Source organism: Harpia harpyja, chromosome 1, assembly GCF_026419915.1.
Source record: "Harpia harpyja isolate bHarHar1 chromosome 1, bHarHar1 primary haplotype, whole genome shotgun sequence".
Classification (NCBI taxonomy): domain Eukaryota; kingdom Metazoa; phylum Chordata; class Aves; order Accipitriformes; family Accipitridae; genus Harpia; species Harpia harpyja.
The window spans coordinates 42,362,102-42,494,814 of NC_068940.1; the positions used below are offsets into that span (position 1 = coordinate 42,362,102).

Sequence of the window (132,713 nt, forward strand, 5' to 3'; positions counted from 1 at the left end):
TTCTGGACTGTGCTTTATGGAGAATTCTGTCTGTATAGCTGGACAGTGCTTTATGTCACCAGGTCTCCAGTTTCAACCAAGACATTGATATTACTGACATAAATTAAGTCAAAAAGTACCTGATATCCCACTGCTTATTGGGCAGTGGTTTAGCAGAAAGTGTGCAACAGGCAGGAAATCAAACAAGACATGAGTGCAGGAGGCCTCAGGAAGAAAGGCACAGATCAGCCTCTCTGGCCTCCAGCAGCAGGATGCGTCCTGACCAACATGTCCTGACAAACGCTCGCTGCAGTGAGCGAGGGTGACGCCTGCTGGATTGACTCGCTTGAAACAAGCCCAGCTTCTGGTTCATGCAATAAAAGCAGTAGAAAACCAGTACATTTTAATTAAATTTAAAAAAGCTGTAAAACATATACTCTCAAAAAACCCTGAGTTTTACTATGACAGTTTATAAGATAGTATTTTTCTCTGGAATGCACTTCTGTTGTGCTCCTCCTTGCTGATGCATATTCCTGTGCTATGCATGAGCAGCACTAAGCGCTGCTGGTGCTATGACCATGCCAGCTGTTGCCCCAGCATGGCTTGCCCTCCTCCTTCAAGCGACTGGATGAGATGCTCAGTGCTCTCTGAGCAACCAGCAAGGCTAGGCTGAGGCCTGCACTCCATGCACAGCTCATACTGCACACCAGTAACTCTGCTTTTCTCTGCACTGTTATCTCCATCCGAGGGTCTGTGACAAAGGCACGGTGCTATGCCTGCTCACAAGGATTGCCTGTGCTGGATGTCAGCGTTCTGCTAGGTGCTAATGCCTCTGCTGCCCGTGGGGCCTGCTTTGGAAGGCGAATGGGAACATAGACATTTGAAGCACAGTGTTCCTTGAGGTATTCTCCCCCTTTTTCTTCATAGTCTTTTCTGGTTATCCAGCCTTCCTCACGGGTCATGTATTCCACTGCCCAATCCCTAGCCCCATACCAGGCATCTAAAACAGGACTGGAAGCAAGGTGAACCTGGATGGAAGGAAAACAGAACAACCATGTCAATTCAACACAGGAGAGAAAAGCCCTTGTTTCCCTGATTACAGTGGTATATGACACAAACCACTGAATTTCAGAAGTTTGAGCTGATTATTCAGTGCCTCTGGGGAAGAGTAATGTAAGGAATACGTTTGAAGTGTGTTTTCACCTTGAGATCAATTCTCCATGAGCCTGCTTTGTTTCTACAGGTTGAGAAAGCACATGGTTGTATCGCATTCACTACCAACGGCCCTCACAGCTGGAAGCCAATGCTGGAAGAGTTGGTGGTACTGCAAAAGAAGTATCAAGTGCTCCAGCAAAACTTCCTCCCTGCTTGAAGTAGCAGGGAGGAATACTGCAGGCTAAGAAACAGCAGTATGTGGGCAAGAACCACACGTGCTCTTTCCACTGGTGTAGATTCATACTTCCATTTAAACTACTCCTACTACTGTAGCATGAACTGCTTTCCTGGTTCAGCTATGGGCTCACTAGTCTACACACCATGTAAATCCCATGTGCGATATCTGTGAAGTGAGAGAGTTCTGATAGAACCACACTATGGACCATATTTTAATGGAAAGAAGGAAGCTCTTAGTCAGTTACAAGCAGTGACATTAAAACCAGACGAAAATGCATTCATTTTCTTCCCATAGACACAAGTTACATACTCAAATCTTAGCAAGCAATATCCTTCCTAAAAATACCAAGTATATGGCTGTAACTAAGTTTCTGTCACTCACACCTGGCTCAGAGCTATGTACAGTAACTGTACAAAACATGGCTTGTGGAATCACAAGATTACATTTGCCCTGATTTTTTTTCTCTCCCCAGTTTATAACCTGATTTTCTCTTCAGGAAGATAGTAGATTTGAGGAGACAAGGTGGTTCCAGAACAGCAAGTCTCCTTACAAAATGCATGGCAAACTCTGGGACTTGCACAACTTGTACCGTGCTTGCTACTAAAAAAGTTGCAAAGGATCACAGGTTTGCAAGATACCCACTGAATCTCTTGCTGCTGTCCCAGACAGTCATTACATGTAACAAACAGAACATGTAACTTAGTTTTGAAGTGAGCAGTTTTTCCCAGCAACTACTCCTAACAAAGGTGACTTGTTCCAGATAGTAACTGTCCCAATCCTAAGAAATCAATCTGTGAATTCCAGCCAAACATGGTTGTGTGTGCATGGTCCTTTAGCTGAAGCAGGTTTTCCTTTTCCAAGGCATCGACCCTACTCTAATGTCCATAAAGAGCAACTGTATCTTTGCTTAACCTTCATCTTCTCAGGTCAAAAAAGCTGTTCCAGCGTCTTGTCATAAAACACTATCCATTCCCATGCGTGAAGTACACCTGCTCCGTACCTCTCCCAACCCAAACTACTTTTAAACATAGATGAACAGGCTGTCCACACAAACATCATGTCAACACATGTACCTGAAAAGATGACTGGAACGGCCTCATTTCGAGGAGCTCCTTCTGGACTCTGGCTTTTAGTCCAGGGTACATCGTATTTCCACCAGTGAGAAAAACGTTCTGGACAAGAATAGCTTGTTGCTCCTTTGGATACCTACAAGGAACAAAAAACAACTTCAGTCTTTCTCAAGGACATCCCTCCTATGAGCCGAACCGCTATGGGGAATACTGATACCTTGTCTTCAGGATTCACTTTGAGAAACTTCCTTCACTTCCCTAACATGAAAACTGTGTTTGCTTTCTGGAAATTCAGGGGGTGGCAAAAAAAATATTCCTTAACCCCATAAATCAACAACTCTGTAGACCTGGAATTCTTACATTTCAGAAAACGCAGTCTCGTATGTTCATATAGTTCAGGGGCGACATTCTGCTAATGCTAAGTTGTCTGGAAATAGTTGTCCAGCAAGCATGCCTATATCATAACTTAAAATGTCACCCCTGACTTTGGTCTCGCACAAACAGAGAATGCCAGCTCATTGTTTCGTGGGATGGATGTTTACAAGGGTTTGTTGTTTCCCTCTATAACAAGTTGGACCCAGGGTCTCCAAAGTGGGGTGTGTGCCAGACAATCCATCGGGGTGCAGGAAGAAGATATTTTTTGTACCATTAATAAATAAATTAAAACAGTACTTATTTCACCTTTATCGCATCATTTTTTAATTTTTATTTTTGTGTACATTTTAAAATGTACATAATTGTAGTGGGTTGACCCTGGCTGGATGCCAGGTGCCCACCAAAGCCGCTCTATCACTCCCCCTTCTCAGCTGGACAGGGGGGAGAAAATATAACAAAAGGCTCGTGGGTCAAGATAAGGACAGTTTAATAAACTGAAAGCCAAGGTCGCGCACGAAAGCAAAGAAAAACAAATGATGTTATTCTCTACTTCCCATCAGCAGGCGATGTCTAGCCACTTCCTGGGAAGCAGGGCTTCAGAATGCGTAGTGGTTGCTCCGGAAGACAAAAATGCCCCCCCTCCGTCTCCCTTTACTTAGCTTTTATATCTGAGCTGACGTCATATGGTATGGAATATCTGTTTGGTTAGTTTAGGTCAGCTGTCCTGGTTATGTCCCCTCCCGAGATCTTGCCCTGCCCCAGCCTGCCATTGGGGGGGGGACAAAAATGTTGGAGAGACAGCCTTGATGCTGTGGGAGCACTGCTCAGCAGTAGCCAAAACACTGGTGTGTTATCAACACCTTTCTAGCTACTGATGCAGAGCACAGTGCTATGAGAGCTGCTATGGGGAGTATTAACTCCATCTCAGCCAGACCCAATACAATAATATATTAGTTGAGTAGTACCTGTATGTAATTTATAAATATAAATATATTGGAGGTCTGTGCCCCAAAATTTTTTACTGATGGAGTAATCGATCAAAAAAGTTTGCAGCCCACTGATTTAAGACAAGCAGAGTTACACGTGGTTTTCAGAACAGGAAGACATGTCTAACCTGCAATGCTCAACCCCACCAAAAAGAACTATTCAAACATATTTTCTCAAATTATTGTTAAGTAACCAGTATTGCAAAAGCTGCATCAAAACAAGACTAGCTTGTTTGAAGTAAGTGCCAAGCAGCTTTGTAAACTCACCTCTCAAGGACATATTGCATGGTTTCTGCTATACCAGCCTGGTCTTCTCCTATCAGGGAGGGCTGGAAGACAATCTCTGGGGCCCTGATTCTTTCAGTGCCAAGGAAAAGCTGGTGATATTCTGCCAGGTTAAACACGGGCTTTAAAAAGATGAGATTGAAAAGTGGTGGGAAATTACATTAAAGAACAGTAATATTCTAGAATAAACAAAGTTTATAAACAATTCTGTACAAGAAAGAGATCGTAATGCTCTCACAGAGAAAGAGCCATGCTGTAAAAGGTTCCAAAAGGCCAAGGAAGCTGGACTTCTCCTATACTTTATTCAATTTGGAGCCACTCAATCCTAAGGCTCAACCTCACAAGTTGAAAGCTGTGTCCACTGGGATGTGATATTAGGCTGTGGATCATACACAAAAAATACCTGAGCAGGACTTTTTTTTCCCTAATAACACGGCACTGCTACAACAGGCACTGCCTGCAGAGTGACCCAAGTGGGTATATTCGTGTTCTAAACCATCAGCTAAGATTGCAAGGACTTCTCCTCTCAATGTCCTGTTCAGATAGTTTAAGCATTTCTTCCAAGAGCAGGCAAACAATATTTGCATTTGGAGAAATGTTAGCAGACTCGCTGGACAACCGGGAGGCAGCAACCTCTGGCACGAGATATAGAAATCAAACCTGCACTGCAGCAACAGGCTTCTCAACTTCAGGCTGTTCCTCAGCAAACAGAGGTTCAAACTCATTAATACTTTCCACATCCTCCAGTGACTGTTCACTGCCTAATGGATCCAAATCAGGAGTCTGGAAACAGAGAAGGTATATTATGGTAGGTTAGCTCAGGTGTGCTAGGCACATATATGACTTCCATTCTGGTAACACATTTGGAAAATTCAGCGCCGATTTCCTCAAATCTCAACTTTTAACATGCCTGAAACCAAATACGCCATTCTCCATACTGAATACAACAATCAAAATGGTGAACAATCCAGAAAACAGACGTTAAGACAGACATTCACTCAAAGCATAAAAATCAAACACTTTCAATAAATTTATCGTGATGCCAGCTCAGAAATTAAAAGGCCTCAGTCAACAGGCTGACTGCCAGGATCCTAGCCAGCCACGTCTTAAACATAACAACACACTAAAACTTAATAAAATAGCTTTTTAAATTGGTTAAAACTTGGTGCACTCCCAGCACCTCTAACTGCTCTGTAATTACCATTAAATTCCCAGCCTTGCTTGTGTGGGACTGGAAAACAAATATTTGCTAGCTACAAAGCCACCATACAATTCTTGACAGTTTCAACCACCTAGCATTTGCACACGGGATATACCAAAAGCCCTTATATTTTAGAGATGTGAAGGTACTCCCAAAGCTCCTTCTTAATGAAACACATCACTCAAAATCCTAGAGTACTTCACTGTTGTGAAGTAGGAGCAGCTTTTTAATTAGATAATTTAATTAATTTTGTGTTACAATGTTACCTTTGTGATTTCATTGCTACATATTTGGTTTTGTTATTTTAAACTTGAAACATTTGTTGCAATGTCTAGCAAGCAACACCAGGATGAGATAAAGCTAGATTATTTAAATTCTTAAGTATCTAGCTTACAACCACTTAAAACACAAGCAATTACTCAAACCGAAGTTTAAGCAGTGTTCATTGTTACAGCAAACAAACGGTAGTCACCTGAAGTTATCTCCAACACTTAGGCTTTGCTAAACCCATTTCTTTTTATGTCTTAAAGAAAAAAACCAAACAGCAACAGAAAGAAACAGAACTCAGCTGAAGACTTGGCACAGACCCGAGGACAACATAATTAGCTTTGAGACTCCTTTACACAGCCACAGAGGGATGGCCTATCTTCACAAATGGATTCGGCGATAATTGTAGGTGCTCTCACAAAGCATAGACCAAATAAAAAGGATTGTGGATTCATTCCAAGGTCTGAGACTACACCTAGTAAAGAAGCGGAGTGTGGGATCCAAGACAGACATGTTAGAACTTAGGCACAACCACCGAGCAAAATTACAAGCAGCTGATAGTCTTTCAATTATCTTTTTCTAGAACAACTTTTTTTGACAGAAGGCAGAAAGATTCTTTACCACAATGGTAAGACCATCATCTACCTCAATTTTGCTCAAACACAGTCACTCTGATTCTTACACAAGCTTTACTGATAAGGATAAGCAAAATATAACACCCAGAAGATATCAGCTCACCTGCTAGTTTTGGCTACGTCTCAAGTTCCATATAAGACATAAGAACTTCTATATCTGGCACCACTCTCCTCCATGCTTCAATTTTCTGGGTTTTTTTCTCTACCTTTTCCTGAGCAAAGACTGGTAAAACTAAAAATGCTCTACCTCATGTGACTTGAAAAACAATTACAAGTAAATGAATGAACAGCCTTAGACCATCTCTTAGAAGCAGCTGCTAGGTGCTGGGCCTGTATTAATCTGGCAAAGCAAACAAATAAGCTTCTCATCTTCAAGACAATTCCAACAACCAAGTGTAGCAATTAATCTTTCATTGTTAAGTAAATAAAATAGAACATGCTCCTTAACTGCACCAAAAAAAGATAGCCAGAGTGAAGGCAAAGGGTTAGTTATTTACCATAAAGTTCTCTGCACCTGAAAGGGAAGAACAGAAAGAAAAAAAAATACTGTTTTTAACAAAAAGCTTGATAGGTTCTTCTACATCTTTAATAGAAGGCTACTGACATTTAAGGATGGTTGTCTTAGGATTATAACCACTTGAGGTTTAAGTACTTAAAAATCCATGTCATTTAATTGTCAGATACCAGGGCGGGGAGGGACACACGGAATCTTTAACATACCAGGCCCACATATTTCACCAAAATTAATGCAAAAGCAGAGTTAGAAGTTTGTTTAAAGTAGGAACAAAATCATTATGGTAGCTGCTGCATTTATAACCTCTAAGCAAGTCAACCTTAAGTAAGGACAGTGGCTGGCACATGCTGCCATGAGTTAGTACAAAGGGAAGCAGTGGTACCTTCAGTGGTACCTTCTCCAACCCACTAAGGCTATTTTCTTTTTTCTTCAACTTCTTAAAGATGTGCAAGAAATTTTTAAGGAAACTTACTGATTTCACATAACTATACTTCAACTACTGTCAGGAAGCCTAAAGATTATGCTTACAACTATATGGAATCAAACTATAAGATATGTCCCAGAGCACAGTGCAGAACAGCACAAGAAGGGTTACTGATTTCAGGCATACTCTACAAAATCAAAACTGTCACTTTCTGTAGCTGCATAGGAAAGCTAGAAAAAAGAAAGATAGTTGCCAAATTGACAATGAGTTGCAGTGTGTTACAGGAAAAGCTTAGGTCATCAATAAAAGCCTGAAGGGGTACATTTTCAAGCATAGAAACTTAATTCGCCCAGAGATAAGAAGAGGATTGACTTGGTGAAAACATTATACCTCTGGCTTGCTGTCCACAACATCTACTTCAATATTGACTTCTGCCTGTAGGATTTTCTGCTTCGTTTGTTCAACAGACAGACTCAATTTGTTGATGTAAGACTGAAGTTCTTCTGCAGAGTCCATGTTCAGCTCCACCAAAGCTTTGTGGAATTGATCCATTTGACCATCTTCTAAAAGTTCCTACAGACAGATACAGAGTTAGCTGTGATGAACAACACAGGGTAATTGATTATCTGTCAACTGTGCGTGTACAGACACTTTGCCTTCATTACTAGGTATTATGATGTGCACACTTTGGCAGCATTCAAAATACTTCAAAAAAGCAGTATTGTTCAGAACCTGGAAGCATCCTCTGCATCAGTAATCTCTCCCTCTTATTTTGCAAGTAACCTTAAAAAGCTCCTATCAGGAAACACACAGGATAGTCGTAGCTTCTTTACAGTGATGCATGACCTTCTGATAAAGCTCTGAGGGCAGCCTGCCCTCCTTACAAAAGATCACACAGAAAACTTTGCCTTCATTACCTGTACGTATAGTAACCTATCCAGCCTCTCTTGGTCAAGTTGCAGCTTCTCTTCTCGACGACGCGCATTCAGTTCTTGAAGTCGACGTAATTGCTGCTGCCGCCTTTCCTGCTTTTCCTCTGATGTCAAAGTGCTTCCCAGCAGCTTGTTAGAGAAAGGCAGCTGCATCTTGTGCATGTTGTTCTCGTAGTACTCTGGGGACCGCCACTTCTGTAGCTCTGAATGTTTTGAAAGCAAAATAACTGTTTTGCCAGGCTGAAAATGATGATTCGCATGTTGTATGCACTCCACGCTAAGTTCAGACTTAGAAGAAAGAAGGCAACAACAGTGCAGCCTAGGATTCTGTCACCTCTTGGCAGCCACCCCCGTATTTAGCTACCCCCTCAGAGCACTACCTTCCAGTCACATACTCAGTGCACATGGTTCTTAGTGCTCTGATCTCCAGCATGCAGGAAACACAAAGTACTAAGAAGTCAGAAGTGCATACTACCGTCTCTTCTCTCTTCCCAAGGTAAGGGAGAGTTCTCACATGTTTCTAAGGACTTCTGCAAGCTCTTTCATAAGTGACAAATTTAAGAAAACTCTTTTCTTCGGCCACTACTTAAGATGACATTTACCATGGAAATTTTAAAACTTCTTTAATTCACAAAAAGTCACGAGAAGTGTCCTCTGAAATTTTGGAAACCTTAAAGCAGGTAAGAAACATGGCCAGATGCAGAAATAATCCTAATCAATTTAATGTTTTGTTGGAAGTATAAAGTAACTAATAAACTAAACTAATTTTAAATTCTTTTCCTCTGAAATAATCCAAATTTTTATCCACAGAGAAATTTGAACTAATACAGATTTTTTTTTTGTAATTTAATTTTGTTTCTCTCTTAATGTTAAATTCAGAACTATTGTCAGGCATTTCCCATGAGGCAGATTACCAGAAAGACAGCTATAAAGAAAGCAAAATAAAGCAAGCAAAATAGTAGTAGAGTATTTCTGCCAGAATTCCAGCCAACTTGAGAACAAGGGATAGAAAGGACAAAACTAAGTTTGAATGAACACTACCTAGTAGTAAATTACAGCTGGTTTTGTTGAAAATATTCTGATAAAGAAATTAAAATCCAATTATATATATAAGAGTTTGGTTTGATTAAGAAGTAGAAAATTGTGAAGCATAGGTATGGGAGTGTTAAGTTTGAAATGTAGTCATAGGAACTTAGGAACTTTAGGAAATGTACTATATGTGACTATAAGAATACAAGTATTGTCTAAAATCAGTTAACCACAGAAACTTTGACAAAGATTTATTGGTTTATAGTGTTTTGTTCTAGGAAGCTAAGGAAACCGTCATGGACACCAGTTTGCTGCTTGGAAACCCCCTTACCCCTCCCATCTTGATCTGAGTATCGAGGATTCTAATCAGTAGAGTTAAGAGAGATTAACCAATGATTGTTTTAACATAAGAATATTAATAAAATGGTGTGACTGAAGGACCAATCAATATAAAGGTTAAATTTAAGAATAGACATAGTATGCATTTTTATGTAAACTAATATAGATGATAGTGAGAATCGTACTGCGCAGAATCACCTGAGAGGTCAAGAAGCGGACAAGTGAGGAAGACTATGGAAGACCACCAGAGGGCTTCTGAAGACCACCAGAGACCTTTACTGCGCTTGCGTAAAGGACATTTACATATGTTAATAGTTTCCCGGAAAACTAATGATTATGTATAATGTTTCTCGGAAATCTAGTGAATATGTATAACAGGTGTGTATTTAACTGTATCGTTAGACAAGACAGGTGCACACGATAGGTGGAGCGATCCCCTGTGTGCCCAGTGCTGCAATAAAGGAGTGCCTGCTTCTTAACTTCTCATTGCTGTTAAGGAGTTTTATTCCGGATTTCGGCAACAGTTTTACCTTCTATATAGTCCTCTGCAATGTAGCTGTGCTCATGCAGTATTTCCTCCATGCGACTGAGAGTGATGGCAGCAAAATGTCCTGGGTATTTCAGCTGAAGGAGGCGTTGAAGATATACAGCTGCTTGACACCCTCCAAGATTAATACGTTTACAGTTTTTAGCATCCAACCTGAAAACACAAAGAGACACAACTGAGATTGGAGATCCACAAGTTCAGTGTAAAACAGACCTCCTACTTTGCCCAGTATTATTTAATTTCTGATATGGTCAAGTAGACAGATGAATATTCACAGATAAATATTTCAAGATTCAGTTACCAGACAACAAGTGTAATCACTACTTTGTTTATTGCAGATGCTTTCTGAAAGGCTGTTCTGCTTTAAAAAATCCAAACATTAAATAATTTTGGCTACAGCAAGGAAATGTTCTATTTTAAAAAGGGAAGTGATGGTTAGTGGAGCTAAAAGTAGTTCCTTTAACCTTTTGGCCAGGTCTAACCCTTGAAAATTTGAAGCATCTACCAGCCACCTCCTGCAGTGAGGATTTAAAAAAAAAAAAAAAAAGAGTAGAGCAACATAGCAGCATAATCAGAATGATAAAAGCCTCAAGAACCGCAGAAATCTCACAGAGCACTTTCATTTGTTCCAAAGCTGCTTTAAAACTTAACACATGTTTTTTAATGCCTGATCTTACTTGGGGCAGACATCCCCTTCTACTTTTGAAAGTACAGATCTATGCATGAATAGTAACTAAAAATGCAACACATACAAGGACAGCACTGCTTCTTCAATTCAAAAATAACTATAGCAAAATCTGCAGACCTAGTTTTAACTCGTCAGTATAAATTAAGACCTGATAACAGCTTATACTGCAGGAGCTGGAATACTGAATGCTAGAGGAATGGGTATTTGCATCGCTGAAAGGTCAATGGCTGACAAAGAGAGGCTGCACTGTACTTAACACGCCAAGAACTCACCTGCCTTCTAAGACAGGCAAAATGTGCGTACACTGGTAACCTGAAGATATTACCAAACCACTGCAGGGCCAGTTCTGCCTTTTATTGTGGTAAAAACTGTACAAGCTATCTACTCCATAGGACACTTTTGGCACTTGATAACATTCGAAGAGGAGCTCTGACATCATTTGTCTCGAATACAGAGGATTGCACACCGCTTCTGTCAAAACAATTGGATGATCAACGCAACCCTGTAAGAGACAAGCGAAAAGAAAAATAATAAAGGTATGAAGGGAAAATCCAGGGATACTTATCCTTGCTGCTTCTTTTGAAGATCAGCAAGAACTCCTCCAAAATAGCAATGAAAAAGCACTTTACGTGCAGGCTTTAATCATGTAAGGTAAATTATATCTAGTGTCTAAGAGGGTAAAAAAAGAAGTCTTGTCTATAGCGAGGCTTCCAATGTTAACTCAACCAAAGAAAAAAAACTCCTAAGGGCAGAGGAGACTAGATTTTTAAAAGCTTAAACGAATTATTAAGAATCTAAGTAACCAAAATCTACGAAATGAAGAGGCGAAGCACGAGTGAAAACTGGTGGAAGTTCAGTTCAGCCCCAGGTAAAGCTTCCAAACTGGTGTTGTCATGCAGGCAAAGGCTTCACGGTCTGAGGAGCAACTCTCAGCTGGGTGTAAGAAACAAGTAGTCAATGAGCACTTCAGATAAGAGCACCATACAAAACTAGTAATGCTTAACGTCCTTCTCAACAACCGATCCTGAACGCTGGCTCTCGGCCACAGCCTGACAAGACGCTGCAGTCCAAACCTCTCGCCCTGCAGCTGCATCCTCGCGTTTCTGTTTTACCACAAAACTATGAAGAAATCATGAGAATAGCGGGGTTCAAAAGACGCCCCTTGGGGAGCACCTGGCCCAGGCAGGGTCGCCACAGCAGGTTCCTCAGGGCCCGTCCACCCAGGCCGTGAGTATCTGCGAAGAGGAGGACCAGACACTGCCCCAGGACAACCCGGAGCGATGCTGGACCCCCCCCCGCCCCCAGTTCCCACTACGCACCCAGGCACAACCTCCCCCACAGAGCAGGGCCGGCCCGGGTTTCAGCGGCGGCTTCAGGGCCTCCCCGCGGCCCGCCGGCCCCCTGCTCCCCGCCCGGCGGTACCTGCGAGGCGACGCCGAGGCGCTGGAAGACGTGGTCGAGGAGCAGCTCCTGCAGCTCCAGCTGGACGGGCACGTTGCGGTCGAAGGGCGAGCGGAGCAGCCAGCGCAGCGGCTCGGGGCTCCCCAGGTCGTTGCCCACCTGCGTCTCGGCGCCGGCCCCGCCGCGGGCCCCGCGGCTGCGGGCCGCCAGCGAGCGGAACCGCAGCAGGGGCTCGGCGGGGACGGCGGAGTCGGCGGAGGCCCAGCCCGCCCGCGTCTGGAAGGAGCCGTTATCGATCACCAGCGGCACCGGCTGCGGCGTCCGCACGGCCGCGCTCGGCTCCAGCACCGGGTCGGGGGCCCAGCGCGCGTCGCGGAAGGCGAACACCCGCGACGCCGCCGCCATTTTGCGCCCTGCCCGGCTCCCTCCGGCCGGGAACACGGGCAGCCGACGCACGTTCCGGAGCGCGGCGGGGCCAGGGGCAGCGCCGGCTGGCGGCTGCGGCTCCTCCGAGGGCCGCGGGGCCTGCACCCCCCCCCAACTGCCCTTTCACGCAGGGACACCCGCGCCCTCCGCGTTGAACCTGGACCTTGAAACCTCCCCAGTGTCTGCCACCTGCCTGGAGGCGAAAACCCGCCGCCCCGGCCTGTGCCAGACCACCCCGCGAGATCGCGCACACGGCGTGTGCTTCCCCCAGGCCGCGTCAGCGTTCAGCCTGCACGTCTCCCTGCCGAAGACAGCCCTCCAGCCGCGGCTGAGGCCTCCTGGCCTTTTCCAGGAGCCTCTGCTGGATCAGCGCCCGGCACCGGGGAGACGGGCAGGCAGGGCGTGGGCAAGGGAGGCCGCCGGCCGAAGCCAGCCCTGAAGAGCCGGAGCGGAGCCCGAGAGGCCCCGCTGACGGGACTGAGAGAAACGCTTCAGCTTTATACCGGAGGAGATCACAGCTCCCGGATTCCGCTCCTTTCCGTCAGTCTCCTCGCTGCACGGGCAGCCAAACCGCCAACAGCCTGATTTTCAGCAATGCCACCGACCCGCAACCCCCGCTGTGCGAAATGGGTCTGCAAATACTTAGCATCCTTGACGCTCAGGTCATTAATGGCTTTTCTCCCTTGTTTACTCAATGCACAAAGTAGGGATAATAGCTTTCTTTTCTCACACAGGGGTGTTATGAACCTGAATTAATTTGCAAAGTTCATTTAGATCTTGGGATTAAAAGGCTCATTTCAAGGGGCTGTTACTACGTAAAACCAAACACGTGCACACAAGCAAGAACGTTAAATGCATGCAATCATTCGTAATGTGCACTTACTTAGCTGCTGTCTTCTCAGGTTTACTGAGAGCTACACAAACAATTAATCTAGCCAAACAACCCCCTGTGAGGTAAGCGATAGATAATGGCTTTATTTTATTGAAGGAGAAACACGCAGTGTGATGAATATCAAGTTACCAAAGTCACATATCTGTTCCTTCTTTGATCACTACTGAACTCCTTTTCTATTAAGCAATGCATTTATAGACATATATCCTATGAACCATGCTAGCTTGCCTTTCTTGGAGGGAAGGGAGATAGAAAGGCAATTAAAATACAAAGGTTTATTTTCCTAATGGATTAATTAATAGATAGAAGCATAGAGAGTAGGCTAAAAATAGAGTCCATGTTAATACGGGACGTATTTGTGCTCCATGTCAAATAATAGAGCCTGGGAGAAGTAATTTTTAGCTAGTCATTCTCTACTCATCTCTGGAGTGTTGATTCTGTTTTACTGATTTCTCAAAAGCAACCTTGGCTACCCAGTTTCAAAGTGGCTGAAGACATAAACATACCTTTAACTATTGTTTTAACATAAGCCTTGAAAGCTTCCTAACTTGTATTTATCCTTTAAACAGCAGCTGAGGGAAGGACAATCAAACCAGATGTTTTCTCAGTTGTTCTTATCCTGTATTTAAGCCTTATTACTCCCTACATCGCACAGGGCTGTCCCTTTTGCTAACCATGCTGAGTATATCAGCGGTCTTCCTGTGATTAACACAGTGATGCAATGAGAGTTATTAAAAGCTAGTTAGTAAAGCAGAGCAGGCAAGCTGTTCTAAACTTAGTGTAACCTGAAGCAAGCAATGAAGTATCCTCTGGTTCCTTTGGTGAATGAGCTGACCTTTCCTCTTCTTTTCTTCTGGTTTTGTTTGCCATTTGTAATGCTGTTGATCATAATGATTATCTGGCTACAGCTTCTACTTAATGAAGGTAAGTTCTGCAGTTGGTCAGATAAAATGCTGCTGCATAAAGGCTTTATCTATTAGCTTCATCTTTAAAGCGCTCTGCTAGCTATTTTTAGGCTAATGGCACTTGTCACAGAAGGGAACTAAAGGGTTTTTTAGTACTGTTGGTAGCATATGGAAAACCAAACTCGAACTGTTATGCTTTTCTGTTAAAAATGGCTATAAGACAAGCTGCTGCCCACTGTTCTTCCTTACTCTCTCCCTTTTTCTCAGAGGTAATTTAATTTAAGAAAGGCAAAGGACAAGTAATTTGTGTAAATTTCTATTTTAAAATCCCCTAGAAAGCAAACCTAACCCTCTAATTTTGTACACTTTCAAACTCTGGCATTATAGTTCTCTTACACTTCCCTTTTTTTGGGCGGTGGGGAGTGTTACCAGGGTCCTGTTAAGGGATTCTTTTATCAATGCTGAGGCTGATAGAAAGTTTTTGAAGGGAGCAGGACGTGCACTTCCATTTATTTGTGTATTTTGCTCCTCTTTCCAATCCATCACTGATTGTTATTGCTAACATGTCAGTAACTGATGACAGGCTTTGGTTTAGGCTAATAGTAGCCTTGTTGATGTACTCATGAGGATAAAGCCTTGCTAGTTTGCTCTAATGCTGGAGCATAAGCAATCCCAGCTGAGGAATCAATCTTAAGTTCAAAAGCAGTGATTTTGCCTTTGCAGAACAGCTGTAGGAAGGAAAATAAGAACAAAATTTTATTTCAGCAAGCTTTTACTTCTGTTTGGTGCCCTCTGTTCTTAATAATGTGGTAGCCAGTCCTATAATAGATCCCACAGGAATAGCAACAATGAGACAATACCCACAGACAACAGAGGAACAGGAGAAACTCACCACAGCAAAGACTTGTACTCCTCCCTCCTTTCCTGTCCTGCTACGTGTGTGCATGCTGAATTTTTTACTTTCAGCTCCCATTTTGCAGGCTTAGCACACAGCTGATGCTCAAACAGCCTCTGCTTGCTTCAGTAGTAAAGTATCTTCCCTCCACACACTCCAGTGCTCTCTTGTGGGTAACTGAGCACAATAATTAAAAAGTGCAGGTTATAAGAGGTTGTGACAATTGTACAAGCTACCCTGAGCAGCATAGGCATGGCTTGCTGCTGCTGTCTGATAAGCAGGATAAAATACCTATTTTACATAAGTAAAGGGTAGCTGTGCCATGTACTTAACTTGAGCATCAGCTTTTTGCCTGGACAGAGTAACTCTGGAATGTCTTGATGCTTTCAGTGAGATTTTCAGGTTATGCTTACTACATTTACCTTCACAATTTCCAGCCCTGTAGTGTATATTATTAGCACCAGGCCTCCAATGATTTCCACAAATGCTCTAAATTGCATTTTAATCAATAAGACTAGACACATTACATTTTTATATACTAGTGTGCTTAGAGGATTAGAACATTGAATTGTTTCTCAATCACTCTTAAGACAGAAAAAAATGCCAGTGCTCTTTTTAATAACTTCCTGGCTAATTCAGTCATATTCACTTATTTTATGCTAGTTTACAGCAGGCACAAGTAAAAAGTGGTATATATTTCAGCTCCTCCTTTAATATAGTTGTTGATTAAGAGCTAATTGGTTAAAATCAACCACTTGTATAGGCGTCTTATTGCCTAGTTGGGTTTGGAAATCCTTTATTTCAACTGAAGAAGATTCAGAAGAACCTTGCCTAGCTCCTAGATGGAACATGCAAGGCTTGCAGCTAGGGAGAAGAAGCCGCATACAGGTATTTTACATGTTCTTTTTAAACCTATTTCTAGCACAGATGCCCAGTGTAGAAGAAATAAAGAAACCATCTTCTGATGAGCCTGATTCTGACTCTAAATTTGAGGATGAACCAACAGAGGAAGAAACCCAGAATGACACATCCAGTACAGAAATGCAAGAGGAGATGCAATCCAGTGGACCTGTGGAAAAACTGAGGCCTAAGCCTGCTTATCTGAGTTCAAATGCAAAAAGCCAAAAGCAAAGTCTTTTTGCTGTAATCTCAGACAGCTGGTCTCAGAGCCAGAAGATAAGATATTCTCAGGTTGAGAAGAACGATTTCTGTAGCATCATGATGGTGAGTAGCGTGACCAGGCTACCTCTTTGCATATCTACTGCTTTTGTGCCTTAGCTCTGATTTTTTTTCACCTCTGCCTGACTCCCTGGCATTGTGGGTAAGAGAAAGCTGCAAGATTGGTTTCTGCTTGGTTAAAGACTAACAAAAGACTTTTTCCATCTTCCCTATTTGGAATGACTCCTGTTGTAGACAAAGTAAAGGTAACACAAAATTGTACAGAATAACTATCATATGTGTGTACTGTATGAATTTGTGTGTGTATATATATATTTAAAGGTATGTATACATATTTTAAAAGTCCTTGAGAATTGCATATGAAACAGTGAAAATTGCTACCTATTCCTGTAAGATTAGAAGTTTAACTCAACTGTATATAGAAACTCTCCTGGCATGTATGGCTGATATTATGTATTTTTAAAAGCTGCTTCAGATTTCTTACAGTGGAGTATGTGACTAAAAATTAGACTTATTTCACTTGCTCAATAAGAGCCGAAGCCAGAAGTCTCTTTGCAAACATGGCAGTCCTAATCCTCTTAAGCTTTACACAAATCCCAAAGATATATTTGAAGCAGTGGAAGAGCTTAGTGTCTTGTGTGTCTTCTCTTTCCCTGTGCCTTGACTGTATGTTCCTTTGCAGAAGGGGCTCAGAAGGGAAAGCTGGTCTGTGCCTCCACTGTCACTATTCACAGTCCTGTCTACTCATTTACATTGCTGGGATTTTTGAATTGCAGCAGCTGAGGTACTCACATTTACTTCCACCAGGTTTGCTGGAGCAGTAACCTTTGTTAGGCTAGAATAGCTAAGGACTGGTATCATTTTAAATTGCTGCAGTTGTTTGACTAGCACACCCTGAAGCTGGAATAGCTCAAGTCAAAGTATTTTTGACATCGTTAACACCACCAAGGCAGTACCAAGTCAGTGTAGTAATATTTTTTTTTCTTCATTGTTGTTGTTCAAAGGCTAGAGAAACAATGCTAAGAATGAGCTTGGACTTGCCTAGGCTACCATTTGGTTCTCCTAGAGCTCTTCACATGTACAAGTATTGATTTGAACACAGCAGTTTGAAGAACTGGGGTTTAAACTTGTCTCTTGTGGGACATAATGCTCATACTGAAAGGCTTGCTAGTTGTGTTGGGTGGATGAGGGAAGGGAACAACCATTCATGGTCTCAAATCATTTATATCCTACTGAAAATTGAACTTCTGAAAGCAACATTGCCATGACAGTTCTGTTCCTCCTTTTCTTCACCAGCTGTTATGCACCATGCTTTCTTCTCTCACCTGGAACTTTGGCTGCCAGTTGCTCCAGATCTCTAATGTCCTGAGGATTCAACTGCTGCCCTCCTCTCTGATTATCTACATGGCTCAGCTGTTTGTTTTGCTGGGTGAAAAAGTTGTGAAAATCCTGGGCTCCCTGAGGCTAGAGTTGGCTTCAGTCTTGGGGAGGAAACTGGAACAGAGTGACGAAGCTCAGAGAACCACCTCGGGGTGGAAATAAAGCCGGTAGTCCCACGACTGTTAGCAGCAATCTTGCTCAGCATCAGTGAGAGCTACTGCAGCATGGCAGAGGGAGGTTAATTCTCTGAAAAGGAAACTTACTGGAGACTAAGTGGACAGGCACTTGGGTCACAACAGCTGCTTTCAGAGTGAACAGTATATTAAATGGGTGACAGCAGCCAGCCTCTTGTCCAGTGCTTGGGTGTGTACTCTGCCCCCCTCTGACTTTACAGAGGGATGAGTTCCTTTCTTCATAAGGACCACAGTGATACTCTCTGTTGACCATTTTGAAATCTTTGATTTCGAACAAATAAGATCAAGGCAATAGCTCTTGGTAGTGGTTCTTGCTGGAGCAAGATACTGTGCATGCATTTCCTTCATTTCTGTTCAGGATATGCTTTTCAGCACAGCTGACAGGCTGATAAAAGGTTAGATTACAGCCCAAAGAGGCACTCACACCAACAACTTGATTTAACCAGTTAGTGGGACCACAAGGATGTTGGTAGGGCTGGGATGAGCCACGATTTTGTGGCTTAAGGGTTTATCCAGTTGTTGGGCTAGAAGAGCTGTTTGCTCCTGGTGTTGATGCACACATTCAACAAACTCTTTAAAAAAAGAGGACCTGAATTAGGAAGTTACAACCCAAAGAGCGCATTGCTACTTGTGAAAAATGTTTGTCTCTGCTCCTGGTGTGAAGTAACTGTGTCTCTCTGGAGCCTTGCATGGGTAGACCGAGTAACAGTTACGCTAGCCTGCACTAATTATGAAGTCTGCCTTGTTTATGTTTACTTATCCTTCCCTCCCCATCCCCTGACCTCCACATGTTCAAATATTTGTCCAGAGCAGTATGCTCTTAAATAAAACTTGTTTGTCCACACCTTTATTTTTGCAGGTCCTTTATTTAGAAAAAAAAAAAATATTTGCCGTTCCTCAGCTGTTTGCCGAGGAAATCTCCGTCTCTCCGCGGAGGGTGACCCGGGCCCGAGGTACTTCTCCTTTGGCGACGCCCTGTGTCTTCCCGCTCTGCCAGCGGGGAGCGGGGCCGCGGTGGATGCTGAGGGACCGGTTACAGCTGCGCTTCTTAGCGGGGGCGGCGCGGGGCGAGCCCGGGCAGCAGTCCCGCGTGGGGTCCGCCCCGGCCCTCTCCCGCCTCCCCCGGAGCCCGCGCAGGGGCCGGACCGGGCCCGGGGGCTCCCCGCGCAGGCAGGCGGCGGCCCGGCCCGGCCCTCTCCGCCGGCCTGGGCGGTGCGGAGGGAGGGGAAGGCTTCGCCTCGCCGCTGAGCTCCGCGCCTGTCCCGGGGGTGAGTTCTGGCCAGCGAGCCCGAGGAAGGATTGGGGCTCTCGGAAGAGCGGCGGGTGGGTGCGGGCGGTACCGCGGGGCGGCTTCGGCTGTCGTGCCGCGGTCGGGTGTCGAGTGAGCTCCCGTCTCTTCTTTTTCTCTTCTCCGGCTTGGCAGCTATTGTCTGCGGCGCTGAGCTGACCAGGTAGGCTGATGCTCGGTGGTGGTAGGGAGACTGGCTGCGCCCCAGAGGCGTGGGGTTTCTGTTGCTTGAGATGCCGTAACGTGATTCGGTGCTAAATTGCTGCTTTTCCTGCAGAATTTGGCTGCTCGTGCCCCGTCGGGGAGTGGGGTTATTGTTTCAGCTACAGCCCCCCTACTGACATCTCAAAGCTGTCTTCCCTGAGCCAGCGAGAAGAACGTTTTCGGGTAGTCCCAAGGCTTTTCTCTTTTCCTTTTCCACCTAGTCTATGTGCGCTTAAAAACATGTTGGCAAGAAGGACTTAATCTTGCAGCTGAATCGCTGGGAATGCCTCCTGTCTCTGTGGGATTTCACTTGTTTAGGCTACTTGAATATGTTGGACTCTCCATTAATCTCAGTTCAATAAGAAACCTTATTATCTTGAGGCAGTTGCCAAAATGCCACAATTCAAGTTAAAACCGTTTTACTGGGATCATCACCGCAAAGAAGTAGATGAACTGAGGTGAGTAGGTAAACTATCTAAAGGTCAAGTAGAGTATTGCTGCTTCTTGTATTGCATGGTGATGTTTTAAAGCCTGGTTATACCAAAGTATATGCTTTGGGTAGGTTTAGTCTGTGTAAATACACTCGGAATAGCTTTAGCTTGGCTGAGCTGGCTGTTGCTTGCAATGTCACTGTAGTAGCAGGGAGGTGGGTGCCACCATGCAAAACCTGATTGAGAAACCTACTTTGAGGATTACTGGTTCCTGTGGAGTTCCCCAGTACCGCAGCTATGCTGATGGCAGTAGTGGTTTATACCTGGTTTTCCTGTTTCTGAGCAATAATGCACGACTAAATATTTGGCTGGTAAGAATAAAACTTTTGTGTGTGAGTTCAGCTAAAAGTAGTATGGAAAGGCCATTTTGGCTCTGCTGTGGGTCCGTGCTGCTTGCAAGAGGTTGGTGATGTATCAACCTGACCTGGAGAATGGGCACAGACCTACAGACATGGGGACTCAGTTTGAACCCTGTAGACTTAGTGCTGTAGTCCACCTTTGTTAAAATATTTCTTTCCCTAAATCTAGCTGTAATGCCTGCCCCCATGCCTATTTTTGCTGAGGATTTGGAGTTCACAGTGTGAATGTAGCATGACCTCTCAGCTGCCTTGTAGTCTGCAAGCACTTGAATAGCATCAGTGAATTTGTGCTTTAATTTCCCTTCACTGTTTTGTGCAAAAGCTGTTTTCTGGGCATCAGCAGGAGCATTAGAGCTTGCAGACTTGGATATTGTAGCAGAACTCCTGCCAGTGTGATTGTCTGCAGTGACTGCAAATAGATTTTTTTTTTTTTTTTTGAATGAAGGCTTTTCTGTAGTTTTGGATTTAATTCACCTGTAAGGTCTCTTGTTCACCTGGTGCAAAGCATCATTTCTCATATGCACCCAGCAGCCTCCATCCCTGGGCGCTTCTATATCAAGTAGCAAGTGTGTAGTTTTTTTAGCTGAAAAAGTTTGATACCAAAACCTGGATTGAACATTTCCAAGCACAGCATTAGTGGGAGCTGTAGTTTGGTAGTTTCTTTTGGCTGAAGTTAAGCCTCGTGGAAGGTGGAAGCCTGCATTTCTATATACCAAACTGTACCATAGAGGTTTTATGACCTTTTGCACATCACTTAATCTCTCTTTTTTTTTTTTTCTCCCCTTCTTATTTGTAAAGCATTTACTTTGCAGGCATGTTACAGACGTGGGGGCTTTATTAAACATAAGACTGCATTGGAAAGCATTTTACATTGAAAAACGTAGATACCCATTTCTTTCTCCTCTGAGCCCAAAACTCTGGAAGAAGTTGGTAAAAGATCCAAACTCTAATCTACTGTAAGCTCAAGTGACCTAATGTGTTTTGATGGGTTTAAGCGATAAACATGTCTGGAAGTAGTATGTCAAAGCATTTGGGGGTAAGGTCTTGCACCATGTTGGGATCCCTAACTTGTCAGCTGGGCCTCTCTTAATAACAGCTGGGTGAGCTGTGGCTGTTTACATCCTTCTCCTGGAGGAGTCATGGGATGATTTAACTTGGCTGACATCTGTTTTTAGTAAAGAGGAATTGGGGTTCTTGGGTCCAGCTGCATGTAGAAAAATAACGCTGAAGATTTGGCTCATGGTCCCTGGTGCCCCAAGAGGGCGCAACAGCAGCAGCAGAGCTCTTGGTTTAATCAAGACAACGTTTTTTGAGATGGTGGTTTTGATGCTGAAAGGAAAAATTCCTAAGTGTTGTTTTCCAGTTCATAGCATCTTTGATTAGTTGGATGGAGAATCGTGTCACTTGTCAAAGCTTCGGCGTCCTGGTCTAGCTTCTGTTTTGACCTTGCTTTAAGCAGGAGGCTGGATGAGGTGGTGACCTGAGGAGCCCTTCACATGTGCTTGCGTGTGTAAACTGCTCCGGGGAACAGTGCCCTTCCCTGTCTGCACAGAGCAAAGGGCCCCCCATCCCTTTAGTGCCTCGTTAAAAATCACGGTGCGACTTGCGCTGGGGTCCTCTGCTTTGGCTGGGTGAGGAGGGCACTGAAGGTTAGAAGTGTACATGCTGTACACTCTTAGCTTTTTTTTATCCTTTAAAAGTTAGAGGCTACAACGTATGACCAAGAATACAGTATATTCTAGCTTTGTATGTCTTTTAGGCTCTCAGTTCAGCAAAATGTTTGCTTAATTGGGGATGTTATGGCCCATATGCTTCTATTCCAAGCAGTTTAAGCGCTTTCAGTTGGAGACATAAAAATGTCTTAGTTGTGACATGGTGTTTGAGCCTTCCTGCTGCAGATGTAAAATCCATATGGCAATGAGTCTTAATTGAAACCTGCTGGAGTTATTTTTCTCCTGCAACATATTATATGAAATATTTTTTATGCAGCTGGCTTGAAAGGACTACCCTTAATTAAATATTTCTAATCAATTAGTGCTATTCCTTTCTGTAATTCTGTTCCTTTCTAAGAAACATGGTTTTGAGTTATATAAGGCACTTTGATTTGATATTCTACATATCAAATATGGCCTGTATGATTTATTCATTATTTTATGCCATGGACTTTAGGTAGAAGTTGTTCACCGCAGCATCGTTAATCAGTAAGTCCTTCCAGGTGCGTTGTGTAGTGAAAAGCTTGTCTGAAATCAGAACTTGTTGCTTGAAAAGTTAGGTCTCTAAATAGATTTTAGATTCAGATGTTTATAATACTTTGTGGTATTTGTTGCTGTTTGGTAAGACCGTTAGGTCAGTTTGCAGCGGAGTATGTTTGGTGATTGCAAAGAAATTTGGAGAAAGAAATACAAAAGCTGATGTAGCTTAAAGCATATTCCCCAAAGTAGATGACTCTAAGAGTCTGGAATGTGTCGGTGGGAGGCTTCAGTTTTAGTGAGATGTTGCTCCATGCATGCAGGAGTCCTTCCCCTCCTAAATAATTGTTTCCATCTGCATAGCTTATTCCATCAGCCCCAGGGCTGCTAGTGCTGGGACTGTTGAGCTGTCTGCAAAATTTGGGTCTCTTGTGAAAATGAGGATCTTTCTCACTAAATCCTGTGTGCTAGCTATGTATGAAGGGAACTTTGTTGTTGCCATACAGAAAAATAATAGGGCAACCCTCACTGGGGGACCTTTTAAAATAAACAATACTCTGGTCTTTTTTTCATGTCTTTTTAAATTTTTAGAGGGAGAAGTTTCAGGACCCTTGAATCTTCTTGCATAATGTCTAGCAAGCCTATTATTAATTCACTAGTTGTCCGAGAGTTGTTTAGTTTTTACATTATATGTAATTTTGTCCACCTATGACAACTTGCAATGTCCCTGGCTACTTGGATTGAATACTGTGGCTTATGGTCTGTGAGATGGCCATGTGAACATACATGCTGCCATCGTATGGTGGAGCCTGAGCGTAGGAGATGACACTGAATGCAACATACAGTTGAGACCTCAGTGTTTCAGTAAACAGCTTGGCTGAGACCCAAGCACACTTCTAGTGCGTTTGTTGATTTTGCGGCACTAATGTACTTATCCCTTTGTCCTGTTTTGCCCTTTTATAGAAGGCTCCTCCTAGGATGATGGACTGTTAGCAGCGGATGTTGGTACCGACACATGTTACTGTCGTGTATATTGGGAAGGGACTGCCAAGGAGGTGAGGGCAGTGGCAAGAGCCTGCTCGACCATTATACACTGATGGTTCAGTGGTAGTGTAGCAGGCAGGCTGTGCACTGATGAAGCAGTGACAGGAAGCTCCTGACGAAGAGTTACCATTTTATACTTCTCAGTTATCCCTCCCTGGGTCACCTAATGAAGCATGGGAGCGGCATCATTGTAACTAAGGAACAGGGGAAAGGCACAAATGCAAGTACTCTTCACTCCCTTGCCTCTGCACTCTTCTCTCTGGAGGGTGTTATTTCTGAATTAGTTGAGGTCAGTTAAGTGCCTGTTTCCCAGAGGAGGTGGCTTAACAGATGTATTTTTCCTTAATCTTCAGTTCTTGGTGAACCTTCGCTGGGCTTAGCCTGCGGTGGATGTGAAGAGCATACACACAAGGAAAGGAAGTCTGCATGTTGGGGTAGTGGGGCATTTGAAGGGCTGTTCTGTAGCACTGCTGGTTTGGGAAGATGACTTCTGTGTTTTGGCTCTGAAGCTTGTGCATGAGGCTCTCTTGCTGATGGTGGTTGCCATTCAACTGCTCTCAAAACTTTTTCACCACTGCTGCCAAATAAACAGTTATGCTGGAGTCCTGGGGGCTCGGATTTCTCGGTGTCTCTGTGTGTACACAATTGAGCATGCTGCCAGTGCTTGAACCCCTATTTCTCCTGCTTGATCATACTCCTGACAACCCTAACCAAGTGACCGACACTGGAAATGAAAGCGGTATTTCTTGCCTTGAGGGTGTGTCTAGACTCTTGAGTGAACAGGAGCCTGTAACTCTTGCAAGGTCCATAGCAGGTGGCCAATATATAATGGAACTGGAAGGATATCCTCTTTAGGCAACGAATAAATACAGCTTTGCTGATGAAAGTTGTTTTTCTCGGTCAAGGTAAAGCTCAGACAATGTTAATGTTTGAAAACAGCAGGGCTAACACAGTGGAAGGAAATCCTTGCATGCCTCATAGCGGAAGGTAGACGTGAGGCTGCAATATATACATCCCTGCAGCTGATCTGAGATACCCTTGTTTTGGTCAAATATTCCAGAATCCTGGACTCACTCCAGCTTGTGCATAAGAAAGGTAAAAGTAGATAAAGGTAACAGCTGTATTTAGATGCAGTATTTCCTTTGATTAACAGGAGAGGAAGGATACCTCCTGGGAGCAGTCCTAACGATATCCCTAATCCAAGAGTTTCAGAGTTCATTCACTTCGTGCTTCCTACGCTCTCTTGGCCAGCGTAAAGCAGGCACGAAGCTGCCGGATGTTTGCAGGCCAGGAAGAGTTTGGAGCAAGCACAGAGCTGCCAGGTCAGTTGGGAGAATTCAAGGCTTTATTAAATACCAGCACGCATTGTGGAAAAAGCTTTTTGGAGAATGGCTTTTTGCAAAGCTTATTCTAGCTGCAGTGCTGTGTTAGCTGGAAGAAAATGGGCAAATCTATAAGTAGGACCAAGGAATTGCTTCTTTAAGGCTTTCCTGTGAACTCTGCTAGTGAGGTTTGTGCAATTTTGTAATGGATTAGCATTACCTCATTGTAAGTGTCAACAAAGCAGATGGCAAAGAAAAACTAGTCTTTGTAAAGGTCGAGAAGCTGCTGCTTGGTTGCTAGCTGGGGATCTATGAATATCATTTAACCCTCTATGAGTACTTTTTCTGACAATAGTACTGAGTCAAGTTTCATGGTTCATTTGGACCTCTCAAAGTTAGAGGAGGATGTACCCTGTGAATCCAACTTTACTACATGTGCTCATTACGTAAAAATCAAACAAGGGCTCAGTCCCCTTTCAATGGGCTGGTGTAACTTGTTAATTCTCTAATTCATTACTTCACTAATTCACAAATTCACTAACTCTCATGTTTAGGAGGAAGCCAGTTTCCCAGCTGATGGTGAGAATGCTCATCCTCCCTCCTCAGTCAAGCTGCAGGTGTCCCAGTATTGCAGTGGAAAGCCTGGGAGCCTCAGCAGTACAGATGCTGATGGATCAGCTTGAAAGCTTTTTGGGTAAGGTGATGTACTTACACCTTCCATCATGAAAGTTTGGTTTCTACCATTCCTGTGGGTTGTTCCAGTTAATTCTGAAGAGTTTCAGTCTTATCAGAAACTGCCCAACAGTTGTTTTTGCACAGCTGCAAGGACAGCAGGTCTTATTTCCTCCTCTCCTTTGTATCTGGTGTATGTGTAGCTCTTGCTTTAGCCCAGTGGTGCTGCTCCCAGCATAGATCAGGCTGAGCTGTGTCAGCATGAGCTATGTGTTGGGCCAAAAAACTGAGCAGGAGTTGAGTTGGCAGCCACAGTCAAGTGATGCCTGTGTCAGAAAATGTCCAATGTATGGAAGTTTGGTTGTTTAGACCAGCCTGGTTAAAACATACAGTCCTGAATGTCAGTTTGGTTAAAAGAGTTCATCAGACTTACTAGAGCTATGAGGTAAAGCATAGTTGCTATAGTTCATCTGCTTGTGTATATGTCTTTAGATTTACTTTTATGAAATCTCTGTAGTTTTCAACTCACCTGTGAGTCTGAATTGAATTTTTGCTTGTTTAGCTTGTTGAATTCGCTGTGCTTATTCAGCGCATGATCTATGTGCTGTCTTCTTTTTGCCTTTGCAATAGCACTGTGTTACTCTGAACTTGCACACTGGGTGTAAACTAAAGAATAAAAATCTGTCTTGCAACATCACTTGACATTGATACCTGAGACTTCATATGTCTGATCTCCTCTTTGGCCCTGCAGTTAGAGCAGTGGGGTTTTATACAACAGTAAACAGCATGTGGGGATTTACAGACACTACTCTAGTCTCTGACCGACCTTTGAGATGATCTTGCACAACTAACCTCACCTGCCCTGTGTTCTTCCTTTAAATCCTTCACTAAAGCTGTTTGGAAATGTCTGTAGCAAGCTCTTCCATCCCCTCATTTGCCCCTAAGTCCTAGATCATGCCTGTAATCTTCTGATGCCGTTTTTCATGAAGATTTGTGTAATTAAATTCTGTCATGAATATTTTGGAAAAAGAAGCACTCTCCTAATGAGTTAACAAACTCTTGACTGCTAATAGCTCTGTAAGAGCCCTGAGCTGTATTGTGCAATCCGGTTCAGCATCTCAACCAGTTTTGTTCCAGCTGTTGCATCATTTATAGATGAAACTAGTACAAACAAGCTCTGTGTGGTGACTTCAGAGCAGGGTGCCAGCATAGCAGAAATAGTGATAGCTGACTTTTTTTTTAACTTCTAAGCCTTTAAAGCAGCAGCCCAGTTCTGTTTCTGTCCCAGCTCTCTTCTAGAGGACAAATGAAGAGAATGCCCATAAATATAAATCATGTGCCATTTGTAATCTCTCCACACACAGAAAAGTTTGGATTTCTCCTGATAGACCTGTTAGAGAGATGACAAAGTAGAACAGAAGCCTGTTAGGATAAATGATGGCACTTTTGAGTACAAGCACAACTGTTGTTTATGAGTGGAATAATTGGCACTTACTATTGCCTGACTGCTAAATAAGAACTTCTGCTACTGGCTATATTAAATTTTCTTTTTACTTTGGAAATAACTGAGTAATCAGGATCTGTAAAAATGCTACTGTCTTTGAGAGGGGGGTATCGTTCTGTTCCCCTGCTCAGAGGCTGATGGTTGTCCTACCCACAAATGAGCACAGTGGCATTTCATTCCCAAGTAAATGCTCTATATCCACATGTGTAGGGACATGTGTGGGGACTTACCTGGTCAGTATTTTTCTCTGGATCATGAATTTGGAGTATTTAGGTAAGTGGATTTATTTTTTATTGTAATCATTCAACAAGACAAGCTTCAGTAACACAGAGGGGGTTCCAGCCTAATCTCTGAAGTAGTTTCAGCTAGTGTGACCCAATATAAAAACTTCTGGGGAGATCTTTAAAACTATAAGATACTAAAATCTACCACCACCCCCCCCAAACAAGACATTGCTTTGAAAACTGTATTTGTACTTAGTCCACACTCTGGTCTTTAGGTGTTTCACTTTTAATCTTAATAAATAGCGTAGTTCTGTAGCTATGATCAGGTCACTCCTACTTTTCTCCTCCCCTTGTCTTACCATCCTTGCTAAAACTCTAGCTTATCTGAGTCAAACTATCAGTAGCTATTGTTTAGCTACCTCATAACCTTGGTAGTTCTGAACCATTTGCTCTGCACTGCTTGTGGGGCCATGCTATGTACATGACTTCTCTTTCAGGAGTGGATGTTTGGCATTCTTTGGGCAGTAACTCCTATGGGATGCCCGAAAACGCTCTGACTCATGGTGAGTTCAGCCCATGGAGCCCATCCTGCTGCTTGTGATTATGGTGCAGGAAATAAACAAGATGACAACCTAATATATCACATCTTTGGGCTGAGAACTGGGGCAGCAGAGTAAGACAGTCCATTTCTGACACTCTTCCTATTTGTAGCTCTGTTGCCCCATCCATTTCCCAGAAGGGAACAGAAAATCCAACTTGCAAAAATCAAAATGAGGTTTGTGAAATAGGCTGGGAGGTGAGCTTTGGGAATTTGAGCTCTTGCATATTTTTTTCTATGAAAATTAAGGAGGTGCAAGCCCTCCGTGAAGGTGGTGCTGGGGGCAAGCTCTGCTACGTGGACCCCAGTCCTGCATGAGCTCGACTGACACGGCTGGGCTGGCATGAGATGGGGGTTACTCATTGCAGCTGGGGAGGGACCTGAGGGCTGATCCTTTGTCCCATCTGCCTCTCTTCTATCACGCCTTAGAAATGATGTGTAGCACTTTGTCAGCTGGTTGCAGTGATAATAAGTCCCTGTGTTTGAAGGAGGTGAACAAGCAGCTTGGTGGTTATTAATCTGGTGCCTGTCACTTCTTTCTGCCTTGAGTGTCTGTCAAGAAAGATATGTTTTTTGCAAGGCACAGCACCTGGTAGATGTCAGGCACGTGTTTGAATAGGGAGCTAAACAAGGTCATCCTCAGAAACCCGCTAAGACTTCTAATTTTATACAGTCTGAAAATGCCCAGGAGGCAGAAACATACTCAATTTAAATTAGTAAGTCTTGGTTATTCATCAGAATAAGTGTTTTTGTGCATTAAGAATAGCTGCTGTGTCTTAGCGCTTCCTCCCATTGTTACAGCTCTTCCTTGAGCAGTGGAAATGTTTTGGGTGGTTTAAATTACATTTACAGTAGTAATTAGGTTTAAGCAACTTTGCAGTTCGCTTATCTAAATATACATCTGTGTCTAAAGAGCGTATGATTTTTTTCCTTCTCCTTCACTCTCCCAAGCCACGACGTTGTCAAACAGGGTGGGCAGCTGGAGGCAGTCATGTATCCAGCCACTGCCCCCCGCCTGGTGGAGATCTCTGCTCAGAGTTGCTACTTCTGACAGTAACGTGATGAAGTGGCTCTGGCTTTGGCTGCCAGCTGGCTAGTCCCGCTCTGCTACAGCATTGCATCTCACCGGATGCCAGGGGTTCCTCCTTTGCCCCATGTTTCTTTCTTTTTTCCTAAATGTGAGACTAATAGCCATCTGCATGCAAACCATCTCAGCTTAGGAAGCATCTGTTCTCACTGCTTGTCCACCGCCTGAAGTACTAATCCTCCATTTGTCACAACTCTTGGGTGCAGCAAAGCAGATTGCGTGCTCTGACATACAGCTTGTGGCTGCAGGCAGGTTGGGTTTTACAGTAAGGAGGGTCTGACTGTTCATCGTCACGCCTGAGCCACCCTAAGTGTGGGTAGAGCAGGGAGGGTCGAGGGGGTGATGCTGGGCAGTCAGCATCTTTACCTCTCCACTTGCGCTGGGTTGATACCCCAGGTCCCATGGGCATGCCTGTATCTGTCCCAGGAGGATGACAAATCAGGTCTCGTCTCGTGCAGTAAAGTCACGAGCGGAAGCACTTCGTAGGGTCTGCGTGTTGCTGTGGTTGTTTCTTGGCAGCTGTGGAGCTGAGAGATGCTCATTTGATCTCCCAGCTCAGGGCAGAGCAGAGCCAGCCGGGGTTGCGGGGCCGGCTGCCGGGAGCCGATGCCTGTTACCCAGACATGATCGCCACGTAGCGCTTCGCCCCAGGCCACAGCCTGGGTGCTGCCTCCCTGGCAGACTGGGAACAGGCTGGGACTTGGATAATCTCACCGCCTCGGTGACTCCAGAAACTGTAATAATCTCTTAATCTTAATGTGTCCACGTGATGGCTAGGTAACACTACTTGAGGGTTTTCTTGATATGTGACTGAGTGGAGGGGAGATAAATTATTTTCAGGCTTTTCTAATATTATGCACTCTCTAAAAATACACCTGCTGGAGAAAAAAAGACTTGTGTGTTAGGGATTTCAGCTACATTCAGGTTTTTCCGCTCTCCTTCACATTGCAGTGTCTTTCACTTGCATTTGATTTTCATGGTAATGAATTACTTTGGGGATGCTTGAAAAATGTAATGCTGCCATAAGATCTCGTGATGCAGCTGGTGAAGATTGTGTGCAAGCTGACCTGAAGGCACTGATGCTGAGCTCTGTCAGGCAGTGTTCAGAGGCAGGTCTCCCAGGCTGGTGGGGTCCCTGTGGTCTGGCGGAGGATTCCTGTAGTCTTCAGGTCTCCAGTCTGCATGTGCTTTGCCCAGCTGAAATTCGCAATTATCCAAAAGCATGTCGGATGTTTTCCCCCTCCTTTTTGGTCCTGAAAAAATTGGGTTTACTGAGCGAGCCAAGTCATGTCAGTTTGGCAGGACATGTAGATACCTTCAGAAATAACTCATGCACTAAAGCTGCGACCATAACAGTGTTGGGTCTGGACCAGTGATTCATTTGAACAAATTGGCTGCTGAGAGCATTGGTATGTCCATTTGTCTCCATATTTGAGTAAGATTCAGCTCCTGTGAGCCAGATGATCTTGTCCTAGTGAGCTTGGCTCATCTCTGATGATGCCAGAAAGACTGTCATGGAGCATGAAACATGCTGGAGAGCTCGAAATGAGAGTTGGAATATTTATCCTGATTCACTCCGTCTGAAAATGCAGACTCAGTTGGCTTTGTGTCCTATTCCTCCACATCTTTTCTCACAAGCTAGGAAATAAACTTGCTGATTATTCCTCTCAAATGCCATGAATAACCGAAGTCCAGACAGGAGTGAATATGTGAAAGGCTGTAGATGGTAGTGCAGCTGTTATTATCCACAGAGATCTTAAATTTTCAGTAACACTTGCGTACTGCTTTATATGAGCATTCAAAGCTGCATGTACTATTAAAGAATTCTGTTTTCATTCTGGATGCTTTAAATTCTCCTCAGTTGTGCAACAAGCCTGCCTACGTTATTACTGCTGTGTTAGAAATCTGTGACAATGAAGCTTGCCTGTACAAGTGACTAGCAGCCTGTCTGTCTGAAAATCGGCCAGTCAAAAAGGACAAGCAGCTGGCTGAAGTTATTAAAAGAAATGTAGTGAGGAGGAACGTAGCTGAGAGAGAAAAGAAATGTAGTTGTGGGCTGTTGTGCCCAGCTACTTGCAGTACTAGCAGCTTAGATGTGCTTTTCCATACAGGAGAAGGAATGGCCTGAAACCCAACCACTTGTGTCAGGGCAAGGTGTGCTTTTGGAAAGGCTGGGTGCTTCCTGGGGAGAAATAACGCTTTCCTGAGTTTGTAAAAACAGCGAAGCTTAAAGCAGCTACACATCCTGTCATAGATTTTGTTGTTGTTGTTGTCGTCCCTCCTTGCTCTCCCCTCCCATGTCTCAAACCCTGGGCAGTTTGTGTGGTCACATATGATGGTGTATGTTTCTATCCGATGTAGCTTTGCAGCAATCATTGTCTGTGTACCTGAATAAAAGCATCAGAACTGTTTTGATTTGCTTTTTACATGTTGCTGAGGTCTTTATTATTGAATGAATTTTTGTAATTAGATATTAGGAAGAAGTTCTTCACTGTGAGTGTGGTGAGGCACTGGAGCAGGTTGCCCAGAGAGGCTGTGGATGCCCCATCCCTGGAAGTGTTCAAGGCCAGGTTGGATGGGGCTTTGAGCAACCTGGTCTAATGGAAGGTGTCCCTGCCCATGGCAGGGGGGTTGGAACTGGATGATCTTTAAGGTCCCTTCCAACCCAAACCATTCTATGATAATATGCCCCCTATGTATAATCCGGTGTTGTTGTAAAAGCTGTGGCTCATGGATGGGCTTTGGTTATAACTGAATTTCACAAGCAGGTACATTCTGCAATTTATCTTGGTTTGGAGCTGATGGAGGAGGAGCTATTTGGGTAACCTGAGTTTTGAATTTGATCCCTTATGATTCTCATTAGAACCACTTGTAGTGAATAGGCTAAATAAGAAATATAACACACAATGTATGTGCAAGGCCTGTGGTTTTACTGGGAACAGGAGCAAGCCAGGGAAGGCCAGCTCTAACTCCAGCTGTACACAGGAGCTTTCCCAGAGGCATGTTCAGTTACCTGGAGAAGGACCCACATTCAGCAGGGTGCCTCCTTCTCGGTGGAGGGCTGTCCTCTTGGTTTGCTTCACAGTGTCTAAAGTTTTGGGGGGAGGAATAACATTTTGCAGGAGTTGGGAGTAAGGAGAAAAAAAGAGGGGGGAAAAAGATTCCCATTAATGTTTTTGCATACTTGGCGTGGGGAGTTGTAAGCATCCCAGACCAAATATCCTCCCTCCGCCTGCCCCGGGGGGCTGGGCAGCGTTCCTTCTGCAGCAGATTGGCTGCATGTTCACAAGGTGGGGTTAAAGCAGCTTGACTAAAGCTGTGGCTGGAAAAATAGCTGTGTTAATGTGTAAGGAACAAAACTGAGATGGCCTCTTTGCATGCTTTTATGAGGGGTTCTCTCTAAAATAGCTGCTGCTGGCCTTTAAGCTGTTGGAGGCAAAGCACGCTAAGCCATAGACCCAGCCTTACTGGGAATATTGGAAACACGGAGCGGGGTTATTACTTGTGCTGGACAAGCTTTGTGTGCCTTCATTAAGGAAACTTTAAATAAGTTGTTGTCCCTTTAAATAAGTTGTTTAAATAAACTTGTTGTCCCTTTAACTTCGGGATTATGAATAGTAAATGTTAGAAGAAAGGGAAATTACAGAAACACTGTGGAAGGAGGTTTGGTGGAGAGAATAAGAAGGAAAGGACAAAACCTGTTCGGGATGGCTCTGGGGATTCTGATTGCTTTAACCATTTGCTTGCTTGTGTGTTTCTTGTTGATGAGATTTTAAAGAAGGATCTGGATCTTGCAAAATATTCTCTGTGGGTGTTTTGGGTTTATGCTGCTCTTTCAACACCAGTGTTTCACATCCAGCTGGGATTTACTCACTGCTCAGCTAGGCCAGGAAACGCTGAATTTGCTTTTTTAATAAGCGCTTGGGTGTTTTGCTGCTCCTCCTGAGTCCCCAGGGAGATATTCTGTGCTTTTCTTGTACTTCTCTGAAGTAAGAGAACATCAATTTTGAAGAGCGAATACGCTGTTTGACTCCTCCTTCCTAACGCTGCTTTTGGGAGTTACTTTTTCACACGGCTGAGGCTTGAGTTAATGTTTAGCAAGCCTCAGCTTCAGCCCAGGCTTGGAAATAACTCCTTGCTCTTTTCTGCTTACTCTGAGCGCTGGATGCTGACTGTGGGCTGTGTCCTTCAGCCCGCGTCCCAGGCGTGGGTGGCTCAGCCTTGGGCACTGCTGCCTTGAAGACGCAAGTGGATTTACCGTCGCTTCTGCTCAGTCCGCCCAGGTGGGTGGATGTGGGGAGGGAGGAGAGGATGCTCACGGCCACCCGATCGGCACCTCGTGGGTGACAAGGAGCAGCGATTTGTTATCAGTCACGAGGTTCGGCAGCCGCTCCTCAACTCGACAGTGGAGGGGCACGGATGGACTGACCACCTCTCTCCTCCCCATCTGGCCATGGACAAGCGTGGCACGTGTGGCTCCAGAGTGGCCAGAAGTGGGATCCCCAGGCCCTGGGTGGTGTTGGTGCCGGCCCAGCCAGCCAGCTGTGCCTGGCTCGGCAGCCTCAGCAGGTACAGAGCGTGGTCGTGGGGTGCAGCGGTACAGGGTGATCACTGCTCTCCTTCCTCCCGAAGGCAGGGCGTAAAGGCAAGGCAGTACTTGGGGGAGGATAGGTGGAAACAAGGTAAATTTCTAGAGGTGAGCAGGCTGTAATATGCTCTTTAAAACTGTGTTTTGACTGCCTTGATCCTGAAATGAAACCTATTAAAAAAACTTTTTTTTTTTTTTTGTGTGTGTGTATTAACTCTATAATTGGGATGCGTGCAGCAAGCTGTGGAAAGGGGACCTGGGGGTGCGTGCATGCCTGGCGGGGCTAAAATGCAGACTGTGTGCTTCCTTGTGATTCAGTGGTAATGCTGCCCTGGCAGCTTGTGGGATTTGAGGGCTGTTCAGTGATTTGTAGAACTGTATGAAGGTAAGAACTGCTTATTTATAAATATCATGCAAAGCACACGTACTAAAGGACAGAACTGAAAATTTAACTACTTTGCTTGGCAAAGACCGTACTGTTTGTGTGCTTACTGGACATTAAATGACTTAAGACTTCATCTAATGTTTATTTGCATCAGCTTAGAAGTTGCATCAAGTTTCAGAATATTTCCCTGCTGCACTAATTAAAACCTGTTGGTTTTGTGTGAATGTACTCGCAGTGATTTTATTTCTAACGATAGCTCGCATTTTCATGTTTCTGTCTGACTTCTCATTTTTCCTAGTCGGCTTTGACCTTGTGTGTAGGAGCAAGAAAGGAAAACTTTAAAAGGTCCCAGGCAAAATTTGAGATGTAAAACAAAACAAAACAAAAATTAATAGTAATCTTAGGGGGACTGACACAGGAATGATGTGGTAAATTACTTTAAAATTACCCATGTGTAAGAGAACTAGACTAACACCTTGAGTACTGCAGGCTTTCTTTGGTAAAAATCAAAATATTCAGTAACAACTTATGGGTTTTGCCAAACAAGTTAGTTGAGTTTCAGTGTCTGTACTGGTGCCAGAACACCTCTGTGGTCAGGTCTGAAGAGATGCTCCAGCAGGAACACCAAATTTGCTCACTAACTTTGACCAAAACATTTAACTCTTAGCAAGTGGTAATTCGCATCTGTTCATTCAGGCCTCACCAGCAGGTGAAACGCATCCTATAAGTATATGTACAACTAAGCCTCTCTGCTAGGATTGACCTAAAACATGCCTATATAATAAGGCAATGATATGCCAGCCATCCTGGTCTTCTAATTAATTGACTTTAATGACTGTTTATTTTTGCAGCAGTAACTGTGGCATGCTCCTTGGGTTCCCATTAAGACACCTACCGCCTTACCCGGCAGTCGTGGTGTCGTGCCTCCAAAGCACCGCTGAGAAAGAGCCATTGCTGAGCCAGCTTTCCCTCCCTCGTGCTTCTCCTCTCGGTGTTGTACAGCTTGCGGTACCCGAGGTGGCTCATGGCTGGGGTCGGTGGCCCTGGGCTCGCGGGCAGCACTTCAGTTATTAGTTTTAGAATTAGTTATAAATCTCAACTGAGGGGAGGCTTTTCAGGGCAATGTAATAGCCAAGCACTTTGTCTCACGTGTAGTAACTCCTACCTGAGAAATCCAAGCAAGCTTATGACTGTCCTTCCTGTCTTCCTGCATCCCTAAACCTCTCATGCGTGAAGCATAGATGAATTCCAGCACATCTCTCAACCTCTCCTTACTTTGTGCTGGTCAGCAGGTTACTCCTGTGACCTCTTCAAAGTCTCTTGCCTGTTCCCATACATCTGAGCAACAACTTATAATTACTCATTCTCTGCTGCGGTGTAGGTACAGCTGGTAGAATGGGCTACAAGAAGAAATGAGAATGAGTTCTATCATCCCGATTTACTCTAAGTTCAACATAAAAGAACTTTTAGGACAAATATTTAGTGTGTGTGAATCTATGCTTTTGTAAAAAGCCTTTGCATTAATGAGCGATCACACAAAAAATAAATTCACAGCCCTTTTGTAAAGGATTCAAACACTAGCAATCTTTCCTCTGAAAGCCCTGTGGTCCCTCACCCCCTTTGTCCCTAAGCTGGGCAGCTGAGGTGTACAGAGCTTTAACGTCTCACCTGAAGTCACAGCAGTGATGGAAATAAAGTAAGGGCGTCTCGTCTGACGTAGCGGTAGCGTGTTTTGAGGATGTGTTTAGTAACTGGGAGGTATTGACTCATTCTGGCCTCGGCAAAATCCCTGGCACTGTGTGCTACAGGGCTGTGACAGCCAAGTCGCTACAGGCAGTCAGTCCGTGCCAGCCGCTTCGTGGGAATCCCGTGCACAGGCTCAGCCTCGTGGCAGTGAGAGGGAGCCTGGTGCAGCTTCTATACTGGCGAGGGGGTAGTGGGTAAGAACAAGTATGGGGAAGCTCCTGTCTGCAGCCCCATGCTAACTGGTCTGTGGGTTTTGCAGCCCCATGCTAACTGGTCTGTGGGTTTTGGCATCCTGCTGTCGTGCTGATAGGTGGAACTTGAATGGCAGACTGGATCTTTGTGGCTGCTGGACAAAGCTGCTTGTGTGTTTAGATGAACGTGGATTCAGTGGAGCGTGTGAAGATGGAAATAGGGATGAGAATGCCACCTTTTAATTAATGATTCTCATAGAATCATCAGGTAGATCAGGCTTATGAATTCACAATTCCATTAAAGCGCAGTACTCCTAAAGCTTTGTTTTGGCCAGGTACCCCTTTCTCGCAGCCGGATTTCCGTGTCAATGAAAGCCCTTTCCTGTTTGGCTTACCGTGCTAAGGCAGGGAAAGTGAACAACGGGCTCGTCTGCAGTGACCTTACAGTGAAACAATAAAACACATACAGAGAGCATGGCTTTTGTCTTCCGAGGCCAAAACAAACTCTAGCATGATGGGACAGACACCCAGCTAATAGACTAAACTAAACATGGCTTTGAATATTTTTAATTTGGCTGTATCTGCATGGGCTTATCAATCCAGTGTTTGTTCTGCTCTGAGTTTCGGTCTGAGACACCTCCAGGCGGATCCGTAATTACAGGCAACTTTTGCTATTCCTTAGCTTGCTTATTTAGACTCTTAATAGAGAGAGTGGAGACAAATCTATTCCAGCTGAAGGCCTGAGACACAGATGTTGAGGTGGAGTGTCTTTGCCCTTAAATACTTTGATAGAAACGCTTATTGTCAGGCAAGTTATAACCTATGCTTTTTTTAAAACTCCCAGTGCTGTGGTGGAGGTAACCTCTGGAGTTTGGGTCCAGCACAGAAAGCGATGGAGGTGCTAAGCTAAAGCAGCGTGTTACACACAAGCATCAGGATTCAAGTCTTTCACTCCACATAGCACTGGGCAAAGGATCGCTGGTTTGTCTTTCTGGTGTCACTAGGAATGCCAGGACAGGAGCTGGGGAGTGCCTTGTTGTTGTTGGAGTGGGGGAAAGCTGGAGCTTGTATGAATTACTCCGCGCATGCAGAGCTATCTGGCATGTCCTCTTTATCACTTGCAGAACAGGCTTCTTCAAAACAACCTTAAATGATGCTGCTCCCCGAGCTGCTTGCATAATGGAAGATCTTGATGAACTGATTGCTATGTTACTGAAAACAAGCTGTAATTTTATTAGCAAATTGTAGTAGTGACATCTTAGCTATTCTTGCTGGTGCTATAGAGACAGACCTTCAAGTGTGCCGTCCCATGGGTGCAAAGTCCTTGATAAAATGCCTTAATGTGAACATAAGTGGTGGTTGGCAGCAGTGCTACATAAAATAGCCTGGGCTAAAGGCACTGTAACTTCTCATAGGGCATGCTCTCAGTGAAACTACTAGGTATATAAGCAAATCCCTTATGGTTAGAGATATACAGAGATGAATGTCAGCAGCGGCAGCCTGCTTCTAAGATTGCTTTAATTCTGGCTCTTCAGCTGCTTTGGTTTAGTTAAGCTAGAGAAAGTAAAGCATGGTAAGAGTATATCGGGTAAGTTGCTGTTCATTGCTGCCACAGTAATTTGATAATTAGTCAGTCTATGCTTTTTTTATGGTCTGATCCAAGGAATATGAACCAGCCGTGTGCTTTTCATTTTCTACTAAGAGTAAACTTCAGTTGTGCTTTTTTGTTGCTTGTTATGGGGAGAAAGGAGGAATTGGTAGTCTGTGGTGGTTGTACTTCGTGTACAAAATTTGGGAGATTGTAAGGGTAGCAAAGCCATGCTTTAAAGATTTGCAGTAGAGCTTTCTTTTGATTTAGACCTTTGGTAGAGAAGTTGTGGAGCTTTTGTCCACAAGGCATCTCCTGGATAAATTTGTTATCTGTGTTGGGAATAGTGTTTTGTGTAATTCTGTGTGTCAGAATGAAATAGCTGATTATGCACATTTCATCTACGATTTTGATAAGAAGTAGATTGCCTTCTTCCATACAGGGACCTGTTCTTATATTAGCATTGTTATCTTTGAAACATTGAGGTTTAAACTTCCAATACTTTCAGTAAGCAAAATATATACATATTTTACATAGGTATAGCTATAGGTATGTGACTTACTGCTTCAGGATTTTCTCCAGTTTTTCAAATACTCCTATCTGTTGTTTCTGGATGCCTTTTTCCTACTACATGATTTTAAACAAGAAAACCTATTATGTTATTTACTGTGGTGGGCTGATCTTAAGGTGGTTCTTTCTCTTCAGAATTAACTACGCAGTTCTTCATTTGGGTCTAAACTGCTTGCTTAGGGTAGGAACTTAGAAGCAACATGAAGAGGGACTTTTTCCTGCATGGACTTTTTTTTTTTTGTCTGTTTGTTTCTTTTAATCTTGTGCTTTTGTACCCATCAGTTGGTTTTGACCTTGAAGTAAATTGAACGCCGGTGAGATGTATGTGTGCTGTGATGCTAACGTATTTTTGTTCTCTAACTTAGTGTCTTTATCTGTCAAAATACTGCAACCAGTTGATAGAATAATTTCTCACTTTTTTTTTTTCTTTCAAGAGAACTTGTGTTTCATGCTAGTGGTCTGAATTGCTATGATGCTGTGACTTGGTGTGTTGTTCCTAACTTGCCCTTGAGGTTAATTCAGACTCCTTCCATCTGTTTCTTTGTTTCATATGTGCCTTTGTGCTTGCTCCAGAAATGTCTTTAAAAGCTAGGTGCTTGTTGTGTGGAAGGACTGCCTCGTGTAACTTCATTCTTCTGTTCTTGTTGCCTTTTTCTCATCTTATTTTTTCTGGAAACAGTATTAAAGGAATTCCATTTTCTTGGCTTACACTTGTCACCTCCTGTTCTGTTTGAAATGTTTGAGGAGGAACTTCTTTATTCATCTGCTAGAGAGGTATTTCAGTGAGGGAAGGACGTTGAGCAAGCAGTGAAGTAGTCTAAGCAGCTACATATCCTTTGAGACGCTCTCTGATGGGAATGATTCAAGCCTGGAATGAACAAATGCATAGCAACAGTGTTTATTTTATTTTGATATTCAAGAGGGCCAAGAGTTGCATGAGTGTTTGCAATATATTTGCCGTGTGTTGACAGTATCTAGGAACAGATCAAAAACTACTCTGAGACTGCATATTCTAGCCCAGGATCGGTAAGCCACCGTCACTCAGGGTCAGCACTAGGCAAGCACACAGATCTTGCTGAGGGCTACCAGTGCTCTACACGGAAGGGTTTTGTAGAAGAAATAATAAGAAAATGAACTGTATAAGGTCCATGCTAGTCTAATTTCTGTGTTATTAATACTGTTAAGTCAGGGTTAGACTGAAGGTGTTAGGCAAGTCAGCTGAATGAATCTCAAGCCCCATTAAAACTGGCTCTGCTCTTAACAAGAGGAGAAGGTTGCATGAGGATGGTCAGTCTTTCCACAGAGCCAGGTTGTCCTTAACTAGATCTTTCTGCCAGTTTGCTTTTTGTTGGGTTAATTTTTAAAACTTTATAATCTTAAGCTTTTTGATAGGTTGATAGTGCAACCGAGTGAACTTGATTATTCCGCCTACTCTTTGCCCAGTTGCAACTGAGCAATTAACATTTCAAGGCAAGAATCTACACTTTCAATCTAAACTGTTGCTATGTTTATATGTACGTCACAGATTGCCCTCCATTGACTTGGGAATGCAATGAGGAATAACAATCTTTTAGGTGCACTGAATCTAAAATTAACCTTCCACCTGGGTAGTTGGATTTGTAGAGCACTGTGCACTGTGTTCAAGAAAAGAAATATTTAGACCAGAAAATAAAACATTTTCTAAATTTACAGGCCTGACTTTGCTTTGGTGTTATCCTGTGAGACAGGAACAGCAGCGCTAGCTTAGGACTTCTAGAGCTGGGCCTTGGATCCTGCTACTGCTGTGTAGAGCTGCTATGTGACATTAGCATCCTGAACCTTGGTGAAACAGAGTTTAGTGCATCAGTCCATAGGGTTGTTGAGATAAAAAGTTAGGATGCTTTCGGGCTGTTTGACGCACACGTTGTTCAAATACGGCTCTCCTAGAGTAGGCATATAGTGTGACTGGTGGTGGTGCTTTTTGGTGCAAGCACTACTAGGTCATCTGTATTTCCAGCTGTGGAAGGAAGCAAAATAACTGTGGGTGATATAGAAGCATGAGTCAGAGTGGGTTAGGGGTACAGCAGTTCGCTGTTGTCTGGCAAAACTATATCCTTGCACCAGAATTCTGTTGTTTTGATATGGACTGAAGGTGCTGGTAGACCAAAACCAGCTGCTGGCAAAGCTATAGCCTGAAACCTGGACTGTAAGGATGTTGTGACCCTTCTCAGATGCGCACCAGGAATATGTCCTAATGCCTTAGATGAGTATTACTCCACTTGGTTGTAGTATCTCCCAGACTAAAACTTGCATTCAGGATCTGGCATCTGGGTACGCCATGCAGAACATCCAAGTCAAGAGTCACCCTTTTGAAAGAGCTGAAGACTGTATTTACATTGGCTTAAAATTTTGTGGTTTTTCCTGTGGCAGGTGTGGAGAAGGGACTGTTAGTTATATGTGACACAGGCTTGCCCCAGAGCATGTGTACTGGGTGCAAGCTGCTGCTTGGGTCTAGGGTAGGTTCTGCTGGATCTGCAAACCTAAATTCTGTTTCGTTGTGAATCCGTGGAGATTTCTGGAATGTTCGATGAGCTGGCTCTAACTGCTTTGAGCTGCTTTGATCTGTATAACCTAGATCCCATGGTAGTATGGGGCAGTAACTTAGGGCAAGAAGAGTAGTTGTGTGCCTGCTGAGTGCCTTCAGCAGAGCAATTAGGGGAGCTTGTGAGATGGTTCCTCAGCCTGTGTAGTGTTGTGCATTGGGAGAACTGCTCTTTAGTGCAAGTTCGGCTGCCAGTATTTCTGGCACTCATACCACCAAACCCAAGTCACTCAAGATAATCTAAAATCCTCCTTCTAGTTACCTTCATGTTGCAAGTGATGATTTCTATTAACTGGCTTGTAATAGAATTCTAGTGAGATATCATGGTAAGGTATTAAACAGTCTTTTTGATGTTAGCAAGGTGGCTTTGTTTAAATCTAATCCTCTTACAAGATGGCTGTCAGCAAATGTGAGAAAATGGAGAGGAGTACTAAAGATGAAGAGTTAATGTGAGGGATGTGATCTAAATTTTTAACTCCTAATGGGTAAAGATACAAATAAAAAGTTGAAAGGGGAAATAATGATTTGGGATGGTAGCTGTAGTAGAACTGAGAGAGATGGGTGTGAACTATGAAGGTAAAAAAAATAATTTTTTTTTAATCTTAGATTGACTATTTAAGTACTCTACGAGACTATAAAGTGGCATCTCAACTGGAGGCCTGCTATTTGGGTATCCAGGAGTAGGAAAGGGGAGTGGGAGAGGCAGGGATGGGTACTAAACAAGCCGATCACCTCTGCCTTTGTCAGAGGTGGGCTGGGTGGTGTAATAGCTCTTTTCAATCTTTCACTTCTGTGTTCCTGTAAAACAAACAAACAAAAGCCTTCTTATTCTTGTTCTCAATGCTGTCGCTGGCTCCAGATGTTCCCAGAATGATGGTTATTGCTTGAGTTCTGACCTTTGGAAAAGAAGGGCTGCCTATGTGCATGTTAGAAAAAGGTATGAGCATAATATGCATGCACATGTGTAAATAGAAGTGCAGAATATCCTACAACATAGGCCTCTTGGTTGGTAGATCTTCGAATTTATGACTTGAAATGTTTCTTATAACAGAAGCAAGTTAATGCCAGAACTGCTAATAACGGCTTTATGGAATGAAAGGAACTAAAGCTTTCCAGATATTTTGCCATCTGTAACTTTCTAAGTCCTTCCAGAGCTGGGAGGCTAAATCGCATTTGGTGGTTGTTTTGTTGTCATGGTTTTCAAGGCACAAGACTTGATCTGCGTTTTTCTTGTTGTGAGACTAGAAAGCAATTGCGATCTGGTTTTGGTGGTGGTGGCTGTTCACAGGTGTGTTTCAAACCGCCCAGAGTTAGCGTAGTGTGCAGTCTCTTTAATTTTGTATTCCTAAGTTGAACCATTGAGGTGTTTTCACAAGTAGGTTCCACTTATCCCTTTTTTTTAAGTCTTTGAAAAAGATATACAGCAGGGTTTAAACAGCTTGTAACTCTTTGAAGTGAATTAAAATTCATTTTAGGTGAGGTATTATTTTATGAACTGATGAGAACCTCACCACTTTCTGCAGAGAGGTTGAAAGCTGAACGAGGCCAGTCTGGGACTTTGGCCACCCATGAATTAATCAACAGGGTGGTAAGAAAATTCTGTATGTTTGGGTTTCCCAGGACACTTGTGCTGTTTCACAGAGGAAAAGCCTGGTCTGGGCAGGAAAAGAGGGCCTGAGGCATCCGAGTTGTTTATTGCATGAGCTGAAGTGCAGGAGACAGAGCTGTGCCAGTTTTTGCATATGGAGGACAAGCCTCCTGGGTTCAGTCTGCTGTGGCTGGGAGTCATCGGACTTGCTGTGCATGCCGGATAATCAGAGCACATGTGCACCACGCTTGAAACATCTTGGTCGTCTGTGAATGTCGAGGGTATCTGTGCAAGTTTGCAGGGGAGTCTTGGAAGCAAGTGCGGGAGTGTAGGTGGTGTCTCAGAGGTCACTGGAAGGACAGCATCAGAAAACCTGTGTTGACACTGTGGCCTCTCACATGTTTGGACAGCAGGTTTTCCCCTAATCCAGGGGATTTGATCCCAACCTTGTCTGTTATTGCTAAACACGAGCCAAAGGAAGTCTAGCACTTAACCTCTGTTTGGCTTTTATTGCAGTCATTAATCAATGAAGACTGATGTATTGTGCATGCCATATTTGAATGTGTAGTTTAATCTCTCTCTCCTTATCTCTTCCTCTCCCAGTACCAGAAATTGCCCTTGCAAAATGAGCCAGCTTCCTCTGAAGAGTCCTTTGGCATCCCCGGTGTCAGAGGGCACGAATTCCAGGGTAGAGTCTTTGGACAACTTGTCAATGGACAGTTTTTGGCTGGAAGTGGAGAACATTAAACAGAGCGCTGAAGCCGAACAAGAGGAATGCAGCCTTGCAGATGTCAAAACACAAGAGGGTAGGTTGCCAAAAATGTTGGGAGCGAGGGGAGGAAGATGAATGTCTTAGAAAATTTGCTTATGAACCTGAATGATTTAGAAGCATGTTGCAATACGGTTAGAATATTACCAGTCAAATCAGAGATACTTTTTTTTTTTTATGGATCATCATCCATATCTGCCATAGTAGGCAAGACACAGTAAACAGTAAGGTCTGATGTTAGTGTCCCTACATAAAGGATGTAAGTTTGGTTTTTAGAATTGGAAGAGATGCAAAAGTGACTCAGAAAATGAGTGCGCCAGGAAGGAGACTCTGGAAAAGAGGCCATGCCGTGAGATGAAAGGCTGTCTGGGATATCCAAAAGAATGATATGCTAGAGGCAATTTGATTACTGTGCGTAAGCGGGGACACAAGGAAAAGTGTCTTTTAATGCTGTATATTAATCTAGCAGGCAAGAGCTGACTGCTTAATTGGCCATTGAAACCAGACAGACTTGAAATAATGCTCTGAGTAGTGAAGCCTTCCTGGCAGGCTGGGGAAGGAGGTGCAGCATGCTCAGCCCCCAGGTGCCTCCTGCTTAGTCAAATAAGCATCGTGCTGGAAGCATTAGTGGTGAGGGGAAGCTTCGGATGGTGTGGATGCAAGATTTGACTGGTGCCTCTTGGCTTTCATGCCCTTTGCAATTTATGGTTGGAGCACCACGAGGTGGCAATGGAGCCAAAGGCACCATCGCTCTTTGCATAAAGCCTGAGAAGTTTCGCCTGGGCAGCAGCTAACAGCTCTGTGTGGAGACAGTGTGGCTCAACCTCACAAATAGCTGATCATAATCACAGTATGGGGACAGCGTGGAGGCTACATGTAGATAAGGCGTTGCAAAAATGCTGACCCAATTGGAGAACGCCGGTCTCCTGTGCGAGCCCTGTGTAATGGTGGCGTAATGGGAAGCCGCTTGTGACCTGGTGTTAGTGGGAGGCCAGCGTGTAACTTTGTAGAAGAACTGGGTCAGCAGAAAGGTGCTGATGATGCTTGTGGCCTCACTAACAGTTGAAAGGGGCAGAAAGTAGCTTTTTCCTGAAATACGAGTAGCACTGTCCTTTCCTTGCTGTCTGCTGTTTATCCAGCTCTCTCCAAGGTCTGACAGTACAGCAGACTGATAATGTATGCACTCTGTGCAGTAGTGCCACTAAAGTATCTGTTGGCATCCTTATAGCATGTAATCATGTCTGAGAAGTGTCTGCGAAGACTGATTCTTCTCCACCTTCAAAAACTGGGAAGTTGTGCTTAATGTTTAGTCTGAAATTGTAGGATGCTGTAGCTGTCCTTTAACTCTTTGAAAACTAAATGCTTTATTGTGAATGCTATTTTTGGCTAGCTTATGTTTCAAGTAAGTTTTTGCAATTGGTGTTCTCTAGTTTTGCAAGTTTATTCCTAATTTTACCCCCCTGAAATGCTGCTTGTCTGGAACTCACAAGACAAATCTTGGCAGCTCTCCAGGCTTAAACCTGCAGCTCAGCTTCTGTGGACCTCTCACTTCTGACCTGTTTCTCTCCGATTTCCCCCTTCTCCCCATAAATAACCTATTTTACTGGTTTCCTTTTGCGTTGCTGGCAAACATAACTGGGCCAAAAATACTAAATAGAGGAATTAAAATCTGGTGCTTTGGCATCAGATGGGGCAGTAGGCTCACACGGATGTCCGATTTAGGGCCTGCTGTTTAGTATTGTGTATTAGATTAGTTTCCTGTTATGACTGGAATTGGGTATTTTCAAAATTTGCAAGCAATACGCTTAACTTCCTTTAGTTCCCGAAGACAAAATAAACCAGAAGTCTTGTGAGCTGTGCTGCTGTGAAACCACAATGTAGGACAAATAGCTGTACAGTGAGGAGTAGCGAACGGGACCACGAGCGCATGAGCAGCTGTAACCAAGTGAGCAGTACCGAGGGGATGCTCTTACCTGTTAGCTTCTGTAGAACCAAACACGGGAACAGACCAAAACTTCAGACCATGTAGGAAAGCTAGCCAGTTGGCTAGAAAATTTGTTAAAGGAAACAGTTTGCTTCAGGTCCAACTCTATTTATTGTGGTGTGATGCTGAAAAAAGTTCTGTTTCATTACAGCACCTAAGAACACAAAGAGCATGCTCTGAAGGCTGAAAAGAGTTTTAATGGAGTCACGATATGTTTCTGCAAGTTGCATGAAAACAGAAGTTTCCCCAGAAAAATTAAATTACTTAATCTCTCAAGAAGAGCTGCATGGCTTTTTTGTTATTGATGCAGCAACAATAAAACTTTGAGCAGCAGCGGTAACTGAGGAGATACCAGTTTGCATAGGAAAGGAAGAGTAGGAATGAACTGTCCTGTTTCAGTCAGTTCAGTTGTGATTTTTCTTTTTCCCAGTATAACCTTTGGTAGAGCTATGCTGGAGCTGCCTGCAGTGAATGATTGTGGTATGTAGAATTGAAAAGATAAAGGCTTCGTGGTGTTTGCTGTATTAAAGTTGAAGCCACCTGCTAAATTGCTGCTTTTATCCTTGGATTTCAAGTAGCTGCCTTGCTCAGGGCACTTTCTCACTTCCTCAAAGGGCGCATCCCACAAGGAAAAAATTGTCTTCTGTGTTTGAAGTGTAACTTTATATGTACTAAAGAATTAAGTGAAATTGAGCTTGTTTGAGTAATGCTGCTGTACTGTCTCCAGGCTTCTCACACTTCATTCTGGAACTGAAACGGTCTTTAATTTTAGTGGTTTTGAACAGGCACAGACATAAAGTGAATGCATAGAGTAAGAATAATGATTTTGCTTTTGTTGAATGACTGTATGGATACCAATCCACTTAAAAAGGTAAAGAATAGGGATGGTGCATACAAATAGTTCTGCAAGTATATTAAATAAATACGTTTGAATCTACCAGGTCAGTGTCTGGATATTTAAAAAAAAAAAAAAAAAAGAGTTGTTGATACATAGGCATGCATATGGATAAATAAAAATTAAAAGAAATAGCCAATAATTGGGAAGAGTACAAAAGTCAAATGTGCAGCATTGTATATTGTGGCTTCTCACAGACCCTTTTTCCATTCTCAAAGCTGCCAGAGCTCCCCTTTGCACAGGCAAGTCCATGTAAAGGCAGATTTAAGCAAGTGCATCTGACTTTCCTCCTATGTCCTATGAAAGCCCCCACTGGGTTCAGTTCCTATTGTAATCCTTGTGCTAAATAGCATGCAGAGTCACGCTTGTGCCCAGCTTCTGAGGGGCCCTAGGTTCCTGGCAATAGCCATGCCTCCATGGTTTTTTCTTCTCTTTTCCTCCCCTAGGATGAGGAGAAAGGAGTATGCGAGCAGTTACAGTTGCCTAAAGTGCTGTCTCTCCTCTGGTTTCACTGTGATACCCAGCTGGCTACCTGGGAGTAGGGTTAAGATTTTGAGAACAGCCGTGGCTTCCTAACAAAGATGTGGCTCCCTTCCAGTGATGTCCCATTGCCACCCCAGAAAGGGAATGGCTCGGGCTTCTGGCTTCCTCTCTCTGAAGAGTTTCAAGCACTCCGATTGCTGTTATCCTTTCTCTTCTCACTCGCCCTTCTCATCCCTTGCCTGGCAGAGGGAGAAGCTGAAGCTGAGTGGCTCCAGGACGCGGGTCTGTCCGACCTCCTCGGGGACCGTGCCTCGGAAAATGACAACATCGTGCTGCTCTCCACCCTGACCAAGACCCAGGCTGCTGCTGTGCAGCGGCGGTTGGATACCTACTCCCGGTCTCGGAGGAGGAAGAACAAGCATCCTGTGCGTGATGTCCGAGACATTTTTGGAGTGGTCAGCTCAGAGGTATGTTGGTGCAGTGGGGTCTCCTGAAAGACTTTGTTGTGTTGTGGTAGCTGACTTGGCTTTCTGGGTCTAGGGCTATTCTTATTTCCAAATAGAAGACTTCATCTCTTGAGCTGAAATGAAGCTGAGATTGTAGAAATTCTGCATCCAGGTTGCAGCACTGAGAAGTTGCTACAAAACCTGCAGATCCATAAGCTTCCTAGAGACTGCTGGCAGACTTGTGTATAGTGCCTACAGCCCTGCAGCCTTGTTGAGCACTGGTATTGTTTGGAGCCCTCTTGTGTTTTCTTTATTCCAGTGACATGTTAAATCATTGATAACCAAAAAAAAGAGAACTTCGTAAGTTCAGTTCTGATAAGGTGACCTTGTACAGCTGGTAAGCCTGGAGAAAGACTAGCCACTGTCCATTTTTTTTGTAGAGAATACATAACCATTAGCTTTTCAGCTGCTTTCCTGCTGTGCTGCTCCTCTTCTGGTTGTGGCCACAAGGTACAGTATCCTTATTTTTCCTAAGGGCTGCTGGAAAGTATCCCAATCAGGGCTCCTTGTGACTTTCTCTACTTGGTCAAGTGTCTAGTCAGAACATATTGAGCTTGAACAAGATCTACCTTTTTCAGTAGCACAGGACCCTCGCTCTTTACCAGAACTGACTACTCCTTTTCCTCAGCCTGAACCTCTTTGAAACTTCTTTTACTACACTGAGATTAATTATACACAAATAATCCCTTGAATGCCTTAAGGGAATGACGCTAGCAGTCTGCAACATCACTGGAAACTGCTGTGGTTGTGTTGGATGTAACTGCCCAGTGTTGAGGTGCAGATTGCTTCTTTACTGTGAATTGCACTGAGACAGTGTCACGGCTGCTTCTCTTTTGCAGAGCGTTACTTGCATTCCTTCTTGAATGGGTAACAAAAAGATGATATTTCTGGAAGCACTAGTGCTTCAAGGTTGTCTTAAGTGCCTCAAATGAAATTTGGCAAGTTTTAAAACTTGCAGATTAAATAGAAGCCTGTTGAATCTCTTAAAATAATTTTACTTTCTACTGTATAGGAATAGAGATTTTTGAGCTCTTAATCTTAAGTGTCCACTCACTAGGTTGCTAATATTTGTATTTGATAATTTGCATTTGATAAGCAGCTGAGATCAAACCTGATGTTTTAAAGTGATGTTTTGATATAATGAAGACATGTACAAAGATGCTAAAGCTGCCTGTTTAAAATGCCTTAATTTAATTAGAAGTGAAACATTTTCTCACGTCTTACTTTGGGCAAGATCACTGGACTCTTTTCCAACTATGCTGCTGGAATTATTCATATTTTCTTTGGCTTAATTTTTTTAAAGCTTTGCAGTTGCCTCTGAGATCTACAGCAGAGGTCACTGAAGCAGAAAACAGTGTTGGTTTTTTCCCCTACCATTTTAATGAAAGTAAGAAAATGTATTTTAAATTAGCCCATTTGACTGTTTGTTCCTTCTTTGCTGAGTGGCCATCAGCTTAACCTCTGTATTCCTTGCTTGTCTTTTACAATGCACACAAGGGCTGGTGTTTGCCCTCTGTATTTCATGGGAAGGGACAGATGCTCAGCTTAGGCAAATTGAGAGAGATTTCTATGTAAAATGATAAACTTCTGAGACTTCAGGGTGTGATACAGGATGTAGGCACTGAGCAGAAGAAGTCCTTTACCTTTGAGTGATTCCTGGAGCAATGCCAGAGGGAAGCAGGCTTTTGGGTTAATTTTCCATATTGGTTAGAAAAACTGTTGTCCCAGTTCCAAGCACAATTTTGGGGCTCTGAAGGATGTATTCAGGAACCATAGGCCAAAACAGGCCTGGTGTTGCTATAACACTTGCTTGAGGCATGTAGCAAAACATGATAAATTCTTTATTGCACAGAAGGATATTTGAAATCTTCACTTTATAAGTGAGGAAACAGAAGTGCAAAAAAGTAAAGTTTTTTTCCCACAGTCTCAGAAATTCCTGATTTGGAGCCCAGATCCAGTATCTGTGTCTTTACTGCTCAGTCAGGTTTTGGATGCTTCCCACTACTGACTGCTCTCTCAGTACGCTGGGAGCAGAATGTTTGAATGGGCTCTACCTATCGAAGAAACTATGTTCAGCAAATTGAGCTTAAAGCTGATTCAGTTCAGCTGTGGCTAGAGTGGAAGCAGCTCAGGCTGTAAGAGTGCAGGCAGTGATGTGTCAGAGTAATTTGGATTTGTACTTCCATCAGTGTTTCAAGATGGATTTGCTGTTTGCCTCCTGTCCACCTCTGTCATAAGCTACTCTCAGGCATCAAAGCTGCTGGCATTTCTATCAGAACCTTTCTACGTAGTTCCCCTATATTACTCTTCAATACAGCCTGTTTACATGATAGCTGGATCTGAAGGTGCTCTGGCATTAGTGTAGGATGTGTGATTAAGCCAGATGCTAAATGAATTGGTTCTGCTTTCATGGCAGCTCACCAGTTGTGCACCTACTCCAAAGATATAGTACATCATCTGTGCAAACTAACTGGTTTTCTTCTGCTTGTGGTGACTTTGCACAGGTTTCTTTTAACTGTCAGTCTTCAGTCCACAACTCCATGTCATAAGCAGATTCTCGGAAAGTTGCTAACTTTTGATAATAGAATAAGCGTTCCTACATTCTAAGTAGTGCTAGCAAAAGTAAGGTTTTTATTAACAGAATTGCCTGCCAAATGCCTCCATATACTTTTAAAGATTCACTTCTCTGGACATGAAGAGGTAGCTTACTATGAAGCCCATGAAGGGAAGCTTTTAGGTGCTGATGTCTACTTAGTATGTTCTTTCTCCTGAAAGATCTTGTGACCACAGGCAATGGGTAGACCCCATGCAGCTTGGTTGGTCCGCTGTTTGTTAGCCCCTCAATGCATGAACTAAAAGGGGGAAATTGGCTAATGATTGCATGAAAGGAAGAATTGGCTTAATGATGTGCAAATTTGTGACAAATACTGTCTATGAGATAGTCATCCATTTTCCACCTGTCTGCCAAATCTTCTAATTATAATTCTTAATTTCAGAACAGTCTTGTAGCCCTGAACTTGAGCAGCATTTTCTTAGACTAACAGACAATGTCAGGTGTGTGTTTTCTGCCAAAATCAGGTTGTCTTATAATAACTTCTGTTTTGTCTAGGTAAGCATGTTCTGGTTTATTTTTCAGGAGTCAGCAGCAGAGAAAAAGGAGTCCAGCCCAGATCAGTTGTGGCACAATCTACGGACTTCAAATGTACAGAGAAGTAAGAAGGAAGTTTTAAAATGTAGAGTCAGACTGAATGGGCAGTAGGATCAGAAGGAGGGCTGAAACTGGAAGGGAAGTTATACTAATCTGGGGTCTGAAACATTGGCCTTGTTTGTGGGGGTTTTTTGTTGTGGGTTGTTTTTTTTTTTTTTTTTTAAATACATGGTTATCCACAGTTGCGGATTTAGTAAACTTTTCCAGGCTCTAGTGTTGTTATGAATTGCCACTCAAACTGATAACTGTAACTCTTTGAGAAAGCAACTAGAAGATGGAAGTAAAATCAGTCTAGCAAAGATCATATGGTGAAATCTTATAAACACCATATGCAATTGTGTAAAGAGAAGTTAGCCATAGGTATGTCCTTTAATTTAAGGCCATGATCATGTCTTACCAGTGATCTAGTGATTGTAGCTGTAATGTTATTACTGTAAGCTAATCTTACCCTATTGATCAGTGTCAGGACTGTGCTATGAGAACACTGTTTTCAAATGTTAATGTAGGATTTTTTAAAAGCAATGGTACGCAAATCTGTCTCAAACTGCTTTTTTAGCACACTTGTTTTCTAAGATTCACCCTTCTGGTTTTCTGAAATTCAAGACAATTTCTCCTCTGTAGCAGAAACCCAGGATTACTCCTGCCCAGTTCGAAACCCTGGAAAAGAGGAGGTGTTCAACATGGATGTTGCCTACTCAGAGCAAGCGGCTGTCCTGCTTAAGGGATCGTTCCTGTCTGAATCTAGGAAGTTAAAGGATGGAAATGCCCTACCTGTAAGCACTCAAGGAATTTTTCCTGTTAGAACTTACTAGTCTTTTCTTGTTGAGAGGGGTACAAGACACTTGATTCAATTGTATGGCCAGCTCTTGGAAATGTCCTCTATGGATGGTGTTGCAATGGGTCTATATTAGGTAGGTATTTTTGGACAGGTAGTGCTGTTATCCTTGCAGTGTTGGGCAAGGATAACCATTGTGTAGTGGAGGGTCAAAAGAAGTAAGGCTTATGTGTGAAACTAGCTATTTTGATACGGATCTGGGTTGTTTCCACTGAAAAGAGGAGAATAACTGGACTTGTAATTCTAACAGTTTTCTTCTCCACAAATGTACTGGACTGCTTCCAAAGTTCAAGTAGATTAGGGTGGCTATCAGGCTGTCTTTAATTTAGATAAATTGGGATCTCCAATATGATATAAGAGCAATACTGAAAAGGGAAAATATTTATTCAGCTGTGGGTTAAGTTGGAGTAGTTTTAGGCATTTGTCTGCTGTAGAAAACAGGAGAATGAATAGATGCCTGATTATGGTAAGGAATGATAAAAATGCAGCAAAACTTGATAACCAGTGGGATTAGTAGTAATAACTTGTACTGAACCTTTTGGGTGTGTGTGTTTTCCCTTAGAAATTTAAGATCCCCAAGGGTAGACTAGGAGTGACCAGGATTGGAGATCTATCTGCTCAGGACATGAAGAAGATCCCCACACTGGCCCTTATTGAACTAACAGCTCTCTGTGATATTCTGGGCTTTGAGCTGAAGAGAAACAAAGCACCAAAACTGAAAACAACAGGTTGGTTAGTTGTATATCATCTTTTTTTTTTTTTTTTTTTTTGTGCCTTTTTTTACAGTGACCTTCTCATAGGTTTGTGTTTCAAATGTTAGAACGAGAGGGTCTTTGATAAGAAACCTTGTGACAGGTCTGTTTTCCTTTATCAGAATTTCTCCTGGAAGTCACTGGATCATGACATCAAGACCTAGCACCACATTTATGTCTGACTATCAAATGCACTTGTCCTGTTTAACTATTCCTCTCTTTCTCCAGTATCTACACTTACAAAATGTACCATCTTAGTCTGCAGTGGGGGATATATCCCTTACACCTGGATTAGAGGTGATACAGACTTACAACACGTTGTTTCTGTTGTAGAGAAAAGACTCTTTGGAGTTCCACTTCACACCCTATTGGAAAATGACCAAAAACTGCTCCCCAACACCAAGGTCCCTCTGTTACTCCAGGCAGTAAGTTCTCTTCTGGTTTCATTCATGCCTCTGATCCTCAGAGTCAGGAAGTCTTTGAGGCCTGTGATAAAGAAGGGCTGACTTCTCATCCTCTGTGCCTAAAAGCTTTCTTTTTTCCCCCCTTTAATAGCTGCTGTCCTGCTTGGAAAAGAGAGGACTTGAAACAGAGGGCATTTTGAGAGTTTCTGGATCCCAGACCAGAATCAAGGTAGGAGCTCTTTAGTAGCGTTCAAAAGTGTCAGAGGTGATCAGGAAGCATATTGCTGAAACAAGTATCTAAATAACTGGAATTGTCTCGTCTCCCTTCCCAGTACAACTAGAAACGTCCGTTGCTGGGAAATCTGGGAGTGTCTGCTGTGAGGGTCTCTGCACTCTTTGGACTTGATGGGTTGCCCTCCTAGTGCTCAGCTACAGAATTTCCCTTGTAGTTGCTTATTAAAGCATGTGATAAATTCCATCTTTTTAATAGAGTCTGGAACAGAAGCTAGAAAGGGACTTCTATACTGGCCTTTTCCGCTGGGATGAAGTCCACCAGAATGATGTATCCGGGCTACTGAAAAGGTTCATCAGAGAGCTGCCAGCCCCACTGCTGACTGCAGAGTACCTCCCTGCTTTTGCTGCTGTACAAAGTGAGTCCCTGCTTTGGCTGTTTAGCATCAGTTTGCCGGTTTGTGCTTTTCTGGCAAAGCTCTACTGGTCTTGGGCTCTCCTGTCAGGTGTGTTGGGAGCCTGTGGATTTGGTGGGAGTACAGAGCACTATACGAACTGTAGCCAAACTCAGAGTGCAGGGTGCTACATGTACTATTACGTATCAGCCTGAGAGTCATAGTCACAGGTGCGTGGTTACATACATCTTTGTGTAGGAACTGTCCTGGGATCTTAAGTTACGTTGTGTCATTTGAGGCTGCGAGGTTGCTACCATGAATTAGGACAAATCCATAAATAATGACATGTAGGCTGAGTTGTGGCAACTGACCAGTGTGCGTGGTCTTGGCTTGTCTGCAGGTAATGCAGTGTTCTGCAAGCACCTTATTTTGAGGTTTGTGCCTCAACAGGTGGTTTGAATGTGTTAAGCTAACTGTTTAAGTGCACAACTGGTTTTGTTCAAGAAATGGGGAATAATGGGGTCTTTTGATATCCTTCAAGGGCATCAGACTTGCTGGTAGACTGTGTATTCTGAAGCAAATCAGCCAGTCTTCTAAAACATAGGTAGTTCACTTCATAAGGGCAGTATGAGCTTGATTTACTTCTGTATAACAAGGTCTCAAATCCTAGATGGCAAACACTACAGTAAGTAATTGCCTTATTCCTTGGGGGATTCCCATGCTTAAAAAGAACGGTGTCAGAAGCCTGAATTCTCTGTCCTGTTGTTGCTCTCCCTCTCTAGGTATTCCAGACCTGAAGCAAAGATTGCAAGCTCTAAACCTCCTGATCCTGATTCTGCCAGAGCCCAACAGAAACACTCTAAAGGTAACTACCTCTTCTGGATTTAACTGGAAAAACATGATCTCCTTCCAGGTTTTTATTCAAGGAAACTCTATCAGCTTTTGTAAATAACATACATCATGCTATTTGGTTTTAATTCACTGACTTGAGAATGAAAACCAATGATGGGGGAAGCAGGCAAACCTCAAGGTTGTGCAGTGAACGTAAGCTGTAAGCACAGTCTGCCTTTTGGGTACAAATTTAAGAGCAGTAGGAATCCATGTGGTCTTGGAGCATCCTGTTTAGAAACATGCTTGTCCTCTTCAGTGTGTTATAGCACTTCACTATGGAGTGAAAGATGTATGGATCTTACATTGTATGTGGGCATGCTAAGGTATAGGGAAAGAAATTCAGTCTTTTGGTTCATGGTTTGTGGTACTGTCGTCATCTATGAAAGACAGTTTCAATTTAAAAAAAAAAAAAAACAAAAAAAAACCTACTAAGCTCACAACTTCCTACCCTTTTCTGATCAGAAGGCATTTCAAATCCTTTCACCTACTACTTTTTGAAAGAATAAATGCTGATGGGATCAGCTTTGCAGGCAGTGCACAACCTCTGCCTTTCTGTGCTTTATAAGAACTGTGGTGGTTGCTGCTGGCATTTTTTTTGTTTGTTTGTTTTTTTCTTTCCCCCTCCTGAGTAATTCAGTTTCCAGGCAATAAAGGCAAGGCTGACTTAGCACCCTGCAAACTTTATTTAGGGTGCTGGAATACGTAATCCAGTCAAAGATGATCTGTCATGCGTCATGCCTTTGGTGGAAGCATGAAGCAGAAGAGATGGTCCAAAAGGGTTTATTTTTCCACATCTGGGAATAGCATTGAGGGGATACTGGGGGAAGGGGGGGTGCCATCTCTGGATTCTGTAACTGTTATGACTGGACATTGTAAATTGCCGCCTGCCAAGGAGCTCATCCACTTCCCACACAGACTGTCTCTCCTGATTCATGAATGCTGGACAAACCGTCTCTCTGCCTGGTATGGTTATTTGGTGCTATCCTAATATTAGAAATTGCTCACTGAACTTCCTGGCTGGACAAATAGGATTTGCTCATGGATATCAAGAAAAAATGCTAATTAAATGATCTCTCCAGCAATTGCCACAGTAGTTTCTTGAGCATTAGCAATGGATGTCTTAAGTCTCTTCCCCTCTCTTTAGGCTCTACTTGAGTTTCTCAGCAAAGTGGTTGCCAGGGAGAACAACAACAAAATGAACCTCTGGAATGTTTCCACAGTCATGGCCCCAAACCTCTTCATGCACAAGGGGCTGCCAAACAAGATCCCCGAAGGGAAGGAGAAACAGCTGGCAGAAGGGGCGGCTGACGTTGTGCGGATGATGATCCATTACCAGGATTTGCTCTGGACAGTAAGTTGCCCGGGTGTTTTGTGGTATGGTGTAGCAGTGTCTTGGTCTGGTTAGAATTGGAATAGTGGAAGGGATAGTCTTGGAAATTTCAGAGGAGTTAAATGTCTGGAGGCAAAACCTCTGGCTGAATTTCAAGACTACCTGTTTTCAAGGTATATAGATATTTTGTCTATTTAAGGAGATTCATAAAGTGATGTTTAAGTTCTTAAATGGCATCCTCATCTCTGCTTGATTTGTTTTAATTCCTGTTTTCTGCCTTCTCTGCTGCCCAGGTGTCCTCTTTTCTGATAGCTCAGGTGAGAAAGCTGAATGAAAGCAATAGCAAAAGGTACCAGTTCTGTGACAAACGAATTAAAAATTTGTTGCGGAAGATTCATGCTGATAAAGACAAGGTGGAGAAGAACCAGGCAGAGGTGAGTTAGGGCTTGGAAAAACTGAGCCCTTTCATAACAGTGTCAAATGCTTTCATAAAAACTTGGAAAACTGTAAGGAGTGATGCTCCTTAAAGAGCAAGAGGGAGAAAAATCTGCAGAACAATGAGAAACCATTTCCCAAACCATTTTGGCCAGGTTGTGGCAAAAATTGATCCCAACAATAAGACTACTAAATAAGTTTCAGGCTACAAAACACTCGGTTAAGATGCTGCATGGTTGCAGGTGAGGGGGGAAGAGACCAAGAGCGGAAATGCTGGTCTTTACCTTGCGTGAAGAGGAGAATTCATATGGCTCTAGGTGTCCCATGTGTTTATATCCCATGATAAAGGCAGACTTATTTTCATGAACTTAAAGCAAAAATTTAGACTATTACAGCAGTATAAAAATACATTTTGCATCTGATTTTCCTCCATAATGCTGCTGATCTGTATGGGAGGGTTTGAGGACGAGGTTCTTGCCACTTAAAAGGAGAGAAGTAAGTTCCCTGATAAATGAAATGGCTCTATTCCTTCTTGTGTTGGTGCGGACTGAGATTTTTAAACAGATGTTGCTACTAAATCTATTTGAGTGTCAAAGTTGGGAAAAGATCCTTGGAGTCATTCTGCCTTTGTTTTTTTGGTTGCCACTGTTAGTTGAATAAGTGTGGGTCTGCAGGTGCTAGGTTATGTCATGCAGTGCTGGATTTTAAGTATTGCATAGCAGTGGCGGTGCAACTGGGATGCTTTAAGGGCACGAGCTAGGTGGAGTCTGCAGATAGCAATAATATGTAGAGAGCTCGAATCTGCAGACCTGAAGAAGAGTTTGTGTTCTCACAAGTCAGTACATCCCCCTTTCTATACCAGCTGGGCTCCTGAAATGATGTCTGCCTAAAATTTGGCTGGTTAAAGTGGCATGTCACTGTTGAAGGTGCTGTCATTTCAGAGAGGACAACTACTGTTTAGGCAAACAGATGACCCGATGCTTAGAACAGTGCTAACACTATTTCCTAACAGTCTCGGTGTTCTGCGCTGTTTTTGCAGAAGACTCGGGATTGCAAAATTAGCTTGCTGCAGATCAGACCCCATTAGAACAGTTCAACGTTCTCCACAAAAGTTCTTGAGAAGTTACTTCATGAGGGAGTTGATGAAAACAGTCTTAAGAATATAGCACTTGAACTCTGCTCTGTGATGGCTCAGAGCTTCCTTTTTTTTGAAACTACCTTTCTGAAATTCAGTAGTCTGCAATTCAGTTGTCTAAACTACCTTTTCAGTCATTTAAATGAATTCCAGAGAAGCCTATCAGACTTGTGCAAAACAGTTTGTCAAAATTTATTCTGGTAAATACTATTTTCATCAAAGCTTGTGTCGCTTCTGGTGCCAGTGCTGTATTTGAACAGCAGAGAGCACCACCGCACGCTGATGGAGAGCGGTGCTAATGCAAGCACTAATGACTTGTTTATAATGCTCACCTTGATACTTCTATAAGCTTCCAGCCTGGAGTATGTGTGGGATAAGAAACAAACCTAAATTCTCTGAACAGCTGCCTGGATAGGTTTAATTCTCCACACTCTCCGATCTATTTTGAAACTTGATGTTTTAGCTGATAAAAGTCTGTCTTTAAGCACTTTCTTCTTTTTGCCTCTCTGCCTGCCTTGTTCAGCCTTCCAAGATTGTGAAAGTCCATGCTTCGCTTCTCCTGAAGGATTCGCTAGAGGTGCATTTGAACAATGCAACAAGAGCTGCTGATGTCTTGAGGCAGTTTCAGAAGAACCTGTGCCAGAATGGCTGGAACATTGTTAACACTGTCAACCTCCTCAAGTGGTAAATGGCTTTTTCTCTGCTTTAAAAAAAGAAAAAAGAAAAAAGTACTAGGTGGTCTAGTTGCTGGTTTCTGTCTTCTGGCAGAGCTGGTGTGGTGGCAGTGAGCCGTTAGGAGACTGTTCTCTGCTCCTCTATTCTAAGCTTTGGAAATAGTTTGTTGGATGGGGCGAGCAAATGTTAGTTCAACTGATTCCATCACTGTGCTCAGGCTGTTGGGAGGTCAGTAGTCCCCTCTGGGCTGCTGGACAGCAAGCGAACTTTAGCAGTATGTGCAAAGCCTTGCTGAACGGAAGGGAAAGTGGAATAACATTGACCCTGCAAAACAAACCCTCTCTAGCTCTCCTGCAGAAAAACATCACCTGTGCAATTTTTTTGCCTGGAGTAGTATTTCCAGCATGCATGTGTTAATATAGGAATTTCCAAAAATAAGCTCTGCGGTTCCCTCCTATGCTCCAGTGGTGAATTGCTGAAATAACCCAAAAAATGAACAGAAGAATTCCTGCCCCACTCTGTCACCATGCCTGCAGACTGTATTTAGTAGGTAAAGTGTTTGTGCATCTCCTGACTGTGTCCTTGGGCAGCAGATGCCTAAACAAGGAGGGTGGATGGGAAGTTGGCTGAATATGGGTCAGCTGGTATCTCACTAACAAGCTACTACAGGTGCCTAAGTCTTCCTGCAGATGAGCTTCTCTTGAACAGGCCATCAGCTCTAGAGGAATGCTGCCAATGAACTTTGGTATTTATGCCTGTTGTCTTCCTGTTGAAAAGTTAGTGTTTGCCTATAGTGTGCTTCTCGCTAACAGCGAGGAATATCTGCCTTGTATTCTTTTTTCCAATTTTGGGTGCGCTTTTCAACAGCTGCACTGTTCAGGAGGATCAGCAAGGTCTCTGTACCATGGCCTCTTGCTTCCTTGACCATTGCTGGCCTCTGAACCATAAGCAATTCTTCTGGAAGAAACATTACTAAACTGCCTAACTTGCCTTTCACAGAGCTTTGTTAACTTCAATGTGTTTTTCTTTCTGCAGTAACAACTCAATGGAGTGCACAAACTTGCTCCTGTATGAAGTGGGAGGCAATATTGGTAAGTCTGTATGGCAACTGAAAATAAGGACTCTGGTATCCAGTTTTTATGCTTAACTTGCCTTAGGAGGGAGTTATAAAAAGGATGAGATTTGGAGGGGGGCTCCAAAAGTTAGAAGGCAAATGAACAAGTGTGGGTTAACCTCACCTACAGCAAACAGCACCTGTCAAAGCTCTTGTGTTGATCGTTCACATGCCTTCCAGCCATCACTGCAAAGCCTTTATAGTGCAAGTATGTGGGAAGGTTGAAGCCTGGACTTCCGAAAGTACTAATGGATCTTATTCAGAAGCTGCCTTTCAAGGAAGGTGGAAACTAAAGAGTCCAGAAGTCTTGAGGACAGAGACATGCAAAACTTTGTCCATCTTAAAAACAAACAAACCTCCCATTCTGTTAAACATACTGTGTTAAACTCCCTCTCCCCTCAATAACGGTTCGTGTTTGGAATTAAGTGTAGAACTTAAGATGAATGTAGTTTATGGTTTTAAGTAAAAGGCAACATCATCCTATGCTACTAGGCTTTTAATTGGGTGCTTCTTATCTGGGCTTTAAGTGTGGTAGGCTGGCACATGGCATCTGTACTAATGACTCCAGCTCCAGGTGTGAATTCTGTCTGCCTTCATGAACTTTCTGACAGAAGAACCCATACTAACTTGGGTGGAAGTTTCTCAAACTATGTAGTTAAACAAGTTGATTATGTTCATTAGTCACCGATTTCCAGTCATCATTAGGATAACGTCATCAAATAGAGAGGAGACTTAAATAATATGATTGCAGCAGCAGATTAGGGGTGTCTGAAAATGGAAGGGAATTTTTATGCCCTGTTACAGCTGCTTCTGGAGACTGTCGGTTACTGGAGTGCTTTGGCTGCCTCTTAGTATTTCTCTTAGTAGCATCTGTAGAAGAAAATCTTTGTCATTGGAAACAATTCAGTCTCTGGATTTGATTGCTAACATATTTCATTATGGTTTTCAAGTGCTAGAGTTATGGGGTATTAAAGTTAGAGTACCCTTCTGCAAAGATCAAAGCTTGGGCTTAGTATAGTTTTAAGAAACATATATTTATTTTAACATAAATAACTAGAACTTTTCCAGATTTGTGGAAACACTTCTGAATGGCTGTGATATTGAAATTAATGTGAACAAATATCAGTTTTTAGGGGGAAAAAACCCAACACACGCCCCCCCCCCCAACCTAGCAATTATAGGACTAAGGATATAAGAAATTTTTTTTTCTGAATCTCTTGTTTTGACAGGTGAACATTGTCTGGACCCAGACACTTACCTCTTAGACTTGTACCACGTCAATCCGCATGCTGAGTGGATAATTAAGCAAAACCCATCTTATCCTCGCATGTACTAAGGAAAGCATGAGCAAAAGGAAGCATTTGGTTGAAGTGTTTGGAAGGCATGGGAAAGCTGTAGAGATGTTCCTGGTATAGTCACAGACTGGACAATGCTTGTGTCTTTGAAGGAAAAACAGCTTTATTTACTACTTCCATGACAGCTGGCTGTGAGAGTATACTACCCTACATGCTAATGGGGGTGTTGATAACAAGCAGCAATTATCATTATGTAGCAGAATTTGCAGGGGGTATGATTATTCTTAAACAAAATATCCCCCCCAAACAAACCCTGCAAACAAAGCTACAGTGGTTGTGCAGCAAAGATGGAACATAAGAGGAGAAACATCTGGTAGAAAACATCTGTTTCTTCTGGATTTGCTCTTTCTTTTGATCACATCCACATTTTGGACGAGAGACAGTCAAATGCTGCAGTGGTACTAGTGACATCCCTTTGGTAAGATCCACTATTGACTGTTGCACATCACCAGAAGAAGTTGCGATCCTGGGTTTCTCTAATAAGATACTGTTACGTTCTTCGAAGAATGAAAAAAGGATGCTTCCAAAAAGGCCAGATGGGATGGAAGGCCAACATCCTGTATTAAATGACTACAGTTAAATACATATATGCAACACAAGAAAATAACTTTCCTTGGAAAAAAGTATGGGATGGACATCAGCCTTTCAAATGTACAGTGTGATAGGAGAGATGCCTGTCCCATACAGCTCTCCTGGTAATACAAAACCAAATGTACAGGTTGCCATTGATGAGGGTAAAACATGCATTTATTTTGCTGGACAACCTATATATCAATGGATAACCAAGGAAATATTCTGAAGTTCATTTGAGATTAGTAATCTGACCTGGCCATGTGAACTAAACTTCTTTTTGGAAGACTCTGTGTGAACATGTCAGTTTAAAAACAAAACAAAAAACCCCTAAGATGTGCAGTGTCTGAAATAAGAGGTCTGTGCCTGTGTCTGGTCACACAGTGGGTACTGAATTGAGCCTTTACCGCTCTGACTGCACATTTTCATCCCGCACAGCCCAGTGTGATCGCTGTGGTCTGGAGAGAGACAAGGGTAGAGCCGAACGCTTGCACCTCACATCACTGCATAATCATCATACAACCTCAGCTCAAATTGGACTGTGCTTGTGGAAGAGGAGTGCAGAAGTACTGTCTTCTGTTGTGGTGATGCTGAAATACCTCACGTGAGGGAGCCTACTACGCAGTTACAGGGGGCGAAACAAGCACCGTTTCTGAAAATCCTGATGTCTTTTTTTTTTATATATATACTGTTTTTAAACACTGTTGGATATTTATTCATGTGGCAGTAGCAGGGCTGCCCTGCAAGTGTATACTCCAAGTATTTCATTTGCCAAATCCTAGCTGCACTAGTGACAATCTCCAGTGTTATTTCTGTTGTTAAATGAATTTGTTTCCATTGCAGTCTGAACTTTCCCTCCTCTGCTTTTTTCCCCCAGGCTGATGTGTAGCTATCCCTATTCATTATCTCTGAGTCCTAGTTTCTGTTGTAAGGGCACTTCATTCTGTGGTTTGTCTGTCTGTGTGGTTAAATTCTCTTGGTGGTTAAGATCTTGAGGAACAGGTGAGCCGTAGTCCATATTGTTTCTAACCTGTTGTGGATACTGTGTGAGTGGTGCTGATGTCTTGAAATGATGTGTATAATAGAAAGTGTCTACTTTTTTTGGTTGAGATGATACAGGTGCACTGACTGGTGGGATCATCTTCATAGCTGTCTTTTTAAGAACCTGTAATAGAAACTTGCAAAAAAACCACCTCCCAGTCCTAACCCAGAACCCCAATGTCAAGACTTCTTGAGGTGCCTCTGTTTTATAGGGCTTACATTGTGCCTAAAAGGGCCTGATTCTTGTCCTTGAGGATGGGTGATCTGTGTCTCTTGAAAATCAAGCTGCTTTAAAATCGGGCATTAAAAATCGATGGTACCTATTCCCTCATCACTTCTGGAAATCTTTGTTGCAGTGATGGAGCTTAGCAAAAAGCAAATGCTAGAGATGTGATACTCTAAGAAATACCTAACACATAACGATATCAGTGTAAGCTCAAAGAATCATTTGTAAGTTAAATTGCATCCCTGCAAATCCCATAATGCTGCATTTTTTGCACCCATCATATGCTGGATATTTTATTAAACATACTGGCTTCCATACGTGCGAGGGGAGAACACTACATCGCTGCTTCTGTAAACAACAAATGAGTGGGTTTTTTCTGAACACCAAACAATGTGAATCAGTGCTGTGAAAAACAAGGTTGGTGGGAGGTTCTCATGAGGCAGATATCAGTTCTAAATATGAAAGGAAATGTAAAAAAAAAAACAAACCAACCAAACAACCAAACCTCTTTCCAGATGATGGATATGCTTTTTTATTTTTCTTTCCTATCTTTGTACCAAAAAGTATGAATTTTTTCAGCCAGTGATGTGCAACCTACTTCTGAATGCTAGCTTTTAATAACTTTTAAAATAAATTTTTAATTCTGTATTTAAAATTCATTTATTCAATGAAACAATAAAAATATAGTAAAATCTCTTGGCTCCAGTTTCATTAGTGGCTGAGAATAAGTTAGCACGGTAAATGGTACCACGTCTGTGAATGCCAGCAGGATTTGCCTCATGCCTGAAGAGGGATGTACCTAGGGTCTAGGTGAGCTTGACAAGAGTTTTGTGTTACAGCTTCAGGAGAATTTCCTCTTCAGATGATCCTATGGGGTAGCTGCGTGAGAACGATCCAGGAGGAGGAAGAGGAGGTCAGTGTTGGGTATAGAAAGCCCAGAGAAAGGTTGACAGGGGGTGAAGGTCTGTTTGTGAGCACCAAGGATTAGTGATTTCTGAAGGAAGAGGAGCTGTTAAAGATTTAAGCTTGAGGAAGGATGTCCATATCCCATGAGAAATCCCCTTCCCACCCCCTTAGTCCCTTCTCAGCCAAGCTGTGCTCAGTGACGTATGTGCTGGGAGGACTAGTCAAGTTGGCCAAGAATAATAGGAATCCAGTCTGAATCTCTAGTTAAATTATGACTAGTATTTTAGTGTTCAATAGTCAGTGATGAAATGTGGCATAAATCCACTGCTGTTTGCTTAAAAACAGTAACAGCAGCAGCCTGTCCAGTGTTGCTGACAGAAAAGCAGGACTTGCTATCCTATCCAGAAGCAAAAGGAAAGGGGGGGAAGATCCAAGCAGCTTTAGAAAGCTTTCAGAGCAATTATCTGAGGAAAACACCAGCTTATCAAACTCATTTTACCCATTCATCTTCAGTAGTATCAAAGTGCTAATCTGTCCCATCCCCAAGGGCTTTTTTTGATTGATCATTACACAGCTATCTCCCCTGCTCAGAACAAAAGCCCAGTATTTATTCTGTATGCAACTTAAAGTCGGGTGTGCTGAGATAACAGGACATAGCATAAAAGAATCTTGCAGATGCTGGTTAAACATATTTGTGGATGAAGTGGAACTGAAATACTACATATTAAAAAAAATAAGTAATCTGCTTCAGGAAAAAATATTTGCAGAAATCCAGGGGTCTTCACAGGAACAAATGAAGCTTCAGCTCTTGGAGGGAAACGCCATAGGAAAACAACTAAATGCACTTCATGGAGCAAAGTAAGTAAATGACAGCAAATACTGTTGTAAACAAAATACAGCTGCATTTGATTAAATCTATTTCTTTTCCCTAGTGCACTCCCCAGTGTGGAAAACAAGACAAATGACATCTGTGTTTTTGCATGCTGAGAGAATGAAACTTTAAAATTCTCTCCAAATCCTGTCTGGTCTTGATTGCACACGAGGGTTGCATATGTCTTCACCTTGGCGGGCGGAAAGTAAGAGGCTGTAGTTCAATACTTCAAGTTACTAGAAAAGAGAATTTGTAGCTGCGCTGACTTACCAGCTAGGAAATGGCCGTCAAAGGATCAGTTCCTATAGTCTTCCCCTGCCATCTCTACTCCCTACAAACTCAGGCTTGTATGCTTTTCGTTTTGGGGTGGTAATAAGCATTTTCTTTCCCGAAGCAGCTCTGCATTGGCTGTCCCTTCCCAGTGCCTTGTTGTCCAGGGGATGGCAGATGACCTCACCTGCCAAGGTGCTTCTCCCCAGCACCCGGACCTGGCAGGATCCACTGAGCTCAAGGAGTTGAAGTTTTTTTTCCCCACACTATGTTCTGTTATCTAGCTCTATCCAAGGGCTGGTCTAAAGGTTGGGGGTGGCGGGAGGAAATTCCTTTTATCCTTAGTCCTTGGAAAGGAGTTTGAAGTGGTGATGTTTTCACCTATCTGACCCTCTTCGCTGTCCCTGCTTGCCTGGCTGGTGAAGTTGAAGGACTAATTAGCTAGGGGATAAAGGAAGAAAAGAGGAAGAAAACCAACAGAAACAGAGAGTGTAGGTGTACCCGTGTGGGTTGTTTGGGTTTTTGTTTGTTTTGCAGGGTTTGGAAGAGATGCACATGCACATGAGCTCTGCTGTCCTCTCCTCACTCATCCCAAACCTTGCTCTTGTCAGGCTGCCATAGAAACTTGCTCCTGTGGTTCCCTATCCTTTGCAGGCTGAAAACCAAAGGCTGGTTTCCCTTAACCTTCAGCTTTTGCTAGCTTGCCCCTTCTGTGCTGAGAGGGTGATGTGAGTCTTCAGTACTGAATGTACTTCATGTCTGTCTATGCGTGTGGATGGGTGCTCCAAGCTGTGCATGGACTGCTTGTGACTTGTGTTGAAACTGAATCTTTTGAGCCTTACCCAGAGTTTTAAAAGGCCTGAGGAGCATGGTTATATGTAACCCACCTGTGTTACCTCCTATCTCGGCTCTTTGTATGTGCCTAGTCAGTGCAAGCAGAGACAGTTGCTTTTATCTGTGTTGATGACTCTGTAGTAAGCATTCTCTGGACACAAGAGGCAGTCAGAAAGTGGGATAATTTTACTTATAACAAACCAGCAGAGCTGGCTCAGGGTTTCAAGAGAGACAATTAAAGATATTGCATTGTTTTCTTCAAAAGGACAAATAGACCTGGGGGTTCCCTAATAGCTCTCCTGATTCTGCACTGTGCTCTTGGAGCATGTTGTTGTGGGTTGCATTTATTATGAGCCACTTATTATCCCTAATTATTTAGCAGGGGGGAGGTCTCTTACTAACAGGCGAATTTGTGACTTGATGAACACTCAGCTGTCTGTATTTAAGATAAAATTACTGTAATTAACAAATCGATCAACCCTACTTCGACTTTGCCTGGCTGGGACAGAACAAATGGGCTAAATGAGACCTATTTAGTACAAAGGTAGAGAAAGGGGTTTGCAGACCTCAGGATACACAGGCTTAAAGCTTTTTTTTTCCTCCCACACACTGCTTTTAATGGTAATGTCACATAATTGTCTCTTGTTAGATAATTTTGTCTCCAACAAAAAGCACTCACGCTGCGCTTTCTTCAGCTCAGCCCAGCACGGCAGAGTCATGGTGCCTGAATAGCCAGGTGGGTTGTTTTGTTACAACCTAAACCTCGAGCTGGGGGTGGGTTGGATTCTCTGGGTGCTGTGCTCTCTTGTGACTCTTACCTGGTTGTTTGCAGAACTTATGTCTTTGAGAGCAAGATTAATGCCTCAGGTTGTCTTATGGTTGGCAGATGTTGCCTGCTCTGACTCCCCCAGCTGCTTCTCTTCATGTCACTTTGCTGTTCGAGGGTATATGTGCTTCTAGCCCTGGCCAATCCTTCCAGCTCTCTGGTGTGGGAAGAACTTGTCCCCAGCTCTTATTCCAGGTAATTTGTGCCTGCTAGCAGTTGTTCACATAGGAAAGAAAGTTAAATAACTGTTCTGCAGCTGCGGTTTTGCCCTGGATTTCTGGAGAGGCATCTCTCAGGCTGTACCTAGCATGTCCTAAGTGTGTTGAAATAGCACAGGGTGTGGAATAGTCACTGGGCTTTGAATTCGTGCCCCGATTTAGTTCATGGTAGTTTCCTGATTAAAACAACACTTGGAGCCCCGTGCTGTCTAGAAAGCATTCAGCTACAGAAATTTGTCCCTGTCAAAGCTTTTGAGGTATGTCTGTGCGCTCTGGCAAGAGCACACTGCATCTGTTGTCAGCCCATCCTCACTGCCTTGTCACTCCAGGATTGTGTGGCATCTGCACATGTATCTAAGGTGATCCCGTTAAGTAGACAAGATACTGGAGGGCCAAGGAGATGCTCTCCATTTCACTGTATGATGCTGTCCTGTGAAATAAACTGATAAAGTGTAGATCTGCTGTAGAAGAAGAAACCAGCTCTGGCTGTCAGTATGAAAATGGGGAGGGTAACTAAGTGCCTTGCCTGAGAGATGGGGCTGTCCCTGTGATTGACTCCATGAAGGACAGATCTGGCCATGATGGAGGGAGAGACTGTCCCAGTTACAAAATGGGGCTACTTTAGCATCAGCTGGTTGCTCTTACAGGAGGACAAAGATGTCTATGGGGGAAGCTGGTGCTGCTTGCCAACGATGGTGGTTCTTGCTACACCTACTCATCTGGCAGAAGAGGGGTTTGCTTACACATGCTGTGTAAGAAAATCACGGTCAAATTTATTTCAACAGATTGTTAAAAAAATAATCTGTAAGTGCTTCAAGAGACTGGAACTGCTTAACCTGGGGAGTTGTTTTCGTCCTGTCCCTTTTTTGCATATGCCAGTGGGGAGGTTTATCCTTGCTGTACTCATACCCACAGGCAGGCAGCAGGTGTGGTGTGATAAGGGTATTATGTCTGATGGATAAACGGGTGCCAGAGGATGTCTGGCTTGGTCTGTGATGCCAGTGGCTCAACATTTCAGAGTGCCTTGTTGTCGCCGCCTTGTTCTGTGGTGTGCGTGGCTGCCCTCCATTTTGGAGGCTGGTTGCGTCTGTTGGGTGTTTTGCTGCTCTTCTCCGATCCTGTCCATTGCTCTCTATTGGACATTTCCTCCATCCAGCTCCGGAGACATCCCTGGCTGGAGGGGACAGTGAGTAACTGCTGTAACTGTCACATACATGCAAGGAAAACCCGTGTTGAACCGTCAAAGGCAGAGCCAAGAGCATTTGAAAGCTTCATTAGCCAGGCTTTGTTCTGATGGCGCAGTCAGGCAGGGAAATAATGCTGTGAGTGTTATCAGCCATGTGCAGGAGGTGGTTGCGTAGCAACCCCGATTGGGGTACCGCACTGCTTTTCCGACAGGAAAAAGAAATAGTCATTTTCTTCAATTTAGAGGCATTGCAAACAGGAATACATTATCGACGAAGGATTCACTTAGGTTTTACATCTTGTAAAGAGATGGCAGGCGGTGTTGGCCTCGTTTTAGTATCGTGTAAATGCAAACTCACAAGTTAAACGAACCTGGGATAATCTAGGTTTTGTTTGTATTTTCAGTTGCTGTTTTTCATCCCTTTGTCCTGCTGGGGCTCAAAATGGGATGAGGACTGGAAATTTCATTGCTCCTTTCAGACCTTATGTAAAGGCATCTCCAGGGAGCCCTTCTTGGTATCATGTTGATTATTACAGGTGAGAAAGGTGACCGTGTTCCCTCTTCCCTCCGAGCCCTGTTTAGAGAGTAAAATGGAGAAGGGGGGTGGTTCTGCTACTGCATCTCCACGTCAGGCTGGAGAAGTGGTCAGGCTTCAGACCCCCTGCAAACCTGCAATACCTGGGAGACTGTTAAGGAGCATTGGATGTATGGATAGGAAATAGATTCACCAACCCGCTTCTTGTCCAGAATCCTAGATGGTGAGATTGAGGTAAACGGAGACTGTCCAGGATTGTTTTGAAGAGTAGCATGCTTATGTGGCACAAGAAACCGAGTCCCAGCACTGAGGAGTGGGATTGCCAAGTGTGCAGTAGGACGGGAGCATCGTCTCCCTGTCGTGCTGCAGCTCTAGCTGTTTCCCACAGAAGGGGCACAAAGAGCTTTTTCAAACTTCAGCTTTGGTGTATATTGTGTAATGACAGCAGTGGGGTAAAGGCAGTACACCCTGAAAGAGGTATTGGATTGCTGAGACATGTGGGCATCCCTAATGAACCTGTCTAGATTTGGTGACTAGGTACAGGGCAGCACACTAGCCACATGCTGTTCATCTGGACAATGTGTCTGACTTTCCAAACAAACTTGCATGGACTGGAGCATCTGCCCTTGCACGCTCCTCTCTGGGTGCCTAAGACAGTGCTAGCACAGAAAGGGCATGCCTGAGTGCTACCAAGGGAAGATATTAAATAGGGAATTAACAGCTACAGAATATTTATTGTCCTTCTGTGGCTCTGTACAGTAATGTGGAAATCACTATTTTATTTTTTGTTCAGGTGTTAATATCTGTATTGCCAGGGTGCGCAGATAACAACAGAAGGGTGCTGGTATTGGCAGTGAGATTTGGGATCTGTGATGGAGGAGACCTGAAACGAACATCCTCTGTGTGGTCTTCGCCTACTGAGAAAGTGGAGGCATTTTCTTTCACTGATTAGCTAGTGCATCAAGTGACAGCAAGTAGAAAGAATATTATTTGTACATTGTGAGACTCCTTTCTTTGCTCTGTCCTCTAACTACAGTCTTTCAATATTGACCAATAATACATCTTCCCTTCTCATTAGCAATTCAGTTTGCAGACTGATTCAGATTAACTTGGACTTTCACTGCATTAAACACTTTAAGAATAGAACATCGGAGCTCAGGATGCTTATGAAAAGCAATTTCCTCAATGCCAGGCAGTTTAATAACTCTACAGCCATGGCATTCAGGCTCATTTATTTTAAGCTAGGTTTCCAAACTGTGACGGGTCAATAATAAATAAGGCACTGGGGCAGATTTTGCATGGAAGAGAGCTCATTTCAAAGAAAAGAACACAGGCAAGTTCAGTCGGGAGTGCAGAAAATAATGTAACTCCTAGGTCTGCCAAATTTAAGGCTCATTTGAGAAACCAAGTCTTCTTATAATCAATATTTCCCTGTTGAACTATGGGCAGCAAGTGAAAATTTGGAGTTGTATCTGGCAAAATTGAAAACTCTGCTCCTCTCTCATCCAAACAGTTTTGTTTCTTGTAACAGTAAAATTGTTCTTCTATGTATCGGTCTGGATTTTTCCTTTAATCAAGTTCATGGTGGAGAGAGGCATGTAGCCCCAGGCGGTCTTTTGCACCTGAGACCTCAGACCTATTCAAGCAATAAATACACACATCACAGTGTGTTTCAAAGGACTTGTTAAAAATATTGGAAATCAGTATCTTGTAGGAAACAAAGTGAGTTAATACTATTTGTTGAAAACACCTTTTACAAACCACATGGGATGCTGAGCAGGTCAACTGGAATGTGTAACAACATTCACCTATCTCCTGCTTCCGTCTGTGGACATTCAAGCAGAGATGTTGGTGGTTTTAGGTTTTATTATCTCCCTTTGAAGTGTGGAGCATGCTGAAGAACCAAGCTGAATTGCTTTGCTTTGTGTCCTGCTCCACTCATGGAAACTTTGGGCCCTCCAGCTCAGGAAGGTCTTTTCTTCTGCATCTACCATGTTCAAGATAGCAGGTTCAAAATGTAAAGAAACTTCAAAAAGTTGGAATAGCCAGATTGTTGTTAACATACGGGAAATTGGCTTCTGTTAGTGAAGTTTCCTTTCAGATTGCTCCCTGGTAATCTGAAATCTCCCTTCTTTTCTCTGTGGAGTGTGAAGTGCTGTGGATTGTTCCTTGCTAATCAAAATATTGAGCTTGATTAAAGTGTTACCTAACTCGCTAATATTTAAGACATATCTGTTGGCTAACTTATGTGAATAATTGAGCAGGGAGGTTGTCCCTGCCACTCGTTAAGAGCCCAGCTGGGAGGTTTCACTGTGGCTGGCCAGGGAGGTGTGCTGGCTCTGCTTTTATTTTAGTTGAACAGTAAATTTATAAATTAGGTGCCCAGCATGAATGTTTATTTAAGAGTCCTGACATTTTCATAATGTTCCTGAGTGCTTACTTATTAGAAGCTCACACCGTGAATCCCCAGGAATTCATGAGATGTTTTATATATCTGTGTACTTTAAATAAACCTCACAAGTGCAGGCTGCAGGACCTGGGTAGATGTACTGTTTCTGAACAGGCTTCCCACGCTAACCTTCCCCTTCTCCAGCTTGGCAGAAAGAGCTGCACCAAAATCTTGGGGTCTTTTGCCTGTTGATGAACTTACATGTGGAGTTTCTTATTTGAAACAGGGGCTTCAATGGTGGTCGGGGTGACACTGTCTCCAGTGGTTGTGTGGATAATGGTATGAGCAAATCCAAAAATATGTCCATAAGAGCTAATGAGGAAATCTAGTTAGGTCCATCGCTGCCTGTTCATGACTTTAATCTATGTTATCACAAATAATGCTGTGGGGTTTTTTATACTGGACAGTGATCTATCTGCCTGTGACACTTGGTGTGTCATTACCCTACAAGCATGGGTACCTACAAATGCTATGTCTTGGTGCTGTAGCATTTCAGTAAGGCTGCTTCTGAGATCAAGACCTGGATCTTTAAAGAAACAAACCCTGAACTCCTGACCTTCTAAGAAAGGTCAGGCATAAAAATATCTTCACCCCCGCCTTCTTCCTCCCCTCTGTCCTAAAGCCCATGATCTCTACGACCCAATGAATCAGGACTCTTGGCAAGTATCTCTACCATCAGAGTGCTACAGCTGGTGGGCTAATTAGACAGAAATATAATCCATCTTGAACCCGCATCCCCTCCGCTGCTCCTGCTCAGCGCACGGGATTTGTCCTATTCTGTCCTGCGCTGTCTTGGGTATGGGCATATGCATGTGTGAATACCTATGCAGGGACAAATATTGTTTCTCTGGTGGTTAAAGAGTTTTATTTTTTTAAAAGCTACCATAATAAATTGAGTCGTATAGCCTGCTTACACTGGCAAGGATTAAATGGAAAGAACACGTTATGCCTCATCCTCCTGCAGTCCTATCCGCAAGGATGTCTCTGCTCTCAAAGCCATTTCTGAGTCATCGCTTGATGAATTTGGCTGCAGGGGCATTGACTAAGTCCCCAGCATAGTCCAAGGGTTGCATCGCAGTATGCCACGAAGGGATGCCCGCTGTTACATCAGGTGACCAAGAGCGTGCATTGCTGGCTGCTTCTTGGCTTCTGTTTTTTATTCCTCTGATTTAAAGGCATTCTACCAGTGTTGTGGGGATTAATTTTGCTTAGATATGCTACTTACAGAGTTGCAGAGAGCAAGAATTGTCATCTAAATTGTTTGTAATATTTTCAGGCATAGCCTCCGGTTGTGGGTGCTTGTTTTTCTTTTCTGTTCATGTTTTGGCTCACAGGTGTTTTGCTTTCTATCTAGATTTGGAGGGACATGACTTCTTTGTCTGATTTTCTTTCCCAAATATCCTGTCTACTGCACACTGAAGGCTGAGGAAAACTTCTGTCTGAAAAACTGGACCTGATTTAAGGCTTCCCTGCCTTAATCTCTGGTCAGGTAGCTGGAAGCGTATGTAAAAATGATACAGAAAGGAGATAGCCTGCCAGTTTTAACGGTGTTCAGCTCTGGCAGTGGCATCCCAGCTGTTTCCAATCTTCACCTTGCTAGAAAACCCATTTCCATGATGATAATCGTTTGACAGCTTTTAATCTTCCAGTGCAGATGTGACAATATAGTTTCATAATCTGCTTCTGTGCATTAGGCTGCTCACTTCTATTCCTGAAGATCTGTGGCTGACTAATGTATAGGTTTGTCTGACGGTATGTGACACAACTGCGCCGGCTTGCACTGCTTAAGTCAAAGGGCTGTCATGTTACAGCAAGTGCCTGCAGAAAGTGGGTGTGATGTAAATGCATCACTGTGACTTTTAGCGTGAGTTGGAAACTTGAAGCAAAAAGTCACAAAATCCCATGGATAGCACCCTGAAAAACTTTTGTATGAGTCACGGTAAACAGAAGTCACTGAGTTGGTGTAGTAACCAGGGAAAGAGCAGAGGAGTGACATTCCTCATGCTATCCCTCTGCAATGTGACTGTTCTCAGTAATGTTAGAGGGATCAGTGGGCTTCAAGTCAAAAACAGGAAAAGGTGACGCACTCCCGCTCCAAAGGGGTGCAGAACAGCAGGCACTAGTGTGTGCCCCTCTGTCGCAAAGGATGCCAGTTACTCAAGAAATCCCCAGAGACGTTTCTATAAGTCATTTGTGGGAGGCGAAAGTACAGAGGTGACGGGGAACAATTTGAGCATCGTGTCATCTGAGGTGTGCTTTACTGCAAAACTTGTGGGAAGGGGATAAAGCATTAACATCTAACAAAGCTGCATCAGGAGGAGTGTGGGGGAACATCTGCTTATATGTCTGAATATTTCATTATAACTTGCACATGTGGTCATTTGACCCAGCATGCAGATCTATTTACGCTAACAGTACACTAATTTGATCTCCTTAAAGCCAAATGAAAGAATGGTCAGACACTTATCCTGAGTAAGTGTCTACACATTCACTTGTTCCTAGATGACCAAGTGTGTTTGTTTAAAAAATAATGAAAATTTCAATAAGTCTCAATGTATAGACAGCTTAAAATGAAGATGAAACATGGATGAAATATAATCAATATCTTGATCAATCCTTGAGTTTATTTTTGGGAAGTGGCAGTGGGCCCTACAGAGGAAAAATTGGCAAAAGACCTTTTTCTGTTGAGACCACATCCAATTAAACAAGAAACTTAGTAGAAAGAAAAAGCAATTTCCAGTTGTGCCTAATGAATCTATTAAAAAGCCTGTGAGAATGTGTGCACAGAAGGCTTTGACAAAGAATCCAGCGGTTGTTTTACTAATAGTAATAATACTTCAATATAGGTAAAGATGGAAACTAGTCCAAAGCTGAGTCTAGGTGTAAATCCTATCGTTTATCATCTGTGTTCTTTTAGAAACAAGAAATGACTGACATACATGCTTAATTCAAACTAAATAGCCTATAAAACAAGTTCCCCAAGGCTAATAATAATAATATCAGGAGAAATGAATATAAGGATGATTGAATACAGGATACACTGAAAAGTGAATATGGAATATAGATACATATCATGCTGGCAAGAACGGGCTGGTGTTTATGGTATCCTCGAAAGTCCAATCCATCATCTGACCAGAGAATGTAATGCAGTTAGAATCAAAAAAAGATGCCTCTGTTCAAAGCAATACATGCACATTATAAACCAGCAAATGCAAATAATCAATCAAAAGCAGCAAGCGGGCAAAAGTGGAATATCATCAAGCAATAATTCAGATCACAGCTGTGATTATGAGAAATAACCTTAAATCTGCTATTTAATTAATATTAAGCTTCTGACACCCTCTAGGATGGGGTGCACAAACCTTCTCAGGCTAATATAATAGTAAGAGAAAATGTTATGTTCCTTAGATATTTCAGAAAGTGAATTAACCATTCATTGAAGGCTTTCGGATCTGTGTGCATAAACAATGTGCTCTTCACCCAAATGCTGCTCAGGCAATGGCTGCTTTCCTGGGATCAAGCACCCCTTGTCAGAGACCCCAGTTCACCCTGGGGCAATAGAGTAGTACCCTGGTCACCTTTGGGCTCCCTCTTTTGTACTGATCCACGGCTGCTGTGTAGCCTGGTCTTTTCTGCTCCCCAAGGAAGAAGAGAGATCACCTGCGTGACCCTCCTGAGCAAGACTGGCTGCAGCTGCTCCTTGTCCAAGGCTGGTGACTGAAGGTTGGTTGCCTTACTGTAGGGTGAGGGTGCCTGACTCAAGCACCCAGCTTCAGAAAAGATACTCCAATACCTTCAGTAGCCAAATATACATGCAGAGAAGCGGCTCACACCTGCTCCCATAGAAGAATGGAGCTTTTTCTAGGTGAGTCCACTGGCTGTAGATATATCTATCTTTGTAGTAAGATTGTAGATTTGCATCACTAATGGAGTGACTGTGATTCCCAAGTCTGGGAATCAAGCAGCTTCCACCACCTTCGCCTGTTTTGTGAGTATGTGTGTGTGGTAAATGACCTTTGGAATGAAAATATTAACAGAGAAGGAAAACATGATTGTAATTTATGAAATGTTAGCCCAGATGCCTCTAGGGGGGAATAGACCTTTCAGTCTTGCAAGCTGATACATTGCTGGGGTGCCTGCATTGACACAGGTGCATTTAAAGAGTCAATTAAGGGGAAACTGTGTATTTACACAGCCTGGATTAATTTCATGGTTTGGCAACTTTCTTTTTAAAGAGTTGAGACTACTGATATTGCTTAAAGAGGTTGCTTGTTCAGAAAGTATTGGAGAAGGTACCAGAGGAAAGAGGTGAAGCACAGACCTCTGGTAACAAAGCATTTAGGTGGACAATCCACTCTGGGAGAGCATCAGACTGAACAGCCACTGCATGTGCTGGAGCAACCCTTGAGAGTGGGATTTGGGCTCTTGGATGAAAATGATGTTGCCAAATGGCTGCAAATAATTGTCAAATTTCCAGGGATGTTATCTGAAGAACAAAGAAAGTGGGTGCTCTCCTGGCAAGTTGCTTTGTGCAATTCAATTTTCTGGGTAAAAGCCCTGAGTTTCTATCTATCTTTCTACCTCACATAAAAACCTTAAAAGACTCTCTTTGAAATTTGAGGCAGATCAATGCCAAATGGAATGGGGGAAAATTGTTTATTGCTGAGGAAAATACAGCACTGTGAATAATAAGGAAGAAAATGCAGCTGAGGGCTCCAATTGAATCTCTATTATGCCTATGATTAAAGATAATGTGCTAGGAAAAGGGGATTACAGAAGGGTTTCTGTGCTAGGTTGGATGGCTAAAAACATGGTGATTGTGGCTGCTGAGTCCTCATTGGCCTGGGCTTGGTATCTAAATTATAGGGCTATTACACAGAAATGAGCCTGATGCTCTGTCTGAAATGCAGAGCCCCTCCGCTCCCCAGCTGGCTGGGGGAGACTGGTCCTGCTTGAGGCTTGGAAACTCTCTGTCTCTATTTTCCTTGACAACTAAGGGTTTGTAGTACTTTGCATGGCCGCAGAGCTGGTAGGGCTCCTTCTTTGTCCTTTTGGCGGTGGTGAATAGGAGATGAGCTTGTTTGCTGCAGGAGAGCAGTTACATCCCTGGTGCTGATCAAACCCCTTCCTGAGTTACCTGTCTCTCCCTCGTCTGTGGCGCTGAACTGGTGCCTTCACTCTGAAGCACTCTGCGGGGCTATGACTTGAATTATCTGAATTGTTGCTTTCCTTGAAAAGCTCAGAAATACCAAGTCAAAGGAAGGGGAAGAAACTTAAATCTGACATAGCTCAGACCCGCAAGGTCCTCCCCCAGCAGGACCAGTGAGTAGAGCAAGGGGAGGAGAGCCTGTGTTGAGTGAATGGGGTGAGGCAGACAAGTTGCAAGTGTTGGACTTCATTTTGTTTTATTGTAAACATCATTACAACCTTGAGCACATCACTGGCCCTCTTAGCATCTCTGACACTATGTATAGAATAGGATAATAATATTCCTTTGGTATATTTTGGTCTGTGCAGATGATAAGATCTTTTGCAGGTGTATGTGTTTATATAAAGGTCTAACCAGATTTGGTTAAACTTTCTGAACTGTAATAAAATACAATAACATGTACAGCATCCTTGGAAAGAAACACAAAAAGTGATAGAGACCTCTTCACAGTCATGTGGAAACTATCAGCATGTACCCTGCACCCCTGTACAGTGGTGTGCATCTACAAATAAACTGCTTAATTTTACTTTAAAACTTCATGCTAAAGCTTTTTTTTTTTTTTTAGCCTCTTTAAAATCAAGTACATATAGGTTCTTATAGTCACCTACACTCCCATGTAAACCTCCAGACAGTTCATGAGTTGACTGCTTTGTTTTAAAACTGTTTTTTTCCCTGTGTTAATGAAGCCCGTGTCCCTTTGTTGAAGAGGGTAATATACGGGGAGGCAGTGCAAGATTTATGTTTTCAAGAATAAACTTGCATATTTTTAAGTAGTTAGGGTTGTAAGTAATGGCTGAGGAGCTGTTACATGGCAAACTTAATTACATTTGAAATGTATCTGGGCTTGAATTTGGGAGATACTGATTTCTGTTTAAAACTAAATTGTTTTCTGGGATGAGAAGAAGATTTCAGTGACATGTTTTTATTTAGTAAGCTCAAGGCACTTTTCGCAAACTTCAGAACCATTCAGCATCATAGTCATTTTCTCCGGGAAATCCTTCCTGCTCCCCATCCTCAGGCCCCACAAGCCTTGATCTGGGAATTGCTGCTATCAGCTGCTTGCAGCGTTCTGCTCCCGGCTTATCTTCTCCTGACACAGAAAGGACACTGTCAACTGCTAATCAACCTCGAGCCCACAGATCTCCTAGAAGCATCAGCAGTATCTGCACTGTCCCCTCTTCTTTCTTTCCTTCTCATCTTATTGTGGGGGGAGCATACTTTACTGTCTGCAATTTCCCTAAGCTTAAAAATGGAAGCACAGTTTATTATGCTCGTGAGTTGCTACATTGACATTTAGCTGAACTTATTTTTAAGCACAGAGCTACTTAAATACGGAGTTACGGGGCACACAGTTATCCACTTAGTCTTCAAACAGCAAGGTCAGATCTCCCTCTGGCACCAATAACACCAGCATTTTGTACCATAGCACTGGGTGGGGTAGCACTATTTCTACCCTGGCTTTGTCACTGCTTTGGGGGACGTGCTGCAAATCCTGTTCCCTTGGAGTCCCAGGCTGGTCGTTGGCTGCTTGGTGCCACCTCTGGGTCACCCTCCCTCTTAGTGCCAAGTACTTATTTGGTGACCTGGTTCTGGCATGTGGGTGCCCCACAGAGATCAGTCAGCACCTCTGCAGGTGCCAAGGGTCTGGTATGACAAACTGTAGTTCCTCAGCAAAGGCAAAAAGTAAAGATGCTGTAGTGAGAACTACATCTTCTGCAGGAGGACAGGCCAAATTGTAATTTGGTCCATCACCCACTCAGCTATTTTGAACTGGAGTATCTAACCTGTGCTAAATGCACCCTTTCAAGCCTCTCTTGACTTTGATGTTCCTTGGATTGTTTAGTTAAGCTGAGTTTTGTTTGTGTGGTTGTTTTTCTTTCAGTGTTCCTGTTGCCACTCCTATTTCTTCTACTGCTCTGGCTGCCTGGCGTGGTTTAACCCCAGCCAGCACTGAAGCACCATGCAGCTGCTTGCTTTCTCCACCCCACCCAGTGGGATGGGGGAGAGAATCAGAAAAAAGTAAAACTCGTGGGTTGAGATAAAGACAGTTTAATACGACAGAAAGGAAGAAAAAAAAATAAAAGAATTGGAATATACAAAACAAGTGATGCACAATGCAATTGCTCATCACTTGCTGACTGATGCCCAGTTAGCTCCCAAGCAGCGATCCCCCCCAGGCCAACTCCCCCTAGTTTATATACTGGGCATGACATCACATGGCATGGAATACCCCTTTGGCCAATTTGGGTCAGCTGTCCTGGCTGTGTCCCCTCCCAACTCCTTGTGCCCCTCCAGCCTTCTTGCTGGCTAGGCTGAGAAGCTGAAAATCCTTGACTTAGTCTAAACACTACTTAGCAACAACTGAAAACATCAGTGTGTGTGAAAACATCAGCATTCTTCTCATACTGAATCCAAGACATAACACTATACCAGCTACTAGGAAGAAAATTAACTGTATCCCAGCCGAATCCAGGACACTGCCTTTGCCTGGCACATTAATATCACAGTTATCATCGCTGTGCCAAAATGTGGCAGGAACAGCAAGTGTTTCTGCAGGACTGGGGGGGCAGAAGAGGACTTGGGTTCCTGGGGACTGGAGGTGTCTTGGGAGAGCTTGGCTGATGAACCTAAGCATGTGTTTTGTGCTTCTGTGATTTTACTGAAAAATCAGGTAACATGTGCAGGGTAAACCTCTAGCTCTAAGTTCTGTGCAATTTTTACTGTCTTTAAAGGAGGAAAAATGATTTGAAGTCAGAAGGTGCAGCCTAAGCTGTAAAGGCCCCAGTTGCTGGTGAGCGATGTAGCACTGGTCTGGTGTGGTTGGAGACCCACGGTCGGGTGATGCTCAGCTCCATAGTGAGGACAAGGCAACGACATCTGCTTTGTTTTATGGGTCTTGTATGACTGGTTCTTATGAATTTTCCAACATGTCTTTGTGGCTAATGAAAACCAGCGTGTGCCTGTGGTGAGCTTTAGCCTGGCTGTGCTAGACCCCAGCCTCTACCCTTCTGTGTCTTGTTATTTAATGTGAAAAAACAAGGTCAAAGATACAATAACTCCCCCCTTCTTCTTCCACAATTATTCTGCTGTAATTTTTTAAGAGTCAGTCATGTGTGAGATCAGGCAAAGGTTAAATTGCAAGGCTTTCTTAGTCAAGGAAAGTTTTGACTCCTAGCCTGAGGCAGGGGTATCTAACCTGAGTTGTTACATTGTTTGTTAGATTCTGTTTTTTCATAGGCAAAATGTATTGACAGCATAACCTCAATATCCTTGTTTTCTGTGAGGAGTGATGGATTTTAGTAAATCTGCATAAACCTGATCTAACACACCCTGGTAACGTTTATCCATAACCTGTCCAACTTCAGGCTGCCAAAAAACAGGTGGCATTGTACTTTTACTGACTTATACCAGGAAGAAGCGGTTTGTGTCTCTGCATCTAGTATCTGGTTAGTGGGAACTGGGAATTATTAGATATCTTCTCAGATTTATGCCACTGCAGATGAACAAGACTTGTGTTTCTTGTGTGTGTATACAGGGCACAGAGTTGACTTGTGACACGGCTGTGAGTACTGGCTAATTGCCTCTGCTTCGTAAGGGAATTGAGAAAATTTAACTTTGATTACCTAAGTTCACCCACATTGAAATTTATACAAATGCAACCTGAAGGCATATTGCTGCAAGCACCTTAGGTGGCAGCTGTTCTTGGGTGTGCTGACGGACTGAGGGGGAACCTCTAACTGAATAACCTCATGGACTTTGCTGGTCCTGACAAGCCTTTATATGGCTTTTCATATAAAAAGAAAATGAAGTTGCAGCACAGTAAACTGCATTAAAACTGCAATGTAGGACCATCCATATGGACCATCTGGCAGCCCCAACTGAATCGCTGAGCCTGCAGGGCTCTGTGTCCAGTGACACGCGGAGGGAAACCATGCGTAAACAAAAGCATTGCTCATTTTATCAGCAGGAGCAGTGCTTAAATATGACAAAGGATTTTATAGTGACAGTCATCCTCTATGAAATCTATTGTAGTTAATTTTTCTTCATGGTGATATAGGCAGACCTCGCTTCTACAACATGCTGTGTTTTTCTTGACCCTGCATAGATGTTGCCATACTCCATTTTGTGGTCCCTCGTCTCATGATGAAGGTAATGATTTCTCTACCTGATCCTTCCAGATTTCCTGAATGTAGATTACATTTGTAACCAAGGAGGAAAATTGCAGGAAGTCCAACAATGTTGCTTAAGTCTCAAATATTCTTTGAGATATGGTTCAATAGAGCCGTATCTCAACAGACATGGCTGTTTTCTTTCTGCCTATTCCTTCTAGGCATGCTTGTCTAACTAATACATTCATAAAAGAAACATTTTGTTAATCAGTCCCCACATACTGTTGCAGAATGAGCTCCAAGCTTCTTTAAAAAGCCCTAAGACCCATTTTTGCGATGAGTGCCACAGTGGAAGTGCAGGCTGTGGTACAGCCGCAGCAGGTGGGGTGAAAGCCCATCCCTGTTTCAGCCAAGGATAAAACATTGGTAGCCACCTTCCAGGTGACTTATTGCCTTTTGGCTGCCAAATTAAAATATTTGGGAGCCCAAAGGAGCCAGAATTAAAGCTGTCAGCATCTAAGGTGAATTTTGGAAGAAAGTATAGCTGACCTTTCTTTCCCTTACGTGGACTGCTTATTTCTCCAGTATCTGTACAACATATGCCTCTGCAGACAGAAAACAATCTTTGCTTTCACATTGGGATTCAGATAAACAAAGGCGTCATCAGCTACCCCCAGAGAGGCTGGGCTGTAATTGAGGTTATTAGCTTTGCTATTTTTCAGAGTGCGGAGCAGGCTGGCAAGAAGCCAACCCCTCCCTGCGCCGACGGCATCTCCACTGCTCCTGCAATTGCTGCGTTAAACGCCTCCCGCATCCCGACCGGCCCCTGCCTCCTCTGCGCTCTCTTCCCCAGACTGCCAATCCCCTTCACACCAGGGAGCTTTTGAAATGGCAGCATGTCAGGTTAAAAATAAAATGAAATTTTAATGACTGCAGAATATCCCCCTTTCCACCCAATTGCCCTCTAGAGGAAGGGGGTTTGGGAAGTTGGGAAATGTCCAAGAGGTGACGCAGGGGTGAATGTCTCTCACGTGCTTTACTAGGGCGTGTTTTGGTAGGGAGGAGAAAAGATATAGAACAGATATTTTAATTAACCAAATTATTTCTTTTTTATTACCTTTTAGTGTTGGGGATGGAGGAAAGTGGCTAGAGGATCATTTGTTTGACTTGGTAGTGGCATACACAGGCAACCAACTCTGTTCATATGGTTGTGGCGCAACTGGTGCCTGAACACAAAGTATTTTGGGGCACTGACCAGCACTTCCAAATCTGCCAAAGCTTGGGCACTTTGGGAGAGCTAGACTGGCAGAAACCCCTGAGCACCAAGCACTGGCTGTCAGAGCTTCATGGTGGAGTCCCGTCGGGGTACGTGAGTGAAGCTGCCGCACTGGCATCCCTGGACCTTGCAATGGTTTTTGAAGGGAGCTCGGCACTGCGGTAGCCGGTGAAGTCTGCTCGGCGTGCTCAGTCTAGATGGAATTTGTCATTTTTCCTCTATTTTGCCCTTGGGAAACACCGTGTTATAACACTTGGTGTTTGTATTCGCTTAACCATGGTGCTGAGCCACTGTGTTGCTTCCTCCACCACTCCCGAGACCGCTGTGCTCTAAATCCTCCCAGCCTTTCTTCTGGTAGTGGACCTATTCAATCATTGCTAAAATAAATGATTTGGAGACATTGGATTAAACTGTAAATCTATAGTAAGGCAACATGTCTTACCAAGATGGGGACTGGGAGGCAAAATAACCAGAGGTGTTACCGTCCTCCTAGGGTTTGTTGCGGGAAGAAGCGTTCCCTGTGGCAGAGTATTGTGATGACCTTCCACATGGGAAATCCTCCTGGGGATCTGCAAACTCCAGCACTTTCTGCTCAGGGTTGATAAAAGGCCTTTCCCTGCCTGTATATTCTTGCTTTGAAGGCTGTAGAAAGACTCAACTCTGGAGCATCTGCCCTCAGGGAAGGATTGCCCAGCCGGAGCCGGTTCTGCCTCCTGCCCAGTTGGCTCACGTGGCAGAGCTGCTGTGGTCCCACGGCCAGGATGGGGCGGCCAGGGACGAATTGCGATGAGTAACCCCAAGAACTGAATCCGTCCCATCGCCATGGCTGCTGGGGAAGTCTTAGGAAATCCCAGAGGTTACCCAGCCTCCGGCCGCTCCTCTGCCGGGTATGTGCTGGCACGTTTCAAAGGGTGCAGGTCAGCACAAGCCCCAGCCCTGCGGGGGATGGCAATCGCATCACCCTGATGGGATTCCTCTCCTTTCTCTACAAAAACCTCATCATCAGCAATCATTTTTTCATCCTGTGTTTGCTTACAATCAGAAAAGATAAAGCCACCGTCATTATTTTTATGTGTTCTGTGACTTTATAAATTAATGTGACATTTCTGGCTGCTGTAATTTGATGAGGAAAACAAGGTATTGGCATCTAGAAATTAGTGATGGGTGCTTTACAAATGTCTGGGTACCTAAAAATAGCTGCAGAAGACAGTGCTGCTAGTACATTTTAAGCACTACAACAAGCAATGAAAGCTTTCGCAGAACTGCTCGAGGAAATAGCAGACTCTTCATTTAAGGATGTATTATTTAATTGGATAATCTGATTAAATATATAAGTTATGTGAGGACCTGATGCAACCCCCTCTAGAAACTGCTGCATGTACATGAAAATGGCATAACAACCAAGTGTATGTGAGGCAGAGTTACAATAAATGCTATTCTTGACGCAATTGCTCTGGAGAAATTGGTGGCAGATGCATTATGCTGCTATTTGGATAAAAGGGCTGTTTTCTCCCAGATGAATCAGTTTATGAACTGCAGCGAATTGCCTTTTGCCAAAATAATTAAGTCTGAGTCATTGATACTGGGTATTTTGTTTGAATTTCCTTGTTTTATTTATCCTGTACTTGATTTACATATATATGCTAAACGTATATACTCTTGCAATGGCTCTGCTGTGTGAGTAGATCTAAGTGAAAGCTGCTGAAGCTGCTATTAGATCCTTGTGGGTTTGGTAGCAGTCACACTGGTCCTGCGAGTTGAGTCAGGTGAATATATTTAACTCGGTGCTTTTTCTGTGCCTGAGCAAGGGATTTGCCATACCCTGCAGTTGGCTGTTTATTAGCATAACTTAATGGCTGGCTATAAATAGAAATAAAGGGAGGTGCAGACAGAGACCTGCCTTCCTAAGCCATCTCTTGGGTCATTGCCTGTGATCTTCCTTTTTTCTTTTTTTTCTTTTTTTTTCCCCCCCCTTTTCTACAGTGATAAATAGTTAAAAGGCAATTACAATGTTAATTTGTTGTGTTAATGTGCTACAGCAGGAAGCCAAAGGGAACTGCACTGGTGAGCATGGAGAGCCAGTCAGTTCCCATTAACCATCCAGGCTGCCGGGGGAGTCCTCCGCCATGGAAAAATGCAGAAACACAATCAGCATCTTATCAAGTCTGACACTGAAAATGATGCAATCACCTTCAAGAGTCCCAGAAGGACCACAGCACTGAATAAAGATAAAGCCACTCCGCCTTTCCTTTCTTCACTGGGGTCATTGGGAAGGGAAGGATGTTATTAACCAAGCAATAAATCTCACTGCTGAGGCTTCTAGTTTTGGTTTTCTCTCCTGCAGCTCCTCAGTTATGCAAGGAAGGGGATGGCACGAAGCAGACCCCCTTGTCCCTGCATGGAGGGTCCTCACCGGGCAGCACCACGGCCATGAGACACTGAGCGCAGCAGCCATGCAGTGAGCACCGGGGGGAGAGGTGTATCACATTGTCCCTCCGTGGTCGGTCTCTTCCAGCTTTGCCATTGCCTCTACCTGTGCTCAGCTATCGCTGGAGCATTGCCCTTTGGGGACACAGAGACCAGAAAGCAAAACTTCTTGTCTCATTCCATTCTTACTGGCAGTGAGCCGTAGTGTGCTTGGGAAGGAATGCCAAAGCTTTGATGCTTTGCGTGGACCACATTTGGACCACATATGTCAAGTGGGAGTTCTACTGGGGGACAGTTCCGGGGTTCATGGGCTCCAGTACAGGTTATCATCCTTCCCTCAGGTCTATCCTTTTTTTTTCTGCTACTGCTGATATGTTATCAAGGGCTTCAGTCCTCCCGCACAGTGCTCTTCGCAGCTCTCCTGTGCTCCATCAGCAGCTGAAAGCTCTCCAGACCACCAAGCTGTATTCCAGTCTATGCTACTCCTTAAGGAGGACAGCAGGTTTTTCCTCTCTTCTCCTCCCCATTTACTTGATGTTCCAGTTTCCCTCCCAAGAAAGGTGGCAAGAGGCAGAAATGTTGTCTTTTCTGTTCTTAATACTGGGAAAATTTCTCTCACCCTGGGCATCCTTTCCTATAAAGGATGGGGCTGAGGTTAGGGGAGAATGATCCGCTCCAGACTGGCGGGAAGAAACCAGTGACGTACCTTATTCTCCCCTGGCTGGCATATGGCTGAACAGAGCTGCGTAATTCCTCCAAGAGATAGTACCACCTCTTTATTCTGGGGCAGAACAGCAAACAATTTGCAGTGGCTGCAAGCTCTCCATGGAAAAAACAGCAGTTAACGGCCTCTCTTCTTGTGTGCATCAGGAATCCCTTTGCCTAGCTAAATGTTGGTGGGGACATTAATGTTTCTGGCTTCACATTTTTAAGCAGTAAAGAACAGGATTGTCCAACTTCTAAATGGTCAGGGAGAATTAAAAAAGGGCTGTGCGCCCCGTCCCCCTGAGATTGCCTTATCTTCTGGTGGTCCCATACCTACCAATGTTCATTGGAATAATTTGCAGCAGAATCTTGACTGAGCTGGATGTTAATGTGAGATTTGCAAACTCAGACCATAGGCAGACATGGTAACGCTCAGGTAAAGAGCCCAAGTTGTGTACTGAAATCTGAAATTTTATTCTTGGCTTTAGTGTGGGAGCAAGACCTAGCTGCTGTTCTTCTTGTAGCTCCTAAGCCACTTTGTTGGGTTTTTAGCACTCTGAGCATATGAAAATTGCTTATATACCAGGGTGGTGGTAGGAATGCTCAAATTCTGGCCTTCAGCTAATATATTTATTCCATTCCACCTATCTTTCCTTTTGAATGCTTACAGAGTAAAACCTGCTCCAGCAGTACTCCTTATAATTTCTTGAATGACAAAACACAGCCTTAATCAAATGCTTTTTGGTCAGAACATACATAAATAAGTAAACCAGTCTCCAAAACAGATGACTTGCTAGTAATAGAAAAATCCCTTTTTACTGAAGTAGCTGACCTTCCAAGGAATTAAAACTCATTAGCCTCTCCCATTTAGAAAAAAGAAGGCTTTTAAACATCAATTTAGAATCCATTTGGAAGCTCTCTTGAGGCCCTGTACTACCATTTGGATCCAGTGAGATGTGTCCCTAATAAACAGCTGGAAAGTGCAGAAAAGCAGTAGGGGAACTGGAATTTCTGAAATATTTCCAATTTCTTTGTACTAAAATAAACAATTGATTACCAAATTAGCAGTTAAAAAAACAAACCAAAACAAAAAAAACCCAACAAACTACTATGGCTCTTGCAAAGAGGAGAGAATTAAAAATTCACTGCCAAAATATGTAAGTGATGTAAAGTTCGGAGACGACAAATGGCACATACCTGCTCATCACAGCCCTGGCCTGGCACAGTGCTGAGTGTTCGCACTGTCTGTTCCCCAGGGAGGATGAACGAAAGATATTGGCATTAAAATAAATGTTATCAAGCTAAAGCATATTTATTTTTCAGAAAGTACTCATTAAAGAACGCATGCAGAGCTACGTTACTATTTCACAACTTGATACTCTGAAACTTGATTTTTCAGTAGTCCAACTCCTCCAGTCTGCAATTAAAGCCAACAGGGTTTGGGTTTTGAAGATACCAGTTACTGAAGAATAGTAAATTCCATTGGACAAAATGAGATCCTGTGTGTTTCAAGCTGACTGTACAATTAAGCACTACTTCATAGGTAAGATGGGAATAATGCTGCTGTGTCCTACTGAATCGTTGTGCAGATATATTTATTAGTGCTTGAAAAAGCTGGTTGCTCTAGTGGCCATGAAAAACAGCCTGTGGGGAAACAAACACTCATACATTCAGAATAGTGTCTACCTCTATGCAATGACTGAAGCTTGTGGCCACAGAATGAACAGTGAAAATAAATGAGAATGTTGCTGTTTATTCTCTCAGGCAGTATTATCCTTTCCATGTGCAATGTGAAGCAGGACCCATACAGAAGTGTGTTGTTTGGAAGGCTGAATTTTGGATCTGCTTAAAGATGCTAAATTAAGGTTGTAGGAATAAGTTCAACTCTGATGCTTTTGATCTCTCCTTCATGCTCCATTTTGCAATGGTCACCAACTTCTGTGGGTGTGGTCTGTGTGTACTTCCCTGCCTTTAGAAAGAAAATTGTACTGGGCTTTGCCATCCCTGGTGAAAGCCAGTCGGCAGTGTGTTGGTGTGTTTATTCAGGAGGCAGCACAGCTAGTATTTAATAATCCTAATGTTTTATGAGATCCTGGCTCTATATAACTTAGTCATGGTGCAGGGTTTTTTTAAAAGCATTTCTATTTTTAAAAGTAACATGAATGCTGTAAATCTGGTGAACTCATCGTTCCCCTTGGGATAACTGATGAAGATACTGCAGAGAGGTTTTCAGCTTCCTCACCTCGATCCTGCTGTTACGCTGGAGACAGCGGGAGTAGGGATTACATGGTATTGCAACTCACAGTATCCCGTGCTAGCTCTGTCACCTCTAAATGTCGTGTGCTGTGCTAAGGTGTTGCAGGTGCTAGGTGAGCACAACAGAGCATGGGGACAGCCCTCCTAAAGAAACTCCCGCTGTGGGAGAATACAGGGCATGTGGCAGCTTTCCAAGGTAGGAAGATAAAATTAAGTAATAATCTAGATTGAATATTTAAATGTGGCAGCTAGTGTTTAAAAAAGATTAGTAAGGACTGTGTCCCACTGATCTCTGCAGAAGTGGGATTTGCTCCTCATAAAGTAGCCTGAAAAGAAGGGTGGTTTAAATACATCAGTACCTTCCTGATTTACAAAGATGATGTCTTGAGATGGCTCCATATGTCTGTTCTTTCCCCTTGTTACACCTCACTTTGATACCTTAGGTCCTGTTCACTTTATTGTCATCACAGTAATGAGCTTGTGCTACTCATACTGGTTCTTTCACAGTGTCTGAAGGCACCCTTGTATGCAAGAGCTAAAGACCAGGTGGTTAAAAAGACCCATCCCATTAGTGAACTTAATTAAATTAGTGATTGCTAACATAGTGTTAGTGTTTTCCTACAAACTGAGGTGTTTACAGTCCAAGTTGCAGCTGAAGTGGTGGTGATGGGAGGTAGCTGTCGCCTATGTCTCTTCTTGGATCTGGCCGAGGGTTGGCTGCATGTGCGTAACTCAGCAGAACAAACACAGCACCAGGTTTGCCATTTTTTCTAGGGTATATAATGATAAACAGTTGGCTGACTCCAATACGGCACAACAAACACATTGTTTAGGTTGAAAGTAGGTGTAACACTGTAATTCTCATTTAGTTTGGATGGGCAAAAAAAAGTAGAGTCAAACTACAATGCCTTTCCTGTATATCTTTGCCATAAAATCCTGTTTAATGGTAGTATATCAGCATAGTAGAGGAGCAAGGTATGTCACTTGACTATTCTTTCTAAGGAGTATTTTTCTCTTTATGTAAATTTAAACACTTTGCCATATTTGCCAAGAGAGACAGATTGTTAAAGGCCAGAGAAACCCTCTCCCTCTCTTGGCACTCCACAGGGCCACACAGTTGGTGTGAATTTTAATATTATGATCCTCAATTTAAAAAAAATTAAGCCAATTTTAGAAAAAAACCCAAACAAACAGGATTTTCCACTAAGCCTAGCTCATCCCCCCTGCCCTTTAAAATGTTATAAATAGAAAAACATCATCAACAAACTCCTTCACTGTGCAAGAGCCTAATTTCTTCCTCTCCACTGGGATCTGGTGTGTTTTTCAGACTCTGTCATTAATTGTGCTGTATTGTGTGCATTTTCTGCTTCACTAGTTAGTCAGATAGGCAGCAAATGGAGTCAGCTCTAGGTCAGAGAACACAAAAAGCCAACTCCTGCTGCCTCCCAATCAGGTAGAGATATTGAATTGGGCTTCACATAATTGAAAACATTAGCAGGCTAGAAAATAAGCCAATTCTTAAACACACAAGTCTGAAATGCAGAAAAGAGACAAGGTCTGAAATTCCCGATGGGCCTGATCCACCTCCCCCTGAAAGCAATAGAAATTCTCCCACCTCTTGCAATGGGATCAGAGTAGGGTGCACGGAAAGAAATACGGAGGGCACAGTGATTTAAAGGTAGAGATGAAAATATTTAACAAGTAAATGATCCTTCCCCAAAACCTGTGAATAAAATAAGGTTTAGCATTGCCATTTTCTTGAATAGGCATGCTGAGACATAGAAAAAGTTGTAGGGTGTTATGCCATGTTTTTTTAAAATGAATGAATATGGACTTTTTCTTATCTATGAATAGAGTAAATAGGAACATCTTATTTGTCCAGAACTTTTCCTTCCCTAATTTGATGTCTAGAAGTTGCTTTTAGTATATTTCCAACAAAAAGGAGAGTTTTGAAAGGCAGAAAATATCCTGCTGTTACATGGTGTGCATTTCCACAGCCATCAGCTCTTATTTAAACAAGACCTGGACCTCTAACTTTTCATAATATTGTCATGTTTTCATCCTGGGCTTCTTTTATAAAGGAAGCACAAAAGCTGAGGGCTACAACCTGATGCTGCAGACGTTGACTTCAATACATACAATGTTTGCTAACTAGAGGCTTCAGCCAAAGGAGAGCCACGCTTGTGAATCAGACTTTGGCCATTAAATGAGATGATGGAAACTTCTTTGCTAGTCGCTCTCTTTTCCAGCTGAGGAGGTATTGCAGGCTGACCCTTTTTTTCCCCTGGATATTCTGTATCTCAGTGCAAAACAGGGACTTTTAGAAATACAGATCCGGACTGGTGCAAGACGGACATCTCCTCTGGGTACAGTCACAATTTGCACTAGCTGAGAGTGTCCCCTGTGGGGCACAGCAGATCCCCTGTAGCAGAGGGTATTTGATGGCCTTAGGCAAGTAAATATCCCTGGGTAAGTAGTTAAATATTCCCATGGTCCTATGTGTATAGGATAAGGTTTCCATATGTCCATAGCTATAAATATTTGACTTTCCTTTTCTTAGCTTGCTTTTTTGATTTTGATGTCTGAGTCAGTGGTGATGGAGATCACCTTGGCCACAGGAATGTGCAGAAGAAGAGGTTACAGTACCTTAAAATGTTCTGCTTTTTATTTATAGTATAATGCAATTGCAGGAGGAAACCAGAGGCTCCAGCACAGACTGGAGGTGTGTTGAAGGTAGGGCAGGGAAAATGGTGCCCTTGGGGATGGGCTGCTCTGTATGGAGCATCTTCAAATGCCTACACTAAGTCTCAGCTCTGCTGTTCAAATACGGGGAAGGGAGAGACAGGGAGGGAAACGTGCACCACACCTCTCTGTGCAGCAATTTTTTCTGGGGTAAATATCATATTGCTTCCCACAAAATAGCATGGCATTCAGCATAAATTTGCATGTTACGCTGTAACATGCAAATATCAGGCCTCTAGGTCTGGTCTCCACTGTGAATGCTGTGACACCAGCAGCCAATATAGCCATTTTAATTAGAGTTAGTTGCATGTGCTTTCTTCCATATCTGCTTACATCTAAGAAATGCAGAATAACAGTTGTGGCTATGCAAAGTATGTAGGGAAAGAAACTGTACATATGTACGTGATGGAGCTTCCCTTATCAGGTGAGCAGCGCTGGCAGATGCGTCCTTCTGGGACCTGCCAGATCAGGGAATGGCAGAAATGATGACGTACACTGAATGAGGGAGATAAGGCAAGGAATAATTCCCCATGGCTTCCTGCTGCTTCAGGCCTCCTATCTACATCATCGCAGCCCCTTGGTCTGTGTACACTGAGCATTTGGCGGTCCGTCACAACAATACCCATGCAGCGTATCAGCAGCACAACCAAATGTTCTGGGTTCGTTGCTCTGAATCTATTCAGCTCAACTGTTTTGAAAGGTGTGAGTCGGAGTTGGCTGCTCCTCTGTTATTGGCCCCCAAAGAGCAATGTAATGCCCTGAGCAAAGGGGCAACTGGAATAAAGATGGATGGATGTTGATGAGTGGCTGTACCTCCAGTATCTGCCCAGTAACCTACAGAAAAGTGCCCTAGAGAGAATCTAAGGGCATGGAGCAAATGAATCAAATCACACCCTACTGTAACTCCACAGGAAAAAAGATGACCTACTGTAGCCACTGTATTCATATATATAGCAGTTACACCTACTTACAGGGCGTACCCGTACAATTAATTTTGTTACGGCTCAGGCAATAAACTTGCTTCTTTCATAACGCAGTACTCTGCCAAAAGGTGTGTGCCCATTCAGAAACACCTCTTTACAACCGCAGGCTTTTTTTTTTTTTTTGCTGATGCAAATCACACATTAGAGGCATAGTACAGCAGCTCCCCAGTCTCATCATGGGCATAGGGAAGTGCTTTGGTTGTGCAGCTGGATGCAAACCACAACTCACAGCATGCCTCTTCAAGCATAGAAAATGTACAGTGGGCTGTAAATTCATCAAAATGATGAAATCTGTGTGAGGTGTTAAATGTTCAAACAGTAAAACACATTTTAGCATTGAATTTTCTCAATATCACTCCAGAGAGCACCTCAGAGCTGTATTCCAGTTTCTGATAGCAGACTGCAAAGGGGGAAGCCCAGCTATTATGTAGGTAATATATTAATGCTATTGGTGACGCAAGCAGAAATCCCTTGGACATGGTGATGGAAAGGGGGGTTGGGAACATCTGAAAGTAGCTTCCTGAGATGCTGCTACTGTCTGCACACTTCCGTGCTGCTGTACCACTGACTATACAGCCACATGGTTTGTGAGGATCACAGAAAAACAGCTGTTTGCAAGTAACATGGCCATACAGGTGACCTTCATTAAGTTTCAGAGTAAACACCACATAGGGATGAAGGCAGCAGTTCACAATGCTCAAAGAATAGTGAAAGAGATTACTTCTAGGCTTTGCAACGATTTCAGAAAGGTGAAAATGAATCTCTACCTTGACCCAGCTGTATGCTGTAAACTGACACCTTTAACAATGTGCTTTTACTCCTGGTGTTGTTGCAGCTGAGACCCCTCCACAGCTCCCGGTGTGTGATGTCTGTGCTCAGGTCCGTGTGGGAGAGCAGTTGCCACCTCAACAAAATGAGACAGCTCTCCTGGGCATGCTGGCAGGGGAGTGAGCCTTGTGCTTTTACAGGCGTTGTAAATTTGGTGATGGCCCTGACCAGAAGTAAGCAGAGGATCTCTGCCTTGTTTCCAGCGACAGATTTCACCTCATGGATAGTAAATCCCCCCTTCATCCTTCCTCAGTGCATTTCACAGCGAGCCCCTGCATGCTCCTCATGCAGTGCTGCAGAGATCGACCAGAAATTAGCCTTCCTCCATGGGTGAGTCTGTCTCAGGTCACCTCTGAGTGGAAGAGGTTGAGCCTGGTGTTGAGGACAAGGCACTCAAGTAGAAAAAGCCCTTTTGTGGTTATTGATATGAGTGTGGGGTCTGGCCCCCCTGCAGAGAGCCATACAGAGTGGCTTGAAGGCACCTGCAGGTGCTTTTGAACCATCAGGTCTCCAGTGGTGGTGTTTGAAGCCAACAAGTTTTGTTGCACAACAGGAAGAGGCTAGAGATATCTACACAGCTGACTGCTGAGATTTGGGTGACGTGCGGTAACTTACTCTGCTGTAGTAACCCTCTTACTGTAATCGTCTGTCCGTAGCGTGACTTCTTCGGTCTGACCTGACACCCCTCGCTCCTTGTTTGTAACGTTGCCGTTGTCTTGGCTTGTACTCATGCACCATGGGGCATCTACGTAAATGCTGCTGCTTAAGCGGGTTTGCTTCTATTTCAGGCCGTAAAAGCTGTGTATAGGGCTCAAATCTTAGGCTGATGCTGATATCCAGAAATATTAGGTTAAAACAGTGCTTTTCTGTGCTATCACTAAGACATAGCTTTAGAGCCTGGTAAGGTTTTGTGTGTGTGTGCGTGCGCTGGCAAAATGGCATTGATACTAACTGAAAATCAAAGAAGGAGATGGTTCCAGAGTAAAGGGAATGAGACAAAAAGAGAGAGATACAGATTTTGATCATAAAATAAAACTTTAATTCTTATAAAGCCCTGAATGAGACACAGGAAGAGCAAATATTTGTTCTGCTGCTGACCTTCTCAGGCAAATAGCGCGCCAGGCCCTGTGGGGCTGGAGACATCGCACTGCGGGGAAGTGAGAAATCACCGAAAGCGAGAGAGGGCTGCAGAGAAGCAGCTGATTACTCGGGGGAGCCATGATGAATTCCCCAAATTCCAGCGCTGTGAGAAGCCCTTCTCTGGATGAATGTGCCCGAATAACCCCCTTGGATTTTGAGAGTGAGGTCTGTCCAGAGAAGCCCACCCACCCTTTCCCCAGCTGGTGTTGGCTGCAGGAGGGGAGGTACCAGTGCAGGTTCAAGGCACTGTCAGGAGCAGTTTTGGGCAGCCATGCAATACCAGAGTGTCCTCCAAGTTCCCTGCCCCAGGGGTAGCAATTCCATATCAAATTGCTTTAAATCTGGAAGACAGTTACTGAGGAAGTGTTTAAACAGTGACTTAGCAGATAGGGAAGAGCAGCTTAGTTAAAAATCATCAGGCAAATACATAACTCTTGAAGAATAAGAAGCTCTTTTGCACAATTAACAAAACAATTGCTCTTACTCGGATTGACTATCAACTTTATAAAGCTTAGAATGGAAGCAACCCCCTGAGTTAATAGTTTTTCTTCCAGTAGCAAAATGGGTTTATTTTTGCAGTTACTCATTGCTGCTGAAGAGAGAGGAATTAATTTCCAGTGTGAGTCTGGAGTTGAAATTCAAACATATTTTCAGCATATGTGTAATCTTCTGTGTGTGAGTGGTCCTGCTGTCTTAGCTACAGAATAGTTTTTAGTATTTTGAGCTGAAGAATGAGCTTCTAACAAATTTTGGTAGAATTTGCTGTTCCATCGCACTAAGAAGCTGATCTTGGTGATGTGTGTGCCTCCAAGGGCATGGCACTGCTGTCACACTGGGGAAAGGCTCTCACCTGAGCTGGGCACGGTGCAGAATCAGCCACTTATTTTACGTACAGCTCCAAAAAGCGAGTTTTTTGCTCCCACCTGGAGTGCTCATCTGGGAGATGGCACCAGCCACCAAAGCAGTGGTGGCTCTCATCTCTGCCCAACCTGGAGGTTAGGACAGGTTTAACACGAAAAGGAGAAAGACTACCCAGGAAAGGAGCTACAAATACTAATCCCTGCCTGATGGGTTAACGGGGTGTGCGTTACTCACGGCTCCTGGTCTCTTCATCACAGCCCTTCTCATCCTAAGAGCACCCTTTAGTTGAGCCAGTGTCTTTATTGTGGGCAGCCGATCATCTCCGTAATGATGCCATTTGTGACTAATCTTCCAGGATTAAAAATGAACTGTGGCTGCTGCGGCTTCCACCTTTGCCGCATAGCAACGAGAGCAGAAAGTCAATTAATTACCTTCTCGCTGGAATCCAGGGGCCCTTTCGTCCTCAGCTCAGCCGAGTGTGTAATGGAAAAGGGAGCGAGGCAGGCTGCGGCTGGCCAGCTGGGAATTGCATGACAAAGTGAAAGATGAGCTCTGGGAAAAAGAGGAGAGGGAGGGCGCTGGGGGGAAATCCTCGTCCTACAGGTTCATTAAAAAAAAGTAAGATGCCACTGATTACACAATTATTGATTTATTTCCCTGCTTTCAGCCCTAGCAATGGTTCTGCAGACACCCTTGTCTCCTTGCAGGGCACCATCTGAGCTCCTGGGGACATGGGGTTTTCTGCTCTGAAATCATCCCTGCTTTGGAACTGTGCTTTCAAGAAGTTTCTTTCAGTAATGGTCACTTTTTGGCTGCCGTAACCTCTCTCGTTGCCCCAGAGAGATACCATGTAGCAGCTATTCGGTTGCTCTGAGAGCTGGTTTCAAAGGTGACTGTTTTAGTGCTCTTTCAGGTGGCTTTCTATGGTGAAGATTAATGGGAAAATCATTTTAAAGATTTAGTTTCCTCGGAAAGATTTGACTGATGGGTACAAACACAACTGAAAAACCATGGGTGATGATCTGAACAGATACTAGGTTTGACTCAGAGCAAGAGGAGGTGCTACTTCTAGCAACTTGTCTGTGATGCGGGGACTTAGAAGGTCACCTTCAGCCCTCCCAGACTGGGACTCAGTGAGCAGAGCCCTATTTTGAGTGAAACTGGGAAAATGAGAAAAGATAAGGAATATTTTAATGTCCATTTATCAGATCTGGCAGCTTCAGACCCCTCAGTAATTAACTGTTAATGAGAGCAAGTCAGTGTTACCTTTGGTCCCTCCAGTTTAGCAGCATCCCTCAGGTCACCTGGCATGGGTCAGGACATCATGAAAGACACCTCCTGGGGCAGAAAAGCAGTGACAGTGGAAGGGGGGAGGATGAACTGGGATGTACACAAACCTCCAGCACAGCTAGTGGTTGAGCCAGGCAGAGCCATCGGGTGAGGAGGGGGTCCCTGCGGAGGGCTCTGTTGGGATGGCAGCCAGCGAGGTGTTAGGGAATATCAGAGGGAAATCTGGCATCAGATGACCAGAAAGGCATCCTGGTTTGTAAAAAGAGTTAAACCTAGAGAGATCATGGAAGGTGAGATTCTCTAGTTTAACTTTACCTCCAGGCACTTCTGTCCCATTATCAGCTGGGCTGTGAGCTGAACTGGGCTCAAATGATTTATCCACAGTGACAAATCTTCAGTGACTGAAATAGGAACAAGAAAGTTTAATCTCTGCTTTCCTGCACAAGCTGGTAAAGTCTGGGATCCCAGCTTGCCCCTTCCCCGTTGGGGGTTTGTATCACATAAAGGAGTTTTTGGCAAAACAATACCTCCAGCTTTATCAGCCAAAGACCTCTGACACAGCAAGAAGGATGTCAGCTCCTCCTGAAAATACTAAGTGGGTGCTGTGCTCAGCTTGGTAAGTTCAATGACACTTGCAAGTCTTGAGGAACAAGGCCTGAGGATCTTCTACCCTGTGCAATCACCAAAACGTGTTTAATTAATAAGTTAATCCTAAGATTAGGTGTTTTAGTATTGGAAGAGAGTTCCTGAATCACAGTCCTGCTCTCAGATCGCACGGCCCTCTCCTTTCCCAGGCTTGCAGTCTTCTTTCACTCAGTTTTCTGATGTGCTCCATGGAGGAGTAGTAACTTTAAGTCTCATTATTAATTTATCTCAGCCACAGTTTACATGTGTGCAGGGGGAGGTAATCACAGAGCTACCTTCCCTGCTGTTCTTTTCCTGAGGTTTTACACTCTCCAAATTCCTTTTTGTCATAAATCATATTAACTAAATTGCTTAAGAAGTACTTTTCTATTAAAACAAGATAGTGTTATGATGCCAAAAGGTTTATTATGAGAACTGTCTGTTTAATAGTAATACTCTGAGTTTATGGGCTGCTATCTTCTCTTCAAAATTTAAAGGCTTTGAGCATGCTCAAGACTCCCCCATGAAATGAGTATTCTAGTATGCATTTACAGAGGTCTAAACCGAGGCACAAATAGGTGAAAAGGTATAAAGGTGGCTAAAACATTAGTTACTATATTTGCTGAAGACCCTTGGATCCCCGTGCAGAGCAGGAGTGGTACCTGGTGTCTTGGTGGACATTCATTGCCAGGACAATTAGCAGTTCAGATCAAATCAAATGCTGCTTTAATTTAGGTGTTTACGCAGCAGGGTTTCAGTGTTAGCCCAGCACAGCACCTAACCAGACCTGGTTCTTGGGTGGGCTGACATGGTTTGACCACAGCAGCACACACTGATAAGTCAAAGCTCTAGTTTTTGGACTTACGGCTTTGGGTCTTTAGTACTTTGGGATCTCTGCCCTTCATTATTTTTTATGATGGAGGCATCATTTAAGATGCCAGAGAGATGGAGCAGTCAGTAAATCCCTACCCCTCCTTCCCTTTGGGGTTGCCAGCAGAACTGGAGACTTGAAGGGGCTGGGAATTTTTTTCCCCCTCCAGGGATCGTGCCAAGGAAACCAAACAAGCCAGTTTGGTCACCTGAGCATTAGCAGCATTCAGATAGATTCAGGGTGACAGACCCTATGGTCCTCTAAAATATGCTCTGAGAGTGAATCTGGGCCCCATTTAGCCTTCAAGCTCTGTGGTCATTGAGAGGCTGAGAGCCTGCTGATCGAAGCAGTTATCAATGTTAAGAAGCCAGGCAGCCACAGCTGGTCCCAAATCAGTTTGCCAGCCATGGGGACATGAACAAGGTCGTGGTCCTGACTGGTTTTGGAAAGCTCCTGAGCTGCAAACACAGTAAGGCCAGCTAGTGCATTCATGGACCCTTTCATGGGACACAATGATGTGCTTCATAAAGCAACATGTCCCCCTTTTTCTATTAGGTGCTACCCCGGGGAAGAAAGCAGTGGGGGGGAACAGCAAATCAGCACAGCAAGATTCCCCAGTGTTTGAGCTTCCAGTGCAGGGCAAGATGGAAGAGCAGCAGCACAGGAGTGTAACACCCCCCACCCCCCCAAAACCTACAGTGTGTCCCAAACAGATGCACTGCACTGGGTTGGGCTCCTGGTGTGCTCAGCAGAGGGGTGGCAGTGGCCTCACTGGCACCACGAGCATCTCTGAGCTTCAGGCAGCTGCCCCATGCTGCCGCCCTCTGCTCTCTAGTAAGGATGGAGAGGGAGAGCAGAAATGCTGCTTTAGTGCCCAGAAAGTACTCAAGGGCACTGTGCGATCACTGCTTCAGTGGGCTGTTTGCTGTGGTGGGTTTTTAAGGCTAAAAGAGAGTCCATGCAATAACAAGAAAATGCGAAAAACCCCAAACCAAACCAAAAAACATTATTTTAAAAAAGAAGGTTTTTCAGGCTAGAAAAGCAGGGCATTTAAAGAGGAATCAGAGCCAATGGCTAAAGCATAAAGTGGATGCTCCTGTGACAAAGGCACAGGCTTGGGATTCAGGCATTATTAGCGTGTTGTCTGGCATGGGATAAAAATTGTTTGTACTAGTAATTTAGGCCAAGACATATATACGTAATGAAGTGCTTAACTGCAGTTTTCTGCAGGGGGTAATGTGGGAGTTAGATGCATATGTACCCATTGTACCTGTCTCTTCATGCCTCTATTTATCATGTCTGAAAGGCAGAATAACCACTTCCCACCTGTGTAGCAGCACTGGGAGCATGACACAGCCATCCCTGTGAAAAGCCAGGGCACCGCTGGGGTGGTGGCCGTAAAAACACCTCTGGGCAGAGCAAGCATGGGATGGGGGCCAGGGAGCTGGGATTCAGCATCCCCCGGGTGCGAGTTCTTGCTTTCTCAGCTTTCTAAATGGTAATAGGAGTGGTTTTGCCTGGTTTTGCAGGTGCAAGGAGGTGCACGTCATGATGAGTACCTATATGCATGTGTATGCGTATTTATATATATATATATGATATTTTTCAGTGGGGGTCGAGGGTGGCAAGCACTATTATTTGCAAGTATTTTTTTTAGTCCCGTTTGCTTTCCCCTCTTAATTCAAAGGCTTAAGCTAAATTCATAGGAGAGCACAAAAGTTGTCCCTGTAACACCCATTAGCCAGATACCCTCGGGCTCCTGGCAGCAGCTGAGCAGACCCCTGGGCGAGGAGCACCCTGCCTGCGCCTGGCTGGCTGCACCTTGCACGTTCCTGGGTCTGTTTTGGCCTCTCCCTGGTGCAGAGCAGCCCACCAGGAAGCCTGACCGAAAAACCCATGAAAGGTTTGCTGCAGCAGTAACAGGTGATATTTTTATTTTGCTGAAATATTTGTAATGTGAGCTGCCCAGCTGAAATGTGTGCTGCTGCATCACAAAAAAAACATCCTCTGCTATAGCCGTGATTTCCAGCTCATGGTCCGTTCCCTTGTTATTGTCTCCTGGCAAGGGATTATTTCAGTCATGTCCCAATATCTGTTTTCTTTTTGTATGTTACACTAGATGAAAGAAGAAGAGCTGCTCTGCAATGGTCTGGTCTTCCCTGCATGAGATTGATGCTGAGAACCCCCCGGGGCTGGCTGGGCTCCTTTGGTGCCCCTGGACAGGGAGCTGCTCCCGCAGCGTGGCTCACTGCTTGCCTGCTCGTAAGGACAATACATTTTACCCCATCCCAGTTTTCCTAATCTGAAGTGCTGACAGGAAAGCTTTCCAGCTCAGGGTGTTTGATAAACTATATAGAAATGCTACATTTAGACTGAAATTAATATGTGTTGTCCCCGTGACCACATCCAGAGTCAGCATGGAGGAGGTGCCTGCAGTGTGAGATGATCTGCTGCTCTGTTCTATTGAGGATTAGACACTTGGCAGAGGCAGGCTGCGACAGCGAATTAAGACACTGAGATTAGCTGATCTCTTTGAGCCATGTAAGAAATAAGCAGGTTCTCTATTGTTTGCGTTAGACATAGGCAAATTGCATTTCCTTGCATTTACCCTCAGTTACACCGTTAGTCACAGGAAAGCTGGTTCTGCCCGATCCTGAGTCCCCTTTTGGCTGCAGAAAGCCCAGCACTCTCACCCTCCTTGGGCTGTAGTATGTTTTCCCAGTGCAGTGCGTTGCGGTGCTCACACTGGTACGTGTGGGATGAAAGAGAACAACATGTGTGGAGCCTTTCTGCAAAAAGAGGCTTTTTCTTTTTTTTTTTTCTTTATTTTTTTAAGAGCAGGACTCTGCCCGCACTGCAAAGCAAAGGAAGCCAAGTCAAGCACAGCATCCAGTCCTCGCCCACAAGCACCACTATCTCAGTAGCTAGCAGTGGGCATGCAGAAGACTCACCAACACCAGCACAAGGTGAGGTTTTCTGTCTCATCCTCTCCAGCAGCAGACGCAGCGGCACTGGAAGTGTTGCTGTGGGCTGACCTGTCTTTCTTTTTGGATTGAGCCATGACGTACCTCGCTTTGCCCTTTGGTTTTCCTTACGACACAGCAATAGCTTCCCGAGGCGTTTTTCTCGGCTCAGATTTTGACTGTATCCTTTATGTGGCTTCTATTTTTGGCCTCTGGAAAAAAAGAAAATAAACTAATTGATGATATCAGCACACAGACACTGCACATCCAAATCCTGCCTCTGAAACAGCAGCCTCCGTGCGTGAGGCTCCACAAAGAGATACAGGGGCCAGGTTCAGAGACATGACTGCAATTTTGCCGGTAGCAGCAGGTCCCTGGCTTAGGTGTACCCTGTTTGTGTCACTCCAAAATACTGAGCAAGGTCTTGTTAAAGGGAGATACACAAGCCTGTGCCTGCTGCCTTCCCTTGTTAGCCTTGGCTGAATTGCCAGGAATACCAAAAAGTGGGGGCCAGGTTTTCCCAATGTGCTGGTCTTGGCTTTTGGATGGGGCTGGGGGATGTTTGCAAGAGACGTGAGTAACTGTCTTGTGTCATTGACCTGCTTTTATGGGAAATGGACACAAAATGGAGAAGGAAAATGGACAGATGGGGAATGGAGCTGGCTGAGATTGAGCCCTCCTGACAAGAAACACACCAAAGGCAAGCTGGCTGCTGGCACTGTCCCTCTGCTCGGAGAGGCCCTTCCTCACAGCCTGCACAGATCAAATAAAACTAAGAAAACATAATATAAAAAAAAAAAGAGGAAAAAACATAAGGGAAAAAAAAGGTGATATAAAAGCTCTTCAGTACTTGGGCATCATCTGACCACAGGCTGCTTAGGGAGAAATATCCTGTACAGACCAGTCACCGTTCATTACAGCAGCGTTTATTCTATGCTTTGAAGCATCATCTACCAGCCAGGATAGCGTATGGGACCAGGTGGAGGCAGGTCGGATCCAGGCAGCAGTTGCCGGGTCCAGAGGCCACTGTGTGAGGAGCTGAGCTCACCGTGGGGAGCAGGGCCGGGGTCAGCAGAGCAAGCAAGGGACGTCGTAAGCATTTGCCCCTTGACCGAGCCGAGTGGCCGAACACGTGCCCTCCCGGGCACGATCCTCAGTCCTGCTCTGCTCGGGAATACGCCAGGCTGGGCCGGGCGAGGCAGGCGTGGATGCTGCCTATGCAGTCACTGCCCGTTAGCCTATAGCTATAGGTAATGCTTGGTTCCCTGCAACTTGTGCTTTCATTGCAAGTTGACCCTAATTTTGTTTAAAATCATAAAGAAAAAGGAGGGGGAAAAAAAAGCAAACCCAAAAAATATTATGCTGGAGGAAAACAGCCAGTCTAGGACTGGGGAGCACAATAATCTAATTTTGAAAAACAGCACTTAGACTCTACAACTGTAGCAGAAGAGCTTTTGATTTGAAAGCTGACATTAAAAAGCCTGGCATCTATGAAGTATACACTTTCCTTTCCTAGTCCATAATCGTTTCCTATGAAATACAAGAGCATGTACATATATGAATATCTAATTTGACAGTGATGAAGCTTTATATATTAAGTCAATGAAAATGCTGTTAAGCTCGTGGGAACAATACTACTTGTGTACTGACCTTGGAATTTGGCATCTCAAGTAACCAATGGCTATCACTTAATTTTTATGTCAACAATAAAGACAAACTATGACTTAAATTTAATTCCAACTTATTGGAATTATCTTTGAGAACATATCATGGTCCAATTGCAAATGAACTTTTAGTTTATATATGATAATGCTTTATCAGGGCTCTTCCCTTCTGGGAAATGAAAAACACAGAAATTCATGTACAAAGTGTCTCCCAAATTGCAGATCAGAAGTTGTCTATTTTGCAAATAGTGAGGTTAAATCAAGAAGCCTTTATTTAGTTTTTACATATTCTCCAGGCAAATTTTCTTATTGTGAGACATGCTAATGTAAAATAATGATATTCCCAGGCTTTATATGCTCTGTCTTTATTTTATGTCTCTCTAATTTAGGCAGCCATTTTGTGTTCAGTAAAAAAATTAAATAAGGAAGGGACATCCCTTGCAGACTTTCTCCTGGAGACTTTGCTTTTGGATTTTACTCTCTTATGGTTATCTTACTGCAAAGTGTCTGTCTACAACTGTCTTTCTTTGTCTTGAACACCATGCTGCGCATGAATCCAGCCTCAATATCCAGCGCACAAACTGAATAGCAGCTTGTGTGATTCTATATCCACCGTTTCCACTCTATGCTCTAAATGCTGACGGCAAGCTCTAAACATGGGCAAGAAGGAGAAGGTGTAATCCAAGGCAGGCGTGTTTGCTGCACTATGCTGGGGCTGCTTTCTCGGGGTGTTTCCAGAGCGCTGTGCTGCAGACCGCAGCCCTTCCTCCCCTCCAAAACCCGTTCGCCCTGCACGACGTACTGACACTGATGCTTTTTCCTTCCCTACCCTCCCGAAATTCCCAGAGCTATTAACTAGGTCACGGGAGCTGGTCCCAATCCAGTAGTTTATCTAATTGCCTTTTTATAGTATATTGTGCAACTCTTTATTATCCTGTCAGAGTTCCTCTGTATGGTGCCGGAGGGGGGGAACGGGGAGGCAGAGCTGGGATGAAGCTCACTGCTGCACAGCCAGTCATGGTTGAGAGCCGAGGGTGAGCTTGTGCATCTCTGCGGGGGTGGTAACGGCCTGGGCAATAAACCTAGGAGGTGCTTTTAGCAACGGCTGGGGGCAAAGTGGACCGCTTCTGACTCCTGTGATCACATCTCTAGGTACATACATACATGTCCGGGAGGGATGGCTGCTTCTCCAAGGAGCGAGCGTCTGGGCTGAACTGCATTAGGTCTGCTCTGGGCAGGCTGGTTCTTGGGCAGACATGTCTGGGGAAGCTTCTTGGCTGGCCAGGCAGAAGGTGCCCCCCCGGACTTCTCATCTCTGCAGCTGGCAGCTCTGCTGACGATGCTCGGCAGCGGGTTTTAGGGGTGTGGGGAAATATTGTGGCATAAGCAAGGAGGCTGTGCAGGAATCAGGGGGTTACACACCTGCATTCGGACACCCATGCTTTTTGTCAGTATTACAGAGGAGGATGAAGATGGGCATGCAGGAATTGCCTTAAGTCCCCTTCTTCACGGGGACCCATTTCGGACACGATTTGCAGCACAGTGGCTTTGAGGCAGTTCACAGCCCACCGAAGCCCATGAGAATCAAATCCTTTGGGATCTGGGAGCCTGACTATGCAGTGAACTAGGAGCGATGCTCGTCCTGCTCCCAAATAATCACACCTTCATGCACCTGCCACTGTGTTGTGCCATCCAGCAGCCTGGAGAGGGTCTGTTGGTGAGGGCTGTAGAAAGACAACTCACTCGGGGTTGACCTTTCCTGCTTTTCTGAAATTATTTGGGAGCACAAATAGCTCTTTTCCCTCAGTTTATTAATCAGAAGACTCAGCCACAAGCCCCCCACTCCCCGAGCCTGCTCTGTGGAAATAAGGCAGAGTCGCTCCTCCGGCTGGATCTGTCAGTGCCTGGGGAGGATGGGGGAGGTCTGGGCGAGCTGTTCCCCGCAGGAACAGGGCTGCACACCCCCAGCCCTGCCAGGGTTGCCCGGCGGGGGACGAGACCCTCAGCCCACCCCGGGGAGCGGGTGCAGAGAAAGCAGTCAGTGCCAGAAACCCCCAGCGTCAGCCCCGGGCAGAGGGGAGGGCTACGGCTCATTTGCAGGTTCTCTCTTTCCTTTTAGCTTCATCTGAGATGATTTGCAGCTCAAACACCCCCCTGGGACCCGCTAACCTTTGGATAAGTTTTGGCTGCGTTATCCTGCTTGGGCTAATTAAGAGTTAGGGGGAGCCCAGGAGTGACGCGGCTGCTTCCATCCATCCATCCATCCATCCATCCATCCATCCATCCATCCATCCACCCACCCACCCCTCCCTCCCACCATCCGCCCCTCCAGCCTCCCCCCTTGCTCGCTCCGCTCCGGCTCGCGGAGCGGCGCGCTGCAGGCGGCGATGGGGAGAGAAGCAGAGGTAAATGCCCCGACCCTCCTCTCCATTTCTCGGGCTTCGCTTTCCTCTCTTCCTCTGCCTCTTTCCTCTATTCCGCCCCCCCCCCCCCTTTTTTTTTCTGTGTCCTTTATCCCTGGTTTTAGCCGCCGGTACAAATTCAGGGGGTCTTTTTTTTTGCAGCCGCTGCTGCAGAAAGTCTTTTTCTCCCTCCTCTGGAACAGGGCAGGAGCGAGCCGCCGTCCCGGGGGCTGAGGCATCCCCGGGGAGGTGTTTCTAGCCAGGCAGCAAAGCAGGGTGCTGCCGGGGGGGCTCCGGGGTGCGCCCCACCAGCGGCGGGGGCAGGCGGTGGGTGCGGGCTCAGCCTCCCGGCGTTAGAACCGGGCGTGGGATTAGCGAGTGGGCATAGAGGCACCTCCGGCACTCTCCACTCCCCAGCTCCTGTATCCCTCGGCCCCCCTGCGGCCCCTGAACTCCTCAGTATCCCCCCGGCATCCCCTGCATCTCCTGCACCACCCCAGTTTCCTATTCGTCTCGGTGTCCGCCAAGGCTGGGCAGGCAGCCGGGGCTTTGCCGGGGGTGTTAGGGTGAGGGGTCCCTCTGGCAAGGAGGGGACACTGCCGCATCCAGCAGCGGGAGGAAAGGTCCCCCGCCCCCAGGGCATCCCCGCCCAGAGAAACGGTCCGGGTCGGCAGGCGGGGACGGAGGGTCCCGCAGCCCACGCAGGGAGCCCCTGCCTCGGGGAATGCCTCTCCGCACCGGCCCGGCGAAGCTGGACTTATTTTCAAGCTCCCTGTGGGTTTTTTTTGTTTGGCTGTTTTGTTTGGGTTTGGGTTGGAGGGGGGTTTTTTTGGTTTGGATGGGTTTGGGTTTTTTTTAATTCGGTTTGGGGTTTTTTGTTGTTTTTATTGTTTTTTTCCTACGAGGTGTGTCCCGAGCCCAGTACGTCCCTAATACGCTGGATGCTCAAGGAGCAGCCGAAAGCCCGTCTCCTCTACCCTTGGCGTGATGCCGGTGGTTGGGACCCCCTTCCCCTCCCCGGCACTGAGGGGGGGTGGTGGGCGGGGGCGGGGGGGGATGCGGCGCGGTGCCCCGGCGGGGCCGCACCGGGACTGCCCGGGGGCTGCGGCAGTGCCCCGCCGGCTCCCAGCTGGGGCAGGGCCGAGGTTTGGGGGTGCCGGGGCAGGGGAGGGGATGTGCTAGACGGGTTTAGGAAGTATTCACGCACCAGACAGCGGTTTGGGTGAATTTTCGTTCCTTCCTCCGTGATGCCCCCCGCAGCCGCCAGAACCAGGTCTCCTTCATGTCTTCTCTCACAATGAACTTGTCTTAGGCTAAATTTAAAAAAAAAAAAAAAAAAGAAGAAGAAATCGTTGAATTTACCCCCCGAGGTGTTCATTGTAGCAGTCCTTTTCCAGGACTGTAAAGAGGCGAAACGGCGACTGCGGCAGCCGAGGGCAGCAGTGACGGCCCGAGCCCCTCGCGTCCTCCTCCCCTTGATTTTAATTGTCCCCGGTGAAACCCCAGCCCGCCGCGGCCCTGGGGGCGGGCAGGGCCCTGCTAAACCCGGGGCGAAAGCCTGCCCCGCTTGGCTTTCTCGACCTATTTGTGCGCTGACATGTAATAATTTCTCCGCAAAGCCAAGGATGCGCCTCGCTTAGCCGCCTTCCCCCTCCTCGCAGAGGAGCGGTTGCTATAAAAAAGCCCCATTTGGGGGGGGCAGTCTGCTGCAAAAGACCCCCCGCGCCGGGACCCGAGAGACCCCCTTTAGGGGTAAAGTCCTCACCGGGGCCTTTTTTTTTTTTTTTTTTTGACACATTTCAGCCGCTTTGCACCCAATTTCCTTTTGGATTCTGGCAGAAAGGGGAAAAAAAAAGGGTGTTTAAGTTTTTTTTCCTTGGAGCCGGGTGGGGGGGTCTCTCCCCACCTCTGCTCGGTGCCGCATCCCACCTGCAACTGCAGCCCCAGCGCTCCCTTCCCGCTCCCTCAACAACGATCTTATCGAAATAATTTAGAGCTGGCTTTTCCGCCCATCTATAGTAAAAAAATATTCGTTTTTTACCTTCCAAAGCAGCAAACGAAACACAGATTCCCCCCCGGCCCTTTCAAGGAACATCTATTTTTTTATAAAACAACGATGCAAACGATCCCCCCGCAGCAGAGGGGGACGTGCTCTCATACACACCGCCCCAAAATGCCAGCGCTCCCCCTGCCACCCTGGACTTGTCTTTGCCACAGCACAGGACAGGGATTTCTCGTTGCCGTTGTTTGCTCAACTCGGAAATATTTTAAATAAAGAAAAAATCGTAAGGCTTTTTAATTACGAATAAGTATAAGCATTTGGAAGCAAAACGAAAATACCGGTTTGGGGTTTTTTTTTTAAGCAAAGGAGACTCTCTACATTAGATCGTGGGGACCAAGAGGAGAAGGGCGCAGCCGATATCCCCGGGGGCTGCCGGTGTCCCACAGATGCCGGTGCGGTTCCGCGGGGCAGAGGCGCTGCCTCCCGGCTGCGAGCCCCGAGCGGGAGCAGGAACCCGTTTCCCTCCGTTTTCGGAGCACGCAGATGACAGGAGTCGTTACAGACAGCTAAACCCTGGTTCCCTGGGCGCAGATTTCCACACACCGCTGTGCTCCGCAGCTATGGCAGGACACGCTGCCCAAGCTGCCCCCGCCGCTGTCCCCAGCCTCCATAGGGGCCGCACGTTTTTGGGGGAAGAAAAACGAAAAAGGAGGGCGTACGAGGAGGAAAATTCCGTTAAGAACCGGTCGAGAACCGTTTGTCCGCCTCTTCAAAGGGGCTCTTTTGTTCCGCCGTGGGGAAGGGGCTGGCGGCCGGGGGCCCCGCGGCGCGGCTGTGGGGCAGGGTGTGGGGCAGGGCCGGCAGCGCAGGGGCTGCGGAGCCGGGGGGGGGGGGAGGACGGGGCGGGGGGGGGGTCCGCGCTGCGGCGCTGCTGCTGGCGGGGCCCGGCGGGCGTGGGTGGGGCGGGGAGGGGGGGTGAAGGCTGGGCTTGGCCGGGGAGGCTGGTACCTCCCCCAGAAATGCAGCAATTCTCTCCCCTCTCCCTCTTCTGTCCGCGAGGTGGGCGCACTGCGATGGAGACGCGGCGCGCTCTGCCAGGGGCTTGCTCTGCCCGCCTGGTGACAGCCGCCGGCTGCTGACAGCCCCCCCGCCGCCATCCCCGTCCGGCTCGCCCCCCGATCCCGCCGCGGGGGCCGGCGGAGCGGCGCGGAGTGGAGCGGGCGGCGGGACGTGCGGGCCTGCACCTCCCCGCAGCGGTGTCATGCCCCTGGGCACCCCGGCCGGGAGCCGCTCGCACTGCGCCGGCACGCGGAGGTAGCGGCTCGGAGCAGCCCCCCCCCGTAGCGGCCGCCCCCCACCCCCTCGCCGGGCGCCGAGGTCCCCCCCGCCGCCCCGCCGCTCCCCCGCCCCGTCGGGTCTCTCCGTCCCCGAGGGTCTCCGAGCAGCGGAGCCGGCCAGCCGGCCACCATGGCCACCCTCCTCCGCAGCAAGCTTTCCAACGTGGCCACCTCGGTGTCCAACAAGTCCCAGGCGAAGGTGAGCGGCATGTTCGCGAGGATGGGCTTCCAGGCGGCCACCGACGAGGAGGCGGTGGGCTTCGCCCACTGCGACGACCTGGACATGGAGCACCGGCAAGGGCTGCAGATGGACATCCTCAAGTCCGACGGCGGCGAGGAGGGGGGCGAGCCCCCCCTGGAAGGCGACATCCACTACCAGCGGGACGGCACCGGGCCCCTGCCGCCCTCCGCCTCCAAGGAGGCGGGCGTCTGTTCGGAGCTCTCCGGGCAGGGCAAGCCCAAGATCACGGCCTGGGAGGCGGGCTGGAACGTCACCAACGCCATCCAGGTACGACCGCCACCGCGCCGGCACACCGCCGGGCACCGGGGAGCGCTCCCCGGCCCCGGCCCCGCTCGCCGCTCCGCGCCCGGCCGGCAGCCCCGGGCTTGATCGCAAGCCCACTGCGGGAAAAAAAGGAAAGAAAAAATAGAGGAAAGGCAGAGGAAAAATGGGGGGGAGGAAAAAGATCAAAAAAGGAAAGGAAAAAAGCGCAAACCCGGATCTCTGCTTTGCCCCCCGCCCCCCGAATACGGCGCAGAGCCCGGGAGGGGCGCCGGGCCCCAAGCCGCGTCCCGCTGGGCCTCCCCGCGGGGCCGGGCTGGCGGGGCTCCCCGTCGGGCTGCCCCGGCACATGGGCCGGGGGCGAGGGGGGACCCCGGGGGGCCCGGGCCGGTGGTGGGGCTGTGCCGGGGTGGGCCCGGGCCGGCTTCTCGGCTCTGGGGGTCTTGGTGCACTGCAAGGGGCTGGGGACAGAGAGGGTAGAGATCGGGGCAAAGCCCGGGCGGCAAAACTGTGCTCGCTTGTTCTGGGTGCTCCGGGGTGAGATTATGCGGGTGTGCGTGAGTGTGCGGGTGTGATCGCGTGGGTGTGATTGTGGGGGGTGGAACGTCAGAGAGAAAGGAGGGGTGCGTTATTGTGTGTGGCCGTGATTGCATGGCGTGACTGTGCGACCAATTGCGTGGGTGTGATGGTGTGCAAGCGAGACAGCGAGCGTGCATGTGACTGCGACTGTGTGACTGCGTGTGCCTGGGTACAGGCGCCTGCCTGGTGAGACAAGCAACACGGTTTCCATTTTGTCTCTTTCCAGGGGATGTTTGTTCTGGGCCTGCCCTATGCCATCCTTCATGGTGGATACCTAGGACTCTTTTTAATAATTTTCGCTGCAGTGGTTTGCTGCTACACTGGGAAAATCCTTATTGCCTGTCTTTATGAAGAGAATGAGGATGGGGAGATAGTCAGGGTGAGAGACTCCTACGTGGACATAGCAAACGCATGCTGCGCGCCTCGCTTCCCCACCCTTGGAGGCAGAATTGTGAACGTGGCTCAGATCATTGAACTGGTCATGACCTGCATCCTCTATGTGGTGGTCAGTGGGAACCTGATGTACAACAGCTTCCCCAACCTGCCCGTCTCCCAGAAGTCATGGTCCATCATTGCCACAGCAGTGCTCCTGCCTTGCGCGTTCTTGAAGAACCTCAAGGCAGTCTCCAAGTTCAGCTTGCTCTGCACATTAGCCCACTTTGTGATCAACATCTTGGTGATCGCCTACTGCCTCTCCAGGGCACGTGACTGGGCCTGGGACAAAGTCAAGTTTTACATTGATGTAAAGAAGTTTCCCATCTCCATCGGCATCATTGTCTTCAGCTACACCTCTCAGATCTTTCTGCCTTCCTTGGAGGGCAACATGCAGAACCCCAAGGAGTTTCATTGCATGATGAACTGGACTCACATAGCAGCTTGCATCCTTAAGGGACTCTTTGCCTTGGTCGCCTATCTGACCTGGGCTGACGAGACCAAGGAAGTCATTACAGACAACTTGCCGTCCACCATTAGGGCAGTAGTCAACATTTTCTTGGTGGCCAAAGCCTTGCTCTCCTACCCCTTGCCGTTCTTTGCAGCTGTGGAAGTCCTGGAGCGATCCCTTTTCCAAGATGGAAACAGGGCATTCTTCCCCAACTGCTACGGGGGTGACGGGCGGCTCAAATCCTGGGGACTCACCCTCAGATGTGCCCTGGTAGTTTTCACCCTGCTCATGGCTATCTATGTCCCGCATTTTGCCCTCTTGATGGGTCTTACTGGGAGCCTCACAGGCGCAGGGCTCTGTTTCCTGCTCCCCAGTCTTTTCCACCTCAAACTCTTGTGGAGGAAGCTCTTGTGGCACCATGTCTTCTTTGATGTTGCCATTTTCGTTATAGGTGGTATCTGCAGCGTCTCTGGGTTCATCCACTCTTTAGAAGGCCTCATAGAGGCCTTCAGAACCAATGCTGAAGACTAAGGAGGGGCCAGAGTCGGCTGCAGTAAGAGAATCGCATCGAACATCCGCATAGCCAAATAATTCTGCATCCCTTTAATGGAAAGAGTCATTATTTTCGTTACGTGCATCCAACAAATTCTATGTCATAGAATCTGCAAATTAAAGGAAATAAGAAGAGATTAAAGTGTTTGCCCTGCCGTCTTTTTAAATAAGCTAAGAGTTAAATATATTTTTTTGTTATTTAGAATTTTTTGAAGGAAATTATCCGGTGCCCCACCCCTATCTCCTCACTCGTTGCCTGAAGCTTGGCCCCCCGCGAATGACCTGTTGGGAAACAGTCGCAGTTTTTAATACTCCTTACAGATATGCAATTCAGTGTTTCAGGAGCTGAAACACAGGTGCCGATCCGATGGGCTTGGATTGCTGCGCTCACAGACAGAAGCGAACCAGCCGTGGGTGCTGGGAGCAGGGACCTTCATTTTACACTGTGTGAGATGGATGTAGATGAGACCTAGATTGTATGACCAGCCCAACAAGTCCAAGCAGCGGCTGATGACCAGCAATGCCAGTTACCTGCAATGTTTACACCGTAGTCACATAGATGTCAGGACAGCTTAATTCTTCCATCCGAATTCACACCGAGGAACGGCGCTTCCCATCGATTACAATGTTTTGCCTCTGGTTGAAATCGCAGACCTGGAGTCCGCTTCTCGGTGACTTGTTTTGTTTTGTTTTAACAATTGTTATTTCTAAATTATGAAAAGTTAAAAAAAAATAATTGTTGGATTTGACGTCGTTCAGGATACAGGAACAAAACTACGACACAATTCATTCTGTGCAATCTACCAGATCCGTGGAGCTGTTTCCAATGTACGTGTGGTGTCATTGTGGTAAATAAGATGAAAAATGTATATCAGAAAAAAAAATCTATCTTTAACATATAATGTGGTACATAAATATATCAAACAATAAAGAGAAAACATAGCCGATGAGGCTGGCCTCGTTCGTGGGGGGGTCGGAGGAGCTGGGCAGGGGCAGAGGGAGGTTCATCCTCCCCACGCCCGCTTGCACTGGGGGGGTGGGGCGTGGGGCTACCGCACATCCTTGATGGTAACAGAGGGGTAGCGCTGGGTTGTCACCCAGAGTGGCATTAAGCTGTTTGCAAGAGGTAGGACATTTATATTTCGGGAAGGGGTCGTCCTACAGTTGGGGGGGGGGGGCTGCTTACGCCCCCCCCCCAGCTTTGCTTTCTCCCGTAGTGCTCAGAATCCAGAGATGGAGGGAGTTTGCAGATGTACCCTGAGACTTCTGTTCTTGTGAAGGAGGAGAAAAAACGAAAACACCCTCACAAACAAACAAATGCAGTGGAGGGGGGGGAAATAAACGAAATAATGGGCTGGGGGTATCACCTAGCTTGAACCACTCACTCTGCCCTGGTCACGGGTGCGGAACGTGGGGCTGATCCCCGCGGCGGGGCGGCCGCCCCCGCCGCGGGGATCAGCCCCACGTTCCGCACCCGTGACCGAAAACACCTCCATTTACACCGATTTAAAAGCCACAACAACAAATTCGTTGTCCGCCCGCTGCACAGTGGAGGATGAGGACTGGGGGGGGAACCCACGGGCAGCGCTCCCGCAGCCCCGGCACAGCAAAGGTCCCCAAATCGTGTCGAGACCCGGTAGGGACTGGGGTCCCCCCCCGCCCTCGCCCTGCCCCGACGGCAGCGGGCAGCTCCGCAATGCGGTACCGGGGCGGGCTGGGGGGGGCACAAACCGGGAAAAGGGGCTTCGGGCAGGAGCGGGGGGGGGATGTCCCTTCCCTGAGAATATTTCGGGCGGTTTCCTCCGAATAACCTGTGACGAACCACCCCGCCGGCAGCCACCGGCAGCCAAATCTGCCCTCACCCCCTGCAGGTCCCCGTGTCCCCCTCCTCCTCCCGGTCCCCCCCGCCCCGCCGCAGCCCCGGGACCTCGGCGGCAGCGCAGCGCCCTCGCCCGACGGCGCGGCCCGGCCCGGGAGCCATCCCATCGAGCCGCCCGGGGTGCGGGGAGACTGCTCCTCCTTCTTCATGAGTGCTTGCTGCTTTTTTTCTTCTGCCGTGAGCTCTCTGTTCCAGCTCTGTTTTCTCCCTAGGGTGCTGAGAAAGGACCAGCATGGGAGAAGATCCAGCTCTTCTTCTCCCTGCCCTGTGTAGGGCTGAGATAACCCATCGGTTCCTGGGAGTAAGTGGAGAACTGAGGAGCCCTTCACAGGTTAACACCACACTCCTCTGCACATCTGTGGTTTGCATCTGCTTTGCACGCGAGGGTTTTAGGATCCTTTTCTCTCTGCATTCCCCATTTGGATCGCAGGAAGTGAACGGGTGCAGCCAGGACAGCTGCCATGCCATGCCGCAGTGGTAGCACAGCTCGCTCGCCTCTTCTTGCAGGCAGCTGGCTGTGTGTGGATGGGGGATGCTCACAGACTAACCTGTCCCCTGTGGTTGTGTTTTTCAGGGGCCAAAGGTTTTCTGGTTTGGGGCACATGATGATAGAAACCGTTTTATGAAGCTTTAACTTTGCAGAGGTTTTAAACCTAATTCAGCACCCCACCCCCCCCACCTTGTGAACAGAAATGGCTCCTGCTTTGAGTGTATTTGGGGTCTAAGATGATTTGTGCCTTTTTTGCTACAGTGGGGGAAAGTCAGGGCAGCTGAAGGCTCCTTGTCTCTATTCCTCAGGGTGCAGAGAAGGGGAGCACAAGCAGAGAGTGCCCTCAGCCCCTGCAAGGGCACCTCAAATCCCCAAGTCCTGCCTAGGCACAGCCCCCCCAAGCCCCATGAGACACCGCCTGGCTGGAGGGACTCTGCGAGGCATTTCTGCCTCCCCTGTGATCCCTGGCAGCAGGCTGTGCGGGTCCCAGGGATGACAGGGCTTCTCAGCATCTGGCTCGCTGCAATTTTCAGCTGTGGTAAAGCCAGCAATTATCCAGAGGGCCCCAACGGGCTTTGTCTCACTGTCAGTTTTGCTCAAGCGCTTTCCTCCGTCTTTCTGCCGGGTGCCGACGCACGCTCACGGCTGACGTGCGATGAGCTTGCGAAATGAGCCCACTCAGCAAGCCGGAGCGATAAGCCGAGGCTTTGTCCTCTAAACTTGTCCGTGGCTGGAACGAGTGCGGCTGTTGGTGCAACCCTTGTGACTTGGGCTTGAAATACAGGCAGCCCCCTCCAGCCTGCCGCAGCAGACATTTTGATGCTGTGCTGATGCTAGTGACAGCGTACATGAACCAGTGTTGTGGGAGATGTGCAGTCTTTAAAGCAGGGATGCAGTGGACTGAGCAAAATAAACCCCCAAACAGCAGCAGGTTTAACTTGGACAAAGCAGAAATCTTCTGAAAAGCCAGCACGATGGCAAAGTCTGATCTCTGTTCCAAACGGCTTTTGTCTGCAGCTTCGTAGCTTCTGGTCATGTGCTACAGCAATCCTCTAAACCTTCTCATTCTGAAAACGAGACAAACAAAGGCCCTCTCTCCACTAGCAGGGCACGGATTTATTTTCCTCTGTGTCTTTACGGTTCCTCAAGTACAATAGGGACCTCTATTTGGGTTCATTCCCTGAGACATGAGGGTAGTATCAAATCTCTGTTATCCTTACGCACCCACACGGCCATGCCACCCAATGGGACTGTCGGTGGGAGCTGGAGTGAGGCGAGGGCTGAGCCCGCTCCTCTCCGCGTGCTGCTGCTAGTGCTGGAGCTCACAGAGGGGCAGGTATGGCTCTGCCTTCTCCCCATGCACATGGAGCCGGAGACCTTGGCTGCAGTGGCAGCTGGGTGTCTTGGCCTCATGAACCTTGGGTGCTCCAAATCACATATTCCAGACTGCTTCAGAAAATGCTTATTTTGATGGTGGCACCAATGTTCTCCATCACCTGATTTTATACATCTTTCTACCTGTCTGTGTATTCAAATCCTGCCTCAGCTCACCCTTTTGTTTTTGTAATGGCCTCCCTGTCCAGTGCCCCTTTTTCTTTCTCCTCTCTGCTTTGGGATTCACAGGCCCAGCTGAGATAGGCACGTGCCAATGGCGAGAGGTCAGTAGCTTGACAAATGCTGGAGGAACTGTGCTGCCATTCATGTTTTCTCAGAGCTATGGGACCTATCAACCAACTACATCGTGGTCTGCTGCCAAGAGAGGGGCAGGTGCAAAAGGGCTTTTGAGGGTGAAAGAAATCTTCCTGGGTAATCAGAAAATGCCTCCTGCATATGAAGTTTGTATTTTGGGTGAGGAGCTGGAGGCTCCACCAGTGACCAGCAGTGACTCCACCAACACGCTCAACCATCAAACTGTTATTTGGGCACCCACTCATGCAGGGATGCGGTGATGACTGGTGCTGGGCACCTGCAGAAGGGAAGGGAGAGGAACAGGGAGCAAATGGGGGAGGGTACGAATGGAGGGCAGTAGATTTTGGCTCCAAAAGGGCTCCTCTGGGCTCAGTTCTGATGTGCCCATGGGGCTCGGTCCTCATCGGCTGCTCAGGTGCTTGTTCTTGCATACATGTGGCCCAGGATGGGGAGCATGGAGCCAGAGGAGGGTCACGCAGGAGGCAGAAGTGGGGTTGTAGCACTGTCACACCTGCAAAGTTCAAGCATGTAGAAGTCCCTGGATCTCCCACCCTGGACGCGGTGCTGCCAGGGGACAAGGCTCCACCTCACCTAGTTCCTTCCTTGCTGGCAAGCTCTGTGGATTGCTGGTGGATCGACAATGGGTCGTGTCCACATGCAGGAGATCTTGCTGGTGTTTGGGAGGTGATCCATGCTTCATTACCTCTGTGAGGACCTGGCATGTGACCCGGCACAGCCTCCGGTGAACAGAGCACTTTATTCTGACCCTTTGCACTTCCCTGCCGGCGACCTGCCCTCTAATCCCCGCAAGGAGAGATTTTCCTCTCCTACCCCAGCTCCCTGTGCCTCAGTCCCCTCGGAGAACAGTGGCAGGGTAATAATTTACTTCCTGCCACAAGCCACTCCTTCGGACTTTTCCTTTGACCTTCAGACCGAATCACCAAAATAAAAACAACAGGAGGGAGAGCGGTACATGCTGCTGGAGCGTGGCAGTGCCCACCAGCCCCACTGCCGGAGCCCAGGAGGCCGGCTCCCTGCACCTCGCTCTCTGCAGGTAATGTCGATGTACTTTCTCTGGGATGATTGCGACTTTCCCTTGTCTTAGTAAGGACTTAAACCCGTTTGGGAGAAGCAGAGGTTTTTGTGAAGGGGTCGTCCCTTGCTGCCAGGGACCCAGCCAGCACACGGGAGAGCTGCTCTGCGGGGGTCTGGCTCAGGGTCAGAAGCTGAAAGTGGAGGGGGTTTGAGTTCCAGCAGTGGGGTTTTTTTCCCAGCTGTGGAGGAATCCAGAGAGGAGACAAGCAGCCTCCTTGCTCCCCCTGGAAATATTGTAATAGGTGGAAAGCTTTCTTGCATTAACTGTGCCTCCCCCAGAAAACTTCCATCACCAGGATCTTCCATCGCCCTGCTTGTGTCCGCAGCCCCACATCAGCTCACCTCCCTGGGTGAGCTCCCATGGGGATCAGCCACAAGTGTTTCTGACCCTGGGTAATTTCAGGAGCTGGCAGATCAGCAGAGGTAGCTGGTGACCGACCATGTGTGTCCCCATGTCCCTGAACCACCTGCACAGGGAAAGGAGGCTTGGGACGCACTGGGCTTTTGCAGCCAGCACCAGAAGGGTGAGCTTTGCACCAGAAATTTCTGGTTGTTTTGGCTGTGGTGTCCCAGGCTGTGCCTCTGGGACCAGGCTGGGCCTGGTGAAGCTCAGGGGTGCTGTGTCTGGCATCTCTCTAATGGGGCATCCCCGACCCCCTTGCCGGCAGGACAGGGAGGGCTGTTCCTGCTCAGTGCCAGAGCAGGGGAACAGAGATGGGCTCAGCAGATTTCAGCAAAGGTCTGCTGCTCTTGCACAGGGGATCACGGGTCCTGACAATGCCTTGAGCAGCACTTGGCCCAGTTTGGACGGGGCTGCCCACTGGATCTAGTATATATAGCTCTGCTGGAGACAGTCCCTGGCTGTGCCAGCACCAGTTGCTTCTCAGGTTTTGCATGTGGATAAAAAGGGGTGAAAACATGCATCCCATGCAGTGGAGCTGGAGTCGGCAGCTCTCGGGGTCGGGATGGGGATGGAGCAGGGCAGAGGGGAGGCATTCCTAGGGACGCTTTGCCCACAAGCTTTCCTAATGAACCCAGCACTGTGCCAGCAGCGGGGGGCCTGGTTTCGGGCAGTGCAGCTCCCCGAGCTGTCTCCAAGCTGCTAAGCCCTGCTCAATCCAGCCGGGAAACTGCCTCTCTGCCCTTGTTCCTGCCAGGCTGGTCACACTCAGGGCTTGAGCTGTGGGTCATGGCCCTGAGTGTGCACTCTGTGTCAGACTGACTGCGCTGCAGGAGAAAAGAGGCGCTCATCCCCTGAAAGACGGTTGTTTGGTTTTTTTGAGAAAGGCTCTAGAACACAGGCTGTAATGTGTCCTGAAGTCCTGCTGGGGAGGAAAGGAAAGGGGAGCAAGCAGGAGAATTGCACCTTCCCCAAGGACAAGGCTGGCTAGCCAGGAGAGGAAGGGTCACTTAGACTCAGGCTGCTTCAAACTTTGTGTTATTTATTCTGAGACTGTGCCTGCACTTAAAAAACACTTGGGATCAAGAAGGTCCCAGCCAACTAATTTAATGGCAATAGTAAGATCAGGCATTTATTCCTCTGAAGATGTAAAGGCTTTACAAGAGATCAGTAATATTCTGCCACATTCATATTTGTAGAAATGGAGGCACAGAAAGTTCCAAGAGTTGCTCAAACCCACTTTAGCTGTCCTTTGGAATATAAACCTGATCCCTTTGGAATATAAACCTGATCCTGATCCTCATCTTGGCTCTTTTCACCAAAACATGGGAAACTTCCCAGCACCCCTGTGGGACTCCTTGGCAAAATCAAGGGCAATGCCTAAGGCAGAGCCCTGGCTTTTTGACACTAACAGAAAAATATAGAGAGGGGAAAAAAAAATTTTAAAGAACCCCAGTGGTCACCAATAGTCTATTTAGTCTTTCATAAATCCTCTTAAGACGAAGAAATAGGCTCTGACCTTTTAAAGAATATTCTATCCTACCCTATCCTATCCTATCCTATCCTATTCCTTACCCAGCAGAGATAACTGAGTAGCCAAACATTTTAGGTCATCTTTCAGTGCAGGTCAATGGAAACTTGCTTTGTGCTCTCTAGAGAAATATTTGTTTTAATCTTATCTGGACCCTTCCCTGCAATTCTGATTGCTCAGAACTGTGTGGTTCCAGTTCAGTGATACTTTTATGATTATGGTTATGGATATTGCTAGATAGGGAGGTTAAGATAGTATACCTTTCCCTATAAAATTGCATATATGTGTAGCATATAAAATACTATAATAGAGAGAGAGGGTGGTGCTTCTCTGCATCTAGAGACAATGGGCTGGACCTGTTGTCCACTGGACATGTCCTGCCCCAGAGAAGCTGCAAATGTGGCTTCCCTGGGGTGAGCGGCACCAGTCAGAGCTGGCCCCGGCAGGAGAGACCAGGCTCAGCCATGGAGGACCATGCAGCCCTCAACCTCTTATAGGGCTTGGGGAAGTGAAGGCAGCTTTCCTCCCTCGGGGAGAAAAGGAAAATGTTTCCAAGCACAAGCAATGTCTGAAGGCTCTGAGTTGTGCCAGTGCAGCTGAAAAAAAAAATCACCTTTCTGTGGCCAGGGCTTGCTCCCACCACGGTCTGACCAAGTCCAGCCCAGGCAGGAGACATGCACAGAAGGGGTTAAATTGCTTGAGAGCTCCTCATCACTTCTGAACTCAGGTCCAGCCAGAGGTTTTCCTGGCATAGATGTGCTCTCTGGAGGGCAGGGAAGCACCAACCCTGCACAGAAGACCGGCAACACTGGCAAAACCCGACACGGACACCAGCACATCTCTGGCTTTACTAGAATTGTTTAATTTTGTTTAGGAGCCTGCAGGTGCTGGGCAGGGGAAGGGGCCAAGGCCAGTCCCGGTGTAAGGGGTGCATGGCCACGCCTGCAGCACCTGTAGGGATGTGCGCCTGCATGCCTATATAACGTATGTGTCCTGCAAGTGCTCCCACAACCAGCAACCCCTTCAGTGCGGCACTAATGTGTCCTGTCGTGGGCAAGGGGCAAGGGCTGCTGCAGGCTGCTGCTGGATGTGGCCATGCGTGCACAGAGGCAGGGCAAGGGGGGGAGTCTCACCTCTTGCACGTGAGGAGGGTTGCCTGGGTGTGCAGCACACTGGAGGCTAACTCTGCTCACATCTACCTGTTCCACTCATGTCCTCCATCACGGGGACAACTGCTTGCCCAGGACACCTCTCCAGGGAGAGTCATGGGGGTCTCCAGGGCAAAGCCCTCTGCAGCTGCCCTGGGCATCTGGTGGTGTCTGATGTTGAATCCCCAGGTGAGGACCTGTCCTTATGCTGGGGATTTACTGGCGGTCCATGTGTCTGTGTGCTTCCAGGGAATGTCTTCTTCTGTGCCAGGGAGCCACCGGTGCCAGGGTAGTCACCCTGGGTACAGGGAGGACGGATTGGGTCTCAGCTCCTCAAAAGCATCGAACAACAAAATCCTTTCCCAAGAGCAGAAACCTGTGAATTTAACAGTTGTAGGGTAAATGTCTTCTGTCGTACAGAAGTCAAACAAGTCAACCAGTACCACCCAGCTCTCTTCCAGTGCCCTCTATCTGCCAGTCCCAAAGCTCTTTGGAGAGGAGTGCAAAGAGAGGGACACCAGAGCGGTGGCAGAACACCCCGATGATCTCTATCAGACCGAGTGCCGGGTGGATGCTGGCCAACCAAGGCTCAGGGAGCCAGCCCTGCATCCCAGAGCCGTGCCCGGCTGGTGGGCAGCCAGCACTGCACCCGAGGGCTTGTTTCTACTCTTAGTCCTGTGTCCTTCACCTTTGCAGCCAGAGAAACGTCTGCGCGCTCTGCTTCCTGAGGACGGCCGGTGCCGGTCGCTGAGCTCCAGCCCCAGCCGTAAGGAGAGGGAACTATTTCGGCTGGCTTTATGTACGTGACCTGGATGGAGCCCTCCTCCACTGCCCTGGGGAAGACGAAGGGTAATGCTCCTGGCTGGTACGGTGTCACTAACCCCCTGGGGATGATGAGGGCGTGGAGGAGGCTTCCCCACGGAGGTCTCCCACCGACGTTGGGTTGCGGAGCAGCTGGCAGAGGGCAGAGCCCCACTGCATGCCTTCCAGCCTGGCTCGGGCCACAGCCCAGCCTCGCAGGCATGGACAGACGGGGCTAACCCTTCCCAGCAAGGGCTGCAGGGATCCCAGCTCCTATGGGACCCATGGGGGGCTCAGGAGGTGGTTCTGTGCAAGGGGGGCAGCAGCTTCACATCGCACACCTGACCCTGAGTTACACGCAGTGTGTGCCCAGCCCTTGAGTGTTGGTAACCCTTACAAATGGAGGGGTACACAATGGACAAAACCAACCCAACCGTTGCTTTGTCCATCAGTGTCTATTGTCATTACTGGCCTCACTCCAGATTAGATATTTTATGCATTCTAGCTGGTAAAAACTTTTCTTTCCAGGATCCTTCTGCTTTCTCTTCTTTGAATAGAAAATGGATTTTTAATTAAAGATGCCTTTCTGTGGAAAATAAAATCAAGTAGATTTTGTTGATAATACTAAGGTTTTTATTGAAAGAAACAAAAGCAGAAGATACTGATTTGCAAATGTAAGTTAGCTGCTGAAAGTATTCTGAAACTTGACCATTTCAATGCAAGTAGAGGCAAAACTGGAGAAAATAAAAACATAATAGGAGATATTTTTAAAAGCTGATGATGCTAATAGCTTGAGGATGTTGGCTGAGCAAAATACTCAGGCTTTGACCTGAGAGAGAACGATATTTCAAGCAACATGCTGCTTCCCCTCTCTCATTACACATGGCAATGAGCACATCAGATGTTTCAGATGATTTTCTCCTGGTAGCTCTAGTTTGGGGTTAGGGACCTGTCCCATGGCAACCAGCCCCTCTGCTCTCCCCAGGGAAGGCTGCCCAGACCTCTGCCTTTACCACCTTGCACCCACCACTTAACTTGCTCTATAAGCTGGCTTTTCTCCTGCTGCAGCTGAATGCAGGGAGATTTTCTAGGAAACTACAATGGAAGCAAAAACCAACTGCTTTATTTTTAACAAAGAGAGAGAGAAGACACCAGCCCTTCTCCAATGTCTCCTTTTGCTCAGAGCTTAGTCTCTGTTCTCTCAAATCACCGTGTGCCTCCAACATCAGGTTTTCCCCTCCATGTGTGTTTATGTTTGCATTTAATACTGCTGCAAAGCGCCAGTCTGGCTACCCTGGGCTGCAGCCTTCCTGGGTCAGTGGAGGACACTGGAAGGAGCAGCTTCTTCTGGGTTTGACCTGAACTAAATGACAGTTTTGACCTTCCTCCAAACCACAGGACAGTGGACAAATTGCCAGCTTACTAACATATAAAACACTGTTCTGTACACCTGAGATGCCTGCTGGGATGCAATTTGCTCCTAGCCACCAACTGCACCCCTCCCTCCTCATCCAAAACTACTGCCCACACCTAAATTCTCACTCTTTGGGTATATCTAGCAGGTGTCTCTTCATTTTTTGCAGCTGATCAGCTTTTCCTGCTCTCTTTAAAGGGCTGCAGTGAGCTGGTAGTAGTAGCATGATCACCCTGAGGGGGTGGGGGTGTTTATGGGCTAAATGAACTGCTACAGGAAGCAAAGCTATTCCCCTCTGAGTTTTAGGAAAGAGCCTTGGGCTTCTGGTCTGCCAGGGCAGCCAGTAGCAGGGCAGACTAGCGCAAGGATGGGAAGTGTGGGGGATGAGGGGTCTCTGTGCTTGCCTGCTGTGGACTGCTTCCCATGCTTCAGGACACAGCCTCTGCCAGTAGATGTGCTCCCAGGTGTGTTTGATGCTTTGTTCTCTATTTTCATGGGATTATTCTTTTTGCAAAATGCTGCAAGCTTTAGCCACCTGCTGTTTTCTTCCAGCTTTGCATGTAGTTTTTCATCTAAAATGTGGAGTGTTGTTTGCCTGTGGACTCCAGCTTGCTCAGAGCCAGGGCTGCTTAGCTGGGGTTCCTGCTCTGGTTTGCAGTGTCCCTGGGGTGTAGGGGAAAGGATCTGCAAGAGAAAATTGGACAAGTCAGGTAGGAGCTCTGCAGAGGGCAGCTTAAGAAAGCTTCCCCAAGTGAAGAAGTCCTTTAAAGTCTTTCCTAACCTCTTCCTGGACTTGCTGTGTGCTGTAGTGCCTCAATGGGAATGAAAGTGGAGCTCAGTGCTGGCCTGGAGCTATCTCTTAGATCTGTAGCAGGGGAAAGCTTGAGCTTTTTCTTTTGCCAGTAAAAGCATGTGTTTGCAAGAGTCCTCCTTCCCACCTCCCCCTGTGCTCCTTCTCTGAGCTGAAACTGGGGCATCTCCCCCTTACGCTGCATGCAGCCCCTGTGCTGGATGAAAGCTATGGGCTGCCTTAGGTGCCCCTCTCTCAACCCTGTCCCTCGAAACCGTGTGCTTCTTCCAAAACATCGCCTGCTGTCCCAGTGACAGCCTGCCAGGCCTCCTTGCCTCTCCAGGCTGGCAACTAGCCCTTCTCTGAGCGGGAGAGGACGAGGGACTTGCTCGGAGGGGTTTGCAATCTAGGTTAGGTAGGAAATGATGCCGAGAGCAGTGACATCAGGGAAGAGGGTGGGAGGCAGCTTGCAGATGACGAGTCTATGATGTTGCCTCTCTGTGCAAGGTACGCGTTGCATTAGTAATGTGTTTGTAGCAAATAACGCTGGGCTAGCATGGGAATGTGGGTCACTGCTGGCAGAACTGTTGAAGAAAGAGGGATCTGCTTGTGCTGTGCTGGGAAGAAAACGTATGTTACTGAGGGATGTTTGGTGGGGGGAGATTTAGCTGCAGTAACTGCTCCAACTTGTAAGTAGCAGCTTTATGTTGTGCGAGCGGGTGCCTACTGCCTGGGGGATGCCTCTGGCCCAGGTGTTGGGGTGAAATGATCTTTAAGGGGGGTGGGGGGTGTAGCGGTTTGTGTCCCTGGTGTGTAATAGTCACATCATATCGGGAAACTCCTAGACTTGCTTGCTAATGCTCTCTGTGGCCCTGGCCATGACTGGAGCATCCCTGCTGCCCCAGCAGGCACAAGGAGGGATGCAGCCAGGCATGTATAACCAAGGATTCCAGCGTATTTTCATGACCTATTTCTGATTCTGTTGTTGAGCATGTGTGCGCTCAGGAAATCTTTGTGCTTTAGGGCAAGTAGGGTTTGTTAGTGATAAGGAAAAGCCTGTTTGCTTGGGAGATTTAAACCAGAAACTAACCTGGCTTTGAAGGTGGACTCAGGCTGGGGAAGGTGGCTCTGAGCCTGAATAGAAAGTGATACAGGATGGGGATATGCCTATCCTAAAAATGTGTGTGGTACTTCACTGCAGAAAGAGAGACTCTTGCCTCAGAGCAAGTACATTTAATGAAATAGCTTTGTTGGAAAACGCTGCTGTTGGTCAGCAGGGACTTGTTGAGTAGCTTCACTTCTAGCAAAGAAGCAGTGGAGCAGAATGGGGCTCGTGGAGGGAAGCATGAACAGGCTTGCCAGGCTGTGGCCCTGGAAGAGCTGTGCAGCCTCTGCTCAGCAGTGATGCCCCTGCTTAGCTGTAGGTTGTGGAGACCTTGCTAAAGCAGCCTTGACCAAGACCCTCAGAGCAAGTTGGGAACTTGTCCTGCATCCTGTGCTGCCAGCAAATACCTCCAAGGCAGATGGATGTGTTTCCGTGGCTTGCCCACATGCTCCCCAAGATGCCCAAGCTGTGACATGTCATTATTTTCCCCCTGCATCTGGGATCAGAACAGTGTCAGTGGCAGCAGGCTGACCCTACGGCCAAAACCAAGCCAAACCAAGCTCATGGGGGTTCAGATTTGGAGGGAACAGGCTGCATTGCCTGATGGAGCCACATGTATGGAGTGGGAGCGAGGTGTTAAACTGTGTGGGCTTGGTTGGGTTGCTCTGGTAAGAGGCTCCTGGGCAGGGGGTGGGAGCCCTCACTCTACCTACTGCTGCCATTTGCAGCCTGGCTCTTGTTCCACACACACCTGCGTGCCCCTGGCCATCCCCTGTGCAGATCTCCTCCCTGGCACTGAGCTTTGAGTGAGCGTTGCCTGCTTGGAGACAGCAGGGCTGATGTCCCTCTGCTTGCAACCACGGTATCTGGCCAGCCTGTCTAGCAGCCTGTGGGACAGATGCAGCCCCAAGGCAGGCATTGGATGACCTTCAGTAGACCTCGGTGAGCCAGGGAGAGCCAGACTGTCAGAGAAATAAGGACTCTGCCCAGTGGGAGGAGATGGGGATTGATCTGTCTGGGTGCTGCCTGCATGCTGTCCCTACTGGTGGGTGCCTGCTGGGACAAGCTCTTGTACCTGCTGCAGGGCAATGTATCAGACAAGGTCAGGATCTCAGACCAGCCTGATGTTATAAGCTCATTCACTGAATGGTTAGTGGGGTTTTCTTTAAATTCCTGCTTTCCCTTTCTTATCCATTCAGAAACTCTAAAACCACAGCCTGGTGTTTTTGGCTCCTCATCAGATCTGCACCCAGATCCCAGAACTGCTGGTGGTGGCCGGTTCAGTGGCTTTCTGGAGCATGCAGGTCCTTCCATCTGGCAGATCCTAAGACCCGTGCAGGAAGGGCTCTGTAATCGGGCTTGTGTTTACCTCAAAACTTGTTGTCCTACAAACCCCTTGCCTGGGGAGATGGGCTCTGGCAGTTGGTGCTGCCTATTCCTTGGTCTGTAGAAGAGCTATTCCAGGATGACAACTTGCTTGTGTCTACAAAGGTCCATTTTTGGGGGTGGGGTGGTGGGAGGGGAGTATGTGTTTCTGTGAATATTTTGATTCTTTCTTTCCCTCCAGTAGCAAAACTAGGGCAGAGCCAGAGAGTAAAACTTGAGTCTTGAAATATTTGTTACCTACTCCTAAGTAAAATAAGCAACTCCTCCATACAGGCTGTACTTGTCAGGCTTTTTCTTGCTCAGCCTGGGTAGTAGGGAGCAGGCTCTGTGAAGGGAGAAGTGATGATGATGGGTGCTGGCAACTGCCTGTACAGCTGAGCAGCAGAGATGCTCTGTGGTGGGAATCCCAGCTTCTGGCACTGGCTGCATGTCCTTGGGCAAGTCACTTAACTTGCTGCAACGTGTGTGTGCTGGCTTACCTCCTGCAGGGGCCTGAAAGGTTTCATTCATGTCCCTAATTACTCGCAGAGCCCTGAATGAAAGGGGCAGTGGATGTGCCAAGTGTGTGACGTATCCCAGTACAACATCGTCCTTGTAAGCACTCCCCTTGTCCCTCTGGGGACCCGGGGTGGCTCAGGGAGGCTTGACAGTGGTGCTTTAGCCTGAGTCCCCTCTGCCATGGGAGAGGGTGTCTGTTTTGTGGCACTTATCCCTGTCCTATGAGCTATTGAGGGCTCCTGGCAGGGCTGGGAGGGGAGCTGTCCTGGTTCCTATAATTTCCTGGTTATTTTGGTACGTGGGTGGAAGGGGGAGGAGGGCGGCTGTGGAGAGAAGAGCAAGGTCGGTGAAGAACAAACGTGCCTCTGTGCACTTGTGCTCACGCTGCCAGCTGATCAGCTTCAGTGCTCCAACTTTCCTCACAGAACTCATCAAGCACGGCCGTGAGAGGATAGGACAAACCATCAAGGCCTCTGGCTCCAGGCTCTGCTCATAGTGAGTATGAAAACCTCCCAGTGGGATGAGAGCCCTTTAAAAGCTCAGCCTGATAACCCCTGCGCTGGCTCGGTGGTGAATGGAGCTGGCTGGCACCGGCCAGATGTGGGCAGTCCCGGGGACAGCCGCCAGCACCCGCTGCCGTCCGGCATCTCCTGTCATGGTCAGCCCGGCCGTGGAGAAGGGGGGCTCTGGGATGGCCGTGGGTCTGTGCCTGGCAGTGCATGGGGGCGGAGAGGGGGAGCACCCACAGGTGAGTTGTGGTGGAGGCTGGTGGGAGCTTCGGGCCTCCTTTTTTGAAGAGGCAGGGTGGAGGGTGGCTGAGGGGATGAGAGCCTTCGGAGCCTCCCTGTGGTGTATGACAGCTTGGTGGGGCTGAGGGGGAATGGACAAAGATCTCTGGGGGCAGGGGACAAGGTAAGAGCTGCTTCCCCCCCCCCCCCCCTTTCTGTCATCTCTTTAATCCTGGCTTTTGCAAGGAGCATGGGGGAACCCTTAAAACCAAAGGGAGGAATCCCTGGGGTGGCAGGACCCATCCTTCCCCAGTAATGAATGAGCAGGTTGGATCTGAACCAAGTGCTGTTCAAGTCCACCTTCTCCAGCCCCAGCAGTAGCTGCACTGGGTAGATGAGAGCCCTGTGCTTCAATGCCTCTGCTCACCAAGCCAGCCCTGGCTGCTGTGGCCAGCCCCTCTTCCCTGCAATGTCAACAGCCCCAAACTGCCCCGGTCTGCCCTGCCCTGGGGGAATGGCCTCTAGCTGCTGCCAGCCCAGATGGCATGTGGCGGTCAGACCCAGCTGGACTCTCCTGGCTGCCCTATGGGGACATTCATTGGGTTGCAGGGCTGGGTGCTGCAGCATCCTGCTGCAGTGGGGGCTGCATCTGCCTCGAGAGGGGTCTGGCCATGGCCAGGAGGGCTGCAACATTGTCTGGCCCTGATGTTCTGTTGCTGCTGGGGCTGTGCTGGTCTTGATATGTTGGTGCCCTGACCAGTTTCTGCTATTGCAAATCAAGGGCTAACTATGGCATTTAATATGCTTGTGCTTGTTCGAATCACTTGTGCGCCTAGGAACCTCCCCCCCCCCCCCCCCCCCCATCTCCTGTCAGCATGCACCCGCTGTCCCCTGCCTTCCCCAGAACCTGTGCACCCTCACCCCCTGGGATTAGCAGTGTGACCGAGGAGGTAGCTGGGGAACTCAGCTGAGGTCTCCTGTGACAGAGGGGAGCACACACTGGGGTCTGCTCTGGTGCCTGGCAAGTTCATGGTGTGAAGCTGTGTTTCTCTTGGATTCTGTTTTCAATACTGGCTTGCTCTTCTTTTCCCAAGTGCTGAACGAGTTGCTTTTTTAATGGATCGTTCCCGGAGCCCGGACAAAAGCACCCAGGTGAGATCATGGCTCTGAGCCAGCAAGCCCTCACCTTTGGGATGAAGAGAGGGTTGGTGCCTGTAGGAGAAAAGCAAGGAGTAGAGCCTATGTTAGCCTGCTAGGAGTCTTACTGCTGCCTTGTCCCTGTGAGTGATGCTGGGCGGAGAAAAAGGAGAGCAGAGAGGCCCTATATAGCCTTTTGGACAGGCATAATGCTCCCAGAGTCTGGGGAGGGGAAGATTCCTGAGGAGCAGGAAGAGGATGAAGACCGTGTGTGTGTAGGTACCTCCTCGTCATTGGGAAGAGGGAGGCTACACCTCTGTGGTGATGTGTATGCGTAAGGCCACTTCCAAGGCTCCAGACTTGGCAGTTTTGGGGCTTAATGGGAGTGGGCAGAGGGATGCTGATGTCCTGCTGCAGGAATGCTCCTCTGTCTCAGAGCTGTGCACAGGGCTTCTTGCCTAGCACCTCATTGTCTCGGTGCTGCAGTGAGCAACTGAGCCATGCAGTGTGGCAGCACAGCAGGTCTTGGAAGTGTCAAGTCAGGAGCCAAGCAGTCGCTTAGTACTTTTTCTTTGTGCAAGTATGGGATGAGGACTTCAGCACAGAGTAGCTTAGTACAGACTCCAGCTTGGGGATAATATTACTTTAGTGCATAGCTCTGTTCTCCCTTTCCCCATCACTTAAAAGTTTGCCAAAGCATGCATTGTGTCTCTTGCTGATGAGTGTTTATCAATGGCTCTGTGCAAGTGATGCTGTATTGAGGAAAGGAAAGCACAACCTGCAGCATGGTCCTTGTGACTAATATTATTGTTATTCTCTCTAGCCTCCAACACCAACTGACAACATCAACCTTGGACCTTCTGCTAACCCAAAGTAAGCTCCCTGCAAAAGCCGGGTAGGGTATGGAGCATGCAGTGAAGAGATCTGGCAGGGGAAGGCAGTTGGTCTCTGTGTCTCGTGTAGGTGGTGTCTGCAAGAGTCCTAACAATTACTTTACTTGGCCTTTAATACCATGTGTATCGCTGATGCACCAGCTTTCAAGACATTCAGCTATAGCTGGTCCCTGTTATCATAATCATCGTCTCCTGTCCATGTCTGCAGCCCCTTGTCCCATGTCTCTTGAGAGGTAGTAAGGGAAGATCTTCCTTGTCACTGCTGGCTCCCTGACTATCTTTCTCTAGAAATGGGGATAAACTGTTTCCCCTGCAAAGGTGCTACTTGGTCCTGACAGCTGCTTTCACCTGCTGCTGTGTTCAGCAGGTGGGTTGCTGAGGGATTGCTCATCCTCTGCTGGGTGCACTGACATACACAGTGCGAATCTGCTGTTTGCTGGGAGTGAGGGTCACCTGTCCAGTGCCCTTTAATCCCTTTCACAAACACTGGTGTTTCCAAGAAGGAACTCTGATTTGATGGTAGTGTTGCTGTTGCACATTTCTCTCCCAGAAACATTAACTTGTTTCGTTCTTGCCCAACAGTGCCAAGCCAACAGACTTTGACTTCCTGAAGGTTATTGGCAAAGGAAGCTTTGGAAAAGTAAGTGGGTTTGTACAGGTGGGCTGTAGCTCTTTAGAGGCATCTTGGAAAGAGATTTTCTTGCTGAAGGAGTTTCTACCTGTGTCTTTTGCTTGCACGTCTCCTGAGGAGTTTGGCCTGAGTGGGACTGAGGCCAGATGAGACCTGAGGTAGGGTTTTCATCGTCCATTCTCACTCTGAGCTCTCCTGCAACCTCTCTAAGGACAGAAGTGTGAGGCGTTTTATGCTCTGGGTGGTGAGGAGCAGTACTTGTTTCAAAATAAGCTTCAGAGTTGTTCAGCTAGCAAAAGATCTCCAGGCAAATCTGTACCTTGTGAAATAGCAAGAATCCACTTTAAATGGAATTGTTGCCAAATGTTCCAAAACTATTTTCTATTGGGTGTGTAAGAGATGTATGTGGAGATGTTGTGTGCTTTTTTTCTGGCAATGAGAAAGTGCTGGGAAGTCAGAGGGCTGGAGCTTGGTCTTTAAAACTTTGTACCTGACCCTCTGAAGCTGCACTCTGTGTATAATCACTCACGAGTGAGCTAATGAGGAAACACTAACCAAATGGCAGAAGGTGAGACTGAAACCTGTGACCAGGACCTTCTGTTGCAGGTTCTCCTGGCCAAACGCAAGTGTGATGGGACTTTTTATGCAGTGAAAGTCTTGCATAAGAAAACCATCCTAAAGAAAAAGGAGGTATGTCTGCTCTCCTTGGCCACTTCTGCAAATAGTGGTCAGTGTATAAGCTATCCTGGTAATGCAATTGAGGTGTCTTGTGGCTGGCATCCATGTAGACAACTCACATGTTAAACATGGATTTCTCTGTGCCATGTGAACATGGAGAAGAACTGAGATGAATCAGGTCAGAAAAGAGAGAGTGGTCCCCTTCCTGGGGCTGGAGATGACCCTCTTGGGCTCCCAGCTTCCACCTGTTTTGAAAACAGCAGTGAGCCCCTATGGCAGACTGCACTGGACCCTTGCCTGAAACTCTAATGTCTTGTCTGCTTTTTCATAGCAAAACCACATCATGGCAGAACGCAACGTGCTCCTGAAAAATGTCAAGCACCCCTTCCTTGTGGGACTCCATTACTCCTTCCAGACCTCGGAGAAGCTTTACTTTGTGCTTGACTATGTAAATGGAGGAGAGGTGAGTGTACTTACAGGCTTTATTTTAACCTTCTGTTTGGTCCTTCCCAAACATGCTGCTTTATTGCCTAAAACTGTTTCTGATCAGAAGATAATGAAGTTGAAGTATAATGTTGCTTTGTCTGCTGGCAAGGACCAGCCAGGAGTAGCTGGCATGCTATCTCACCTGTAAATTGAGTGAAGATCTTGCTGGCTATGACCTGAGTCAGATGATTCCCAAGGCAAGGATACTGAGAAAAGCATGTGTTAGGCGTGTTTTAAAATCCTATGGGGAATATGGGAAATACTGATTTTGGCGAAACCCAATTGTGGGCCAGCTCTGGATCCTAGTCTACTGCTTGGGTGATGCCATTGCAGTATGCTAGATTTCTTTTTCTGTCCTCCAGAAGCTTACCTTTTTTGCAGCTGTCTCTTTCTGTGCTATCTGAAACTGGCTGGGAGATATTGTTAACATGGATGTCTTGCCCAAATAGAATTCATATTGGGGCTCTTTCTGGGTTCAGCTGTGCATGTACCACTTCTCATGGCCATACTACTACTATGATTGGCCTGTGAGTTGTAGCAAGCTAGGAAGCTTAACTACATCAGCAGATGACCGTTTGGGGGGGAATGAATTCTTAAGTGAGGTGGTGACATAAAAGGAGGACAAATGAAGTGATTTCTAGAAAGGTGTTTAGATTGCTTAAAGTCACTTGGTTTGGGCTTATTCGGTGCTGTTTGTGTGCTACTTGCTGCAAACCAGTTTTCACCTGAGTAGCTGGCTTTCAGGCTTGCTCCAGATATCCTTCAGGTTTTTTTAGAGAGGAAATGATCAACCTTCTCATCTGCCTGTAGCTGTTCTTCCACTTGCAAAGGGAGCGCTGTTTCCGTGAACCCCGGGCCCGATTCTATGCTGCAGAAGTTGCTAGTGCAATTGGGTACCTGCATTCCTTAAACATAATTTACAGGTAAGGCACATCTCCTGCTGGGGAGAGTAGGGGCACCAAGTCTGCCCAGCCAGGCTGTGTGCGGTGCTGGGGGGGAAAAGGGCTTCACTAGGGTCCTGCAAAATGCAGGACTGGAGTAGCTGAAGAATCTCCTACCCCAGACAAGACGGTGTGCTGCTGGCACTTTATCCTGCAAGAGGGATGGTGTCTGTATGGGACCTGATGGGCAATAAATACTCCCAGCCTGATAGTGGGAAGGAGAGAGAATGGTTAAGTGTAAAGATCTAAAATAAACCTGGCTCAATAAGTAAGGAATTCTCTCTCAGTAACAATTTATGCATAGATATGTAGGGAAATGCAGGCTAATACCTGATCCTGTATGACAGCAGTCTTTTTATGTTTGCATGTGTGTATGTTGATACCCAACAGTGGTGGGAATATGTGCTTTGGGAAGGTCTTGGTGAACTGGACTGGGAAATCTTGTTAGCTCCTGTTCTTAGCTGATGCTGTTTCAGGTCTGGCTTTTCTAAATATCTGGCCAAATGTGCTCAAACAGCATTTTTTGTCTTGCAGGGACTTAAAACCTGAGAACATTCTCCTGGATTGCCAGGTATATTCACAGCTCGTGCTGCCTGCCTTCTGGTTTAAAAGCATCAGAATCATAAACAGAGGACTATGGTTCTGCAAGCTGGGCTATAGCTTACTTCATTGTATGGATTTTGTATGTATGCACCACTGCATTTCTGTGCAGATCCTGCAAGAGGGATTGAGCTTGCCCTCTGCAGAACTGCACACTTGGGGCCCTCTCAGCTCGCTCCCAAGAGCTGGGACCTAACTTGTGGGCAGGGATCATGGGTGCTAAGAGCAAGTCACTGCTGCTACTCTGGTGGTGACTGCTAAAATGACTCTGGGATAAAGCGGCGGCAAAGCACAGCAGTGCTGGATCTCTGCATAGCTATAGAGTTGTAGACAAAAAAAAAAAAAATCTAGACTCTACTTTCTCTATGGGCTCCTGTACTTGTACTATAGGATGTCCAGAAGGTGAGGGAGGGGAAGCACATGGGCAGTGGGGAACTAAAACATATATGAGGTGCAATATGAAGGCCAATGCTTGGAAATCTTCTCCTCTGTAGAAAGAGTGGGCCAAGCTGAAATGTCTCTATTCTGTAGGGACACATAGTATTGACAGACTTTGGACTCTGCAAAGAAGGAATGGAGCAAGAGGAGACAACTTCTACTTTTTGTGGCACTCCTGAGGTATAGCACGTGCTGGGGTTTCACTGTGACCCGGAGGCTGAAAGCCTTCAGAGACTTGCTACTCTGGGTCTCAGACTTGTGTGGGTGTTCACATCTCAAAATATGGGCTTTGTGAATTAGACCACCTTGGACTCTTTGAGGTTGTCAGCCTGAAGCTGGAGTTCAGATAAGGTCTTTCCTACTCAGCGGAGACAGTTTTACCTATAACAGCTGATTAGTACTCTAAATTTGCTGTGCTATCAGGGGCAGGGATCCCTGCACTCGGAAATGGCCAGTCTTGTGAAACTGGGGCTGCGCCGGGTGGCTGTGGAGACAACCTTGACCCTGCGAACCCATGAGCAAGCCTGTGAGCAGGCTGTTTACCTGCTCTAACACCCTGGAGCTGCAGAACAAGGAGCCTGCTGGTACTGACATACACAGGACCTTGCTCTGCTCTTCTGCATGTCCTTGCTAAGCAGGAGCTGCAAAACACCCTGTGCAGAGGAGAGTACCAGGCTCTCCTCTGGAAAGTGAACACTGCTCAGAGGGGAGGGAATGCCTTTCCTCCAGTGTACCCTCAACTAGGTTTTGCTAAAACCTATCTCCAATTTGGCTTCTTGGAGGCTTTTCTCCTGCTTCTTACTGAGCTGGGGATTTTGGTAGCACTTTAGCCTAGGTAATACGCCTGTCCTGTTGCCCTTCCTCAGACAGCTTGAAGAAGGGTCTGTAAACAAGCTACCTTTCAGTATTCAAGCTCAGAAGTGGGCAGGAATTTCCTGGTGGGTGCCCTCTGCTTTCAGTGGGGACCCACTTACGCAATAGTACAGCATGAACCAAGCAGGGATGTTTGAGCTTAGGTTTGTGGTTTTTAATGTGTGTTGGTTTGGGGTTTTTCGTGGGTGTTGTTTTTTGTTGTTTTTTTGTTTTTTTTCCCCCTGCCCTAGGTAGGGAGCCTGATAGTACACAGAGATAATCCTGCAAGACCAGACTCGGTGTGCTGCTTGTTCTGCAGGCCACTTGAATTCTTCCCTGTTGCTGCTTGGTTGTGGTTATTAGCAGTTTTGCTGCTTTGGACAGACTTACTGGGACTAAAACTGCAGCTTTCTCAAAACCACAGGAGCCTCTTAGAGGTGTAATGTGTCAGTGCAGGACAGGTTTGCTGGTTGAGTTGTGGTGGGTGGCAAATTCTTGTACAAGTCCTGTATAGGAAGAGAACCTTCTGTAGCCCTGAAAAACACTTTGGGGGTTTTAGTAGGTGTCTCTCAAACCCATTGCTCTGAAGCAAGTGGAGAGTCTATCAAAGCATAGTAGGAAACACAACTGTGTCCTTCCTAATGCATTTGCTCAGTTTGAACTGCAGCCAGGTTTGTGTACTTATGAGGACAAAGCCCTTCCTTTATAATTTGACTCAAATATTTACTTCTGACTCTTCCCAGTACTTGGCTCCTGAGGTGCTAAAGAAGCAGCCGTATGACAGGACAGTAGACTGGTGGTGCCTAGGAGCTGTCCTCTACGAGATGCTGTTTGGACTGGTAAGTTTGGAAGCTGTTTTATGCTACATGGTGGAGAGTTTATTTTTGAAAGTTGTGATGTGAGGTTGGTCTGGTGTTCACATGGTACCTGACACAGACAACTGAATCTTGAATTAGATGACGTGCTTCAATCATACCATTGCCCTTTGAACAGAGATATCTGATATTTGAGATATGGCAGGTCTCCCTCATCTACTTGCTGCAGGACTCATTTTGACCTGCGATGTGTGGTTCCTTGTGGTAGCTCATGTTTTACCTGCCCGCTTCTCCTCTCTTTCAAATTAGCCTCCTTTTTACAGCCGGGATGTGTCTCAGATGTATGACAACATTCTGCACAAGCCACTCCAGATCCAAGGAAGCAAGACTGTGGCAGCTTGTGACATCCTCCAGGGACTTCTCCACAAGGACCAGAAGAGGAGGCTGGGTGCCAAGACAGACTTTGTAGGTTGCCTCCATTAGGATCAGGAGGGAGGATGGATAGGAAACCTTTCTGTTCTGAGCCTTTCTTTCATGATAACAGCACTGCCTGGGGAAAATCTTTTGATGCACACTTATGTCTCTCCAGCCCCCTAAAAGGGGCATATGGGGTTGACTTGGATTTCCAAAGGGAAACACTATGATTCAAGGTGTGGTGGCAAGCTAGGACACCAATGTGTGATGGTGTCATCTCCCTTCAAGGGATTACTGGACCATGACCCTCCTGTACTAAGGATTTGCTACGTGGCCCCTACATGGATATGTGGTAGCTCACAGTCTTGCTTCAACTACTTAATGCTGTGAAACCAGCTGGCAGGTGCTGGAAAAGGAGGGTTGGCAGAAGACTGACTTTTTTTCCCCAATGCTTTCTATGCAGCTTGAGATAAAGAACCATGTATTCTTCAGCCCAATAAACTGGGATGACTTGTACCACAAGAGGATTACTCCTCCATTCAACCCCAATGTGGTAAGTGGGTATTTCTGTTGCTATCTGTTATATAGTGGTACAAAAGGAATCCTCTCCAGGTGTCTTATGCTGACACTAAGGGATGCTGAATTGCAGGTTAGGGACTGCAAATGCAGTGAGTGGTGATGATGCTTTTGGAAGAGCAGCTGTGTTACTGTCTGAACACAAGCGGTTGTTTGGGGTCTGCTCACTCGAAATGACTATGCATGTCTCTGTTCCTTGGCTTAGGCCGGTCCAGCTGATCTGCGACATTTTGATCCAGAGTTCACCCAAGAAGTGATCTCCACTTCCATCACTCACACACCTGACCTAGCAGCCAGCAGCTCCAGTGCCTCGGATGCATTTTTAGGATTTTCTTATGCACCAACTGAAGAGGGCATCTAGGTTTTATAAAGGCTTTGAGAAGCCAGATTTTAACTGATAGGGTTTTATGTTTGGTGGTTTTTTTGTTTTGGTTTTTTTTGTTTGGTTTTTTGGTTGGGTGTTTGTGTGGTGGTTAGGGGTTTTTTTGTTGTTTTTTTTTTTTTTTTAAAGAATTGGTACTGCCCTTTGCTCATGGTTTAAGGAAATTGGGACTAATATACTAACTGCCTGGGGTGGAACAGAGCTCTTAACTCTTGCTGTTTGGTGGATTTCCCTCTAAATGACTGTTCCCCTGGCAGGGAAAGTGGGATACTGATTATTATGATCTCCCCCCCCCGCCCCCCCACGAGTGTCTTGTGCTACTTGGCAGAATTGTATTCACTCTGTGGTTGTATTTATGGTTGAGGTATGTACCACCATTCACAGGAACAGCCATGTCCCTGTACTGGGCCACTCTTTTTATTTTCTCTTTTTTTTTTTTTCCCCCTCTTTTGTGGCACTAACTCTGCCCAGCTCTGTCCAACTGCTTTGCCCCCCCAATAGAGAGGGAAACTCTTCACACTACCAAGAGCAGTGGCTTCCTCCTTTTAAGTGGACCATGCCACTTAAGCCATTTGTCCTGGACTGAGCTGGGCAGAGGAACTGTTCATCAGTTATTGCTCCATAGGTGGCTGCAGGTCTGTAAATCCTGAACTGCGCTGTGGCCTTTCATTGCCAGCTATTCCCTCTCCAAGGTGAGTGGATCGTGTATCTCTCTGGCCCAGGATTGGGATGCTGCTGAAGCAATAAGGAGGCTGTTATGGAGGAGCCAGTGTGTGGGAGGAAAATCCCAGATAAAAATGGGTGGGGAAGAGGCTGAGTTGCCTGGAAAAATAAAAATAACCTTATGGCCAAACCCTGCATGGGGTGGGGTGGGGGTGGGTCCCTTCACAGCATGTGCTTGACTTGCCTGAGGCACACCAACACTACTGCAAGGAGCACGATCCGGAGCACCATGGGCCACAGGAGGGCACGCAGCGAGGGGAGCCCAAGCCCAGCTCTGCACCCTGCGCTGGGGTGGCCAGCGGTGCTGAGCCCCCCCACGCAGGACGGGGAGGGCAGCAGCGGTCCTCCAGGCTCTAGCGCCTGACTGAAAATGCCTGTCACTGGTGTAGAACAGTTCTTTATTCTGCCTTAATTTAAAGGCTGATGTACTCATTGAATGTCACCTCCCACTTTCTTTTTTTTAAAGTAGTTTTGTTCTGTTGCTGTGGGGAGGAGAAAGGGGGC

The 132,713-nt window shown here is 46.0% G+C and overlaps 5 protein-coding genes and 1 long non-coding RNA gene across 15 annotated transcripts; 4 read left to right on the plus strand and 2 right to left on the minus strand.

The window, feature by feature from the left end:
- Positions 1–341: 341 nt before the first annotated feature.
- ACTR5 (actin related protein 5) lies at positions 342–13,058 on the minus strand. The gene is made up of 9 exons (XM_052789589.1): positions 12,087–13,058; positions 10,937–11,166; positions 9,960–10,129; positions 8,047–8,264; positions 7,520–7,702; positions 4,749–4,871; positions 4,071–4,210; positions 2,446–2,578; positions 342–1,007 (listed from the first exon to the last, which is right to left on the minus strand). Exons 1-9 carry the CDS (start codon positions 12,468–12,470, stop codon positions 750–752), a joined length of 1,839 nt encoding a protein of 612 aa, XP_052645549.1. The 5' UTR covers positions 12,471–13,058; the 3' UTR covers positions 342–749.
- An 827-nt stretch (positions 13,059–13,885) lies between these two features.
- Positions 13,886–18,057, plus strand: ADIG (adipogenin). 5 transcript variants are annotated; one of them, XM_052789620.1, is made up of 4 exons: positions 13,891–14,307; positions 16,106–16,407; positions 17,045–17,146; positions 17,659–18,057. In XM_052789620.1, exons 1-3 carry the CDS (start codon positions 14,181–14,183, stop codon positions 17,129–17,131), a joined length of 516 nt encoding a protein of 171 aa, XP_052645580.1. In that variant the 5' UTR covers positions 13,891–14,180; the 3' UTR covers positions 17,132–17,146; positions 17,659–18,057. The 5 variants fall into 5 exon arrangements, 4 of the variants coding, with proteins under 4 accessions (XP_052645580.1, XP_052645588.1, XP_052645571.1 ...); XR_008235559.1 differs by lacking the exon at positions 17,045–17,146 and having other exon boundaries at positions 13,886–14,307; positions 16,106–16,607; XM_052789628.1 differs by having other exon boundaries at positions 17,045–18,057.
- An 897-nt stretch (positions 18,058–18,954) lies between these two features.
- ARHGAP40 (Rho GTPase activating protein 40) lies at positions 18,955–61,474 on the plus strand. The gene is made up of 16 exons (XM_052786924.1): positions 18,955–19,126; positions 19,210–19,387; positions 42,759–42,961; positions 46,533–46,753; positions 49,929–50,004; positions 50,622–50,773; positions 51,398–51,563; positions 51,921–52,012; positions 52,143–52,220; positions 52,482–52,641; positions 53,400–53,482; positions 54,653–54,859; positions 55,132–55,272; positions 56,932–57,092; positions 58,119–58,174; positions 59,427–61,474. The coding sequence occupies exons 1-16, from the start codon at positions 18,955–18,957 to the stop codon at positions 59,531–59,533; spliced, it is 2,253 nt and encodes a 750-aa protein (XP_052642884.1). The 3' UTR covers positions 59,534–61,474.
- Positions 61,475–97,594: 36,120 nt separating this feature from the next.
- LOC128142940 (uncharacterized) lies at positions 97,595–104,306 on the minus strand. Its single transcript, XR_008235571.1, has 3 exons — positions 103,876–104,306; positions 103,042–103,147; positions 97,595–97,980 (listed from the first exon to the last, which is right to left on the minus strand). It is a non-coding gene; the product is annotated as an uncharacterized LOC128142940 (long non-coding RNA).
- On the plus strand, positions 101,266–108,636 carry SLC32A1 (solute carrier family 32 member 1). Of its 2 annotated transcripts, XM_052789663.1 has the most exons (3): positions 101,266–101,837; positions 104,896–105,681; positions 106,481–108,636. In XM_052789663.1, exons 2-3 carry the CDS (start codon positions 105,304–105,306, stop codon positions 107,666–107,668), a joined length of 1,566 nt encoding a protein of 521 aa, XP_052645623.1. In that variant the 5' UTR covers positions 101,266–101,837; positions 104,896–105,303; the 3' UTR covers positions 107,669–108,636. The 2 variants fall into 2 exon arrangements, with proteins under 2 accessions (XP_052645623.1, XP_052645613.1); XM_052789653.1 differs by lacking the exon at positions 101,266–101,837 and having other exon boundaries at positions 104,777–105,681.
- Positions 108,637–112,699: 4,063 nt separating this feature from the next.
- Positions 112,700–131,567, plus strand: SGK2 (serum/glucocorticoid regulated kinase 2). Of its 5 annotated transcripts, none has more exons than XM_052789684.1 (15): positions 112,700–112,801; positions 116,618–116,770; positions 122,341–122,410; positions 123,738–123,795; positions 124,604–124,653; positions 125,256–125,313; positions 125,911–125,994; positions 126,314–126,445; positions 127,279–127,391; positions 127,944–127,980; positions 128,541–128,627; positions 130,043–130,138; positions 130,424–130,579; positions 130,992–131,081; positions 131,310–131,567. In XM_052789684.1, exons 2-15 carry the CDS (start codon positions 116,719–116,721, stop codon positions 131,463–131,465), a joined length of 1,239 nt encoding a protein of 412 aa, XP_052645644.1. In that variant the 5' UTR covers positions 112,700–112,801; positions 116,618–116,718; the 3' UTR covers positions 131,466–131,567. The 5 variants fall into 5 exon arrangements, with proteins under 5 accessions (XP_052645644.1, XP_052645660.1, XP_052645678.1 ...); XM_052789700.1 differs by having other exon boundaries at positions 116,618–116,720; XM_052789718.1 differs by lacking the exons at positions 112,700–112,801; positions 116,618–116,770 and adding an exon at positions 118,183–118,600.
- Positions 131,568–132,713: the final 1,146 nt, after the last annotated feature.

Coding starts and splice junctions, on each gene's coding strand:
- ACTR5 (XM_052789589.1), bottom strand. CDS start 12,470: ATGGCGGCGGCGTCGCGGGTGTTCGCCTTCCGCGACGCGCGCTGGGCC. Junction 10,130..10,936: donor TTGCCTGTCTTAGAAGGCAG/GTGAGTTCTTGG, acceptor TTGTGTTTTCAG/GTTGGATGCTAAAAACTGTA. Junction 7,703..8,046: donor ATAGGTTACTATACGTACAG/GTAATGAAGGCA, acceptor ATCTGTCTGTAG/GAACTTTTAGAAGATGGTCA.
- ADIG (XM_052789601.1), top strand. CDS start 14,181: ATGAAGTATCCTCTGGTTCCTTTGGTGAATGAGCTGACCTTTCCTCTT. Junction 14,308..16,105: donor ACAGCTTCTACTTAATGAAG/GTAAGTTCTGCA, acceptor ACCTATTTCTAG/CACAGATGCCCAGTGTAGAA. Junction 16,408..17,658: donor ATTTCTGTAGCATCATGATG/GTGAGTAGCGTG, acceptor TTTCTTCACCAG/CTGTTATGCACCATGCTTTC.
- ARHGAP40 (XM_052786924.1), top strand. CDS start 18,955: ATGCTGAGGGACCGGTTACAGCTGCGCTTCTTAGCGGGGGCGGCGCGG. Junction 52,221..52,481: donor GATCCCAGACCAGAATCAAG/GTAGGAGCTCTT, acceptor TCTTTTTAATAG/AGTCTGGAACAGAAGCTAGA. Junction 57,093..58,118: donor ACTGTCAACCTCCTCAAGTG/GTAAATGGCTTT, acceptor TTCTTTCTGCAG/TAACAACTCAATGGAGTGCA.
- SLC32A1 (XM_052789663.1), top strand. CDS start 105,304: ATGGCCACCCTCCTCCGCAGCAAGCTTTCCAACGTGGCCACCTCGGTG. Junction 105,682..106,480: donor ACGTCACCAACGCCATCCAG/GTACGACCGCCA, acceptor GTCTCTTTCCAG/GGGATGTTTGTTCTGGGCCT.
- SGK2 (XM_052789718.1), top strand. CDS start 118,399: ATGAACTGCTACAGGAAGCAAAGCTATTCCCCTCTGAGTTTTAGGAAA. Junction 125,314..125,910: donor GCAAAGGAAGCTTTGGAAAA/GTAAGTGGGTTT, acceptor CTTCTGTTGCAG/GTTCTCCTGGCCAAACGCAA. Junction 130,580..130,991: donor TGGGTGCCAAGACAGACTTT/GTAGGTTGCCTC, acceptor CTTTCTATGCAG/CTTGAGATAAAGAACCATGT.